The sequence below is a fragment of the Castanea sativa genome, chromosome 6 (assembly GCF_040712315.1).
Source record: "Castanea sativa cultivar Marrone di Chiusa Pesio chromosome 6, ASM4071231v1".
Classification (NCBI taxonomy): Eukaryota; Viridiplantae; Streptophyta; class Magnoliopsida; order Fagales; family Fagaceae; genus Castanea; species Castanea sativa.
In genome coordinates, this window is record NC_134018.1 from 31,173,298 (window position 1) to 31,317,476 (window position 144,179).

General features: G+C 35.7%; 4 protein-coding genes and 1 pseudogene across 4 annotated transcripts; all 5 read right to left on the minus strand.

Moving 5' to 3' along the window:
- Positions 1–10,923: 10,923 nt before the first annotated feature.
- LOC142638593 (cell differentiation protein rcd1-like) lies at positions 10,924–18,255 on the minus strand. The gene is made up of 9 exons (XM_075812629.1): positions 18,003–18,255; positions 15,699–15,770; positions 15,363–15,452; positions 14,838–14,880; positions 14,028–14,134; positions 13,720–13,815; positions 12,844–13,043; positions 12,667–12,736; positions 10,924–11,084 (listed from the first exon to the last, which is right to left on the minus strand). Exons 1-9 carry the CDS (start codon positions 18,198–18,200, stop codon positions 10,971–10,973), a joined length of 990 nt encoding a protein of 329 aa, XP_075668744.1. The 5' UTR covers positions 18,201–18,255; the 3' UTR covers positions 10,924–10,970.
- A 1,672-nt stretch (positions 18,256–19,927) lies between these two features.
- On the minus strand, positions 19,928–55,359 carry LOC142639789 (cellulose synthase-like protein H1). Its single transcript, XM_075813925.1, has 8 exons — positions 55,018–55,359; positions 54,388–54,513; positions 40,687–40,803; positions 40,157–40,369; positions 39,925–40,036; positions 23,123–23,310; positions 22,089–22,439; positions 19,928–20,479 (listed from the first exon to the last, which is right to left on the minus strand). The coding sequence occupies exons 1-8, from the start codon at positions 55,357–55,359 to the stop codon at positions 19,928–19,930; spliced, it is 2,001 nt and encodes a 666-aa protein (XP_075670040.1).
- Positions 55,360–57,784: 2,425 nt separating this feature from the next.
- Positions 57,785–62,972, minus strand: LOC142641482 (cellulose synthase-like protein H1). Its single transcript, XM_075815924.1, has 9 exons — positions 62,677–62,972; positions 61,956–62,280; positions 61,647–61,772; positions 61,086–61,202; positions 60,741–60,953; positions 60,457–60,571; positions 60,104–60,279; positions 58,906–59,256; positions 57,785–58,485 (listed from the first exon to the last, which is right to left on the minus strand). The coding sequence occupies exons 1-9, from the start codon at positions 62,937–62,939 to the stop codon at positions 57,937–57,939; spliced, it is 2,235 nt and encodes a 744-aa protein (XP_075672039.1). The 5' UTR covers positions 62,940–62,972; the 3' UTR covers positions 57,785–57,936.
- Positions 62,973–107,223: 44,251 nt separating this feature from the next.
- On the minus strand, positions 107,224–113,480 carry LOC142641738 (cellulose synthase-like protein H1). Its single transcript, XM_075816223.1, has 9 exons — positions 113,218–113,480; positions 112,261–112,585; positions 111,928–112,053; positions 110,269–110,385; positions 109,923–110,135; positions 109,640–109,754; positions 109,286–109,461; positions 108,205–108,555; positions 107,224–107,772 (listed from the first exon to the last, which is right to left on the minus strand). Exons 1-9 carry the CDS (start codon positions 113,478–113,480, stop codon positions 107,224–107,226), a joined length of 2,235 nt encoding a protein of 744 aa, XP_075672338.1.
- A 7,307-nt stretch (positions 113,481–120,787) lies between these two features.
- LOC142639790 (uncharacterized) lies at positions 120,788–123,393 on the minus strand (annotated as a pseudogene).
- Between the last annotated feature and the right edge of the window lie 20,786 nt (positions 123,394–144,179).

Sequence of the window (144,179 nt, forward strand, 5' to 3'; positions counted from 1 at the left end):
CTAATCCAAGCTTGAAATTGCTAAGTGTGCCATCGATGAAGCCTAACTTGTTCTTGGTGAGCAGAGCTTTCCTCATTGTTTGTGCCCAAGTTGAGTAATTCTTACTACCTGTCAAAGGTTGAGTCACAAGAACTGTGCTTGGACTCTTTCTATGGTGTAAAAACAAAGGATCGTCCATTAGTGAATCTTGTGTAGATGAAGCATCATTCTCTATAGTGGGAGCAGATGAAGAAGTAGCGGAAGCCATTGATGACAAGAAAATTCTTTGAGAATTTGAGAGAAAAGGAAAATTCGAAGGAAAAAACCAAACCCTAGATGAGAATTTGGGAAAAAATCTAGAACCTTTGAGAAAATTCTAGAGCAAACGCTCTGATACCATATTAGTGAATTCTGGTAAAATTGATTTCATTAATTAAAAAGTAATTACAGAGTTTTGTATATAAGTTGTACATAGAAGAAAGAAAACTACCAAAACTAACACACACTTACACGTGCTGTACAATTTCTCTTACTAACACTTACACATGCCAATCACTAATAGCTATTATATAAGTAAAGTAAACTACAAGTCATTTTTATTGCTTTTATCTAAACTATGTACTGTCGTTTTGTTCTATCTGTTTGGAAAATTTAGACCCTAGTTGATAATATTAACAAATTTTAAATCCAAGTTGTTAATTAGATTTATTATGCATAAAACTTGTTAAAACAAACAAACATCAATATCATGTCAAAATCATATGCAGCGGAAAAGTAAATAAGATAAGATATGATGACCTAGGAAAACCAATGAAACCAACCAGTTTCACAATAAAAAACTTGGGGGGAAACCTTCCCGAAAAACAATTCACTATAGTAAAGAGAAGTTTCACATCTAATACAAAACTTTTGTTTCTTGACTCTACAATCTCCGTAGATGAACTCACAGCAGAAACCTTCTACTGCTTCAGAACCTCTGAACTCTTCAAAATATGAACATCATCCTTTGATGCACGGATCCCAGTACGTGACTCACTTCTTTGCACGAATCTCAGTACGTGACTCACTCACCAACTTGAGAAAGAAGAATGTTGGCTGCAAAATTCTTCATTTCATCAACAATGAAGATTAATAAGCTCTTGGTTACAAAACCCTAAGGCGCAAAGACGCAGTAGCTTCTTTTTGAGAGAATAAGGCTTCGGTCACCTTTTGCATATATTCTCCTTGTATTCTCTTATGTGACGACCTCTAAAATAAACCTTATATATATCTAGGGTTGTGAGAAAAGAAACCCTACACAAATACATAAACATGGGCCAAAAATCAGATCTGGAAATCTGAATTCCCGTAACCTCGATAGATCCTCGATCGATCGAGAAGCTGTCGAGCTTCATTCATTAAATCTTGATAGATAGCTATCTGTCGAGTAGCTGTCGAGAAGCTATCCAACAGGTGTTCAGCTATCTGTCCAACTTTAGTGAACACATTTTCTTCACTTGTTTCTTGGTCCAATCTTCATGGCTTTAATACTAGACTTGAACAACATGTTCTTTGAAGTATAAAACACATCCTAGATCTATCCAAATACAAGTAAAGTTTGTTTTGTCAAAGGATTAGCCAACTACATAAAATATGTCCATAAAAATCTTCTCCTTTGGCAATTCGTGACAAAACCACAACAAACAAATGAACATATAAGAGAAGTCATAAATCACTCAACTCATACTCACTTGTTGAATACAATAAAATCTACCCTAACACAAACTCTTGAAAAACTTTGCAAGAAGAGAGTTCATGGCATGGAAGACTTTGACAACCTGTATTTCTTAAACACTTTAAACAAAACTCATCAAGGCATCTTAGTGTGAAACAGAAATAATAGATTGCATACAAAATATAAGAAATATGTGTATAAAGAGTGAAAAGAAACAACACATGTAGAGATAGGTGAAGAAAACATACATTATCACATATAGATCAAAGATAAGCACAATGTATATAAACATGGTCACAAGACCTAAGGCACAAGAACAAGAAGCTAAAAGTAGCTCCTACAACAACAAAGAGGTAAACACTCCCCCTAATAAGATGAAACACATCTCCCCCTTACAAAGGAATGTATTTCTCCCCCTAACTTGTAGAATCTTAAAGAAAGAAATCACAAATTCTCCAATTTCTCCCCTTTTTTGTCATGATTGACAAAGGGTTCAAGAAGCTAGAAAGCTTCACTCGAGAAACATAAAGATGATCAAAAATGATCTAGAGGGCACAAAGAATTCATAAAAATGCATGAATGTAATGAAATACAATGCTATGGATGACAAGATAAAAGAAACATGCAAAACATGTGAAAAACAATGCATGCAAAGGATCTCGATGGATTGAGAGGTGTCTAGTCATCTGTCGAGGAATGTGTTGAGAAAAGCAACGTCGATAGATAGAGCTATCGAGAAGGTGTTGAGGAACAAAGCAAAGACACGAGAATAGAAGCTCGATCGATCCACCAGGTGTCGAGAAGCTATCGAGAGGACAACAGTTTTCTCGATCGATCCACCAGGTATTGAAAAGATGTCGAGATTGCGATAAGAAAAAGCTAAAAAGCTCGACAGATAGCCAGGTATCGAGGAGGTGTCGAGCCAGCTTTTAAAAGTAGTTTTTCGAGAAGGGAAAAACACAAATATGAATGCAATCACGCATGCAACTCAACCAATGATCCAATCAACATATTAGACTTTCAAAATCATCTTTCAACAAAAATTTTAAGCACATGGATCCCAAAACACACACACACACACACATTAAACAAGTCTAACCGATTTTATATTTCAAAAACAAGTCAAGATAGTTTAGTAAGTGTACATCAACACATGTAAACCTTGTGATGGCTAAATCACATTGTACCTGCACATGTATCAAAAGTAGCAAAGAATATTGCGTGTTGTGTGTGAAAACATCGTAAGATTGCATAAGTGTCTCAATGTTATGACGATTTGAGATATGAGAAAACCACTTTAACTCACACACAATCATAACTGTTTGATGGGGACTATCACCTTCGAGGTACATCCTATAACTCTCACATCTCCTAGAAAACACACTTGCAATCATATTTAAAGCATTTTTTGTTCTTTTTGCTTTTATTTTCTTTTTATTAAGCAAACCATGCATGAGTATACAAAGGAGAGAAAAAAAATATCCAATTATGTTAAGCTTTTGACATTGCACTTTTGCTATGCCGAAGCATACAAATGTCATTGACATTGCACTTTTTCTATGCCAAAGCATACATATGTCATTTCATGATTGACGGGCAACATTGGTGAGATGGTTATTTATGCCTTTCTCTTAGGATTTTCTAGTCATTCCCGTCAAAAAGAGTGATATGAGTGTTAAGTACAAGAGATCACTTAATCTTACTCATTACAAACAAAGAGCTACAAAGCTCACTTGCTTAGTTTGTGCATAAGAATGCTCATCTATGCTACAAGAGATACAAAGTTTAGAAAACTCTGTTTCAATGGCCATTTTAAGATTCACAAGAACCGATGTACACAAACACACACTGTTTTTGTATTTTTCTGGTTTTTTCAATTTTTTTATTTATTTTGAAAACAAAACAAAATAAAAAACTAAACAATCAAACAAAAACAAAAAAAAAATCATGAAAGCAAGAAAGAAGGATGCATATGCAGAAAGCAAGAAAAAATGCAGATGCATGAAAGCATGATTTCAAAAGCAGATAAGAAATCAAGCAAAAAGAGTCATACTTTAGATAGAAAAAATTAAAGTAGAGGACAAATAGAAAAGACAGTTAAGTCTTAGGATCCTTTATCACCTACACAGCAAGAGTCTTTGGCCGTGAAGATGAAAAGACACGTGTCCTAGTATGACTACTAAAAGACATAGAGGAATTAGAATTCCCCTGAAATTGAGTTAAAAATCTCAAAGATTTTAATAACTCACCAAGAATAGGTATAGAGCCTTTAGACAAAGGATAAGACCTATTGGACACACGCTTATGGGGAAACAACTTAAAATAATTAGGACGAGTGTGTTTAGAAACACCACAATGGTGACAAACATGAGCAGTTTTAAAGCTACTCGGCTTTCTAGAAGAAGGTCTAACCTTAGAGGTTGACAGAGACCTCAACTTAGGAAAATTTGGCCCAATATGACCAACAATATGACAATGATGACAAATGGGGACAAATTCAGAATTTTTATTCAACCTAGGAGAAGTTTTAGACATAAGTTTAGAAACTTCAGCGTTAACATCAGATTATTTACCTTTGTCTATCCTAGCAATATTAGCTTTCAACTCTTCATTATTCCTTTTATATGGGGGAATATAAAAATCGTTTTCTTTTGAGTTAGGCGCAACAACAAGTTTGGCATTAGTTAAATTTTCAACTTCAGTTTTAAATTCAACTAGTTGCTCTTCCAAACTCTTAATTTTGTCTACCTGAGATAAAATTTGATTTTTAAAATTCTCATTCAAATTATTGGCTTCATCCAAGTTTGCAATCAAATCATCTTTTTCAAGTTTGACATTTTTAAATTTAGCTTTTAATTTTGTAGAACATTCAAGAGATTTAATACAAAAATTATAAAGCTTGCAATAAGCATCTTGAGTATCATCATCATCATTCAACACAAGATCATGCAAATGAAAACAATCAAAAGTTTTCATGACAACAGGGGTCAATGGATCACACAGCAAAGATTAAACCCTAATCAGAGTGTGCCCGCTCTGATACCACTTGTTTGGGAAATTTAGATCCCGGTTGATAGAATTAACAAATTTTAAATCCAAGTTGTTAATTAGATTTATTATGCATAAAACTTGTTAAAAAAAAAATCAATATCATGTCAAAATCATTTACAACAGAAAACTAAATAAGACAAGATATGATGACCCAGGAAAACCAATGAAACCAACCAGTTTCACAGTAAAAAACCTGGGGGAAACCTTCTCAAAAAGCAATTCACTATAGTAAAGAGAAGTTTCATATCTAATATAATACATTTGTCCCTAGACTCTACAATCCCCGTAGATGAACTCATAGCAGAAACCTTCTACCGCTTCAGAACCTCTGAACTCTTCAATATATGAACGTCACCCTTTGATGCACGGATCCCAATACGTGACCCACTCCTTTGCATGAATCCCAGTACGTGACTCACTCATCAACTTGAGAAAGAAGAATGTTGGCTGCAAAATTCTTCACTTCATTAACAATGAAGATCAAGAAGCACTTGGTTACAAAATCCTAAGGCGCAAAAACGCAATAGCTTCTTTTTGAGAGAATAAGGCTTCGGTCACCTTTTGCATATGTTCTCCTTGGATTCTCTTATATGACGGCCTCTAAAATAAGCCTTATATATATTTAGGATTGTGAGAAAAGAAACCCTACACAAATACATAAACATGGACCGAAAATCAAATCTGAAAATCTGAATTCTCGTAACCTCGATAGATCCTTGATCGATCGAGAAGCTGTCGAGCTTCATTTATTAAATCTCGATAGATAGCTATCTGTCAAGCAGCTGTCGAGAAGCTGTCCAGCAGGTGTCCGCAGGTGTCTAGCTATCTGTTTAGCTTTAGTGAACACATTTTCTTCACTTGTTTCTTGGTCCAATCTTCATGGCTTTAGTACTAGACTTGAATAACATATTCTTTGAAGTATAAAACACATCCTAAATCTACCCAAATACAAGTAAAGTGTGTTTTGTCAAAGAATCAACCAACTACATAAAATATGTCCTTAACACTATCTCTGTCCTGCTGTTTGTCTTGCATCCTTGATTCATTTCAATCAAGCTTATCTGCCCTTGCTTCATTTCTTATCTTCATTCTGATAGTATGTTTGAACCACAAAAAAAATCCAGTTGAAAGAAGGGAATCCTACCACTGCGCACTCTTGGCGCGATGGTCACTCCACAAGTATAAGTGCTTGTGAGGCGTGGGGGGTAAGGGCTGGAGTTCAAGTCTCCAAGAGAGAGCTTCATACACATATACATTTAGATTAGACTAGAGTAAAATTTCTATCTTGTATAAAAAAAGAAAAAAAAAAAGAAAAAAGAGAGGAGAATCCTCTTATATAAGTATAAATAATATATATTGTACTATTTTCATTTTTCAATTGTCAATTTTTCCCGCGCTTCGTAGGTCTACAACTAGTTTACATAAAATTTAGTTATTGACTAATTAACCACATGATTTTGGTGACATACAGATTGATATTACATCCTAATATCTAGTAGAGCATAATAGCATATAATAGTGCCGCTTGAATTGCAAGAGAAATTGATTGAAAGTTGCTTCCTTCATAGAATAGACTTTATGTGAGATACATTGATGGATTGGTTTGCAGCCTACATAATACTAATAGTTTCATTGGCGTTGTTGCAAATCCTTTTTGCGAGATTAGTGTAGACAAATTTTATATTTGGAAACGTTGTAATTGAGCTCTTCATCTATATCCAAATTGGAAATATCCAAAGAAAAAAAAGGTGGGACCGAAGTACTTTTTTTTTTTTAATATATATATATTTTTTATTGTTCATTTCCTTTACAATGTATTCTTGTTCTTTACTCTATCCCATTGTATAATGTGATCTTCGTCTATTATCATTTCTTTAAAAAAAAAGTGTGATAATTTTAGAGGGCAATATATTTGAGCCTTGATTCACAAATGTATTTATTTTAATCTAAGTTGATTTGAAGTATAGTAGCCTGCAATATAGAAGATTGAATCTAGAAATTTGGGTTAGACGGGGCTGGTCTTTTATTACAGATTTTCTAGAACACTTGGATTTTAATGTGAGTTTTAATTCCTATAAGCCAAATCTAAGATTGGAATGTTGGTGATAAATTATTTAATTGTGTTACTTTATCCCTTACTTGATAGGTGCGGAGAAAGAGCTCATTTTATTTTAGATTTGGATTTCGGGTTTCAGTAAAGGAGAAGTACAGTAAGTAACATTAACATAGTGCATTTTTTTTAAATAAATAAATAAATCCAACACTATTTGGATTGCTATAATAATAATAATAATAATAATTCTATTCCTCTAGCTTGCTTATTATTAATCAATATTCGACCAAGGAATTTTTTGAAAGTTACTAATTGTGATATGGTATAATTCTATGTATTTAGGGCAAAGCAACTTCTTGTCAAGTTGTCAATCTTTCATTTACTCAGCAATTTTCACCAAGATATAAGTTATAACTTTTATGATGTCATATAATTGTGTTTTTCATTCTAGAGTCCTACTTGGATTATTCAAATTTTTCACTTGAATTATAAATTATGACGTTATGCCAATTTGTTTAGTATCCCAAACTTGTTTTGAACATGCGCGCTAGCAATACAGTATATGGTCTCGGGGGGAAAGAGATCGAGTTGCGGGGTTAGCAGCATGTTGTAATTATTTTTCAAAAAAATAAATATCTTACTGCCTAGCAACACAATAGGCGCCAAAATATGTTAGATAATGTCCACTACGGGCCATTAAACATGTACTGATATTCTTTTAAAATGTATTAGAAATATACTGGATTGTACTAGTCTATACCAAGCATATTTTGGATATTTTGATTGGTATTGGCTTTCTAGCCAATACAATAAAAAATTAAAAAAATTGATTTTTATATAAAAAAAAAAGTTATTTAAGCTAATATATCATTTAATGTATTTAGATTTTTAAAATATGTGGGTTTTAAATTATATGTTGATAAACATAAAATTAATAAATTTATACTTACATAAAAAATAAAAACACACACACACACACACATAGCAGTAATCTCAAAACCGTACGCTAGTATCTAAAATTCAAAATATTTTGTTTCCCTAACTAAACCAAAACACCCGTTAGTATGAAATTGACTCTCTTACATTTTAACCATAGGTTATTTAATTTTTTGTATACATATACCATGCTTATAATTTTTTTTTGGAGAACATATACATATTTATAATTGGTCAATGTTTTATCTATATTTGAAAGTAGATCATTTTGTTAGACTATATTTTCAACTGGTCAATTAAAAGTGAGTTTCAATTAGCTCAACTGGTTGTATAAGAGATTCGGAATTCAATCCTCGCCTACACCAAAAACTGATTGGTATCTTGGTCTGATGATAAAGAGCTATTATCAGGAGCGGATGCTATAGGTTGAAACTCTCTCAAAAAAAAAACAAAACTAGTCAATTGAAAAAATTAATGTCTTTTGTTATTACTTCATATAATTGATCTTTTTTTTTTTGATCAGTTCATATAATTGATCTTATTTGTATTTGTCTAAATTTTCTCTACGAAATATGCGTATACATTTTACCTACTAGCTTTGTCCATTTTGTTGGCATTATGTATTTGTTACGTATTGAGCTCACCCCCCCTTTCCAACGTTTTCAGTTTGAAGATTAGAGTTCGAAGGAAAGATTTTGATGTAAGAAAATAATTATGCAGTCACAAAGAGATTATTTTTGGGATGTTCGGAGTTTTCATTTCAATATTTCATAATGTTTTGGGAGCTCTTCTGTTATTGGGGATTTTGATTACATTATTTTATCAGTTGGGATATATATATATATATATATATATATATATATATATATATATATATATATATATATATATTACTTGTGTAAGGGAGACATTTAGATGGAGGTATTATATTCCGTGACTTAGGGCCGTTAGGCTTTGCTCTGTATATCTTTTTATGTGGAATAATTTTGTATAGGTTCGACTGGTTAGTTTTAGTTATATTCTCAAGTCCCTAAAGCTATGAATTTGGATTGGGACACTCACACTAGTGGGGAGTGAATGCACCATTAGTTTGTTGCAGAGTAGAAGGAAACGAGATGAAACCAATCCCTTTGTGAAGATAATTGCAGTCTTATTTTCATCTACCTCGTTGCGTTTAATGCCAGTGTGAAATACTGCATTGACAACTACGGATGCATAGGAATAGAAGTAGGGGAAGACAAATAACCAATTTTTGAGCTCATGAAAAATAGAAGTCAGGGTTCATGGTCCAAGATCAAGGTGAGCAAATTGAGTAACTAGACAAGGCAGGTCGACTTGAATTAGATGAGCGAGTGGGAATGGACCATGCTATATTTTAGACCCCTATGGAAATCACAGTTTGTTTAACCTCAAGTTATTACTTAGTCCAATTAAACAAATCTAGGTTAAACACACATCAATCATATTATAAACAGTGGACAAATAAAGAACATAACAATATGATGATTTAGAAAAAGTAATGAAACTGTCTAGTTTCAAGGTAAAAAACCTGGAGAGAATTTAATTTAAACAATCTACAAGGAACAAAAGAATGAAAGTGTTTACAATAGATTTAACCCTAAATATAATGCTACTTCTTGTAATACTTACATGACTATACGCAGCTCCAAATTCACGGACTTTTTTATTCTGAATTTGTTGCACATAAATTCTCCTGTTTGTGACTTTGAAATCCTACTCGAAGCTTTAGATCATCAGTAGTAGTTGATCTTGTTGCAACAACTTATCTCCATTGGTTCTTGTGTTTGGATCATTCCAGTAGATGCTTGTGAGTTAGAGGTTACAAAATCTCACAGATCTCACATGAGTAACTCACAAGACTTGAAAAACATGTATTAGGGTTTTGCTTTTATACCTAGCAGTATCGGACTCAAACCCTAAACGTTTCGTGGGCTTTCGGGCCTGATTTGAAATCTACAGAATTCGTGTTTCTATCGGTCGAGCAAGGCAGATTCATAATACTTCTTTCTGAAGCTTGAATGTTCTTGAAACTTGACTTGTATGAACTTGAGCAACCTCTAAAACTTTTACTAGACTAGTTTTTGTTCACGGTTTGCCAACATACACAAATTTAGTTCCTAAAAATTTAATCCTAAATATTTAGAACATAACAAACCAAGTCGATGACAAGGTGAGAAAGGTTTGTGTGGTGGGAGGTGAGGTGGAGGAGGTTTAGAGAACAATGTGGGATGAGCGGGTTGCGGATTGTGGATTCATGGGTGGAGAGGTTTGTTACAAAAGGGGGATATCAGTTAAAAAAGAGAAGAATAAGAGAACGCTACAGGTTGACAGAAAAAGGGCATACGCAAACAAAAAAAAAAAAAAAAAAAAAAAGAGAGAGAAAGGAATAATGTGTTTGAATAAACAAAATTTTTAAATAAAACAGAAAAAGAACAAGAATTTGAATTCTTAGAGATTGTATTTGAAAAAGTGAAAAGCAAAAATAGAAGTTGCTTTTCCCTAAACATTGGCTCCTGCTAGGTATACTCTAAGTATGTGAGTGATGGCAATATCTTAGCCATTTGCATCAGCAGGCTTCGCAAATGATACTGGGTCTAATTACATGTAAGTGGTAAAAGCATGAACATGGGAAAATGTTAAAGAGAATATTAGTAAAGTACTACATTGTAATTAAACAACCACATAACAAGACTGTTCACATTCATCTTACTCCATAAGTAGTTGTAAGGAGAGAAGAGGATACAACCCATAAGTAGCTGCAATAGGCACTAATTAACCATTTTCATCCTCCCCTTCTCTCCTCACACTTATGTAGCAATCCTTTTCCTCACTTTCTAAGAAAACAATTAGTTGAGTCTCTCCAAACTGGATAAGGATAACTCAAACGTCCTGGAAAGGAATGGGAAATGAAAAAGCAACAAGAAAAATATCTTGTTTTCCTGGAAATTGAGGAAAGTATTGCTCTACATCCAACAAAATAATAGTGGAAAACCAACAAGAAACATATAATTCAAACAGCAAGTACAGCTTATATTAAGTTATATGTAAAGGTATACGCTGATTTTATGATGAGCTACTACATGTTTTAGACACGTAGTAACATAATATACATTGATAACTCAATAATACAAGGACAGAATTAATCTGAACTATGTATAGATAGTATGTTAATTCTACTGGAGCTGGTACAGCATGGTGGACACAGTCGTGCTCGGCTTAGCCTTTAACCAAGTGCATAAGTGACTTTCCAAACGGTTTTGTTGTAGATTGGTGTCCGATCGAGACATTGTAAACTAATTGTTCCAGCAACCTTATGGTTGTTTGGTCAACCTGGAAAGGAAAAATGGCACAAGGAGTCATGATAATGTGGAAAAACAGTTATTCATTAAACAAAATGTAGAAAACCAAACATTCAAGGTTTCCCATAATCAGAGCTTAAATAAAACATGTCTATAATAAACTAGAATACTCTAGTTTGGTTTGAACTGGAGCAACACTTACTACAATTACTAATGGGAATATTGCAGTCATGCTGACAAACACGTATGCTTCATGCGTGTATAACACACCTGTGTAGGCACTACTATCAAGTTTCAATGTGTATATTTCTTCATATCCAGCTTTGAGGCTTTGAGTTTATTAGATATTATATAACTCAAGGATCCCTGGAGCTGGTATGAATCCCACCAAGTTCACCTACTGTACACATCTTAACCATTGCCCAAAGGAGGCTTCCTAGACTACTGTCAGATCATCTGAATATTTCCGCAATTCAAAAGGATAGGAAAATGGTCTGACTGACAGGAGTCTAGGAAGCCTCCTTTAGGTAATGATGTGAAGTGATCTTCTCAATTTTCTGAAAATAAAACCTACTGATTCTTGACAGTGAGACTTCCTTGCAATTGTTTGACAATGTGAAGTTACCCCCCTTCAAGGGTATGTGTAGGGGCCATTGCCAATTAATTGGGGTTTAACACATACTTAAAAAAATGGAGTTCATCACATGTATCATTTCCAACATTCTATACTGCGCAAAATCATACCTTTTGTTTTCTTTGTATCTAACATATCATTCTGCACTAATTATACCTAACTTATTTTAGGCTACCATATATCTCTTTTCACCATGTCAACTTAAATTAAATCACTCTCTCATCGGCATGTTAATTACTCTTGCTTATAACCAAATCATCTCCCCTCTTTTTCCTCAATAAGAGTCACCCCTACTTTTGCACAGATGAGTTCATTCTTTTACTTTATCTTTTCTAGTATTCGAACACATCCATTTTAACATTCTTCATTTTTAATAGCCCAACATTTTGGACCATAAGTATAGTAGGTTATATGCCATTCTTCAGTCTTATAATGCTCACAAAGGACGTATTCATTTTATCCACCCCACTTTTATTTAACAAGCTACATCCTCCTTAATCTCCCCATTGATTCAAGATACCAAAATTATTCCTTTAGAATTTCTTGTCCATCAAGTTTTATATCATCTCTTTATATCTGAAAATTCACATGTATCCCCTGAAATTGTCATAGATAAAGAAATTCTGTTGATCCTTCTCAGTGCTATCAAATACAAAATCCTCTCTTTTTTTTACCCCTTATTTTGAGGGAGATGCTGATGCATACACCATGTGAAATCATTCTTTGCAATAATTTGGCAGGCGTATCTCGATTGAAAAGTAGGTTAGAAAACATGAATACACTCCGGATGTTGGCAAACTTATAAAACCCAAATACTTCATGAAAGAACAACTCTCTAGAGTATAATACATAAAAAAGAGCAACGTTGGGTTTTTTTTTGCTTGCACTTGTGTGTGTGTGTGTGTGAAACTTGTTAAGCCTCCCTCTTCCCAAATTCCTCAACAACACAAGAACATTAATGAATTTTTGAAGAACTTACACGTAGGAGGTTTATGGCTGTAGCATCTCTTAACCTTGTGGGAAGGCAGAATTTTAAACCATCACACGCCCTACAATAAAAATTAACCCATATTATTAATAGATAACATGAGTTTTAAACAAAAAAAAAAAAATTTATGTACACCAGCCATCAGACCATGTACAATGTTTAGCTGACCTTGGACTTTGTGAGAGCCTTTGGTAGCAACAGATAATATGTTTTAGCAGCTGTAGCTGTTGTTCTGAGGGTTCCTCAGGAAGATTCTCTACCATCTTTGCCAAAGTGTGGCCTACTGCATAAAATCGGTGTGCAAAAGTACAGCAATACTTCAGCCCCTCATCTTGCAGTAGAATTTTATGAACAACAAATGTGGCAACCTGTATTGTCAAATATATCAACAATTCATGATTGATTTATTAAATGCATGTAGACATACAATGATAATAGGCAAAAATACCATTTTGACTCTTATATTTTGGGCCACTGTCAATTTGGTCCTTATAATTTTCAACTACAGTCAATTTCTGTTAGTGAGTTGATGGTAGGACCAAATTACTGCAAGTTAACCAAATTGACTGTGACCCTAAATTGTGGGGACCAAAATAGATTTTCGCTATGATAATATAAGCCATACTATGCATGCTTGAACAAAAGTTATAAATGAAAATCAAATGAGGTTCATATATACTTTTTCTCTATGTTTAGACAGAGGATTCCCTCCACATTTTATTTTTTTATTTTTTTTAATTCTGCTAAATTACTTACTAGGTATCAGTTGTCCACTTAAAATTTTTCTTTTGACCTACAGTCGGATAAGGCAGCTGTGATAATTTCACAGCTTATGGTTGTTCTTTTCAAACCAGAAGACTAGCAACTAAACTGCCACCTAGCTATATGAATGAACTGTAATAGTAAATCACACTCTACAAATATAAATCACCCATTAGGCTACCAAGATAATTGTAATCATAACTATGAAAGAAGATTAAACAGAATGCATCAACTTGATCAATGCAACTATTTTCCAACAATCAAGAATTCCCAGCCACTTACTGTTTTTGACAATACACTGCCCACCTCCATGCAGTGTATGCAATGATCGATTATTTGATTTTCAATGAGGACAGTAATAACTTCTGCATCACCAGCCTGCAGGTAGAATAAGGATGAAATATTAACTTTGTTAAGTTAATAAAAATTAGCCTATACAGAACAGATATAAAGCAAACTGTTTCTTGTCTAATGCACTTGAACTATTTGTTTGGGAAAAAATTGACTAGAGATCAAATTTTCCAGCAATAATAATTTAGAGATGTGGGAAGACAAAATAGTTAAGACTACTGATGAGAAGGAAAAACTACCTTCACTAAGGCACCAATAACACCTAAGCTGATAAGCCGTAAACGTTCATGAGACGATTCCTTGTTTGTATTGTTAAGAAGAGGGTATAGATATAGTGGTATTCTAGCTGCAAAGGATGCAATTCAATTAGAGAGTCACTATAGCCCTAAGAGGCACTAGTAATGGCAACATTGAATTCTGTGTATCAAGTGAATCTTCTCATGAAATGATGCAAATACACTGCATGAATAAATAAATAAATACCTTATATTTTATCAAAAAGAATAAGGTATCTTGTTGAAGGGACCTCTTTTGACTCCAAAATGGGTTGCAGAGAGTCATAAGAATACACTTTAAAGCATTGCAAGTGCAATTATTGGGTATAAATATCATCATTAAGTTCAAGTTTTATGCCTAATTACTTAATTCTAAACAAAACAGAAGTCTGTGGAAGTAAACCACTTCAAAAATTATGGTCAGTGACCAAAACCAATATATCTGTATAGCATCCTTGCCAACAGCTAGAACCTAGTGCCAACCACGAACAACTCAAGTACTGAGGCAAAAGACGTGAAAAGCATTTTCTACAATGAGATGATGGAGAAAATCACATGATATGTAGCATTAAGTCCCATATGTCACCAAAATATGGATGAAAAAATTAGAGCCCCACATGTTGATCAAAAATAGTCTTTGTAAGCATTTATATTATGATTTCAAAATGTATACAACTCCCTGCTCCTTTTGCTTGTAAAGAAACTAAAATGTAATTTGGACTTCTGCAAAATTCAAGCAATAAGTCATTCATTTTAAGGATTGGGTAAAATTACCCTTGATAAACAGCATCCTTGTATCTGGGTGAGTAGCTACACACTGTAAAAGAAAAGCAACATATCAGCCATTTCTTAATTTTAATGAGAAAATTACTCACTATGAAAGTACATCCTTAACTAGAAAGAAAATGAAAAGATTTAAAAGGTGTTTGATGGTGCTAGTGAGTGAACAGCTACAAAAAAATGTACTCCTTAGGACATATGCTTGTAGTCATGGTTTGATCACACAAATCTCTCCCTGAAAACTCAATCATTCGGTCCATAGCCAAAATTTAGCTAAAAATATATTGATTTCTTGAGAATGATTGACAATCTGCACAGAGTAACCACCCAATTGATTTTAAATGGAAGAAAGATGAAGCAAATGAAAGAGGAGGCAAAAGTATTTTTCTCAACAAAAAATAAAAAATGTGGCCCATATCCATATCAACCATAAAACAAGTATATTAGCCAACTAAAAGAAGGAAACAAAGAAAAAAGGGAATCAAAAGTAGAAGATAGTAGAGCTATAGGCCTCATAACCTTAAGTAGAGCAAGAGCATTGCATACGCGCATTAATACACTCTCTGTAAGCTCTGGGGCTGATATTAAGCGGTATACTGCAATTATTTCCTGAAATAATGACAAATTCAATCATGAACATCAATCTTGAGACTGAGAGTTAGTTATATTTCCTTTCAAATATATAGGAAACAAAAGAAACCTTTCAATTTGATGTATATAAGAATATAATGTCTAAAGAGAAATAAAGGAAAAATTTATTGTAAGATTAATGGGAAAAGATGATCTAACAAAACCTTTTGAACTATAACTGTTAATTGGAAAAAGCATCCTGAAAAATTCAGAAGCATGCCATACCTTTAAGAGTATGTATATCGTTCCAAAGGAATGCCATAACAATAGAGCTAAATCTTCATGAGCTCCACAAGACTGGATAAAAAGAAGGCAAAATTTTGTTTGTTTAAAAATTCATTTGACATATACACAGAATATTAGAATAATACTTGAAAAAGAAAGTGGAAGTTAATTTAAAAAAAAAAATAACAACCAATCAGAGGTAAAAATCCTTAGCACCCTACTGCATAAATTAATGTTAAATTGGAAAGTAAATTTTGGCCCCTTGGGGGAAGGGGAGATTCAAACCCAGTAAGATTCTCAACTATAGTTTCTTATGAAATCATTGAGGCAATCTCAATAATCTATTAGACCATATGCATTTTTTATAAGAATTTTACAAGATTCTGTAGACTCTATAGTAAGTCCCAGATTTCTTAATTTATGTTATTAACTGATCCTTAGCATTTTGGTGATTTCTAATTGAATTCGAATAGGCAATGATCTACTAAATTCACTTTTCTCCAAGTATTGAGAGAATTACCTTTTTGTTTTGGTTTCTAACACGGGTCTAATAAGTACCCACACTAACTGCATCCCAATTTCGTAAGAGCATTATGCTATACCCGGATACAGATGTATTATCTTTAGACACCTAGGAGGGCTTTGTTGGTTTTAGTGGTAGAATAGAAGTTCTGCATAAAGTATAAAATGTTGCTCAGAAAGATTTTTTCTTTCTTTTGAGGTCCAGTAACTTAAGACAAGCTTTAAATGGTCCATTGCCTTCAGATGAGTCTCTTAATCTGTCCTCCATTACTCTGTGTGCATATATAGCAACCCGTGACATAGGTATTAGAATACTTTCCAAAGCTGATACTCCAGATTATGGAGACCAATTACCTTCTAAGACCTAGAATTATATGCAGAACCAGCTCAACCAATGAAGGGACTGCATTTATATTGGCAAAAACCACACTCATTTCAGATTCTCCATTAAATGAGGGTAACCTAAAACAATCTTCCAATACTAGCCTACCAAAACATAAAATTTTAAAATTGGGACCAGGGGAGAAATTTTTTTTCTATTATTAGGTTAAGTTTAATAATTCTAATATCAACTTTTCAAATAATTAAGAATTACAGAGTATTCCAAGAAAAGGATTAAGCAGAATCCTTAATTATTATCGTTATTATTTTTATTGGTACATTAGACATGCATTTAATGGGTCTTGAACCCATCACCTCACCCTCCATCTAGCACTTATAAGGGAAGGAGGTACCAATTGAGCTAGAGCTCATTGGCTTAAGCAGAATCCTTTATTTTAGTGTTTTCAAAAATCTAATGGAGCACAATGGAGTGATTACTGATTACCTGTCCAACCATTTATTTATATGTCTATGTATATTTTTTTTATTACTGAGATAGCAAATATGACAAGGAGAGACTATCATATACCAAATCAGCTAAACTTGCTATAAAATCATCATTGGGGAAATTAAAAGGTTAAATGGTTTGTTTGTTTGGAAACCAAGATATCATGGGAAAAGAGATGAGAATCTTAAAACCTTATAAAATAGCCATAATTATAATTTGGTTACAAAAGATTTCAACTTTTGTTTACTGTTAATTCTCTATTCTCTCCTTGGCAACCATTCAAGAAATATGAAGGTGCTTTGTTAAGATTACTACATCCTCACAATAGTTTGTAGTAGTTTACAATCAAACCTTTTAGCAAAACTTGATGATCTTTCATCATGATTAACTTTCCATGGGGCACCCTGATGGTGTACTTATTGGTCCGAGACAAAGTTCTTTGTTCAATCTACGATACTATCCATTTATGGAGTTTCTTGGGTGTCTCATGGTAGGGAGTGGAAGTAGAATAATTTGATTAAAGATTGGACACTACTACCTTATATATATAAAAAATAATAATAATAATAAAAAATCATATGGTTTATTTTATTTTATACTATCAAGATACATTTATATGTGACATGCAAATTAATAATTAAATACAAAATCTCTTATTTTGCAGGATTGTAGATATAAAAGATCATCTATATGATGCTGTAGTATAGGTTCTTCAATGGGACGTGAAGGAAAAAAGAGAAGAAATATGCTAATTATTCTTACATACTGTCGACTTGTTTGGATGCGGAGAATCGAGAAATCTTAGGAAAACAAACAAACAGCAATGACTAAACATAAAATCAGCGTGGGTTATAGTTCCTTTCCAAAGATTTTTTTTTTCTTTTTTTCTTGGCTACCAAACATTGCAATGAGAATCAAGAACAAAGAAAAAGAAAAAGAAAGAAAAGAAAAACCTTGTATAGGAGGTGAAGAGCTTCCTCTCGGGTATGATCATTGTGAAGAGCAACAATCAACTGTTCCAAGTAGTACTGTCTTGAGGGGTGAACTCCACCATGAGTGTTGTTGGTTCCTGATGTGCTTGGACTCGCTCTTACGTTCGTTGATGATGTCGGCTCTGACCCAAACGGGGATTCTGGAAGTTTTGCGGCCATTGTTGATAATCTCTATACAGGAGTGGAACGAATCACTGTCTGTGTGCGTATCTCAAATCTCAAATCTCAAAGTGTATGTGTCTGACTGTGTGCCTTATTTTCCGTGCTTAAGCTACGTAGTGGAAAAAAGAAAAAGTTTGGACTTTTGGTTTTGGTTTGGACTAGTACGGACTGAAAAAGGAGGGGTGTGTTGTGTGTTCTTTTTGCCCTTGTAATGACAAAGAGATCTTTGAATTCTTTATTTTATAGCGTCAAAATATATTATTTTTCTATTTATTTATTTTATTGGGTTCGGACGGTCCAGGGTTAATGGGTCTCCTTAATAAATTAAATTTTTTTGAGATAATTAAAAAATTTGTTGATGGATGATTTTTTTTTTTTATAATTTTTATTATCACTATTATGAGAAATATAATTTTTAAAAAATAAAATAAAAAAATTTGTTTTTTTTTTTTGTTGAAGTTTTTGAAAATATTTCATAATTTTTTTTAATTTTTTTTTATAAAGTTTTAACTTATGGCGTCCACTTCTGATAATTTTGTTATTTATCATCAAATCAAGACACTAAAAACTGATTAGTATCTTGGTTCAATGATAAAAAAGATAATTATCGGGACAACATAAGTTAAAATTCTATATCTAAAAAAAATACCAATCGGCTTTTGGTATAGGTGGGATTAAACTTCAGATAGTTGAGTTAACTAGAATGCTCAAATACTTCCTAAATTAATACTTCCTAAAAGAGCATTTCAGGCCTGTTATTTTTATTTTTATTAAATATGGTCTTTCCAATTCTATCTACTCCATTAAGTTAATTGTCGCACAATATTTTCATAACAAGTTCTAAGTTGTAGGTTGTTATGAGTGGACAAAAAAGTAATTTAAGTTGTGAATTTAGATTAGAACCATTAGCAACTTAACACTTATGATTTATTGTGTAAATTAAACGCTGTGAACATATCATTTCTTTTATGTTTTTTTGCTCACTCCATTTTTATTGTATGGGATATGGGGTTTAACATTGAATGTGGAGATAGTCTTAATGTGGAGATATTCTTCACACTGGCATGATGACTTTGGTTTTTTTTTTTTTTTTTGGATTAATTTACATTAATCACTATCGTGTGTTAAGAAGAGAGGCAGGGATTCAATTCCATAATGATAATGTTAGTCTACTCTTGTTTTATTTTAATCTCTTTAATTTCCTAATTGTTATATGCATTTTGAATGTTTTGATTGTTAATTTTATACTTTATTGTATTCTTTAATTTATATACGTTTACCTGGCTTGTTAAACACTACACTTGAATAGTTCTATAAATCATTATATAATGAGTTGAAGAAGATTCTTTTAATTTGGTTTGGAGGCAAATCTTATTATTTTTCTATAGATCAAAATTAGTTGTAATGATGGTTTTTTATTTATTTATTTATTTTTTTTATGGTTTTGTTGTTATGGTTTTTGATTTCCAAAATAGCTTGGATTAAGCTATTCCCTTTTTTTTTTGGACAATAAACTATTCCCATTACAGTTCTACTGCATACTCTTTATTGATAAATCAGCAAAATGAAAATCCAAGTTTTTATGAAATAAATTTAAATTAGCATCCATTATCCATGTGAAAAAAAAATCCAATAAAGTTAAGAACACAATAAAAAGTTCACAAAAATTTAGGAATGTTGTGAGGATGCAGTAATTTTTGTTGTGTTCGGACTCAACAAAATCTTCAACCCATTGATGCCCTTCTTGACAACAGTACAAAAAGCAATGCTAAAGCAGTTGAGTTGCACATGATGGATAAAGGAATACCATATTTTCCTTTCCTAAATAGGCCTTTCACAAATGGCCAAAAGCATAACACCACAAACACGCTACACATGACCTCCCCAAGCCCTGACCCATGCATACCTTGGGCTGGTGGTTGCAACCCTAGCAAGCCCATAACCAATGCACTCAATTGCACTATCAAAAGAGTTGAGCCCGGTATGAAAATTGGGGACTCATCGAAGGTGAAACTGCCGGCATCAACATTGTCACTTTCACTTGTTGCGAATTGGTCTTTCTTTGTGACTTCAAAGACAGTCTCAGATAATCCCAAGAGCTTGAGTATCACACTTAAAACTCCAAATAACTGTGCACATGCTGAAGTTATTTTGTCCATTCTCAAATGGTTCCACCATGCACGAATTGATAGACCAAATTGAAGAAAAACAAATATATTATACAAGTTGCGAATGACAAATAGAGCAACAAACAAATATGAAGCTGGTTCTTGTACCTGCATGCATAATTTTATTTTATTTATTTTTTAAAATGAATAAAATGGCTTACAGAAAAAAAAAAAAAAATTGAACTTTTGGCCCACAATATGATGTAAATATATAATAGAACAAAAGTTCGACTCCAAACTTTTTTGAAGTTATATTTTTCAATTTATTAAGTGAGGATTTATAATAACATTTGTGTATATTATTTAAAAAAATCATAATTTATTTATATTAGAGATATATATTAGCCCATTAATATAGGCACAAGCTCAATCCTACCTTTAGTACATTGTGTACAAGCCAAGTTAATGAATGTGTAAAGTTGAATTTATTCAACTATGTGTTGGCTTTATTCCGTGCCAAATTTGCTTGTAATTCAACATTTATAAACCTTGTATTTAGGTCAGAATAATCTAAAGGTTGTGTGTGAGAGTGTGTGAAGATTTGATCAAGTGTGTGCAACAAAATTGTGTTTCGCGACTAGAACTCGCGAATGACTCGCGGGTGGCGACTCACCAAACTGTAGCACACGTATGAAGCATGCCGGAAGTTGAAGGGTCACAACAGCTGAATCACTACAGGACAAAAGGTACAGTCTGACCATTCTAGTAACTAGTGACTGAAACTCGTGACTCATCCCAATCGCGAAGTGAGTTGCCAGTGCATCTTGTTTTGCTGAAAACTAGCTTTTCACATTCCATCTCATACCCTACTATAAATACCCTTATATTCATGAAATGTAGAGAGCTTCTAGAGAGAATTTTGAGAGAAAAACCCTAGAGAAAAACAAGATTGATTCATCCACAATCTTATACATTTGATTCTCCAAATTTCTCTACTCTCACCCTCTTCATTGTTATACTCATGAAAGGATTATAAACCAAATCCCTACCTCACCAAATTTATTGTAATGAGAAGGTTCTTGGTGTTTGGGAAGCAATTCAAGAGAGAATCAATTCATATTGGTTGATGCAATGGGCTAATTGTGGGATCCGGCCAGTAAGCTAGAGAAGACACGGATCGGCGTAACCTTGTTGGAGCAAGAAGTTTGGAGGGCTTAAGTGCATTAGGTGGATTAGGCTTGGAGGGTTTATTGCTATTCATATATCCCAACTGATTTTCTAGTGGATCATTTACTGCTTGGAGGGTGGCGGAGAGGTTTTTCGCCAAGTTCTTCGGTTACTTCTTTGATAACACATTCCGATGTTATCTTGTATTTACATTTCTCTTTCCCTTACTCTTTACTTTTAATTACTGCTGAGTTGTGATTTAAATATGGCTTAGAGTAGTTTGATAATTTGGGCATTGTTTATATTTCATATTCTGCACATATATTGTTTGAATATAAGCTTGCTTTGAAAAATTTGTATTTGGGGTCTAAACATTCACAAGTGCCTTATACACTAAGTAAGCTGAGCTTTCAGAATGGTTAGTCTAGGATTTAACCTATTACATATACTCATATGTTATGGTTTATTATAACACATGATTTGCTAAAAAGTCATGTAACTAAAACTATATATAAATGATTTCTTTAATAATCAAATCATGGAGTTGGAATAAGATATTGTGAAACGTGTTTGGAGCCAAATTTTTTCCAATATAATAATATGTACATACCTTGGGCAAGAAGTGTGAGTTGGTGAGGAGGCAGTAGGCGGGTAGTGCAGAATAGCACATATCAGGAATGCATAATAGTCCCCATGTGAGGATAAATATATACGCCAAGCATTGCCTGAGTTGAAGCTTGGCAGTGAGGGTGGCAAAGATGGGACAGTCTTTGCTAAATAGGATCTCAAGGAGGCCTGTGGCCCATCTCTTCCTTTGAATCATTGAAACTGGCCCACCTTGGGAAGAGCATCCTAGGAAGCCCGGTGGGTTTGGCATACAGAAAACAGACTTCCAGCCCCTTGCATGGATCTTCATTCCTGTGAGGACATCTTCTGTTGCTGATCCATATCTCCAACCTACCTAGCTTGGGAAAAATTTCCCTAAATCAACTCTTGTTTTGTATAGTGCACAAACCATATTAATTTTGCAAAAAAAAAAAAAAAAAATAATAAAAAAAAAAAAAAAAAAAAAATCTAGGAAGATGTTCAATCCTATATGTATCCAATTTTATAATAGGTTGATGTGTGCAATTATGAGTTATAAACATTATTTGTCCACTTTTGATAAATTACTTACTGTTAAACAAGTCAACAAATTGTGAAATTCAGTGTGTCCATAGTATTGTTAAAAAAAAAAAAAAAAAAAAAATCCATATACAAGTCTAAAACTAGCAAACATTTACCATTTAAAAAAAAAAAATTGAACATCACTTCAAAACAATTTGTAAATAAAACTTGTTTACCCCAATTTAATTATTCTATTTTATGCTATATATTGCAGTTGGTTATATGTTCCTTTATTTTTTCAAATAATTGAAATATTATAATTGATGAAACCTAAGGTGGAATACTTTGCGTGGGATAGAAGATTTTCATTGCGTATTCTATATATGTAGCTCATTCTATACTGAACCACCTAAATAATCTCAATTGATTTTCTCTCTATTTTTCACTAAAATTACTAAGATCAGAAACTCTAGAACATATAAAAATTTATAGCTCTCTCTCTCATGGTAGGAAAAATAAGAAAATATGGTTTCTGACCTTATTACCCCAGGCTGTATCACGTTCATAGCCACAATTAGCAACTTGGTATGCCGCCTCAATGAGATTTGGAATATCGTGAGGATGATTTGTCTTTCCATCCAACCCAAATAGAATTTGCGAGGCTGATTTTACGAACTCTATGGAATTTCCAAATTGTTCTTCTAATGCCTTTTCTATCAATGTTCCTAGAAAAATTCAAATATATTGTGTGTATATATCATTTCATACTATATATTCTTAGCTCAATATATAAAATCCTTGATTCATTTATCAATAGGGAAAATAATGAAGACACATTTACATTTCGAATATAAAGTTTACATTAAATTTAAACAGAAATTGCAACAAGAAATAGTTCGAAGACTACAAAGTATTCGTGTGTGTGCGCGCGCGTGTGTGTGTGTGCAAGACTTAGGTACAATACTTATTTCGCATGCATGGCATGTATTTGGTTAGTGTACCACGTGTGTGTGTGTGTGTACACACACACACACACACACACATATATATATATATATGAGCAAGACTTAGGTACAGTACTTATGTGTTATTTCTTAAGTTTCTTTCTTAAGATTCTGCCATATGAATTTTTCTCATAGAATGGAAGTGTATGTTTTAATTAAGTAGCTACACGGCTGAATTTTAAGAGAGAAACCTAAAAAACAGCATCTAAAGTACTTTACCTAAGTTATATATATATATGAAAAAGAAAATGGTATGGTATCCTAAACTTTGACCAAAAACTATTTCCCTTCCTGTTCATAACACCAAAATTTTTGAAGGATCTATAATAGGGTAAATTGAATTTAGTTAATAATATGTTCTTCAAGTCCATTGAAGCTTTAACCACACCATAAGAATATACCCTAAGGGACGTACTATATCACATTTTGTCTTTTGATAATTTGATAGTTATAGTGAGGAAGAAAATTTTAACCCTTGAAGTTTCAAACTTGGGTGTGATGTGAGCTACAAGGCTCGTAGCACCATATCACACTTATAATTCATATAGAATAAAATTTGTCTACAAACTTGGTTGCATGTAGCCAACAATAGAAAGATAATATGTGTCCCTATTGTTGGTTTAGTCTACAACTAACTAAGTTTATAACTAAATTTTGTCTGTCAATATATACGAAAATGTTATTTCATAAAAAATTGTAATAAATTTGTAAAAAATGAGAAGCAAAGAGCTTAGTTAAGTGAGGTACAACTGGGTGATACAATTGTAGTGAAGAATAGAGGTCAATAACCTAATGTAGCAACCAGAACAAGGAAGCATGATAATGAATTGAACACTACAGAGTCTGTATTACCAAGTGCAGAGGTGTTAGAAACAATAGAAGCAGTGCCTTCTCATCAAGACTTTATACATTGACTTGGAGTAATGAAGGCAATTACGTATAACAGCTGGAAGTTAGTTATTATATTAGCACGTGTAATATTAGATTGGGATTAGTTTCATAATAGTTTCTTCCATAAAATTAGGGAGTTAGTTACAGAGATATAGCTTTCTTGCCTCATGTATATATAGAAGTAATAGCTTTGTATAGTGTCATTCTTTTGTACTCTCTATTCAATTGTTTTCATCAATAAGAATCTCAGTTTTATTTAGAGAGAGTCTTCTAGAATTTTACATGGTATCAAAGCTTTGAAGCTTCTTCCATGGTGTCCTTTGAGTCAACCAAACAATCTGATCCAACTCCAATCCAACCTTCACCATTTGTTAGCAATGATTCCACTACTCCTAATCCTCCCAATCCTTATTTCCTCAGTTCGAGTGAAAATCTAGGCAGTATTTTGGTTACTCAACCATTGCTTAGAATGAAGAATTACCAATCTTGGTCTAGAACAATGATTGTTGCTCTCATTGCGAGGAAGAAAATTGGTTTTGTTAATGGAAAGATTTCAAAACCAGATTTGGATTCACCTTTGTATGAAGATTGGGAAAGGTGTAACACCATGGTGCTTTCTTGAATGATCAATTCAATGCATGTAGATGTATCCAATAGCATCATGTATTGTGAAACAGCAAGGGAAATGTGGATTGAATTGCAAAATGTGTTTGCACAAGGGAATAGTCCCAAGATTTACAACTTGCAACGAGAAATTTCTCATATTTCTCAAAACCTGATGTCAGTGATAGAGTATTACATCAAATTCAGAGGCTTTGGGATCACTTGCTTCATTACGATCCAATTCTAGAGTGTTCTTATGGTGCTATGAAGGTGTTGAATGCTTCACGCAACAAAACTTATGTTTTGAGGTTTCTGATGGGCTTAAATGAGAATTTTGAGACTCTTAAAAGTTAGATTCTTGTGTTAGATCCATTTCCTTCTATGAGCAAGGTTTATTCATTAGTCCTTCAAGAGGAATCTCACAAAACCATTGGACATGGCGGTTCTAGCACTCCTCAATTTGATGCAGTAGCTATGTATGCTAATACAAGAGGGAATACAGGAAATACCAATTGGAACAAAGGAAATAACAAAAAGGAGAAGCCTTTTTGTACACACTGCCACATGACTGGTCACACAGTTGACCAATGCTACAATTTGCATGACTATCCTCCCATATACAAGCCAAAAGGAAAATAAAATGCTACTGCAAATCAAGTTTCCTCTAAATCAGTAGCAAATGCAGAGAATTTACCTATTGCAGTGAATTAGTGTCCTATATCTAAGGCATAGTGTGAGCAGTTGTTGTCATATCTCAATACTAGAGGTAATCTTGGTGATGGACATCATGCAGCTACTGTGAGCATAGTCACTGTAAGTAATGGTGTTGAAGGTACCTCTGGTATAGCTTCTGATGTTGCTTCAGCTTCTTCTCAATCTCAATTCAACCTCATGTTAGGTATTCCATTCAATTTTACTCCAAATTTAGAGCATTCAATCTTTTCTGCAAAACTGTTAATAGGGAAGCTTTTAGCAAATCTGATTGGGTATTAGATATAGAGGCAACATACCATATGATCCATTCTATTTCCTGTTATACATCTATTACTTCTACATTGAATACTTATGTTAATCTTCCAAATGGTGAGGTTGCTTAAGTTACACATATAGGGATTGTCCAAATTTCAAAAAAACTTGTTTTACATAATGTACTTTGTGTTCCTTCATTTAGCTTCAATCTAATTTCAGTTAGCCAGATAGCAAAATCTATTCTTTGTTGCCTTATTTTCTTTGGAAATCTTTGCTTTATCCAGGCCCTTGCTCCTTGGAGAACAATTACTCTGGGTAAGGAGTACAATGGTCTATACTTGCTAGAAGAGAGTTGTTCAACCTCATCTTGTGTTTTTGCTATTGTTTCAGCTAATAAAACTCAGCCACATGTATGGCATTCTAGACTAGGACACTTGTCAAATGACAAGTTGGCTTTATTGAATAATAATCATGTACCTCTTTTCAATTCTTCTAAGACATTTCATTGTGATGTATGTCCTTTAGCCAAACAAAAGAGGTTACCATTTAATAAAAGTACTCATATTTCTGATAAGGGGTAATTACACTAAACCCACCTGTGGTTTGGGCGAAAATCACTTTGCCTACCCGTGGTTTGAAAAGTATCACTTAACTCACCTATGGTATGTTCCATTTGTTTTCCATAACCCACTTCTATTAAAATTAGGGGTAAATAGGTATTTATGTCTCTCTCCTTCCAAAACAAAAAATAGCACAAAAATGCAAGAGAAACAAGATCAAATAGTGATATTGGTCTCTCTCTCAATTCACATAAATATTGAACATGAAGAACATACCCAGTTTTCTTAGCAACCAAACAGAAGCAGAAAATAAATTTTATGTCAACAAAAAAAACAAAATTCTTATATTAACTTTAGCATAATAGAGGCAAGCTTCTAAATTCAGGTAACATAAATCATTAAACCCATAATTTTTTTCACATTCCCAAGTTCTCTCAAATTTTCTCAACAACCATATAACTTTAAAAGAAATCAAACTCTTCAATCTTAGTCTTAAACACCCATTTGGCTCAACTTTCAGTAAGTCTCTCATCTTTACAAGAACCTCAACAACATAAATCACAAAACCCAGAATTTCTTTCTCCTTCCCAATCGAAAACAAATCAAAAGTTTCAACCTTTACACAGCAATATAAAGCTCAAACAGCACAAACTACAATACCCAATATTTTTTCCCTTTTATTTTCTTGGAAAACAAACAAAGAGAGAAAATTGAATAGTGGGAATGTGTTAAAGCTCAAAAAAAAAAAAAAAAGCTTACCAACATACAAGGACGATTTGGAGAAGAATTTAGAGAAGCCAGGTGTTTGATATGGGTATGGTGAGATTGAGATTGTGAACCCATAACCAAATTCTCTAAAACCCAAAACCTCTATCATCTTTTCTCTCTATTGTGAACTCATAACCAAATCCACCAATAACCACTGGCCACCATGATTTCTACAAAAAAAATAAAGCAAACCCAAATGCAAAAACCAACAAAACCCACAAATGGTGACACAAAACCACCAAATGGAGAGCCACAACCCATTAATGGCGAGAAAATTTGTAACCACTTATCGAGAGCTAGAACCACCATGATGAGATGAAACCACCAGGCCGGGACAGGCCAAAAAAGAGATATAAAAACCACGAAGAACACGTTGATCTCACCACAGGTCTCTTTCTTGAAAAGTTTCTGAGTTTTGGGTGTTTTGATTCATGTTATGTTGTGTTTTGGGGTAAAAAGGTGTTTTTGTAATGGCTGGGCTTGAGGTGGGTTACGGAGATTGACGGAAACATACCACAGGTGGGTTGTGATACTTTTCAAACCACGAGTAGGCAAAGTAATGTTCGCCCAAACCACCGGTGGGTTATGTGTAATTACCCCTTCTGATAATTGCTTTGATTTGATTCATTGTGATTTGTGGGGTCCTTTTTTCTGTTCCAACTATGAATGGTTGTATGTTTTTTTTAAAAACTATTTTAGATGATTGTTCAAGGTGCACTTGGGTATACTTGCTACAACATAAGTCACAGACTCAAGCCACCTTGAAGCAATTTTGTACAATGGCAGAAACTCAATTTTCAAGGAAAGTAAAAACTATTAGAACTGGTAATGGAATTGAATTCATAATGAAAGAATTTTTTGTCCAAAGAGGCATTTTACGTCAACTTAGTTGTGTTGAAACTTCACAACAAAATGCCATTATGGAAAGGAAGCATCAACAAATCTTAAATGTAGCAAGGGCTTTAAAGTTTCAATCAAATTTGCCATTGCATCTATGTGGTCATTGTGTTCTTACTGTTGTGTACTTAATAAATAGGGTACCAACATCCATTTTATCACACAAAACACCTTTTGAAGTCCTTTTTGGTCATGTTCCAATTTATTCACATTTGAGGATTTTTGGTTGCTTGTGTTATGCCTCAACTCTTTCTCATAATAGGTCCAAGTTTGCACCAAGGGCAAGAAAATGTGTGTTTTTGGGTTATCCTTTTGGCATTAAAGGCTATAAACTTCTTGATTTGTCCACTAATACAGTTTTCATTTATAGAGATGTGATTTTTCATGAACACATTTTTCCTTTTGCATCAGACAAATGTGATTTTTCTGATCCTTTTACTGTTGTTACTGAGGTTGAAGCTTAATCTTCTGTTCAAGCTTGTATAGATACTTTTGTTACTCCTATTAGTATTGCAGAGGTTCCAACTCAATATCCTAGTTCTTGTGACTCATCTTTTCAAGTTCCAGATACTTCTGTTTCAACTCTTCCCACATCTCCTTCCTCAATTATTGAATTTGTAGCTCTTGATCCTTTTCAATCTGATTCAACTCATTGCCTTGCTCCTAGTTCCATACCACCTGTGGAAGCTTCTCCACCTATCAGAAGGTCAACTAGGGTTCACAAGACACCTATTTATTTGCAAGACTATGCTTGCAACATAGCTGCTGCTGCTCATCCTCCAGGTTCACCTTATGATATTGCAGATTCATTGACTTACTCTCATTTGGACCCTTCCTATCAGTCCTATATGATGACCATCAGTGCTTGTCATCAAGAGCCTGCTAGTTTTTCCCAAGCAATTCAAGATCCAACTTGGAGAGTAGTTATGGATAAAGAGATTGAAGCACTTGAAAAGACTCATACTTGGATTCTTACCCCACTGCCACTCGGTAAAAGTTCTATAGGATGCAAATGGGTATATAGGATCAAGCTGAATTCTGATGGAACTGTTGACAAGTTCAAAGCTCGTTTGGTAGCTAAAGGCTTTACCCAGAGGGAAGGTCTTGATTTTCTGGAACCTTCTCTCCTATGGAAAAGACTGTTTTAGTCAGGGTTTTCCTTGCTCTTGCCTCTGCCAAGGGCTGGTCTTTGCATTAATTAGACATTAATAATGCCTTTCTCCATGGGGATCTTGAAGAAGAAGAAGTATATCTGCACTTACCACCTAGTTATCACAGTAAGGGGGAGTCCAATTCATCCACCCCTATGGTTTGTAAGCTAGTCAAGTCCCTTTATGGCTTGAAGCAAGCTTCTAGGCAATGGAATGCCAAAATTTCAGCCACTATTTTGTAGCTTGGTTCTCATCAATCTCAAGCTAATCACTCATTATTTGTATATACAGATGGTTCCTTATTCACTGCCTTACTTGTCTATGTAGATGACATGATCATCACAGGCAATAATCCAAATTGTGTTTCTGCTTTGAAATCCCTATTGGATAAGAAATTTGGGATTAAAGATCTTTGTTCACTTAAGTTCTTCTAAGGATTGGAGATTTCAAGATGTGAAAAAGGCATTAGTTTGAATCAAAGGAAATATGCCCTTGAGATTCTTAAAGAGGCTGATATGGTTGGTTGCAAACTTGCAAAAACACCTATGGAACAACAATTGAAGTTATCCAAAGGATGGAGTGTTACTTCAAGACGCTAGATAGTACAGGATACTAATTGGCAAGCTAATGTACTTAAAACTGAGTAGGCCAGACATCACCTATGCAGTGCATAGGCTTAGCCATTTTTTGTCTCAACCTAGGGTGCCTCATATGAAGGCAGTAACAAGGATTTTGCAGTATATTAAAGGTACTCCAGGGCAGGGTGTTTTCTATCCTACAAAATCAAATTTGCACCTTAAAGCATACTGTGATGCAGACTGGGCAAGGTGCCCTGATACTAGAAAGTCTCTTACAGGATTTTGTGTGTTCCTAGGCAATGCCTTGGTGTCTTGGAGGTCCAAGAAGCAGAATGTAGTGTCCAGGTCCTTTGTAGAAGTAGAATATAGGTCCATGGCTACCACTACTTGTGAACTAACTTAGAAATTGTACTTATTAAGGGACTTGCACATCTCACATGAAAAGCCAGCATTGATGTACTGTGACAACCAGGCTGCCCTGCACAATTTGCCAATCCTGTGTTTCATGAAAGGTCCAAATATATTGAGGCAGATTGCCATATAATTAGGAATAAAATTCTAGATGGGACTATTAAAACCTTTTATGTATCATCTCAGACTCAATTGGCTGATATAGTTACCAAGACACTAGGAGTAGACAATTACTTAAGGTTGCTGAGAAGGTTAGGATCAATTAATATCTTTGCTCATTGTATTCAGTATCCAGAAAAGAAAATGGGGTATCAATTTGCAAGAGTTTTGCTCTTGAGGGGGAGTGTAAAAAATGAGAAGCAAAGAGCTCAGTTAAGTGAGGTACAACAGGGTGATACAATTGTAGTGAAGAATAGAGGTCAAGAACCTAATGTAGCAACCAGAACAAGAAAACATGATAATCAATTGAACACTAGAGAGTCTGTATTACCAAGTGCAGAGGTGTTAGACACAATAGAAGTAGTGCCTTTTCGTCAAGACTTTATACATTGACTTCGAGCAATGAAGGCAGTTACATATAATAGTTGGAAGTTAGTTTTTATATTAGCACACGTGTAATATTAGGTTGGGATTAGTTTCATAACAGTTTCTTCCATAAAATTAGGGAGTTAGTTATAGAGATATAGCTTTCTTGCCTCATGTATATATAGAAGTAATAGCTTTGTATTGTGTCATTCTTTTGTACTCTCTATTCAATTGCTTTCATCAATAAGAATCTCAGTTTTATTTAGAGAGAGTGTATGTTTTTAGACCCCCTAAACACAACTAGATAAACTTAGTTATTTAGCCAAGTGATTAACTTAGGTAAATTATGCAGATCTAGGTTAACACATATAAATCATATCATTGTAAAATGAGAAAAATAAAGAACACAACAATATAATAACCCAGGAAAACCAAATCGGTAAAAAACTAGGGGAGGATTTAACCTAGCTATCCTCAAGGTAAAACTGAATCCACTATGAAAGAATTGAAGTTTACACAATAGTGACTTAGACCACTAACATCCTATTGCTACCTCAAGTAGGAAACTAACTACCACGACCATGTGATAGCTCCGAGTCCACAGACTACTTCTTTCTTGAATTCCTAGCAAGCACAAGCACAAGCACTCCCGCTTGTATATCTTTAAGCTCTTAAATTTGCAACTGAATTGATCACCAAGCTCTTGACATTAATCTAGATCTTGTTAACCTGAAGTGTATGTGAAGGCAAACACCTCTAGATCTCACAAAAGATTCACACACACAACATAAAGAGCATCCTTAAAATGTGGCTAGGGTTTTCCCTTTTATACCTAAGGCAAAACATAAAACCCTACACATAAAACAGGCTTGGGTTGAGTTGGAAAATTTTGCAGAAAAAAAATCTACATGAGCTTCGATCGATCGAATCTAATTTTCGATCGATCGAGCCAGGCAGATTTAAACAGTAAATCCGGCAGAACACTCGATTCCAACTTTACAACTTAAACATACTTTGAGCAAGTCTAAAACAAGACAAAACATTTTGATCATGGTTTGTCAACATTAAAAAATGAAATTCTAATACATTTGAACCTAAAGTCTTAGAACCCAACAAACACATAAACGCATGTGTGGAAAATACATGTAAACACATATAACTTCTTGATTTCACAAAACAAAAAATAAAGACATATATCATAAATAACCTCATAAATATAAATCAATAAACAAAGTGAAACAAAAGACATATATAATCAAAGAATCTCCCCCTATCATGGATAACCCATACACAATACATCATAAGCCCAAAAAAAATGTAATGTAAACACATAATGAAGCACCTAGATACAATCTAAAAGCACCATAGCTCCAAAACATCAAAATCTCCCCCTAACAACAAAAACTCCTCTCTACAACATATACGTACTTCCCCTTTTTGTGACGAATTACCAAAGGGCACTCACTCATCATCAAAAGGAGGTGGTGGTCTAATACTCTCTAAATCCGCTTGCAAAGCACGAAGCTCATCAAGCATGTCCACCAAAAGGTGACCATGAGCCTCCTAAACAGTCATGACAGTCTCCAACATTCGATGAATGTCTGAATCATCCGAAGTAGAAAGTGGAGGAACAGCAGCAACAATAGTAGGATCGACAGACACCTCAGCAGAAGTATCACCTATAGAGGAGGGAGGAGCAGGAGCGACACCAAAAGTCTCAACCCTAGGACGTTTAAAGTTTGCTCTCATCTAAGTAGCCCTTTGCCTAAGAAAGGTAGCACCTATAGGAGCAACTATATGAATAGGCTCAGACACAGGAAAGTTCTCTAAACCCAAATGCAAAAGAATTCGATGCATAAAGACAGGAAAGAAAATAGCATGGAAGACAAAACTACTCTGATGAATTTCAATCAAAGAATGAATGAAAAGATGAGAAAAACTCATAGAAGTATCGGTAACAGGGGCATACAAAAATGCACACCTCTCTATAAGAATGGTGTACAAATGAGAGATAGGCCACAAAGAATGACAAGCAATCCAAAAGAAAAGATAATGAATCTTGGTCAACTCAGCAGACGTGATTCGAGGATTAGAACCCCATTGGACAGAAGTACCAGTGATGTAGGACATGATGTCATCAAGAGGTGGAGACTCATCATAAGGATAAACAGGATGCTGGAGGGGGATGAGATATATCCAACAACGGTAACTGATGTGCATTGATAATAGCTTAATTTTGCATACTTATATCATTGTTAGAAAGCATTATCATACTTATTTTGAGGTAATTCATGCATTTTATATTTGGTTTTGAAATAATGGTGAATAATCAATTTTGTGCTTAATTGAATCTTATTGCGTGAATTTGTCTTTTGTAGGAGCATGGAATTAAATAAGTGAATTTGTGCAAAGAAGAAAGCTAATGGACTTTAATTTGCAAGGGCCATGATGAAGTTAAATAAGGCCAACCCAATTAAATTTAAGTCCAATTGGATCAGGGAATCAAAGGAAATTTGCATCAAATTCAAGTCCAATTCGGATTGGGATTCCAACCTGCACATCAGTTAGTATTTTTGGTATAACTTTCGGCTCAGATGTCCAATAGAGATTATTCAAGTTGGGCTGGAAAGTTAACTTAGAGGGCTACAATTTTTTAGTTTACCAAAAGTCCGAATTCTGACATTAAATGGGCCAAAACTGTCGGTTAAGTGAAGCCTAAAAATCTGAGATTTTCCCCAAACGGGAATTCAACTTGTAATAGGATTTCTTGACCTATTTAAAGGCTCTAGAGGACAAAATTCAGTGAGGCTAGTGCTAGGCTAAGGGCTGAATATAGAGAGTGCGGCTACTTATTTGGTTTTCTTCCATGACAGTTAGTTTTATTTTATTTGTCTAGTTTAATTTTTGTGTTTTATTTTAATTACTATGAGTAGCTAAATTTATAATTAGGGTTGAGGATGAAACCTTGTTAAAAATTATTAGTAATATTTATGTGATTTGATTTTTCCCACAATAGTTGTTTTTCAATGATTTAAATTGTTCTTGCTTCATATCAATTGACTAAGATGAGATTCTAGATTTGAGTTCAATCATGTTTTTCTCATGATTTAGGATTTGTCTTAATTAATTGAATGTTTGGTTTATTAATTCTTGATTATAAAATTGGATATCGCTTGTGATTTATCTATCAATGGATACAATTTATGATTTGATTTTTAGAATTGGATATATCTTGTGATTTGTTTGGCTACGGATACAATTGATAATTTGATTTTATACTTAAGAAGCGAAGAAGAACATGCTTTAGATTTTTAAACATAAGTTTTAATGATGATATTTTCCATGATAGCAAGATTGATTTCTAGATTATCATGTAGTGAGTTGGGAAAAATTAATGATCATAAATATATGCTAATATGACTTACAAAGTGAATTCCAAAACCTTAATTCCTTTCCCTTGATTGTTTACATCTTTTTATTGCTTTATATATTTTGCTTAGTTTAACTATTTGCTTAATTTGATTATTTGCTTAGTTTATTTAATTTCAAAACAACCAATTTTTATTAAACTAGATTAGGATTAATTTGGTTAAGATTTAATTAATTTTCCTACGTTCATTCAAGTCCCTATGGGTTCGACCTCGTTCTTATCAAACTATACTTCGATACGGTTCGTACACTTGCGAGTATTTTAAAATTTTACAACAGTAATCAACCCCTACACTCAAAGTTTCTCCTAATCTCAGGATCAAGCTCCTCTAGAATAACCTTTCTCTCAGCCCAAACGGTTCTCAAAAGGTTCAAAGTCTCATACGTTTCCTGGTTTTTCTCACTCAGAAACCTATCACTCTCATAGGAAGGTGCAGAAGAAGAGGATGCTTTCCTATTGGCTCTAGTTTTCCTAGGCATGGTGCTAAGGATAGGACAAGATACATAGACAGAACAAAAAAAAAAAAAAAAAAAAAAAAAAAAAAACTAAGGGCAGACTGCAAGTTAGCACAAAACAATATAGAAAAATGACAACCTATATGATGCATGAACAGAATAATCAGATGATGCATGATCTAATGCAGTGAGAATAAGTTCAATTTAACTTTAAAATCACAAAATTGGCTTGAGCATAAAGTTTATATCAAAAACCCCAAAATTTCGAAAAACCACTTGTACAATTTGCAAGAAATTGACCAATTGATCATTAAACAAGATATATAATACATTATAATGATTAAATTAATCAATCTAACAAGCCAATTTCATCCAATTAAACCCATTTGAACAGAATCCCCAATTCGGGTACATTCAAGCCCTAGAAATTTTCATTTTTCAAAATCCATCAAATTGATCAAATTAATTCACCAAGAACAGTTGTAAATCATCCCACAACAAAAACCCATTGATCAATTTCCAAAGAAAACGCTTGAATCATTAAAAAACCAAAAAACCTTTAGGTTCGAAATATCCCTTTAATGCATGGTGAAAATGCATGTAAACATGAAAATAAAAGAAAAGGGAAGGGTTTAAAGGTCTTACCACCTTAGATGACAAAAACCCTTGAAGAAATTCGAGGGAAAACGACAAAAATCTTGCTTTGACCCTTAGACCGATCGAATAGAGAGAGAAAGAGTTTTGAAAATTTTGAAATAGTGAAAGAACACGTGAAAAATTCAGTTTTTAAAAACTCTCTATATGATTTTCGATTGATCGAAAAATAGATTTGATCGATCGAAAATGCCTTCGATTGATCGAACATCAATCGAGCACCAATCGAAACACACAGAACCAAACCAAAATTTTAATTGCAATTTCGATCGATCGAGAAACAGGTTCGATCGATCGAAATTTTGGAAACCCCAATTTTTTGAAAAACAAAGCATTTTTATGTAAAAATTCCTCAAAGCATATTAAATAATGAATAAAATGCATGAGTATGAGATGAAATGCTTTTCAAAAACACTTGTTTTGAACCTAGATTTCCCAAAAATAAGGTTTTCAATCAAATCACCTTAAATTCTCAAACTTCAAATATGTTTTGCATAAAACTCAAGGAATTTTTCAAACTTGGTTGACCAAACCAAAATCACACACAATAACATGTACAAAATTTAGCAAAGAGTAACTTGTGTAGTGTGTGCAATTAGTAAAAGCTCGAGATACATGTGAGGTGATATGTGAATAGTAATTAAGCACAATTTCTACAAAATTCATCGCATAATTTTGAAAGAGATTATCACCTAAAAAGTTACATCATATAACTGTCACAGCTCCTTGAATAAAAGATTGCAATCATGTAAGTTTCTTGTTTTGCCTCATAATGTACACACCAATTTTATTTGATCAAAAACTTATTTAAAATAGTCAGGATAATATACAAACCAATTTTATTTGATTTAATTATAGTCCAATAATGTACATACCAATTTTATCATTTAAACAGAGGTTACACATTATGTTCTTCTTGTACATGTGCTACACTTTCTCGAACACAAAATCTTACGATATATACTAAGGTGTTCATGATTGGCTAATAAACAGTGGTGAGATAGTTATTTATGTTTTTCTCATTAAGATCAAGTCTGGCAATCAAAGGCATGTGACTTCAAGATCAAGATAAAGTGATCAAAAACTATAAACATCTTCCCACACAACATGCACTACAAAGCTCAAACTAGTAAAGTGCAATAAAATAAGCTCATCTAAGCTAAACAAGGTACATAAAACATGTTATGAAAAGATAAATTGACCAACCTTGATTTCAAATCCAAGAAAAATAATGCAAAACACACTTTGCTTCCCTTTTCCTTCCTTCCTTTTTTTTAATTATTGAAAAGAAATAACAAAAACAACCTAGAATGAAATGCATGAATGTTATGTAATGCAAATCCTAGCAAGACAAAGAAAACAAAAAAAAAAAACAAGGGAGAATGGCCACAAAGAGAGGAGTGATGAAGTACAAGGACCATGTCAGAAAGACTCAATTAGATCGAGTCTTTTGCATCCAAAGCCTTTTAGATGCAACTCTAGTATTGGAGTTATTATTCACATTAGAATTCTGAGCAACTCCAAGACTGGAATAAAGGTTTAAAGCCTTTACCAATTCACAAATAAGTACCATAGGATCTTGTGCTTGAGGCACATGTACTTTTGGTTTATTTGCTCGCTTAGTAGCTTGCAACTTGAAACAGTTTGGATGAATGTGCCCAGACTTTCCACAAAAATGACAAATCTATGCAGGTCTATCATGCAACTTGCCCTTAGGAGGATTAGAAGTCTTAGGTTTAGACTCTTGAAGATCAACCCTAATCTTCCTAGGAGGTGTAACTTCTACAGGTTTGACAACCTCACTCATAGGGGGCTCAGAAGAAGGAAAAAAGTTTGTGGAATGTGTTTCAAGAACAGAGATGCTTTCTACAAAACTTAAGCTAGTTTTGTCTGAATGCTTAGCATATGATCAAGTTTGGAACTAGCAAACCTATTAGTTTGTTCTCTAGCAATAGATAATTCATATTCCAAATTCTTAACTTTATCAAACAAAAGCATGTTCTCAGTCTTCACATTATTCAACAATTCATTAGCATCAAATAGTTTTACAAGCAAAATTTTCTTATCAAGCTCAAGAGATGCAATTTTCTTTAAGCCTAGGTCAACACTCATAGCATCCTTTGCAGCAACTTTGCAAAGCTTATTGTAGGCTTCTTGTAAATCTGCATCCTCAAAGAGTTTCCCATCAGAAGGGTTCTCCTCAATAGCAACACTTTCATCAACTACAGCAGTAGTAGTGAAAGTAATGAAGTTTCCATCCTCATCACTACCAGACTCATTGTCAGAAACCTCATCATCACTAAGGGTTACAGCCATAGCCTTGCCCTTAGACCTCAAGAATGTTGGACATTCAGATTTCACATGACCATACCCTTGACAACCAAAACATTGTTGACTCATAGAATTATTAGAAGGTTGACCAACTTTCTCTTTAGGTTTCTCATTATTATTCACCTTAGTGGGTTCATTCTTCCTAAAATTTCTAGGTTCAGCATTGTTTTTACCTCTTACCCTTCTGTTGTTGTTCCTAAGGAAGTTTCTAAAGTTCTTAGCAAGATAGGCAATCTCTGTAGCAGAGAGCTCATCATCAACAGACTTAAGAGCCATTGATTTGGATTTGCTAGTCTTAGGTAGGTCCAACTCATAGGACTGAAGAGATCCTACAAGTTCATTAACAGGGATGGAGTCCACATTCTTGCTTTTAGTGATGACAGTTACTTTGGGTCTAAAATCTTTAGTTAAAGATCTAAGAATCTTTTTAACAATTTTAGGTCGATCATAGATTTCACCTAAATTATAAGCAAAATTAACAATATCATTAAGCTTAGCATAGAATTCATCAAAAGTTTCATCATCAAACATCCTAATGCTTTCAAATCTAGTTGTTAATTGCTGCAGCTTATTGATCTTAACTGCTTTCGTGCCTTCATGCACAGTTTGGAGAATATTCCATGCAGTGTGAGCAACCTCAACATTAGAGATTCTCTTGAATTCCTCCATAGAAACAGCATTAAAAATAGCATTCATAGCTTTGCTATTAAAAATGGCTGCTTCTTTCTAAGAAGTTTGCCACTCACTCATTGGAGTAGTGGGCTTCTCCCATTCGTATTCAATGGAGTTCCAAACTCTCTCATCAATAGATTTTAAGAATGCTTTCATCCTTACTTTCTAATAAGCATAATTATTCCCATCAAAGTAATGTGGGATCACAAGAGAGTGACCGTGTTCCATGACAATAGGGGTCAAGGATCAACTTTTAGATCAAAAGATCTAAACACAAGAGCTAACCCACTCTGATACCACTTGTACGTTTTTAGACCCCTTAAACACAACCAGATTAATCTAGTTATTTAGTCAAGTGATTAACTTAGGTAAATTATGCAGATCTAGGTTAACACATATAAATCATATCATTGGAAAGTGCAGAAAATAAAGAATACAACAATATGATAACCTAGGAAAACCAAACAGGTAAAAAACCTAGGGAGGATTTAACTTAGCTATCCTCAAGGTAAAATTGAATCCACTATGAATTGAAGTTTACACAATAGCGACTTAGACCACTAACATCCTATTATTACTTTGAGTAGGAAACTTACTACCACGACCACTTGACAGCTACGAGTCCACGGATTACTTCTTTCTTGAATTCCCAGCAAGCACAAGCACTCCCGCTTGTATATCTTTAAGCTCTTGAATTTGCAACTGAATTAATCACCAAGCTCTTGACATTAATCTAGATCTTGATAACCCGAAGTGTATGTGAAGACAAATACCTCTAAATCTCACAAAAGATCCACACGCACAGCATAAAGAGCATCCTTAAAACGTGGCTAGGGTTTTCCTTTTTATACCTAGAGCAAAACATAAAACCCTATATGCAAAACAGGCTTGAGCTGAGTTGAAAAATTCTGCAGAAAAACAATCTGCATGAGTTTCGATCGATCGAGCCAGGCAGATTTGGATTCAGATCCTCTAGATTTCTTAGGGTACTCTATCAAAAAATTTCCTTAAATCCTAACCATTCTTTTATGATTTAAGAGTCTTGATTCTGCCATGTCAACATTCCACTAATAATACTCTTTAAATAATATAATAATGTTGTAAACAAAATAATTAAGATTACTGTTAGTAAAATGCTGACATGGTAGAATCTAGACCATTAAATAATTAAAGAATAGTACCCTAGGAAATCTAGAGGATCTAAATCCGGCAGATTTATACAGTAAATCCTGCAGAACACTCGATTCCAATTTTACAACTTAAGCATACTTTGAACAAGTTTAAAACAAGACAAAACGTTTTGATCATGATTTGCCAACATATCAAAATAAAGTTCTAATACATTTAAACCTAAAGTCTTAGAACCCAATAGAGTCTTCTAGAATTTTACCAAATTTTATAACATTAACATTACTCATATATGTGAAAAACGATTTGTACCTTTAGAATTTGCATTATTGAGGGATAAACCATAGATAATTTTGCGTCTATGAAAACACCCAGTTCCTGCGTAGCAAGGTCCTTGGATCCCACCCATTCCATGCCCGATTGTCTGCATCGATTAATGCAAACCAAGAGGTTGATACTTGATAGCAAAACATAAACTAAGTTATTTCATTTACAAATTTTCTATAACTAAATTTGCAATTTATTTATTTGTTTCTTCACGCACTTCTAATGAAGCAAGCATTTGGCTCCCAAATGGGTCATCTTTCGGTACATCATAGAAGATTTGGGGGCACTGAACAAACGCACAGCCACTTTCGTGTTCAAAACCAATCATCATGCACACTGCATGGAGAACAATTTGTGGATTATTGGCAAACATGTCGCAGTCCACGTTTAACATATAAGGAGCATTCGTCATTAGCCCAGATACTCTTGTCTACATTCATATAAAAACAGGTTGTCAATGATTTTCACAACAGGGAGTACAAATACAAATTGATATACCATCATTGACAAAAGAATATAATAAAATTTTTGAAGTAGAAATTTTTTTGGTACCTATATTAGGTCATATTTTATATTAACTTTTTTTATAAGATATTTTATTAACTAAATGACTAGCTATGTATTTTTACTTTATTTTATTATTATAAGAAAATGGCTAGCTATGTTGATCTCTTTTTTGTAGTGCACTGAATTGGACTGATTCCCATTATAGCAAGTTAAATGCTCATTTGGCAAGGAATTTCTTACCAAGACATTCATGGCACCAGCTTTGTAATGATGTGGAAAATTTGATCGCTTCTCTCTAGATATATACACTAGATGTGGCAACTCATTTGAATGACCACCCTTATTCTCCAATATAACCTGCAAAAGATAAAAGCCTAAATGACTCTTGGAAGAATTTCTATATATACAAGCTTCTATGTTTACTAATAGCAGCTTATATCTTGCATATCTCACTCTAAGAAAAAAAGCTTATATCTTGCATATGTAGCACACACCACACACCATAACATTTTTACTTTTTCTTTTTCTTTTTCTTTTTCTTTTAGAAACAAATACATATACAAGGAAGAGGGAAATAAGTTTTAACGTAAAGAGATGCCATAATTTTACTCAAAAGTCATAGCAACTTTTAAGGGAGGGTAGGACAAGTTATACTACACACAGCACACTTCTTTAAGAAATGTGGGACAATTACCCTTTTTTTTTTTTTTGAGAAACAAATGCACACACATACATACAAGGGAGCGAGCAAGGGGTTCTAACACAAAGACGTAACATTTTTACTTAATAAGTAATAAAATGTGTACATTTATAGAATTATATATATAGAAGCATACCCCCCAAATAACATTTTTACCTGATAAGTAATAAACTGTATACATTTAGGTTGTGTTTGGATGGCAATATTTGGATTTGGATTTGAAATCCATTGATTTAAAATGCCTTGATTTGAAATCCTTTGGTTTTAAAATTCCTTGTTTGGGTCTTCTTAAACAAAGAAGGATTTGAAATTCATCATTTGAAATTCTATTGTTTGGATACCTAAATTTGTCATTTGAGAATTCCAAATTCCACAGTGTGAGAGGGTATTTGAAATTCATGGATTTGGACCTACCAAAGTCTTGTTGGATTTGGGGTCAAATCCAAGTTCATTTCTTTTAACTCACCCAAATAAAGAATTTGGATCTAGGTCTCCTCAAATCCAAATCCATATCCAAATCTATGGCATCCAATCAGATCATCATAGTATTTTATAGAAGGGCATCCACACACACACACAAACATTTTTTACTTACACTCTATTTGTTTAGGCAAAAATGATTTCTATAAAATAAGTTATTTTTCAAAAATATTTTCCATAAAGCTATCTTCTTTTCCTATGATTGGTAATAATCTTAAAGGAGTTGAAAAATAATCTTCTAACTTCTCTTATTTAACTTGTTGTGAGATAAAGTCTCTGATGATTGTATAAAAGATTTGGGGTTTAATCCTCGTTTACACCAAAAACTGATTGGTGTCTTGGTCTGATGAGAAAGAACTATCATTAGGAGCGGACGCCATAGGTTGAAACTCTCTCAAAAAAAAAAAAGGTGCAATTTGCGTTTTAAGCAAGGAAGTCAATACCGTACCGGAGGCTATACCGGTTTGGCCACCGGTACGATATATTTCGGATACCGGTCAATACCGGTATACCGTTTCGGATTTACCGCTATTTTACACACACACACACACACACACACACACACATACCAAAATCTCTAGAATCATGTTTATAAACATATAATATTTCACTTATATTATAGTAAATATAAAAGTTTATTATAAAACATTACCTCAATTCAGAACAAATTATTCATAGTTTTAGACTTTAGTATCAATAAAAGAAAAAAAAACACAATATAAAAAATAAAAAGCTTAGTTGTTCATTGCATACTAAGAAAACAAATAATACTAAGAAGTTAATGTAAATAAGTTACCATTATGCCTTTACAAAAATTCAAAAATTACAAAACTAAAAAAAAAAAGCTTTTTTCTGTACCGGCCGGTATTGCCCGAAATTGGTCGGTATAGCCAGTACGCGGACGGTACGGCCGATATTTTTTTCGGTACAATATAGAAGTGTACCGGTACCGGTGCACTGACCGGTACGGCCGGTACCGGTACGGTATCGGTCACACTGGTTTTAAGCCATATTTTTTTTAATTTAAATTTTATTCTATATTTAAACACTCAATTAGAATCTTTAAATATCATTTTATTTCTTTAAATAGTAGAGTAAATATTTCCATACTCAAACACAACCATTAAAAAACCTATTAATAGTTACCATAATTATATATATTTAATAGTTATATAAGAAAATATAGTAATAATAAATACCTATTAATAGCTGCCATAATTATCAAAAATCACATTCAATATTTCATATACAAATACAATCATAATAAATACTTATATAAATACTTATTAATGTCTACTATAATTATCAAAATTAACACACACATGTATAAAATAACTACTGCATGCAGTTTTGGTGTTAGCATGTGAGTGTTGTGGGGAGTAAAAAGACCCGGATGGGGATGTGGGCCTTTGGGCCATGCTAAGGAAGGCCGACCTGCTCTTGGGTTTAGAACTTGTTAGTACTATGGGTCGGCCCATACGCCGAGGATCCGAGGATCCAGCCGAGGGTGAATTTCTCTTCAGACGGACACCGGAGAACCCGGGACTTCATGGTAAAGGTTAGGGAATGACACGGTCAAGACCAATGGTTAAAGGGGGTAAACCCTTGAATGTCCCAGAAGCACCGATGTTAGAGAAATACCAAAGATAAAGGCTGCCACCTCCACATTAAAGATCCTGCACCTACCACCCTGGCCGCATTAATGGGGAAGTGACACCTGAACAGTGGAAGGGAAACTTCTGGTTACTATTCAAAGGCACTGAGAAAAGAAATATCTAGGCTAAGGGGGAGTTGGGGCAACACGTGTACAAAGTATCAAAAAGAGGAGTATTTAAGGAGCAACTTAGAACAGAAATAGGGGAGGGGCCCTTCTTTGTAATCTAAAAAGAAAAAGAACAAAAAAGAGAAAGAGATAATATAAGAACAGCTCTCGGCTTACGTCCGAGCAGGTTGATTTACAATATTCCTTGTTGCTTTCAGGTGTTTGCAATCTTTGGCTTGTCATTTAATCCTCAAACACTTCTAACCTGGGTTTCAAGCCCACACTCTACAAATTCATATTGTTTAAGGCTCATTGGGCTTGAGCCCGTAACTGTTCTTGGGGCCAGGTGCAATTGTGCACTTACAATTGGCGCCGTCTGTGGGAAATCTAGTCTAGAAGAGGTAGGGATACTATGGCAGGCTTAGGTGCTCACCATGCAGAGTCACAGGGATCACAGCCGGAAGATCATTTCGAACGTCTTGAACATCGAAGGGATCGTGAGGGAAATGTCCATACAGAATACCCAGGCGCTAGCCATATTCATGAGGGGGGTAGCACCACCCACGATGAGGGTTCTAAATCCATGCAGAAGGAAATTAATCGTTTGAAGAGAAGGTTACGCCATGCTAAGCGTAGGTTTTCACCGTCCTCATCTAATTCTTCCTCAGAGGAGGATAGGGGAGGTGGCTACAGCTCAAGGTCGCGCTCTCCCACCAGTGCAACATCCTCCGGTGAGGAGGACGACCAGCCAACTCGCAGACGTAAGAAGCCTCATTCTAGGGGCTTAGGCAACGATGCTATGAGTAGGGCGTTGCACCAGCTCTCCAAATCTCCATTTGCACGGAGGATTGAGAAAGGAAGGCTTCCCAGAAGGTTTACCCAGCCCACCTTCACCATCTATAATGGCCGGACTGATCCGGTGGAGCATGTGAGTCACTTTAACCAGAGGATGGCGGTGCACTCTCACAACGAGACCCTGATGTGTAAAGTTTTCCCCTCTAGCCTGGGACCTGTTGCTATGAGGTGGTTCAACGGCCTTAAGTCGGGGTCTATAAGTTCGTTTGGGGAGCTTTCTAGGGCATTCGCTTCACGGTTCATTACGTGTAGCAGAGTACCTCGGCCATTGGACTCGCTGTTATCCATGACCATGAGGGAAGGGGAGACGTTGAAAGCATACTCCGACCGTTACTGGAAGATGTTTAATGAAATAGATGACGACTTTGATGAGGTGGCGCTTAATACCTTTAAGGTAGGCTTTCCTACTGATCACGACCTGAGAAAGTCTTTGACTAAAAAGCCTGTTCGCAGTGTACGTCGCCTCATGGACCGTATTGACGAGTATAAGAGAGTGGAGGAAGACCAACAGCAAGGAAAGGGAAAGGAGAAGGTTATCCCGCAAGAGAGAAGGGATTTCAGGTCGGACAGATACAACAATAACAGGCCGAAGAGAGATTACGTCGGACAGTCTGCCTCGGCAGCACCTCAGGCCGTGAACACTGTATTCCGGGAACCAGTACATCAGCTGCTGGAGAAAGTTCGTAAAGAACCCTTCTTTAAATGGCTTGGTAAGATGTCAGGGGACCCTGCGAAGAGGAATCAGAACCTCTTTTGCCAGTACCATCAGGATGTGGGCCACACTACCGAGAACTATCGGACCCTTTGGAACCATCTGGAGCAGCTTGTTAGTGAAGGAAAACTGAAGCAGCACTTGTGTCAACCTACTGGTTAGGGCAGCCAGTCAGGTTCAAACAATCAGAGGAACAATTCGTCTCGGCCGGCATTGGGAACAATCAATGTTATCTTCGCTGCACCTAGTAGGACCGGCTCAGGTCCCACTAGGGTGATGGTGGTTTCCCATCCTCAGTTCGAGGATGTGGGTAGCAGGCCGAAGAGGTTGAGGGGCACTTTGCCCGTCTTCGGTTTCTCCGAGGAGGATAAGGTAGGGACTATCCAGCCCCATGATGATGCTCTTGTGGTCACCCTCAGGATAGGGAACTATGATGTGAGGAGGGTGATGATAGATCAGGGCAGCGGTGCAGACATCATGTACCCTGATCTATTTAAGGGGTTAAGATTGAAGCTGGAAGATCTTACTCCTTATGATTCGCCGCTTATAAGCTTTGAAGGGAGAGCCGTTGTGCCGAAGGGACAGATCCGTTTGCCCGTTCAATCCGGCTCAGAAACGGTTGAGGTGGATTTTATTGTGGTTGACGCATACTCTCCATATACAGCCATCCTCGCCAGGCGTCCATGTGTTCTCGGACTCTCAGTTAGTTGTCAGCCAGGTCATGGGGACCATGGAGGCTAGAGACCCAAGAATGCAAGAATATCTGGCCCAGGTTAAGCGTCAGCAAGCAGAGTTTGACTCCTTCGTCTTAGCTCATATCCCTAGGAGTGGGAACACTCATGCCGATTCCTTGGCTACGTTAGCAACGTCCTCGGCTCAGGACTTGCCCAGGATTATCCTTGTGGAGGATCTGCTAGAGCCCACTCTTATCCCCGCCAGGGCGGCTCGCGTCCATCTAATAAGGCCTGGACCTAGTTGGATCGACCCGGTCATATCTTTTCTTAGGAATGATGTCCTTCCTGAGGACAAATCTGAAGCAGATAAGATACGCCGAAAGGCGCCACGTTTCTGGTTGTCCGAGGACCAGAAACTATACAAACGATCCTTTTCAGGACCGTACTTGTTGTGTGTACACCCTGATTCAACGGAAGGGCTTCTAGAAGAATTGTATGAAGGGATTTGTGGCAGCCACACTGGGGGAAGGTCCTTAGCCCACAGAGCTCTGACTCAGGGTTATTGGTGGCCCAATATGCAAAGGGAGGCTCAAGACTATGCCAGGAAATGTGATCAGTGCTAGAGGTTCGCCCCTAATATTCATCAACCTGGTGGGGTTCTTAACCTTATCTCCAGTTTTTGGCCTTTTGCGCAATGGGGATTGGACATAGTGGGGCCATTTCCGAGAGCAGCAGGAAATAAAAGATGGCTTCTTGTGGGAACAGACTATTTCACCAAATGGGTTGAGGCCGAGCCCTTAGCAAATATCAGAGATATTGATTCCAAGAAGTTTGTCTGGAAAAATATTGTCACTAGATTCGGTATACCACACACACTTATCTCCGACAATGGCGTTTAATTTGACAGCAAGGCCTTTAGGCAATATTGTGGTGACATGGGTATCATAAACAGATACTCCACCCCAGCGTATCCTCAGGGAAATGGGCAAGCCGAGGCCGTTAACAAGGTCATAGTCAGTGGGCTTAAGAAAAGGTTGGACGATGCGAAGGGCAGATGGGTAGAAGAGCTCCCTCATGTTCTATGGACGTATCGGACCACACCGCGCAGGTCCACGGGAGAAACGCCATTCTCTATGACTTATGGAGCTGAGGCGGTGATACCTCTGGAATCTGGTTTTCCCACCCTAAAGACGAGCTCCTTTAGCCCGGAGAATAACAATGGACTCCTGGAGAAAGATCTTGACTTACTCGAGGAACGACGTGAGGCAGCTATGGTCCAAATGGCTTATTATCAACAGAAGCTAAAACGGGGATATGACGCCCACGTGAAGCTAAGACCACTTGCACCTGGTGATCTTGTACTAAGGAAAGTTTTAGGCACTTCTAAGAACCCAGCTTGGGGTAAGCTAGGACCCAACTGGGAAGGCCCCTATCGCATTGTTTCAGTAGCAGGCATAGGGTCATATCGGCTAGCTGACCTAGATGAAAAAATTGTACCACGCCCGTGGAATGTAAATAATCTTAGAAGGTATTATTATTAATAAAAGAGGTTTTTTTCAGTTAATATTTCAAATTTATGAGTACCTCTGACACCTGCAGTTACTATTCTTAAGAATCAAACAGAAACTTGGTTAAGTGTCGTCCTCGGACCACAAACCTTGTGAAAATTGATGTCTTGTCATTTGTTAAACAGAACCTTAGTTATGTCGGGTCTTCGGACCTCCTACTTTGGGGAAATTAACATTTGCGGTTACTGTTCTTAAGAATCAAACAGAAACTTGGTTAAGTGTCGTCCTCGGACCACAAACCTTGTGGAAATTGATGTCTTGTTATTTGTTAAACAGAACCTTAGTTATGCCGGGTCTTCGGACCTCCTACTTTGGGGAAATTAACATTTGAAGTTACTGTTCTTAAGAATCAAACAGAAACTTGGTTAAGTGCAGTCCTCGGACCACAAACCTTGTGGAAATTGATGTCTTGACATTTGTTAAACAGAACCTTAGTTATGTCGGGTCCTAAGACCTTCTACTTTGGGAAAATTAACATTTGAAGTTACTGTTCTTAAGAATCAAATAGAAACTTGGTTAAGTGCAGTCCTCGGACCACAAACCTTGTGGAAATTGATGTCTTGTCATTTGTTAAACAGAACCTTAGTTATGTCGGGTCCTAAGACCTCCTACTTTGGGAAAATTAACATTTGAAGTTACTGTTCTTAAGAATCAAATAGAAACTTGGTTAAGTGTCTTCCTCGGACCACAAACCTTGTGGAAATTGATATCTTTTCATTTGTTAAACAGAACCTTAGTTATGTCGGGTCCTAGGACCTCCTACTTTGGGGAAATTAACATTTGAAGTTACTGATCTTAAGAATCAAACAGAAACTTGGTTAAGTGTCGTCCTCGGACCACAAACCTTGTGGAAATTGATATCTTTTCATTTGTTAAACAGAACCTTAGTTATGCCGGGTCCTCGGACCTCTTGCTCTGGGAAAATTAACATTTGAAGTTAATGGTCTAAAGAATCAAATGGAAAATTAGTTAAGTCTTGTCCTCGGACTATAAACTTGATCAAAGTTAAACTTCTTATTGTGTCTGGGAGTTAGTGCCTTACCGTTCAATAACTCGGATCTTAAGTTTTATTTCTTTAAAAGTATTAAGCAAATTTATGTGAGAAAGGAGTGGTCCTCGGATCTTACATCCTGCTAAAAACAATGCTACACATTATAAGGTTTTAATCGTTATATGAGGTCTCTCTTTTTTAACCAAGGCATTGTTTAAACATGTTAGCCATTTCACTTTTTATTAAGTTTTTAATAACACGCGAATGACTGTTTGGAGGTTATGATTGTGCAAAACTTGAAGTTAGATTTGTTTGCTCTGCCCCTTTTTGGCCATGTACTAATGGCAATCTTTATGACCAATATAACAAGAATAAAGTAAAATGGATGCGGCATAAATCAGGATCAAACGAAATAGTTCTTCATTAATCACTTAAATGTACATTACATATTTAATCCAGATGTAGAAAAAGAAAAGTCCTAAAGCTAGGTCCTAAGCTTTTGGAGGGGGGTCTTGCTGAGAGGTACTGGTGGCCTCGGTCTTTCTCAACTCCAGCTCAAAGGGAGTCAGGACTTGCTTTCCTTTGTCTGTTGTCTTCATTGGAAGGACGTTGGGTTCCACTTTCTGGCTCAAGTCCTTCTCAGCATCCCCGCCTCCTTCCTTCTCTTTGTTGGAACCTGAAGGTTCTGTAGGATCTGGAGTTAGCTGTGGGACCATCGGAGGCAGAGCAGGGAGAGTTGACTCAGGGGTAGGAGTAGCAGCAAGAGCCTCTTCAATCTCCTGTATCTCCAGGGGAAGCCAAACGTTCTCGGACTTCCTCAGATCCGAGGATAGAGGAACTCCAGCTACGTTTAGGGCTTCCCCCCAGACTTTCTGACAGTACTCCCGGCACAAAGCCGCGAAGGCCTCTGTCAGCTGCTCCTCGGTGGTTGCTACCCCTTCCTCGTAGCTCGTCTGCTTCGCAGCCTGTAAAGAGCTTTGGAATGAGCTGGCTTCTTCCTTCATCAGTGTAAGTTCCTTTTTCAAATCCGAGCGTTCCCTTTGGGCTCGGGAGAGCTCATCATCTTTTTCGCGAAGGAGCTTGCGCTGCCCTTCTATCTGGGTCTTCATGGTCTTCAGATTCGCCTCGGCCCCATTCTTTTCTCTCTTTAGATTAGCCACCTCCGAGGTAAGCTTCTCGTTCTCAGCAAGGGCCGTGCCCAAGGACTTCTCAGTCTCCATCCTAATCTCCAGCTCAGTTCTGGCCTTCTTCCGAGTGTCTTCTATGAACTTCTCGGCTACAAAGACCTCCTGAATGGCCTGTAACAAAGTATGATGGGATCAGGAATAGTAAAAAAAAAACTTATCAATATTGTTAAAGTGGAATCTTCCTAAAAAGGGGGAAACTTGACAGCGCTAGGTCTCTTTTTAAAGAGAGGAATAGTTGTGGCTGGCTCATTTTTTCCAAGGTTTCTATGTCCTTGGGCAGCAGAAGAGGGCGCTCCAACACTTCCGCCAAGTGGTGGGCATGGCCTTGTTGAACCGCCCTTATACTGGATTGGCAGGAGATGGGTGCACCATCCAATCTTAAGTCAGGGGACCAGGTGACCGGTGCTCGGCGCACTTCGGCCTCATCCCTGATCTCCCCGCTTTCAACTGAGCGGGCCCTACCCTTGCCTTTATCCAGCTTCTGCTGCTGAACCGGTGGGGTTGTTGTCGTGGTTTCTTGGGGTCCTTGCTGATCGTCCCCTCAGCCTCCCCCTTTCTCTTCTTTTTGGGATCCTCGGCTGGAAGTTTTGGCTCGGCTGGAGGAGGGGGAGGTGGCAAAATTGGAAGAACTTGGGACGCCCCCGTCTTTTTCCCGGCGACCTTCGCACCTCTCTTGGTTAGGAGATCCTGCATCCTATCCATGTCCTCCTCGGATTCGTCTTCCGGTCGGGCAACTACAAACCCTGCAATTCCAGAGGCCTCGGTGACTTCTTCCTCCTCGTCAGAAAGTACGACGAATTGATTCCCTCGAGGTCTTTCGGTGTCTTCAAGTTGGAATTGATCTATCTCTTCGTCTAGTGTATGTGAAGAAGACACCTGCTCTTCTGGAACAACAGTTGCCTAAGAGTGCACGGCGAGGGGAATTGCCGCTATGGGTTGGTTGTACAAAACGGTGTGAGGGGCGTCAGGGAGATCGTGGTCGTCCAAAAAGTGGGGCCGAGCTATGTTTATTTTCCTTCGTCTTCGGTCACCCGCGATTATGGCGTTTTCTATCTCCTGGAAGTCTGAAGAGATGGGATTGTACCCCAGAATCAGATGAGCAGCTCTAAGTTGTAAGTCCTCGCTGACAAACACCTCGGAGCGAAGCACTCAGTTTAGATCGGCAACGCTGCAATGGCTCAGGCGCGGACGCACGTGCTGCTTATCTGCAAAGAAAGATGTGAAAGTGAACAACATGGTCAGATTCACACAGCTAGTGATAAAGTTAAACAAATGTAAATACATGTTAGTGTGCATGTTTGTGAGTATTAAAGGAAGTTGTGAGATGGGGAGGTTAATCCTAAGGTGTCGCACCTGGATTTCCCCACTCAACTGGGCAGTGGAGGCCGTCGTGCCAATTCCTAGAGACGATCAGGTAGTCATCCTTCATCCCTTTGTTGGATTTGGGCAGACAGGAGATTAGCCTAACGACGCTGGAGCGGGATTTAATATAGTAACCTACGTTGGAGAGTTTATGGGACTCGTACAAAAAGACAACATCGTGCCAGGTGAGGTTTAGACCCATTTGCTCGTTTAAAGCGTCGACGCTACCCAAAACTCTAAAAACGTTTGGGAGGCACTGATCGGGACACAACCGGTGGTTGTGAAGGTACTCCCTAGTTACAGGTCTCATTGGGAGGGTCATCCCACCCTCTATAAAGGCTATCATTGGGATGATAACCTCTCCCTCTTTTCTAGAACCGGCCACGGCTTCTGCCGGGCAGTATTTTAAGCCTACATCGCCGGGAATGTTATACTTGGCTCTGAAGCCTTCCATTCCAGCGGCGGTATCAACTAGACACTTAAACCTACCCATCAGAGAAGAACGAAAGGCTAAACTCTAAAGGGGAGAATATCTACGAGGACAGCCGAGGACTATATCCGAGGAGAAAATGTTAAGAATAGAGAGAGCAAGAACTTACAAAGTTGAAGGTGTGCAAATTTCCACGGTTTTCTGCAGGTAAAGTATGACTGCTGATGTTTTGATGGGATTAGCCCCTGGGGAATTAAATGAGGGCGCAGGTTCCCGAAGCGTCACGATGTGCGGAAAAGCGGCCTCGAAATTATATTTGTCCCGCCCAAATTTTCGTGGAGTAACGAGAACCGTTGGATACCCATCTCGCCGTTGAACGTGGGGGACAATGTGTAGCTTACAGCAATAAATGCGCGCGTTTTTTAAAATAAAACCGCCAAGTGGTATCTTCTGGGACGCGAAACGATTTCCACACGTGCAATCACTCACAAAGTGTATGGAGTAGGTTCTCGTCAGGTCAAAACCCTATTTTTCTCCTCGGACGTTGAAAATTAGAGTTTTGAGGGGCTATTGTGGGGAGTAAAAAGACCTTGATGGGGATGTGGGCCTTTGGGCCATGCTAAGGAAGGCCGACCTGCTCTTGGGTTTAGAATTTGTTAGTACTACGGGTCGGCCCATACGCCGAGGATCCGAGGATCCAGCCGAGGGTGAATTTCTCTTCGGACGGACACCGGAGAACCCGGGACTTCATGGTAAAGGTTAGGGAATGACACGGTCAAGACCAATGGTTAAAGGGGGTAAACCCTTGAATGTCCCAGAAGCACCGATGTTAGAGAAATACCAAAGATAAAGGCTGCCACCTCCACATTAAAGACCCTGCACCTACCACCCTGGCCGCATTAATGGGGAAGTGACACCTGAACAGTGGAAGGGAAACTTCTGGTTACTATTCAAAGGCACTGAGAAAAGAAATATCTAGGCTAAGGGGGAGTTGGGGCAACACGTGTACAAAGTATCAAAAAGAGGAGTATTTAAGGAGCAACTTAGAACAGAAATAGGGGGGGGGCCCTTCTTTGTAATCTAAAAAGAAAAAGAACAAAAAAGAGAAAGAGATAATATAAGAACAGCTCTCGGCTTACGTCCGAGCAGGTTGATTTACAATATTCCTTGTTGCTTTCAGGTGTTTGCAATCTTTGGCTTGTCATTTAATCCTCAAACACTTCTAACCTGGGTTTCAAGCCCACACTCTACAAATTCATATTGTTTAAGGCTCATTGGGCCTGAGCCCGTAACTGTTCTTGGGGCCAGGTGCAATTGTGCACTTACAAGTGTATTCCCTTATCTCATCTCCCTACCCCTATATATGTGTGTGTGTGTGTTTCTAAAAAAAAAAGATACTCAGTGTTGTTAAGTTATTTCACATCGGTAAGATGTGATATTAAGAAGAGGTTTATCACTTACTCCGCGACACTAACTGCCGCATGCAGTTTTGGTGTTGGTGTGTGAATGTATTCCCTTATCTCATCTCTCTACCCCTATATGTGTGTGTGTGTGTGTGTGTTTATCAAAGAAAAGATATTCAATGTTGTTGAGTTGTTTCACATAGTAAGGTGTGATTTTGAGAAAGGGTTTATCATTTGCTCCGCGACACTAATTGTCACATGCAGTTTTGGTGTTGGCGTGTGAGTGTATTCTCTTATCTTATCTCCCTACCTCTATATATGTGTGTATGTATTTCTCAAAAAAAAAAAAAAAAAGGTATAAAATAAAATATTCTAAAAAAAGGGAATAAAATAAAAGAAAAAGAAAATTATTTTTGAGATAAAATCATATTTTTAACTTTCGTACACGGTTTGCTGGCTAAGTACTTTTAATAATACAAACATATTTTGTCCTAAAAAATATATATATTAATGTAAATAAAATCAAATCTTAAGTCTTACTTCTGAGAAATTGAAGTGAGATAAAATCCAACCGTTATTAAAGTATAATTGGGAGGACATTTTGCATATATATATATATATATATATATATTTTTTTTTTTTCTGGGGAGAAAATGGACACTTTGCATATAATTGTAATAGCGTATTTAAAATATGAAGACACTTGGTATTATACAATAAGACAATTAAAGCGACATTTAGCATAAAATTGGAATACAATCAGAATAAAGATACAACCTTCTTTTTTTTTAAAAAAAAATTAGAGGTTAATTTGGATTCTTAATTGAAATTCCTCTCAATTTTTGCCTTTTCATATTGTATAAAGATTAATTTTAAAAATAAAAACTCAGCCCTGCCATGACATAAATGTGAAATTTTGGATTATGGTGTTTATACTATAGTACATAGCTCTAGTTTAAGTCCCATCCATGATTAATCTTATCAAAAAAAAAAAAAATCCCATGATTAATTGGGTATGGATAATGGGGTTTACACGAGGATATACACTGGTCCGATTTTGCATGATGATTTATTGACTCTCTGTAAATTTCAAAACTTTAATATCTTTTTTTCTTTTTATTTTTTTAAGCTGTAGCATTTCTTGACCTCTTCCATAATCTCAAACCTCGTATCCAATATTAAAAAGAAAAAGAAAGAGTTAAAAGAAAATGTCATTTTCTTTATTTAAAAATTATGTCCAAATATTTTGAATAACTTTTGAATACTCTCTTAATACTCTATGAGGGTGTATCTCAACCCAAAAAAAAAAAAAAAAAAACCTTTATTGGGGTGAGTATCAAATGCATGCTTCCAAATCAACATTTGTAAATGTAATAGAACTTTGGCCTTAAATCAATAAGTGAATGATAGAGCTTGCTAGCAAAAAAAAAAAGAAAAAAGAAAAAAGGTCAATGATAGAGCTGAATATATAGATAGTTATTGACATGCAAGGCCAAAATTTTTTTTAGAAGAATTGCAAGGCCAATCTTTTTTTTTAAAAGAATTGCAAGGCCAAGCTTTTTATTTTTATAGAAGAATTGCAAGGTAACGCTTTAAAACATAATAAAAGAACTTTTATAATGATTCTTCTTATGAAATGGAATTATCCATTCATTTAAAAAATATTTAAAAATGGTAGAGCTTCATAGTTATTGATATTTCACTTCACCCAAAGGACAATTAAATGGTCCCTGTTCTGCAATTCAGATGAGTATAAGCATTAAGTTTTCATTGAAAAAACACCAAGCATTTAATTGAAACTAAATAAAATGGTCTACCTTGATTATAGTCGGATGGTTCCTACTCTCGATGTTCTTGAATGGCACAAACTCTGAAGAATTATCATATGGCACGGAGTTTTGAGCAGCATATTCGAGTTTTCCTTCTAGCTTTTGATACTCATCCTAACAAGAGATTAGAGACTAACTTTTAGTATATATGTTCAGGCATATGACATTTCATTCGGTGGTTCAGGTTTTATATTTTAATTTAATTATATTTTAATTTTAATTTAATTTCAAATTTCAAATTAAGTGAAATCTCTAAATCTAATTTAAACCACAAGAGATTACCTTTCCCTTGATCTCATGCCTTAATTTAATAAGGTGGTAAAAGGTGCTAATAAGTCATACAACATTAATAGATTTGTGGTAAAATTTTATTAGAATTTTTGGCTGATGCAATTTTTTGGACTTAGCTAGTGTGCTGGACTTGTTGCAATAATGACACATAAGGCCAAAAGTAAATATGTGCTATAATCTAAATAAGTCTACAGTAATATTCAAGCACTGGGCCAATTTCTTCGATCTACCCACCTCTTATCTCTACATTCAACATTTAAGTTTCAGTCAATTTTTTTTTTAATAAAAAAAGTGGTACTATTTCCAAGCATAATCTGGCTCAATTACCTTCATCTTTTTCCATTCAATTTGGAATCCTGGAGAATGGTCACCGGGCAATATGGACTCACAGGAACAGGAGAAGTATCTGAAGGGAGCTCTAACTTGAATATTGTATTTCTTACAAAATGGTACCCAAAGATTAGCAAATTTAGAGGCTTCAATGAGAGAGTAGAGTGTGAGAGGGGAACACCCATCATCAGATACATAGCAAGCAAGCTTGTTAGCTGGATAATCAACTGCCAACAAAGAGAGCACGGTGTTCACTGTGATGATAGTTGGTTCTAGCACCGGGTCTGCTGTTGTCACAAACATGTCCACCGGAGGAAGAAGCTCTGGTACCCTATTCATAAAATTCTCTACTTGATGTTATGAACATTAAACATGTTGCATACGTTATTTATTTTGTTTTCATTTTGGTATATTTTACGTAAAATTGAAAATTATTGGGGAGCCATAAAAAAGGATATGTAATGTGGTGAATCACACAAAAAGAAGAAGAAGAAGAAAAGCAAAAGACAAAAGATGTGAATTAGACAAACCATTGCAAGAGGCGATCGGGGTATGTTTTGTAGTCCACAGGAGTCCATTTTGTGTGCAGATTCTATGGAGCAGGCCTCTCAAAAACTCATGGTCCCATATTTTTGAAGTGATAATTTTGAGTTGAGGAAAAAGAGTGAATTGTGCAAGTGGCCCTTGCAAATGTGAAAAGTGAGTATTAAATATTAAAATGTCACAGTCTAGAAAGAAGAGTCACATGAGCGTCAGCTTACAACCCTGCACCAGTGGTGCCAATGGCGAAGTCAAGATTATTTCCTAGCGGGGTCCAAGCTAAACATAATTAATTGATGCGGTAAGTTGTACTTGTACATAGTAAAAGTTGTCAGTATAATTAATTATTATAAAAATAATTTTGCACTAATTACAATCTATTTTATTAATAATCTACAAAATAATTATGAAGGTGACCTAAACAGATTTAGCAAAATCATTAATATGAAGAAAAGAGGCCAGCAGCTACTCTGTAATCAGATTAATACAATTATTTAACATTTAATATAAAAAATCAACATTATGCGCATGGAATATGATTGTCGCATATTGTTAGTTAGTATATTCCAATATCTGTTATGAGTTATGACTTATGAGGTGTGGTGTGGGGTTTTCTTGATGTTGCTGTCAATCTCTCTCCGTTTGTTGTCTTCTTTCCTTCATCAATCTCTTTCCTAGTTCCAAATCCCCTTTGGTTACTCAAATTGTTTGTGCCTAAATTTTTCTTGGTTTTGTCTGATTGCTATCTTTTTCTTAAACTTGCTGCATTTTTTGTTTTTATTATATATATATATATGTGTGTGTGTGAGAGAGAGAGAGAGAGAGAGAGAGAGATTCGTCCATTTCATGCCACGCTAACGTGTCTGTTATATGCGGGTTAAAAATTATTTATTTTATTTTATTCCCATGGAGCAACATGTCAACAATCTATTAAAACAACTCAGCATTTTTCGGTGAGCGTATGATAAAGTTACACTGCAACGTTGAACAAAAAATGACAAAATTAGTTTTAATGAGAACTAAAAAGAAATGAGGGTCGGCAACATGTCTGCAATTCCTTAAACTTGTCAACAGTTTTTGAGAGTAAAATAAAAAATGAGTAGTGAGCATGGTAATATGGACACATTTCTAAACAACCAATACTAGATACATATAGTCTTGGGAGAAATAAAATGAAACTGGTCCTAAAAATTAGCACCAAAAAGTACTTTTCGACTATGAAGCGCGGGTGCATTTTGGGACTCAAGTGCGGGTGCGGGATTCGGCAATTTTTAAAAAAGGTGGGTACGGGTGCAGCGGGACTCCGCAATTAAAAAATTATTAAAAATATTTTTATTTATATTTTCTATATATTATTACAATTAAAATATTCTTAAAAAACATATTACTATGCCTTGATTCACAAAACAAAGAAAGAAGAAGGCAAAAAACACAAAACAAAACACAAAACCAAAAAGAAAACACAAAAAGAAGCAACAAATATTGAAAATAAATTGAGGAATGACAGATTTAGGGTGTTTGGCCCTCATTCAAAGCCGATTTCGGCTGTTCCGGCGAGATTCAAGGCCGATTTTGGCCTGTTTCGGCCGTTTCGATCGCCGGCCTATACGACCCGATACGGCTCGATTCTGGCTGAATCTTCCCGGTTTGGCGCGAATCGAAGCCAAATCGGTGCGAATCTAGCTGAGTCGGTGCAAATCCGTGAAAAAAAAAAAAAAAACTCAAACGCGGCACCGAGGTGCGGACAACCGCGTCGGACTCGGGTGCGGCACCCTCCCAACCGTGTCCGTGCTTTCTAGCTTTTTGAACAACAATTAACTACATAAACTAGTTGGCTAAGTTAACTGATGGCAGATAGCATATTTGTTGTTCATGAGAGCACAGAAATTAACGTATGTGTTACAGATCAAGCAAAATGGCAAATTAACGTACGTAGGATGCTTTTTCTTTTTTTGTTTGGGGGGGGGGGGGGTTAAGGGGGTCTCGGGTTCTATATATCTCCCGGGGAGAACTTTAAGATAGATTTCTAACCAGTTAAAAAAAGAAATTACTAGTCAGATTACAGTACATATGATTAAAACACTAAAATCCTTTATTTTGCTATGCATAAAGAACAAAGTTTCATTGTAATCCTTCGGCGGGTTGTTTAGAAACCTCTTTGTTTGTGAAAATAGGAATTAAAATTAATCCAATTCAGAGGAATGGATTGAAACTTTGAGGGGAAACAACCTAAGATCACACATTTTCAACGAAGTCAACTTCGTACAGCTTTTGATTTTCTAAATTTCAGTTTGAAATTACTGTAGTAACATCATACTTTCATGACCAAAGCCTAAACTCATATGAGAAAATAAAATAATTTCATGATCAGAAGTCTCAATGCATTATAGTCCTTCTGCACAAGTGCACAAAAAATAATGCCAAAGCAGCTGACTTCCATACGGTGGATAAGGGAATTCCATGTCTTCCTTTCCCAACTAAACCCTTCAAAAATGGCCAGAAGCATATCACCAAATACACACTGCAGAAGACCTCCCCTAGCCCTGACCCATGCCCATCTCGAGGTGGTGGTTGCCACTTTAACAAGGTCACAACCAACGCAGTTAGGTGCACCAGCAAAATGGTTGTACCTGGCAGGAAAATTGGGGACCCATCGAAGGTGAACCTTCCGACTTCAATATCATTGGCATCATCACTAGATTGGTCTTTTTGTGTTACTTCAAAGACTGTCTCGGATATTCCTAAGAGCTTGAGTATGACACTTAGCAATCCGAATAACCATGCATTCACTGTGTTTATTCTTGACATTCTTTGGTTATTCCACCAAGCTTGAATTGACTCGCCGGTTCTTAGATACTCGGATAAAGTGGATATGTTGTAAACGACGAAGATTGCAACTAGTACATATAATGTTGGTTCTTGAACCTGGATATTTAAGATTGGAAAAAACAGTTTTTGAAAAATCTATAATGTAGATTTTGCATATATTATAGTTTCATGAGCTTCATCATGCAAATTTTGTTAATCTCATTTAGGGATAAATATAGAACAAATATTGATGATGTGCTCAAGAATGAAACAACGCAAGCTATCACCTGACAGACACGGAGGTAAGTATTAGGGTTACATATATGATGACTTAGATTTTATATTGCTTAATATAAGCTAGTTATCTTTTGTTAGAGATTAACACCACATTATTTTCATCGAAAAAAATAGATCATGCAAGAAATATCAAACAAAGATATGACCACAATCATGCACAACTCAAATTAGTGAATTATCAAAACACGCATACTCAGACTTATAAATCAATGAAATTGGAGGTTTGAGGTTTGCCCTCACCTTGGGCAAGAAGTGAGAGTTGGTAATGATGCAATATGCTGGCAGAGCAGCATAGCATAGCTCAAAAACAGGGCGCATGCCCCACGTGAGGAACCAAAGATAGGCTAGGCATTGCCTAAATTGAAGCTTTCCAAAGAGTGTGGCAAACAAGGGACAACTTTTGCTGAAAAGAATTTCAAGCAAGCCTGTGGTCCACCTCTTCATTTGTGTCGCTGCAGCAGGTCCACCTGAGGGTGCGCACCCTAAAAAGGCTGGTAGATCCGGTGTACAGAATATGGATCTCCAACCTCTTTTATGGATCATTAGTCCTGTGTGGATATCCTCTGTTGTCGATCCATATCTCCAGCCAACCTGATTCAGGGCCGGTAGCCACAGTCATCAGAGTTGGACAAAAAAAAAAAAAAAAAAACTTACTAAACAAAATAACAAGGAAAGAAACATCATTCAATTTGAAAATGAAGTTACTTGGCTCTACTTATTAGAATAAAATTAGCAGATTTTTGTCCTTTTTTATATAAAATAGAATTTCTACTCTAGCCTAATCTAAGTATATATGTATATGAAGCTCCTTCTTAGAGACTTGAACTTCAGCTCTTGCCCTCCACACCCCACAAGTATTTATATTTGTAGTGTGACTACCGCACCAAGGAGAAGCGGTGGTGATGTTTGCCCTTAATAATATGTAAGCTTCCATGAATATAGATAGGAAACATTCCATAACAGTTTATCCTTAAATAATAATGTCATTTCAATATAGACTTTAAAATAAAATTAGGAAGTTAAAACTTAATTTATGAGGGAAAACATAGGTACATGATTGAATTTTTCAACATGTGTGACATATAAAGTTGAATACAAACCAGTTTAGAAGATATATTCTTATCTTTGTCATTGACAATTATTGTATTTAAAATATAAATGTGCATTCCTCTATATATCCAGTGAAATGTACTTGCTACTTAGAGCTTTTTTAATTTGAAAGAATATAAACATTAAAACTGATCCATGCAATAGGCTAACTTTCAAAGTTTTGTAAAGTATGGTTGAGCTACCAAATCACGTTCCCCAATTTGAAATTTGCATATTTTTGGTTGATTAAGTTTAGGGACCCAAAATTTTTGTTATAGTAATTGAATGTTTTGAGAAAAAAAAAAAAAAAAAAATCGTGAATCTAACATTGCATTTTTTGGTTACTAACCGTTGTTCCCCAACTTGTTCCATGCTCGTAACAGGAACCAGAGACTTGGTTTGCTGCATGAATAGAATTTCGAAGATTGGCCACTGTATCTGTCTTCCCTTTCAAAGCTTTAGTAGCTGAATTGATCAGCTCCGTTGAACTCCCAAAATTTAAGAGAATAGATTCAATCAATTTTTCTGACAAAGGGGAAAGAGAAAAAGGAAATATTAGTCAAGGAAAACCCCATTAATGATGTGCATGTCTCTTGGACTCAATGGTTCATGTATTGTTACTTGCCACAAAAAATTTAGTTGCTTATGAAAGTTTTCAGAATAACATTTTTATAGGTTAAAATCCAAAAATAAATTGCTTACCATTTACTGGATCTACATTATTTGGGGATAGACTATAGATAACTTTCCTTCTATGAAAGCATCCTGTTCCACCATATAAAGGTCCTTGAAGTCCTGCTATTCCACGCCCCAGATACTACGCATATAAGAAAAAAATAGTTAATTACTTGACCAATCAGTGAATTACTTCTTTGTTAGCATATTTTCTTTAGTCACACAACATATTTATGAAATTTCATGCTGTTTATAGATGGAAACAAAAAGAAAAGTCTTAATTTGTAAGATAAAGGTTCAATTTGACGCACTTCATAAAAAACCACGAACTGATTGGCATATGGATCATTCTTTAATCCATCATAGAACACTTGTGGAAATTGAGCAAATGCGATTTCTTTTTCACTGTTGGGACTCAATAACAAGCACATTGCATGAAGAGCAGCTTTAGGATTGTTGACAAACATATCACAATCTACGTTCAGCATGTAAGGAGCATTTGTCATCAAACCAGAGACCCTGGCCTATATATAGTACAAAAGGTTTAAAAAGAAAGTGGTGATGATCAATTAGAATACATTGATAAGGAGTTTTAGGATGTTTTATATAAAAGCTAAAATTTCTATGAATTTTATTTTCCACGAAAAATATCTTACTAGAACATTCATGGCTCCTGCTTTATAATGATGTGGATGCTTTGGCAGCTTCTCCCTTGATATATAGATCAAGTGTGGCAATCCATCTAGAAGACCTGTCTTGTTCTCCCATATTACCTACAGTAAGATTATATAAATGAGCGTTTATATATAATTTAGAAAAGGGCAAAACTTAGGTCTCCTAAGGCAGAAAGGCTAGCTTGGGATAAAAGTAGAAAATTAAATTCCCACAAATCATAGAAATAGCAGGTCACTAGTCACGAGTCGGCTGCATTTAGAAATCATTAGTCAACTATTTAAGCTAAAAGGTCATCCCAAACAATAAGTCTAATGTACCACAAATTTCATAATATTTTTTACAACAATCGATGCAATAAGTTGTACTTGATATATAGTAAAACTGTTAGCAATTAAATGATATAAAAATAATGTTGCTCTAATTATAATATGAAAAAACAGTTAACGAATGTGACATAGACAGATTTTGTGAAATGATTAAAAAGAAGAAAAGAGGCCAGCAGCCACTTTATAATTGAATTTTTTTTTTTCCTTCGGAATCACCTTGATAATTGTTGGATGGTTTTTGCGTTCTACATTAGAGAATTCTGCAAAGTCCCCACTAAGATCACATGGCACGGACTTGTGGACAGCATCCTCAATTTTGCAGCTAAGTCGTTCATATTCATCCTACAAATGATGAAGACAAACAAATTTGAACATGATTAAATTAAAGGCAGTCATCGATCTCATCGCTTTCCCATTTGATAGTATATCAAACAAAAGCATTCTCTAATAGTAGTATATATATACCTACTTTTGTGATTTAAAATAGAAAATTAATTTTCACACCTAACATAAGCTTCGGATTACCTTCATTCTTTTCCATTCCTGTTGAAAATCAGTTGAACTACCACCAAGCGTTTGGGGGTTAGTGGAAAAGTATCTAAAGGGGGCTCTAACATGAATATTGTACTTCTTACAAAATGGAACCCAAAGCGTTGCAAACTTTGAGGCTTCCACAAGAGAGTAGTAAGTGATTGGGGAACAACCATCATCCGATACGTAGCAAGCTAGCTTGTGAGATGGATAATCAATTGCCAACAAAGAGAGCACGGTGTTTACTGTGATTATTGGTGGTTCTAGCACAGGGTCCGCAGTTGTCACAAACATGTCCACTGATGGAAGCTCGGATACCCTTTATCAAGATAGTTGGAATTCAAAGTTTTGAACAACGTAACATCGATCAATAAATCATATTACACACCTATAGCCTAGTAAAGAATATAGTAAAATGAAAATCTTTTTACCCTCGTAGACATCGTATCCAGAATTATATGCATGATTTATATAATAGTAACAGTGTGTAAAGACGATGTACACTAGTAATTGTTTCACTATTCATGATAAATAGGTCGTGTTTATTGTACGCTGATCAAATACCCTAAAATAGTGACTTTGAAGTCATATTTTCAAACTTGAAAAAAATTACTTTTTCTCGGTGTTTATATTTTTCCCTTATGAAATAACCCATAGATGAATTATAGTGGCAACTAAAAGTCATTTATCATTGGCACAATATGTTATATCTTACCGTTGCAAGAGGCGGTCTGGGTACGTTTTATTTTCTACGGGATTCCATTTGGAGCTGATGATTAGAACCCAAGTGAAGGTGAACCATGACTCGCATAGAAAAGCAAGGAGCCAAGTGAGACCATGATTGTTGAGGAAGAGGAGACGATAAATAAGGAGAGAAAGGAGAAGGAGAAAGATTAAGCTATCAAAGGCTCTTTGTAAAGTGTTTTTGCGTGGGATTTTTTCATATAGAGGGAGAGAGATCGGGTTGGCCATACCCATGGAGTAGAGGAAGACAATTTTGGTGGCACTATAAATGCGTGTTTCAGTAGTGCAGGTGTTTAACCCTCCGGGATTTTGTTCATTTATGGTGGACTAGCTGCTATTGTATTTGCAATGATGGCCATGTATCATGCATGTAGCAGAGAGTTGATGTGTTTTGGCTATAGGATTGTGTTTATTCATAGTGAATTAAATTGGATCTTGTACAGTTGTACTTCAATCGATGGCCAACCATGAGGCAGAGGCGTGGTATCTTGTGTATTTTTTAGTGCGTCCCCTCTCACGCGGCACATAACCCCAGGTCCTATATTCTTTATAAACAATGCTTAATACATATAAAATTTCATAACATTTTTTTTTATATATCTAATAGTTGAGTTTATAATTTTTTCTAGTTTTTTTTTTTTTTTTTGAGCTAATCTGCCACATCTATAAGTGTGAAATTAATTGTCCAATTTTTTTCTCTATAGATCAATTTTCTCAATCTTTTATATGTTGATGATAAGGCATTAAATTTTGCTTGCAATATCTAGTGCGTAAATACATACAATATCATGTACCATACTCCAGGCCACATACAATATCAATTTTTCCCATTTTATTTGTTGATGTAATTGTTAAAATACCTATGTGTTTCATTTTAAAGATGCTAAATGTTAAATATTGTAATTGGTTGACATATGTATTTATGGATTGTATTTTATTTAAATGAAATTATGTTTATTTTTTTCCTTTCTTAAATATATATGTATATTATCAAGTACGGGGGACAACATGAGAAGGTTATTTAAAAATTTTCAAATTATTTAGGATATTTCCAAAAAACCAAAAATTATTATTTTTTAATTTATTTTCAAAAATTTTGGGGGGTCTAGGCCCCCCTTGGTCATCAAGTGGCTTTGCCACTGGTTTTTCGACCCTGAAAGCACGTTTAACATAATTTTATTGCTAGGTTGATATTTAAGTCAATTATATAGATTTAGGTTAAATATTCATCACACATATTGTACATAACACCAGCCAAGGCATGTGTGAATGCTGACGTGGATGGATTCGAGCCCTACATGTGGGCTAGTTGTGAGGAAAGGAAGGGGAACGTTGGCTGAAAAAGCAGATCTTTGGCCCGTGCCAACGGCGTGACCATCTTGGGGAAGAGTGAAATTTGCACTTGACATGGACACCAGCACTAGTGTAAAATAGACATAGCGACCCCTTATGGTCAGTTGCTTTAGAACACCCCTTATTGGCTAAGCTTGTGTTGGACCACTACTGAGGACAGGTGCATCACTCCTAGTATTCTTGATGTTCCTTTCCTTGTCTATGGCTTGCTCCCCACATTGTAGCAGAGCCACCTTTCATCCCACTACCCTGACATTGGCGTGTTTTCTCTCTCCTCCAGCCTTAACATAGTACAATTGCTTTATTAGGATTCAAATGGAGAAATCAGGTTTTGACACCTGCCCTTATGCACCTAACAACATTTCTCGTACTATAAGAGGAACATGTTGTCAAACAATTAGGGCAAGAACCCAGAAAGATAGTGAGAAAAAGGTAGAAGCTTTGGTAGGAAAAGTAAGGTAGAAACAAAGGCTTTCTTTGGGAAGAACATCACCATTGTATGAAAACCTTGACTTTTACATAATAGAGAGCTCTAAGAGTGAGCGACATTCTCCCCTTCACTGACCTCTGGTTTTTTATCCCTTTCAAAGGGTTTTCCACATATTTTCCCTTGCCTTCCTTACTTTCTTGGATTAGCATTTGCATTCCTCTAGACATTAAAGTGTTAAAGTTTCCATTTTTATTGTTCTTAAGCTTTTTCACTTAAATGTACAATTAGATTCATCACTCATTCTCTTACATTGTCTTGATACTCTAACTTGCACGTACACATATCATGCAACAAAAAAGTAAATAAGACACATATATGATGATTAAGGAAAACCAATGAAACAAAACAATTTCAAGATAAAAGACCTAGGGGGAACTATCCCAATAAGAACAATCCACTACATCAAATAGAAGTTTATAGTCAAGAATATTTAATTCCTTGTAAACTTAACTATGATTATCAAACTTAGCTTTGAAACCCTTAAACTTCTTTGACATGGATCTGCTCCAGCATGAACTTCCAATTCATGCCTTTGATCTTCAGTATGCTTGATATCTAAAGCTTGAGTTGTAACTTTATTCCACCGGTACTTGTAGTATGAGAATGAACTCCGGTAAATGCTTGAAAGAGTAGAAGCACAAAACCTCTCAGATCTCAAAAGAGTAGCTCTCCAAGACTTGAAAAACGTGCTTTCGTGTTTTCCTTATATACCAAGTAAGTCGGACTGAAACCCTAAACGTTTAATGGGTTGTTGGGCTTTAAAAAAAAAAAAAATCTGCAGATCGTTTCTCAATTGATTGAAGGCTTCTCTCGATTGGTCAAGCCAGCCTGGTTTTCAAATCCTAAACTTGCAACTTGTACATTCTTGAATTATGACTTGTAGCACTATGAGCAATGTCTAGAACACTTCAAAGACACTAAGATCTATTCATAGACAACTTTATGAATTCGGTTTGCCAACATACAAATCATTTAGAACCTAAACATTTATACCTAAATATTTAGAACCTAACAATATTTTTTTATGATGGTTGATATACAATAATACAAAAATTGACTGTGCTTACAAAAAAAAAATGTACTAAATAAAAGTATATTGGTCCTCATGTGAGAGTCGATTCAAGCATATTGACTACAAATTCTTGTAATAGATTCATTTAGTGTTTAATGTATAATCAATTACAAGTTTAGCCAGACCATGCGCTACTTGATTACCTTCTCTCTTAGTGTGAGAGTATGATAATTCATCAAAATTATTAGCTAAAGACTTAACATCATTTATCAACAAACCAATAGGAGGTAAGCTACTAGCATCCTCCCTTAAAGCTTTTATCACTGCTAACGAGTCACCTTCCAGGATAGCTCGTTTTATGCCAATATCTGAAGCGAAAGAGAGGGCAGCCGCTGCTGCCATGGTTTCAATCTCACACCCGCTGTACGCCACTGGAATTTTCTTCGCACAGGATGCCATAACCAAACCTTCATCGTTCCTTATAATCCCACCACAGTTATTTTCAGTTTTACAAGCCGATTTGATAGGCGATCATTAATAAAATTTCAGACTTCCCCCTCAAAAAAAAAAAAATTCAAGTTTACTAGATTAAATTTTTTATTTTTTTTTAAAATTACATATATCTACTGTCACATTATCATTGCTTAATGAGCTATTTATTGTTGCCAACAGTGATTCACTTGCATGCAAAGAGGCAATACAGATTTATGATACAAGTATAGACTATAGGGTATATTAAGTGTGTCAAAGTCTTGTATCCAAAAAAAAAAAAAAAATGTGTCAAAGTCAAAGTCTCTACCTCTAAAAGGATTTTATTTCAGATTTCTCCAATTTATAAGAAATCAAATTTAAGAAAGAAAAGAGAAAATAAATGATATGAGGCAAAAAATAATAAATTACATTTCAAATTATAATTTCAAAATGAACTATGGTTTCAAAAATTTCAAATTGAACCATGACGTTTAAATTGTTACAAATTAAAATTTATAGTTTGCTAGTTTCAAATCAAGAAATGAATGGTTTGTTTGAATACCACTTCAGTTTTGACCAGGCTAGCTCCTACAAAATATGTCTTGTCCACTTTATTTAATTAAGGGTTTGTTTGAATACCACTTATTTTCTAAAAATTAAAAATTTATTGTTGAAAACATTGTAACAAAATAATTTTTAAATGTGTAAATAGTACTGTGGGACCCAAAAATGCATAAGTATGCGCATTTTGCTGATTTTGGTGGTCCTATGAACCGTGCCGTGGAATCCAAAAAAAGTCAAACGCAGTTGAAATGCGCATTCAATGCTATCCAAACTCACGGTAAGAGTATCATACATTAGCTTCCCTCCAATCTCATTCAAAAAAAAAAGTTTAAACTTAACCCCTCCCCCCTCCAAAAAAAAAAAAAAAAAAAAAAAAAAAAAAAAAAACCTATTATTAGTTCCGTACTTGTTTAGTAACATGGTTTCAAATGACTTTTTATTTATAGTATATTTTTTTAATTCACTTTTTTTCTAGATACTATATTTCAAATAATCTCACTTTTTAAAAAGCTGAAAATATGTCGTACGAATCAAGCACTTAACCTCTCACTTATACAAGTAGTGAGATATAAAAATTACTTCTCTCTCAACCAAGCCCGAAAAATCATTCTACTAAAATTTTATATATTTTATGATTCAATTCACATTTAAAATTTGAAAAAAAAATATTTTTCAATTATTTTTATTTTTTACAAATATGTTAAAGGTTTTGCTTTTTTCCCATTTATAATGGGACATCCATTCAATTAAACATAATAAAACCGGTACACAATATGGGTGAACTATTTATTGTCAAAAAATGTATATATTTTTTTGGTGGATTCCAGTTAGCTCAACTGGTAAAGTCTCTAATGGTTAAATAAGAGATCTGGAGATCAATCCTTACCTATACCAAGATTGGTGTCTTGGTTTGATGATAAAAAGCTATTATTATTCTAAAAAAAAAAGGTATACTTTTTGTTCTTATATTTATTTTATAAAATTATTATATTTGGATTTATTTTTAATTTAATTTTCTTGAGTAACATACTTTTGATTATTTTGTTAATAGCATTTAATTGATAATATGTTTAAACAATATATTACTGTTTTTATTTGTATAATACTATATTATATTGAACTTATTTTTATAGATTTTTATTTATTGTATTAGTTTTATTAATTAACTATTTTTAATAAATTTCATTCTTAACTCCGTTTTTTTAATCTTACCGCTTCTGTAAAACTGAAATGTTGACCTATTCAAATTCTTTATCTTTCAACTATATATATATTAAATATATTTTTTTTAATCTTTTCACAAGTGTGGGGTTTATTCTCATGTGAGAGAAAGGACTCATGTATACGATATATAATATATCTCTACGTAGCATAGAAGTGATGATAACTTGTGCTTTTGTCCTCTTTCTTTCGTGCATACGCATGGATTTTAAATGTGTGAATAGTACTGTTGGACCCAATTTTAAAGTTGTTTTTGCTAAAAAAAAGTACTTATGAGTCCCGTAAACAGTATACGGGACCCACTAAAAAAGATGCACCAACTAGAAAACGCGCAAAACGCGCTTCCCAAACTCATACTAAGTGTGCGTTTGGCTCCAAATTAAAAAACCAGCTTATTTACTATTCGGCTTATTTTTGCTACTATTCACGGGCCCCACTGCACTTTTTAGTACTATTCATGAGTCTCATTATACTATTTCAGCTAACTTTTACAGTAAAAAGTTTTTCAGTTTTAGCAAAATAAGCGGATTCCAAATAGACCCTAAAAGAAACTTTTTTGAGTTTATTACTTATAAAAAAAATAATATTTAGTAATTAATAAAATAGTTTTGTTGAAACAATGTTTAATATTCATTTTCATTTTTTCTATATCCCCCAATAATAATGTCTAATATTAAAGCCAATCGTGATAGAAAATAATCGTAATGTTGCTTATGTAAGCCTCTTCGATTTTCCAGACTTTCTATCTCTTTATTAATTTATTTTCACTTAAACCAAGTGAGAAGGGGTTCGAATCCAAGTTTTCCACGTGAAGAGAATCGATCAATTGTATTAAACTACAAGGCTCTCTTCTTTTCTTTTTTCTTTTTTCTTTTCCTTTTGGATAGGAGAGTTACATAACTCTTGACATTTCTTTGTTATCTAAATGTCTCTCACGCCTTGCGTAGGTTCAAAACTAGTAAAGGTGGAAAAAGAAAGTAAAAAACCACTTGTTAATGAGTGGACAATATACTTTGGTAAACCTTCCACCTAAAGTTTCCATTGCATTAAACCTATTGCGATGATGATATGTGCCAACATCACAATGAATCTAGTGTTTTGAAGCGCTATATTCAAACAAGTTCTTTTCTTTGATCCAACTAGTTTGCCACATAGGTATCTCATTAATAGTGTTTTTATGACTTGAGGTCATGATTCCAATGACAAAAAAAATCATTCTAAAAAGCGAAGCAATAGTGACAAGTGGGATCATCCATGAACACTAATTTGTGACCATTTAGATGCATGTCATTGTTAGGCAAGCTATAGAAGTGGGTATACTAGTTGATTTTTTTTTCATTATTATTATTATTATTTGGATGGAAAATAGCGAAGATTAAATTACTTCAAAATTATAAGGTCTAATCTTAATTAGTGTCCATTTTTTTTGTTGATAATTTGATAGTTATAACGGAAGAGGGAGGATTTGAATTTTGGATGTCTTGAAAAGACAAAGATGCTAGGTATTTGAATCACAAAGCTCTTGGCAATTAATATTCAACTTTATATATATAACTTTAGTATCAATTCTTTATGTCTAATCATATTTAGAATACAAATAAAGTATCCATAACCACACTTTAAATGCAGATAAAAAAATCATAATCCAACTTATAGTCCTTTCATTTGGTCTTGATTTTTTAGCTTGGAAACTTCCTCACTCACTCTCATTTTTTTTTTAATTTCTTTTTGTTTTGTTTTTGCCCTAATTTTTGCCTAGACCGCCCTTTCCAGTTTTTAGCCTAGTAGGCTCTTTTTTTTTTTGTTCTAATTTTTGCCTCGACCGCCCTTTCGGGTTTTTAGCATAGCGCTTTTCTTCTTCTTTTTTTTTTTTTGGAATTTTATTCGCTTTCACTCAACTGCATTTTTTGTTTCTTTCAATTTGACAAAGTTCCATCTTTTCTGGATGAATTTGCATTTCTCTTTGATACATTCTTATCCTTTCTAATGCACTTTCATTTTTCTTGACTTGATTGAACACACTTTTTTGATGAAATGTATCTTACTTTCTCTTTTCCTCATCTTCCTTAATTTGATTGAATTTTGCTCTTGGTGAATCTTCATTTTTGCTCATCCTTCTCAACTTGAATGATCTTTCATGGAATCTCATGTCCCTTGTGTCTTTTGATGAATCAGTGTTCTCTCACAACTTGATGAAAATTCTTGCATTCACTTCTCTCTCTCTCTCTCTTTTTCTTTTTGGTTGAAGTCTTTTCTAGCTTGATGGCCTTCTATTTTTTCTCACAATTTGATGCTTTCTCAAAATCTCATCTCTCCTTGATGGATTTTTTTCTTCCTTCCTAGCTTAATGAATTGAACTTTCACTTTTCTTTGATGAACTCTCTTTCCTAATCTTGATGAACTCTTCATCTTTTCCTTCTTTTGAATCTATCCCATTGTCTATATTGAGGATCTTGTTAGGTTCTAAGTACTTAGGAACTAATGTATTAGAATTATAATGTGTATTGTTGGCAAACCATGATCAAAACAGGTGTTTAGTCTTGTTTTAGACTTGCTCAAAGTATGTCATTTATGTAAAGTTGGAATCGAGTTAACTGCAGAAGTTACTGTGTAAATTTGCCTTGCTCGATCGATCGAGAATTAGACTTGACCGATCAAAAGTCGTGTAGATTGTTTTTTCTGCAGAATTTCCAACTCAGTCCTAAGCCCATATGACGTGTAGGGTTTTATGTTTTGCCCTAGGTATAAAAGACAAACCCTAGTCACGTTTTTGAGGTTGCTCATATTACTGTTTATGTGAATCTCTTGTGAGATTTAAGAGGTGGTTGCCTTCACACAAGCTTAAGATCATCAAGAAGGAGATTTATTCAAGAGCTTGATGATTATTCAGTTGCTGCCATAAGAGCTTAAAGATACACAAGCGGGAATGCTTGTACTTGCTGGAGAATTCAAGAAAGAAGGAGTCTGTGGTCTCGGAGTCTGTGGTCTCGGAGCTTGCACTTGATTGTGTCAGTAAGTTTTCTACAGGTGGGTAGCAATAAGATGTTAGTGGTCTAAGTCGTTATTGTGTAAACTTCAATTTCTTCATAGTGGATTCAGTTTTACCTTGAGGATAACTAGGTTAAATCCTCCCCAGGTTTTTTACCGGTTTGGTTTTCTTGGGTCATCATATCATTGTGTTCTTTATATTTCCACTGCTTTGCATGATATGATTTATATGTGTTAACCTAGAACTGCATAATTTACCTAAGTTAATAACTTGGCTAAATAACTAGGTTAATCCAATTGTGCTTTTAAGGGGTCTAAAAACCGTACAGACCTTATTAAGTGGTGTTGAATCCATAAGGTCAACACTTCCTCATCTTAAGATTAAAGCATGCATACTTAATTTTCCCACCCAATGTTTAGGTTTTTAGTGGGTTTATTGAAAAACAGGCTAACTGTTTAAAGGCTCAAGTTGGCTAGTAATGGATAATTATTGTAATAGGTGTCAAGGAATAATGTGGGTTACCGAAGGCGGCCTCCAATCCCTAGTGATGTTTTCTTGTAAGCATAGTGACTTAAACTTTTTTAATAAGTTATTTTTGAAATAGAAATATAAATGCTCCAACAATGTGAAAAAAATTCTGCAGAGATTGGGATTGAGTGTATGTGATTTGAAGAATTTGGATGAATGGATGAGTTTCTTTGATTGCCCTTTAGGACCTTTTCTTATCATATTTTGAATGTTTAGAAAAAATCCTTACATGTAATGAATGAAGTTAAATCCCTCATTGGCACAAATTAATTGGTAGAGCAATTAATCATCCTGATTTGAAAGAAGCTTTGTCAAATGGATCATCATGTATTCTCTTGAAAAGAAGGCTTTTGAAAAAAAAAAAAAAAAATTGGAGTCTTTGAAAGGGAGGCTTTGGAAAAATCTTAGGGTCTTTGAAAGAACAAAAAGAATTTTAGAAAAAGGTTACTAAAAAAGTTTTGAAAATGAAATGAAATGAGTTAAAGGCCCAATGGCCCTTTAGTCCAAAAGATTTTTTTTTTTTTTTGAAATTTTTGAATTTTTTTTTTCAATTTTTTCAAAAACTCTTTTTTTTTTAAAAAAAAATTCTCTCTCTCTCTCTCTCTCTCTCTCTCTTTTTTCTTTTTTTGAAATTTTTGAATTTTTTTTTTCGAAATCTCTTCATTTTTTTTGAAAATTTTTTCTCTATTTTTTTTTTTTTTTTTGGATTTCTATTTTTTTTTTTTTGGATTTTTTGGATTTTTCATTTTTATAAAAAAAATGCATGAAATATGGCAACACCAAAAATACAATAAACCTCAACAAATATTCTTATTAGAAACATGTAGTAAACAACAAACTTTAAGATAAAACAATGATCTTGATAACCCAAATATGGCTTGACTGCTTGTGGAATGAGGCAAAGTCAGGCTACTTGTTTCTTCTTGGTCCATTGTGGATGTTTGAGTTGAAATTTTGAAAATTGGACCTTGGTAGGCCTAAACATCGAGGAAGATGACTTGATCTTGATGGAATTGGACTTGACTCCTCATTGAGCATGATGGACTTTGGGCTTAGCAAGCTTAGGCTCAAATTGCATATACACATGACATACCTTTCTTTCTAGGAAAACAAAATCAAGTTTATAAAGCACACAACATTCTAACAATTATGATGGGCCCGTGTGTTGAACTTGGGCTCACCATGGCTCAAACAATGGTCAAACACACATAATATGCAATGCAATTTTAATAGGGACCGGCCTAAGGGTAGGTTCTAAATCATTACATTGTAAGGTGGGTTTGTTGTTTTATTTTTTCCTATAGCTAGGACGTTACACCTCCCAACTTGTAATGTAATGAACATTGCATTGGTCCAAATGGCATGGTCTATTCTTTTTAGTCAACAAGAAGTAATCCAGGGACTTTAGGCTATGAGTTGGTGAGTTCGCCATTGGCTTCCCGAATCTAATGAAGACCGGTGATCCATGATTACTACCACCATATTGTTGAGATGGGTGCATACATATTTTTTGTTTTGATGGCATACACTATAACAGTTAGGGAAAGCTCTTAACAATCAACATTGCAACACAAACAAAAATATCATACAAACATGTCAAGACATAAATAAACAAACAACAACATCATTCAAATTCATGCAAAAGACAAGAGTATATAGTTGGTCACTTAAAGTCAAACACGAAACATAGCCCTCAACATCCCCAGTAGAGTCACCACTGTGACAGATCGAAAAGAATCGGGTCCTCTCGAAAAAGAGATTTGAGTGCTTTTAAGGGTACCTCTCTTTTTGGGTAAGTGGTGTGCAGTTGCCACTTATTTTTTTATGCAAAAAGAAAGAAAAAATAAATACAAATTGCATGATCAAAATACTTCGAATGTCATTGATTGAATAAACACAAGTAAAATTTTGGCAAATTAACCTTACAAGGCTTTGGGTCCTAGTTACAATCTATGCAAAAGAATACAAAGTTTTGGTCCTAATTACAATCTACCAAAATTAAAAGACAAAACACTAATCTACTAACCAAAAGTCCTAAGCTTAGGGGCTAGGTTACGGAATGAGAAGGTGTTAGGCACCCATTCTTCCCAGATAGGGTTTGGTTTTCTAGACTCTAATGACCAATATACCCTTTTTTGCATGATATTGAATGATATGTTGAACACATATGACAGACACTTGACAAAAGATAATTTAAATAAATTTGCCTTATGAATGATGTCCTCTTTGTAAAGAAAACTTGATTTGTAAAGAAAAATTAGATTTGTTTTTATGTAAAAGAAATAATAAGATTTTTTGTTAAAAAGGATCAGATATGTTTTTGTGTAAAATTAAAAAAAATGTGATTTTATCAAGAAGATTTAGATATGTTTTTTTGTAAAAGAAAGAATAAAATTTTGTAAAAAAGGATCAGATCTGTTTGGAAGATAAAAAAAAATTAGGTTTGTGAAAGAAAAATCAGATCTATTTTTAGAAACCAAAAAAATAATAAAACTTTTTGAAAGAGGATCCACATTCATGAGGTGAATTTATTATGCATCACACAAAAAAAAATTTAACCTAAATTCAATCCCTTCTTTTGAATTTCAAAATCTGCAATTTTATGACAAAGAAAACTTTTTCTAAAAAAAAAAAAAATCAAATCTGTATTTAATGAAAATACATATCGGTTTTTGTGTCTTTAAAAAAATCAAATCTAAAAAGTATAGATAAGTTTTACACTAAAAAAATCAGATCTGAAAAATACAGATCAGTTTTGCACTAAAAAATTAGATCTAACAAAATCAGTTTTTGTGTTTAAAGAAAATCAGATCTGAAAAATACAGATAATTTTTTTTTAATTTCATAAAAGAAATTTTGTTAGCCATCGCAACCTTTGAAACTTAAGAAAAAGAGTTACAATAAACAATCACCTAAGCACATTAAAGAAAATTCTAGCAACGTATTTAAGCATGGTAACCATATCAAGAACAGAACATAATAAAAAATATGCTAAACATATTCATGCATCAAACAATAACCAAAATTAATGAAAGAAGAAAAACAGAATACCTCTTGCATGAAAGGATATTTTAGGATTCAAAGAAATTTTTTCACCTTTTTGAAGCCTAAAATACTTTACTTACAAAAAAGAAGTTCCTAAAGCAAAAGCCTCCAAAACGTCTTTAACGTAAGGAGAACTGAAAAGTCAGAAGAGAACAGCCCTTAAAGAGGGGGTCAGAAAGAGTGCTGAATGTTGGGAGGCCTCCCCTATTTACAGAGGTTGGAATGCTTAAAAAAATAAGCAAAAAACGTATGGGGAAAATCCAAAAAAAGAAGAAGAAGAGATTTGAATAAGAGTAAGCTGATTTTTCAGATCAGAACAAGCTTTAGTATTTTGATCATATCATTTTACTTAAAATTCAGATTAAGATGAAATTTTGACAACTAAAGTGAAATTCGATTCTCTACAACGTTTCTAGAAATAGCTTAGTCCTAATTTTGAGTTCTACTATGCCAAAAGTTCCTTGGAACATGAATCTAAAATCTGCTACTTTATTAGCACGTTTTTGAAACTCGAAAACTGTATTTGGACGAATTTAAGAGTTATTTTCATGATAAACCTCATTCTGAAGTGATAACTAGGATTTTAAAATATTTATTTTGAATATAATCATGCTAGAAGCCTAATTATCTATAGTCTTTAAATATTATCAGCTTATTTGCTTTAATCTCATGCAACAAATCTCACTTTAAGAAAAATACTCCACCAATCACATAAATTCATTTAATTAATTTTAATCATTAACCAATCAAAATTAATTTCAATTAATCAAACTTGATCGGCTTTACCCCATACAATGCATACAGACCGTGAAAACTTGATCTCATGGTAACTTTCAATCCGACGGTCCGATTTAGAAATCGAACATACCGTCGCAACCGTTAGAATCTCAAGATCATTTTTATGATATACAATGAATGAATTAATGCATGTCATGCAATTATGATTTATTTGGGTATATGAATAGTCATTCTAGCCATCTTCCAAGATTGAATTATGGGTGCAAAATTAAGTGCCTATACCACACAATATAATTTGTGTTGTCTAGTTTGACTGTCATCATATTCGCCATGTTAGACAGAAGCAAAAGTGGCTAATTCATCACATTTACTGAGGAATTTGAAGATGTCGATGAAGTTGAAGAAGCCATTGTTGAGCTTGATGCCGTCATTGATGAATTGTAAGTAGGGATCGTGGGCTCAGATACCATGAAAACTTTCTTTATGAAATAGAATTCTGTGTTGAAGTAAGAACAAAACAAAGATTGACTCTAAGTATAACACACACACACACACACACACACACACATAGAGAGAGAGAGAGAGAGAGAGAGAGAGAGAGAGAACTGAATGAATAGAAAAATTGTAGTTCTTGCTCATTTACAATCTGAAGCTAATCTCACTATTTATAGTACAGAGCTTATGAGAATAACTTTAGTTTCCACATTATGCAGATCAGCTCCGTGAAACCATGGAGAAGAAACTGTTTACTTAACTGATTTTCACACCATCTTCAACTTCTCGTTAAATGCACACATAACATCGTTTAGGCAGGGCTATACACAGTCAAATGCATAAGTGAAAACAGGGCGTTTTGCCTTAGATACCTTTAGTAGAACGATTCATTTCATCTGATTAGAAACCGCCTTCAAATCTCAATGGTAACTTTTGACTTCTTCTTCCTCGAGCTATTCTTCAACCCAGATGAAGCTTTATCTTCAACAAGTGGGAGTAGATGTACTGGAGTAAATGACTACATAATATTATTAGCTATGTTTATTGATAACAAAAAGCATATATGTTTTGAAGATGCAGATAATGTTAAATGGCAAATTAACGAAGGAAATTTCTGCTAGTCAAATTAAAGTATATATGATTATAACACCAAGTCAAAGGAAAACTAAACTTTATTGGTAATCATAAATAATAATTTTCTTTTTTCTATAATCCTTCCATGGGGTGGGATTGAGATGGAGGGGGAACCATGGGTGCTTTGATAGATTTAAACTCTTGAACCTTTATATCTCTTACGCATTAAGGAATATTATTACAACTTTTGACTTTCTAAATTTTAGTTTGAGCCTAATGTGAGAAACATCATAATTTCATACCAAAACCTCAATCCGTAATGGCTAGAAGCTTAACACCAAATATACACTACAAAATACCTCCCCTAGCTCTGACCCATACCCATCACGAGCTAGTGGTGGTTGCAACTTTAGCAAACTCACAACCAGTGCTGTCAAGTGCACTACCAAAATGGCACGAAAATTGGGGACTCATTGAAGGTGAATCTTCCCGCTTCAGCATCACTGGCATCATCACTAGATTGGTCTTTTTGTGTTACTTCAAAGACTGTCTCGGATATTCCTAAGAGCTTAAGTATCACACTGAGAAATCCGAATAACCATGCATTCATTGTGTTTATTCGTGACATTCTTTGATTATTCCACCATGCTCGAACTGATTGGCCGCTTCTTAGATACTCAGATAAAGTGTATGTAGAGAGGGAAAATTACCGACCTATCACAAGCTGACACGTCATATTACCAAGTCCACAAAATACAACCAATTACAAAGCGCCACGTACTGCTGCTAGGTTTTTCCATCACTATTCAGATTCCAATAGAAATTTGCCAAGTGTCATTAAAATAAAGGCATGAAACTGCATCAGCATGCGTAAGCGATGACATAAGCAGCCCTGCACGTGTAAGCGATGACATAAGCAATCCATCATGTGTAAGCGATGACATAAGCGGACCAATCAGGCTGTGACAAGTGTCACCAATCAGACTCCGCCACGTGTCGCTCACCCACCCCTAAACTCCTATAAATAGAAGCCTTCCTAAGACATTTGGGAGGATAGAGAGAAGGAAGAAGATATCTTGAGTTCAGAAATCCAGAAGTTCTGCCGGAATCAAACCCCAAAGCCTCCAAGAATTTCAAGAACTTCAACCTCGAATACAGACAACATTCGAAGCAAAATCATCCAAACTACTCGTCCAGGTCTCAAAGGTCACTAGAATCAAGCTCAAAAGCCTCCAGAAACCTCAACAAACCATAAATCAACGAAGCTCTACGGAATCAAGCCTCTAAAGCACCGAAGAACTTCCACCATAAACCTTCAAACACGAAGAACAAAGAATTTCTAACAAGCTCATAGCCAGAGATTCATTGTAATTCCGTTTCAAAGATCTTCGATCCATTCCTCAGCCAAATTGAAGGATATCTTGTGTTCAAATCAAAATCACATTACCACAATTCCAATCAACAAATCTTTCAAGGAGATCGAATCAGAGGATCACTCTTTTGTAATCACAGAGAATTGTATCACATATTTATCAATACAAATTCAAATTTGTGAAACTATTTTACTTGTTTGATTTATTTCGAACTAAGAAATTTAGTCGTCTACAGTGTATACATTGTAAATGACGAAGATAGCAACTAGTACATATAGTGTTGGTTCTTGCACCTGAATGTTATGTACATATGCACGTTTTAAGGTTGGATAAACAGTAAAAATAAAAAAAAATAAAAAAAAACTATAAAAACTTAATTTTGAATATATTATAGTTTCATGCAAGGTTGGAAAAACAATAAATAAAAAATAAAAAAACTATAAACTGAATTTTGAATATATTATAGCTTCATGAGCTTCATCATGCAAATTTTGGACAACGAAAATTTATTACTTCGAATAGATTACCATATGCACATAATTTTTGTTTTGGTGGCAGTGTGGAACACATTTGCAAAAAATATAGATGCAATAATGATGACATGCGCAAGATTTATACAACGCAAAGTTTTGGCATGACACAATTGTAGCTCTATATGTCTTGTTACAATGAACATCGACGTAATGGTATAGGGTTGCTTAATGACTTTTAAATGCATTTGTTAAGTTTAAATGATTAGTTTTTTTTTTTTTTTTTTTGATAATTCTATAGTTGATGGGAGGATTTTAATCTTAACACAAGAGGTGTGAATTTACTAAGCTACAATATTCTTGGCAATTTCGTTCCTAAATTTAATAGCTGACAAATTAAGATTGTATATTTCTTTCTATAAGGTGATAATTTTTTATTAAAAATTACTACTCTTATTATTTTCCATCTAATTAAGAAAACGTCAATAAGGGGCTTATTTAAGCAAGCTACCATTGTTACAAATTTATGTTGATGATCATTTTGGAAAAGCCCAACAGTAAGAAGAAGCCCAACAATATGGGCAGGAAAAGAGTTAGTGGATTGAAAGAAAAAAACCATCACACCCGAATGGTAGGAATGATGAGTCTTAGGCCCATAAAGTAAACAAATGGGCATTGGGAAAAGCAAATGGGCTTACAGGAGCCTAAATGAAAAAGTAGTAAACCCATGGGTATTATGTGATGTAGAAATAGAAAAGTGAAAATGGACCACAGTAGGCCTGAGGTAATGAAGTTAGAAAATAAGGGGTTGATGGAAAGCCCATGAACCCCAAGGATGAAGGATATAGTAATTGGGCCAAGGAACCCCAAAAGAGTTAGAAAAAGCCCATGGGATGTAGAGTTGGAAATGAGCCAAGGATGCCCAAGGAAAGAAAATGGGTTGAGGATGCCCAAGGAAAGAAAATGGGCCAAGGATGCCCAACGAGGAAGAAATTGACCAAAGGAGTTCACAAACAATGTAATGGGTCAAGAAAGCCCAAAGTAACATGAGTATAAACTTAATGACAATATTGAGACATTGTAACTAATTGAGAGAAGAGCATACGGTAGGCCCGAAAGAGGCCCAGCAAGCATGGATCAAATAGCACCGCAGTAGGAATAATAGAATGACATTGTAGGAATACTGGCAAGCCGACGGAAGGAACAAATAGTGGACTAAAAGAGAGAAAAACCCACAATCAAGCAAGGTCCAACCCTTGGGGGGGAGCAAGCCATAAAGAATGGAGTATCAGAAAACAGTTCATGCCACAAAAGGTTAAGAATGAGCGGCAGAATGCACAGACGAGCCTCCAGTCCATGGCAAACGCATGAGCAGTAGACAAGCTTTGGACATACATGGAAGTGGAGCACGCACAAGGTCCAGGCACCACCAACCTGTACCCAACCAATACAGGAGCAATGGGTCATGGGTCAGAGATAAGAGAGGGTATGGTCTGGCGGTGGGGAGAAAGGAAGGCCTATTCTGGGGTTCCCGCTAAAACTTTTTTGGAGGAAATATCTTGCTGTGATAACATACTACCTAAAAGAGGGAAGATGAGTTGGAACCACTAGGTGCATGCCATGAGGGATAGTGAGAGAGAGAATGCCCACCTTGTTGTGGATAGGAATGTCATGGTGAACAAGCAAACAAAGTAAAATTCTTTGTTTGGTAATGAGGTGGCACGACCAACACAAGTAAGTGCTGGTGGCTGGGTAGCTGACAAACTAGTAAGTGGTTTGGAAGTATACCCACATATAGACAAAAGTGGTTAACGGGTAAAATAGTAAAAATTAGTCACACATGCAGTATATAAAAGGCTCTCGCCGTGCATAGTATCATCATCACAATGATAGCAACCACTAGGAGAGAATCACAACACCATCATCACCATAACACTACACAAGTAAGCACTAAGAAAGAAAGAAAAGAGTGAGAAAGAATCAAAGTAACAAAATGAAAAAAAAAAAAAAAAAAAAAAAGAGAAAGAGAAGCAAGAAGAGAAATAAAGAGTGTAGAATAGCAGACATGCACTAATAGGCTAATCTCTTCTCTCCCTCTAAAAGCCTACCATCTGTTAAGGATAAAAGATTAATTTGGGGCATAAGCCATTTAAGCCCATTCCCTCAAAGTGGATAATTTCTAATAGCAGGATCCACCTGCGAGGTTACTCACGTTGAGAAAGTGGTTTCCCTCTTTGGTCTTAGTCCCGTAACACAACTGAACACGACAGAATAGCCTTTTCCTTTTGCTTTTATTATTTATCGTAAATATTTCCTTTTTTGTCTTTGCAATTTTGCTTATAATGTGTTTCTTATTGCTATATTGTTTTCAAGGATTCCTTATTTATTTAATCTAACGGGATGCATATTGCCTTTATTATTGTCATACTTGTCTGTCATAACTCTTTTGTAGCAGCTTCGCCTATCGTGGGCATGTGACCAAAGTTTCAGCAAAAAAGGGGCATAGTTTATGCACAAGCCGATCTAAGGTGGGTTGCAATTGGACCGGTCCTAACTCTCCTATCCAGAACACTTGGGCTTCAGTACAACAAGAGGCAGTCCAGCCCAAAAATCACGAAAGTCCCATCACAATTTATATAATTTTTTAATTTTGCCACACCAAAATCAGTGTCTTAAGAAAAAAAAAAAATTCCCATCCCTAAAAAAAGCTATCATTAATTTATTTTAGTGGCAAATACGAATAGAAACATGCAATAAAAAGACAAATTAGTTAGTCGACATTGGAAGGTGCATATATGCAAAAGTAAAATGAGAGGCTTGCTGTGGTTTGTCCTCACCTTGGGCAAGAAGTGGGAGTTGGTGATGAAACAATACACAGGCAAAGTAGCATAGCATAGCTCGGGGATGGAGCGTAGGCCCCACATGAGGACCCATAGATACGCCAAACATTGCCTAAATTGAAGCTCTCAAGAGAGAGTAGCAAATATAGGACAACTTTTGCTAAAAAGAATTTCAAGTAGGCCTGTGGCCCACCTCTTTTGTTGGGTTGCTGCGGAAGGCCCACCTGAGAGTGCGCACCCTAAAAAGGCCAGTGGGTTTGGTGATAAAAGGGCTGACCTCCAACTTCTTTTATGAATCATTAGTCCAGTGTGGATACTTCTGTGGTCGATCCATATTTCCAGCCAACCTGAAATGGGGCACCCACAATCATCAGAGTTGGACTGTAAAAATAAATATAAAAAAAACTAAATAAATAAAAAAAGAATAAGGGAAGTAATTAAAAGTGCACCTTCCAATACATATTCAGTGAAATGTACTGGCTAAGCCAATGCTGTATATTCAAGAGTTAGACACTTTTGAATATACACCATTATCAGTTTCTTTAAGACCTTCTCCCCTCTTTCTGTGTGTTGGCTCAACGCCTTATCAAAAAAAAAAATACCGAAAGAACTTAACGCTTAAAATTGATCCACGCAGTAGGCTAAACTTCAAATAATTTTTAAAGTAAGGTTTACATAGTTTAATGGTCCTCCTAATTCGTGATTTGTATATATTTGTTGAACAAATTTAGGGATTAATTTTTTAAAAAAATTATTGGAAGATACTAAAAATAGATTCAGTAACGACCATATAATTACAACTTATTTACCACCGTAACAAGTTTTTTTTAAAAGTGGCGTATTTAACATTGCTCTTTTATATTACTGACCTTTGTACCCCAACTAGTACCATACTCGTAGCGAGAACCACTGACTTGGTATGATGCCTGGATAGAATTTGAAAGATTGGGTGGTGGATCTGTCTTCCCTTTCAAAACATTAGCACCTGATTTGATCAACTCCTTTGAACTCCCAAAATTTGAAAGAATGTTATTAGCCGTTTTTTCTGCCAAAAGGAAAGAGAAAAATAAAACATTAGTAGTACTGTACCTACAAGTTGTAGGTATAGTCACTACTCTCTCGGCCCACTTAAACCTAATTTAAGCATGGTGTAAAATTACTCGCTTAATAGTGGGGTTTGCCATTAGTTGAACCCATAACTCTTGGACAAGCAGGTGAGATGGGTGACAAGAGCTTTCTACTATTAAAGCATCTTCACGAGTGATTATTTAGCCCATTTATAATAAAATATAAATGATACTTCCATTACCTTGTTTGGTATATAACAATAAGGGAGACATATAAATATTATTTGAATACTTAGAGTTATAAAAGTGAATATTAGTTTCTTTTTTTTAATTATTTAATGAGCATTCTGTATTTTGTAAAAATTCGGAAAAATATAATCCTTATATAAAGGTTTGTGTTTGTGTTAAAGTAAGATATTTAAGTACATGGGTCAACCCTAATCCAAGCCATTTTAAAAAATATAATCTAAAATGATTAAAATAATTTTATATTTTGTAAGCACATAAATTATACTAATTATAGGCAAATAAGTTCTACGAAATTTCTATTTTTTTGATAACATCAATTAAATTAGTAATAAAATTCAATCTAACGAAATTTTATTTCAACTCCATGAAAAGCTCCATACAATGAAAAAATTATCATTGACCCAAGTTTTGTGGATATATTTCCTTCCTTGCGCATGCCTAAAAGTGTGCACCATCTCCTAAAGCCCATCTACTGTTCCACACCTGGTATATTAAATCAACAAACCCAAAGTTTTAACATTCCCAAAGTCACATCAAGAATTCAAAAAAACAATAGCATACCAATATAACAAATAAACTTTAAAATGGTATGCATGGTCTCAAGATTTACAAGAATATATGGGATCCAAATCAAAAAGACAAACAACATACTCAATAAAAATATAGATACAAACATTAAAGTTATGTTTGGTAACCGTTTTTGTTTTTTATTTTTAAAAACTTGTTTTTGGGAATATAAAGAAAAAACCGTTTTCTTGTATTTTTGAAATCAAAAACATGTTTGGTTAATTGAAATTAAAAAAATAGTTATTTGAAGAAAAAAAAAGATACTAAGATATGTTGTTATATGGATTTGAACTCTAATACTAACTCATTAAATGAGACAGATTTATTAAATCAAATATGTGTTTTCTTTGACTTTTGAAAACTAAAAATTGAAAACAGTCTTCTACATATTTTCAATTTCCTTCACAAATTAAGTTTTGAGAACAGTTTTTATTTTCTGTCCATTTTGAGTTGCTAAACAAGTTTTTTAGTTTCAAAAATAGAAAATTGTTTTTGAAAAATAGAAAATAAGGGAAAAATACAGTTACCAAACATACCCTAAGCAATACAAGACATAAAAACAACTACCTTTGTAGTTGTCTAGGAGAGTACACAATTGATGGAAGGTGAAGAATTAAAAAAAAAAAGGCTTCAAAAAGGTTGAGGAAGAAAAAGACAAAACAACATGAAAGAGGGAGGGAGAGGAAGTGGCTGAAGGTGAAGGCTAAATATAGAGTATATGTAGTATACGGTCGAAGAAATTTTGGGGTTTCAATGTTGACTTTTATATTTTGTATAAGGAATTAATTATTGATTAGTTGTAAAAATTGATTAGAAGAATTGATTAACTTTATATAGAGAATATACGGTTGATCAATTTCAACTAATATATATATATATTATGTATAATTAAATAGGTGGGTCAGGTTGTAGCAGGTTGGAAATGTTTCAATCTGTTATCCAACCCAATCCGCTATTTTAAGCGTTTAACTTGGTTAACCCAAACCTCCTAACTTAATGACTTGCATAAGGCAGACGGGTCAGCTGTAGGTCGGGCGGGTTGGCAGGTCAAGCAGATATTCAGCATGGGAGTAATAAGTACTACTCTTTCAACGAAATGAAATTATGAACAACATAAAGAGCACTATTAGTACATTTTCAAGATGAAAGTCTCAACTTATTGTGCCCTTTGTACATAAATGTAGAAAAAGTAATGCCAAAGCTTGCATATGGTGGATAGATGTGGCAAAACGGGCGGGTCGAGTCGGGTTCGGGTCAGGTCAATAGGATTTGCAGGTCAATCGGGTCGCGGATCAATATGAGTCATTTTTAAACGGGTCAATTGGGTCGCGAGTCAGGTCTAGTTGACCCGTATCTTTCAAATAAGTTTTTTTTTTTTTTTTTTTTTTTTTTTTTTTTTTGAAATAGATGCAATCTGTCAATTGTTTATGAGTTCCTTAACTGTGATTAGATTCTCATTGGTGATACTGTTACTACTTACCACTAAACACTTGATACCCCAATTTGGTGCAACTCTTGTTCCAGCTTTCTAGAAGCTAATCTTGGTATAATCTTCGATCTATTTAAAGTAGGAAGAGAAAATGAAGGTGGCAAGTAAAGAATGACAAACTATAATGGAGTATATAACATGTTAAGTAAAGAAGAATAAGTAAATATTTTATAAAAATTACACATTAATCTCAATCTACTCAACGTTGGTAGACGTGGCAAAACGGACGGGTCGGATCGGGTTCGGGTCGAGTCAATCGGGTCGCAAGTCAAAACGGGTCATTTTTAAATGGGTCAATCAGGTTAGGTCAGAAAATTCTGACCGTTTTGCCATATCTAATAGTGGATATCAAGATATGGGAAGGCGATGCTTTCCTTTTCCAAACAATTCCTTCAAAAATGGCAAGAACAAGGGAATTTGAACCCTAAAAATATTGTTATAGACTCAATTGCTTAAGAGGAGATGAAATGGATTTTACCTCCTACAACTACAACAAGTGGAATATCGGGTGATCCAGTGAATACTAAGCCGAAGATACAGAAGAACTTAAAAAACAGAAAATGTTAAATCAAGGTCATCCACCACACAAAAATAGGTTGAGCCAGATACAAAGTCTGAAAGCCCAAATTTGGTCTTCATGAACCTATGACCTGTACCTAAGCCCAAAATTCTACTCAATATGTTGTCCAAGTCCGCATGAAAACCATATTGGAAAAATGTGGGCGTTGTGGGACGGGACCTAAGCCCAAAATTGCCTATATGCGATTTCTTGTCACCATATCTGTTTATACAAGTATACATTTATACCATTGATGTGGTAGTATTGAGAATGCACCAATAGCCCCCATTGATACTTTCATTAATGTGACTATTGGACTCGACCCTAAACGTGATCCAGGTCATAAAAACACACTAATCAAAATCTAAAATGTGGCAAGAAAATTAAAGAAGACCTTACAAAATAGCTAACAAATCAAGGTTCTATAATGCTTTTTTAATTATAAATTACACTATGGGGCGTTTAGTTCGCCGTGATGTGTCATTTATGTGATGCACATTACCTTCATGTGACATTAAAGTGTTTGATTCATTTAATTTTTTCTAACATTACCGTAATCTAAGACTACAAAACATATTACATTACCTTAATCACATCACTTTCTTAAATGGAGGTGATCTTGCATTCAGTGGCGGAGCCAGAAAATTAATCTAGGGAACCAAGCTAAGTATTAAAAAAAAAAAAAAAAAAGCGACCCAATAATTTATTTTATAGGTTAAATTTTAACTAATAAATTAAGTTGTGTCTTATGTTCTTTCATTGTAATAAAATTATTTATAATTCTTTCTAAACTTTTTTTTTTTGATGGATCACCTCTCTTTTACATCTTTGAGACTTTTTTAGAGGATTCAATATAGTATAAAATTCTGCAATAGTTAAGATTGTTTTTGTAAATTAGCTATATAATTAATTTATTAAATAGAAAAATATGTGAACAGAAAAGTGTAGACTAAAATTTAGGTATAATAAAAAAAAAACATTTAAACAATTCTACAACTCAACCCATTACTACCCAGTATATATATTCCTAAATGTCATTTTTTTTTTTAATTTGTTGAGAAATTGGTAAGTTTTGAATACGAAATATAACAACAGTCAATGGCGGAGGTAGAAATTTTATTCAGGGGGTCAAACTTAATATAACAAAATTCTCTTAAGTTAAAAATTATGATAATAGAATAACTCAATATAAATATCAAATAACAAATCACAATGCATCATAAAAAAAACTAAAAAGAAAAAAGAAAAAGAAAAAACTGTAACAAACTTAAGTGAGTCTAGTCTCAGGTCTCATCACAGCACATAAAATAATAGAAAATTTAAGTTTTCAAAATTTTAAAATGCAAGCTGTAAAGCAATACAGTACATGTGTATCAAAAGTTCAAACTTCAAACCATTACACCGTTTTATAGTCTTTTGGTTTGGGTTTCTCATATACCTAGGGAACAAAAGAAACTTGCATTCTCAAACATAAAAGATAGAGAGATACCAGGAGAAATTATACAATTCTCTGGTGGACTACTTCACTTGTCCACTATCCTACTAAAAGACTCCCAGTTGTTTAAAATTGCTGAGTTAGTAATAAGTTTCTGTTTTAAAAAAATTTCTAACTTAGCAATTTTAAACAGTATAAATTTTTTAGTAGAATGGTGGACCACGTCACTTGTCCACCATGTGGACCTTATAATTTCTCGATACCAGGTAGCAGGCGTAAGTAATTAGCCAACTGTTGGGGACTCCAGGATTTGAAGACTATGGTGGCATAAGACTATTTTCAATGAGATTTTTTTTCCCCCAGTAAATTGCAGAGATAAAAATTGAAAGGCCAGGTTTTTTGCTTTTTGGATATTGTTTATTTGGGAATTTTGGAAGTTGGTAAAGATGGATTATTATTTGAATTTGGAGGGGTTTTGGGCTCAGGAATGGGCTAGATGTTTTGTTTTGCTCTTTTTATTAATATTTTTTGGGCTTTTCTAAACCAATTCTATAATTTTAGGGAATCCAAAATATGTTTTAAGAGATGATTAGCAAAAGTAGTATTTTTTTCTCACTCAAAATCTTAGAGGGGGCTAGTAGAATATTTATAGCATATTTAGAGCATTTACATCCAGTCTCCTATATGCCATATGTTGATATATTTAGCATCAAGGCACAAAAATTGCCCATTATCTGGTCTTGTAAATTCTTGGAATTGCAAAAAAAGAAAAGAAAAATTGCATTTGTGCTACAGTGCCATCCTAAATGTATGATGGCACTGTAGTTTAATTGTAAACCAAAAAATGATATTTTATTCTTTTTCACTTTTTGTTTTCTCTCACTCTCACTTCTGTCTCTTCATTTACTCTCTCTCTCTCTCTCTCTCTCTCTCTCTCAAAGCTCCTCCTTCCTCACTCTTTCTCTCATCTCTCTTTCTCGTTCAAAGCTTACACTGAAGCTGGGTTGGATTCGTGGTCACAGCGTGGATTTTGGATCGGCGTGGATCGGTGGAGATCGGAAATTGTGGTGGGTTGTGTGTGTGGATCGGTGAGCTGTGTGGGTCATGGGTCAGGTGGTGGGTTTAGATAGGTGGATCGGTGTATCGTGCATCAAGTGGTGGCGTGGGTTTGGATCGGTCGAGATTGGTGGGTTTCTCGGTGGAGATTGGGGGTTTCTCGGTGGCATGGGTTCTTCTGGGTTTGAACTGATGGTTTGATGGTTATTTTTTTTTATGTGGTTTTGGTTTTGGTTTGATGGTCCTGTGGGTGGTGCTAGGATATGTGGGGGTAGTAGTGTATTGGTGAGTGGCATGGAGGTGGCATGGTGGCTATGCTTTTATTTATTTATTATTATTTGTTGTGGCTGGTGCTAGAGGTAGAGGGAGAAAGAGAGAAAAAGGAAGAGGGAGTGAAATAGTAAAAAAAAAAAAAAGAATATTTAAATAAATTGGGAAAGAAATATAGTTTGAAATGTTATGTGTGATGTAAAATAGTATGGTATAAATGATAAAGTAGCTTTTGAGATGGTAAAATAGAATTTAAAAAAAAAAAAAAAATACCGGATGTGAATGCTCTTACTGATAATATAGAATTTTATTAGCACCTTAATGGAAATTTTAAAAAACTCAGGAGGGCATGTATATATAATATTAAAATATTGTTTTAGAATTTAGTTTTAGACTTTTAAGTTAAGGTCAGAAACATCTTTCATTGAGCCACTGTATTGAAGTGCTGTATAGCAGTAAGCCACATACAGAGTTCAATAAAAGTAAAAATAAAAATAAAAATAAAAAATAAAAATGAAAATATAGCAAATAGCGAGAGACTAAAGATGGAGAGTGAAAGGGAAAGTGATACAAGTCATTCCAGAGGCTTGGATTGAAAGAGAATGAGAGAGTGATACCAATCAATTCAGCTTGGACTAAAGTTGAACGGAAGTCATAGACTCACATCGGGTAACTGGCGGCTAGGAGTACTGGTATGATGAGGATAGGGGCGTTATACACTATGACTGTAAGGCTAAATAAATTTGATTTTTTTTAAAAAAAAAATAGTAATTTGTTAAAGAGAAATTTGGGGTTTTGTTAGTGTTTTTCTTATTTTGTTTCAAATTTCATGTGTGTGTGTGTGTGTATATATATATAAATATATATATATATATATATATATATATATATATATATATATATATGTGCGCATCCAAATATGGCTATTGGGTCTAAAATCTATTTGGGCTCACAATCTACTTGTATTGTGGGCTTTCGGATTTCCTACCAAGGGTGGTCCTATGCTCGGCAGCCCATACACCTAGGTCCCCTGTGTTCTCAAGATCACTCTCCCCCTTTTCTCTCTAGATGATCAGTTCCTTTCCTTGGTCTCTACTCTCCAGAATTGCCAACCCCTATGACTGAATCTCCCTTGCTTATTTATAGTCAAAGTTAGTGGGATTGCCATGATCATTTTCCTGGTCAGTGGAAGGAGAGGTCCAATACTGTTTCTTTTAAGTGAATGCTTAATTGCAAGTGGGAGAAGGTGACAGTGGCATTGGAACTAGCTCCATCGTTAGATCTACTACCCGGCAAAGGCGTTCCCTAGGCTATGGAAGGGATGTCCAATGCCATTACTCTTAAGTGGATGTTTGGTGGTGAGTAGGAGACGGTAAGGGTGGCATTGGGACTAGCTCCACCAGTAGATCTGCTGCCCGGCAGAGGCATTCCCTAGGTGATGCTGTGCACTCCGAGTTCTACCTACCCGGGGGACATATTCATCGGAGGTGGTAAGGCCTCACCTTTGTCAGTCACGCCGTGAATGATTCCGTCCCTAGGCCTCGGGCTTTAGATGAGCATCAAAACTCGCTTGGGATGAGCTAGTGTGTCTGATCAGTGTATGGTTCTACATGTGGCATTGGTGCAACGGGCTTTCATGGACGAATGGGCTTGAAAGAGGGTAACACCCGTACAATAGCCCCTCCCCCCTTGATTCATGTTTGGCTCTCGGTAATGAATCAAGGATTCTAGCCAGATCATGGTGACGGTTTCCTGAGGATACAGAACACTCTTCACGTGCGGTTAGGGTAATTATTGTGGGCCTCTTTAAAAGCAGTGTCGTGTCAGGTTGTCATGTCTGTAATTAAGACGTGTTGGTTGGTAAACCGTCCGACGGTTGGCGAACTGTCTGACGGTTTGTGAACCGTCTGACGGTTTGTGAACTGTCTGACGGTTTGTAAATTGCGCCCACATGCATGGGTAGTTTACCCAAAAAAGGGGTTGGGAGGGTTTTTTCCCGCTCCTTGCCTCATTAAATGCCTTGATTCCTATATATAGCTCCTATTGGGTTTCCATTTCACTTTTTACGTCCTTTTCACTTTCAATTCTTTCTTCGTCGAGCATCCCTCTTCTACGCATAAACACTCCTCCAGTTCCTCACTCCCTAGAGCCTAAAGTAAGTTTTCTCTACCTCTCTCTCTTTTTCGATTCTCTTCTGTTTCATACTTTAGGAATGGGGTATTCTCACCTTCTCGCCCCTAGGGCTGCCTTGGCTAGTTTTAGAGAGACCTTTGGTGTCCTAGGGGATGTCGACATTGCGTACTGCAATGTGGGTGATATCAAGCTTGAGAGGGCTGCTGATTTGAACGTAGCGTTCTTTCCATTGATGTCCATACTTGAGGGTGGGGTTAGATTTCCTGTAAACCCTCCCATCATAGGCACCCTAGGGTTCTACGGTCTGTGCCCTGGCTAGTTTTGCCCCTAACTTTTATAGAATTGTTAGTTGTGTCAGCCAACTGAATCAAATGTTCAAGCTACAACTGAACCATCATGACATCAATTTTATGTACAAACTGTGCAGAAATATTTCGAGTGACTATTACTTGAAAACTAGAGATATACGAGTCCGGCTTATTTCTTGTTTGCCCGACTCTAATAGAAACTCGGCCGGAGAGTTCGTTCGGGTGCGTGGTAACTGGCTCGCCGGCGAGTTACTTTGCTCGCTTTTACCACGTGAAGTTGGTTGGTACCGAGAGTCTTCATTTGCTCTGTTCTTGCATCTTTTTATTATTTGTGCAATTAACTGATAAGTGTATTCTCGAATTTGTTGTAGAATCAAAAAGGTTCTTGCTGGACTCTCGAGTCATACACGTGCGAGATCTCAACTTTGTTCTGAGGTCAGAGATTTTCTTGCACGATGACGGGAAACTTCGGGCATCTCACTTGATCCTCGGCATTAACCTAGTGTACACCACTTGGCAAAACTTTAGCCAGACGCTTTTAGTAGACAGTCCACTCTTGTCCTACATAGACGTCCAGAACAAAAAATTTCTCCCTCCCTCACTTACCACTGGCGAAGCTCGTGACCTTAGGCTCCGTTATACCACTGCAGATGACATCGCGCCTGTAAGGGACGAGTCTGCCGAGCGTGTGTCTTAAAATCAAAAGAGACATGAGGCTGTCGAACAGCCAGAAACTGCTGCCCAAATAATCGGGGAAGAAGCTGCCAAACCAGCAAGTACTTCGGGCACTAAATTCGACCATGTAGAAAAAATGGTGAAGCATAGGGAGATGACCCATGCTCGGTTTATACTCGGTGCCGGACCTATGGCTCAACCTCAATCCCCCCAAGGGACGAGTTAGGCTCTTCCTGTTGGAGAGACTAGAAAGAGGAAACGAGCTGCCGAGAAGAACACTCCCGTCCCAAGTGACGCCTTACCGAAGTCCTCGACCCGCGCAAGGGGCGGGCCTAGGATCCAGGAGACTCCAGCTGTTACTTCACCAGCGGCTCAGGTCGAGACCAATGTGGTGTCTTCTTCTTAACCTGAGGTTGGCTGGCAACATGCTTTCCTGTTGGGTGATAAGCCTTTACCGGCAACCGCCAGCATTCAACTATGGTACAAGGGCAAAGGGGGGTGAGTAGCTCAAGGTTTGATGAAAGACCTCCTACTGCCCAAGGATGTTCACTATTTTTCGGACGGCGACAACGAGACGCTTACTAGACAGCTACAATGGCATACCATTGCTGTAATTTCCTATTCCCTTTATTGCGTGCGTTGTGACAGGTAGCTTTCTTCCCAGTTTCATCACTTTGTTACTGTTTTATTTTCAGGTCGCGCAGTTGACTGGCGTTATGGACGGGAGGTTGAAGGTTGCAGCCGAGGCCGTTGAGCAGGAGAAGGCGCTGAAGGCCGTTGCTAAGGTTACTGCCAGGGAGAAGGGGGAGGCTGCCGCAGCATCGGAGAGGAAAACAATAGATGCCGAGAAAGCCCGGCAGGCCACCGAGAGCAAGTTGACCGTCATGGAGACGAAGCTAGGCGAGACAGAGCTCAAGCTAGCGACGGCAGATAGCTTGAATTTAGCCTAAGCTGATCAAATTGCCGACTTGAAAGAATCCCTCGAAGCCTGTGAGGATAAGTGATACAACGTAGGCTTCTCGGAGGCTGAAAGCTCTGTGGAACCGATCATCCACCAAGCTCAGCAACATGGATTCGGGGAAGGATGGTTAGCTGCTCTTCAAGTGATGGGAGTGGCTGAAGACTCCCCGTTGTGGAATCCAACGCAGATCCCCTACCCAACCCCTCCCCCTCATATTCAGAGTCGAGCTGATGCCACGGATAAGGAAACTCTGAGTATGAGGGATCTTGTACGGGACATTGATGCTCATGTGGAAACGGCTGACCCGGAGGTTACAAGCAACGTTTGTTCCAAAGCTGAAGCTGCTCAAGATCAAACCCCTCCAATAGCTCGGCTGGCCAAAGACAGATCCGTGCTACCTGCCCCCCCCCACCGATTTCTTCTAACCCTGTCGTATGATGATTCAATCCCTTTTTTCTTCTTTCTCCTCTTTTTTTTTAAATTTTTTTTTACTGGCTTTGTGTTTGGTAAGCCTAGATCGTCGGGCTGTGGTGATAGAACAATTTTATTTTTTTTGTTTGGATGGTTTTAATTGGTATTGTTGGGACATAAATTTTTGTGTTTCATTCCTGTTTTTAAACTAATCCATGCTTATTTGAGAACTACCTACTTTGTATATGATTAGGGTTTACCTGATCATCATACCTTTCTTTCTCACTCATAGTGGTTGGGACCAACTTTTCTGCCCTTAGGATCTTTTGGTTTAGGTTTTCATTGCTCGGTACAGAAGGTTGAACCTAGGATAGGTTTCTGTTCTTAGAGAACGATAGCTTAAGGTTTCCACCTGCTCGGTCATAGGAATCAAACCGAGAACAGGATTCTGTCCTTATAATGTGACGTCTTAAGATTTCCACCTGCTCGGTGATAGGAATTAAACTGAGGGCAGGTTTCTGTCCTTAGAAAATGATAGCTTAAGGTTTCCACCTGCTCGGTCATAAGAATCGAACCGAGGACAGGTTTCTATCCTTAGAAAATGGTGTCTTAAGGTTTCCACCTGCTCAGTGATAGGAATCGAACCGAGGGCAGGTTTTCGTCCTTAGAGTGAATGAGTTGCCTTAGCCCTCGTGATTCTCTCCATATTTCTTGACAGGTAATAATAACTTAATAGTAATGGGGTTAAATGCACCTGCATGAACAAATACCGTCATATTAATATGTAATAATGCAGAATTACATCAAGTTTACATCTTTGCAGAGTAACCGGTCAATGATAAAAAAATTTTAAGTTGTGAACATTCCATGACCGGTGAAGCAGGTTTTCCTCCAAATCCTCTAAGTAGTATGCTCCTGCACCTGCAATAGCAGTCACTCGGTGGGGCCCTTCCCAGGACGGGGCTAGTTTCCCTACATTAGCATCTCGTGTATTCCCTACGACCTTACGAAGTACCAGATCTCCCACGGCAAACTCCCTCTTCCTCACATTTCTATTGTACCTCCGGGCGAACTTTTGCTGATATTTCGCCAGTTGAATGGTGGCCGCTTCTCGGTGTTCCTCTGGCAAGTTTAGCTGCTTGGACATTAGCTTCTCGTTCTCGTCCGGAGCGAATCCTGCGACTCGGGCGTTGCATAGGTTTACTTCTGCGGGGATGACAGCCTCTGCCCTGTAAGTTAGAGAGAATGGTGTTTCTTCCGTGGATCTCCTAGGAGTTGTCCGACATGCCCATAGGACGCTTGGCAATTCCTCGGCCCATCTACCTTTGGCGCCTTCCAACCTCTTCTTCAATCTTCTCACAATGGCCTTATTGGTAGCTTCTGCCTGGCCGTGGCTCTGCAGATATGCCGGTGTGGAATACCGGTTCTTGATGCCGAGGTTGTTGCAAAACTCTCAGAAGGCTTTACTGTTGAACTGTAGACCATTGTCCGACACAAGAGACTCCGACACGCCAAATCTTGTTATAATGTTTCTCCATACAAATCTCTTGACATCAACATCTCGGATGTTTGCCAGCGCTTCCACTTCTGCCCACTTCATGAAGTAGTCTACAGCCACCAGCACAAATCTCCGGTTGCCCGTTACTTGGGGGAATGGCCTGACTATGTCTAGCCCCCACTAGGCAAATGGCCACGGGTTGCTTATTGGGTTAAAGTTCCCGGCAGATTGGTGGATTTTCGGGGCATGTATTTGACATTGCTCACACCTCCGTGTGTACTCGGTAGCATCTTTCCTCATTTGCGGCCACCAAAACCCTTGCGTCATTGCTCGATGAGCCAATGAATGTCCCCCCACGTGACTACCACACATACCCTCGTGTAGCTCAGCCAAGAGCTCCTCAGCTTGATTAGGACTAAGCACTACAAGTACGGTCCTTCGAATGACCTTCGATACAACTTCCGATCGGCAGATAACCAATATCGAGCAGCGGTTCGTCGTAATCTGGCTGCCTTTTTTTTTTATTATCTTTTGGGGCTCGGTCTTCTGCAAGGAAATCAATGATGGGGTCCATCCATCACTTCTCGGCTATGGTGACCTGTGCAACTGGTGCCTTAGCAGTAATACTCGGTTTAGCCACTAACTCCACCCTGATCAATCGAGGTACCATGTCGGCTGTTGACAATGCTAGCGTCGCTAAGGAATCGGCGTGTTGATTCTGTCCCCAGGCTACCCGTTCAACCTTGACATTTGAAAAATTGCACATGGTCTGCTTTACCAGCCGCAGATATTCCATCATCCGGGGGTCTTTGGCCTCGAAGTTTCCTTGCACCTGATTAACTACTAGGAGAGAATCTGAGTAAGCACGACAACTCTCAGTCCGGTAAGCAGAGCCTTATATTCGGCCTGATTATTAGAAGCCTTGAAGCCTAATTTGAACGAGTGCTCTAGTTTTAACCCTTCTGGGGTGATGACCACAATTCCAGCACCCGCTCCTGCCGTATTGGATGCGCCATCCATAAATACTTTCCATGGCCTGACCCCCACGAGGCAAACGATATCCGTACTTTTTGGTGAGAACTCAATAATGAAGTCTTCAAGTGCTTGTCCCTTCATCGAGTTCCTCGGCCTGTATCTGATGTCGAAAGAGCCTAGCCGAGTCCCCCACTTAGCTATCCTCCCTATAAAGTCAGATCTTCTCAACAATGACTGAAAAGGATACTCGGTCAGAACATGGACGGTGTGAGCCTGAAAGTAATGGGGCAATTTTCGGGTGGAATGCATGAATGCCAGCACCAATTTCTCCAGTGGTAGATACCTAGTCTCAGTGTCAACAAATGTCTTGATTATGTAATAAACCGGCAGTTTTACACCACTATCCTTCAATAGCACAGTGCTGGCTACATGCTCGGATACCGAGAGGTACATATACAGGTTTTCTCTTGGTTCTAGGGCTGTCAACGTCGGTGCCCGTCCAAGATAGTCCTTAAGGTCCTGGAAGGCTCTGTCACACTCCTCATCCCATTGCAACCCCTTCCACTTCTTCAAAAGCTGATAAAATGGTTGACACCGATCAGCGAACTTGGAGATAAATCGGTTGAGAGCAGCCAACATGCCGGTCAATTTTTGAACCTCTTTCGGATTACTCGGTGGTTTAAGATGTTTCATGGCTTCAATCTGATCGGGGTTAACTTTGATCCCCCATTTGGTAATTAAATAACCCAAGAACTTGTCAGACCCTATTCCTAAAGCGCACTTGTTGGCATTGAGGCACAGCTAGTGTCGTCGGAATATCTCAAACACCTCTTTAAGGTTGTCAATATGTTGCCCTTCCTGCTTGCTTTTTATTACCATGTCATCAATGTACACCTCAACCGTATGCCTAATCTTATCCCTAAACATCCTCGTCATCATTCGTTGATAAGTGGCTCCCACATTCTTCAATCCGAATGGCATCACGATGTAGTGATAGTTAGCATCAGGTGTTATGAATGCAGTCTTCTCCTAATCCTCGGCGGCTAAGGCAATCTGGTGATAACCCTGGAAAGCATCAAGAAAGCTCATTCTCGAGTGCTCGTATGTAGTGTCCACCAGTTGATCAATTTTTGGCATCGTAAATGGATCCTTTGGGCATGCTCGGTTCAGATCACTGAAATCAACACAAACCCTCCACTTACCGTTCTTCTTCTTCACAACCACTATGTTTGCAAGCCATTCTGGAAAGAACGATTCCTTTATGGCCCCCACTTCCTTCAGCTTCCCAACCTCTTGTCTGACGGCTTCAACATGCTCTTTAGCGGACCTTCTCGGTCTCTGTTTCTTAGGAGGGCATAAAGGATCCACATTTAGCTTGTGAACTATAAACTCATGGTCAACCCCGGGCACCTCATATGGACTCCAAGCGAATACATCCACGTTTTGCACAAGAAAAAGTAGTAACTCCACCCTTTCCCTGTCACTCAAGCTTGCCCCTATTAGGAAACTCCTTTCACCGTCCGGCAGAATTTTTACTTTGACCAAATCCTCAGCTACGTTAGTCCCTTCCATTTGTTCAGTTTGTTTATTGGCTGCGGCTACTAAGCATTGTTTGGCCGCTTGCTGATCATCCTTTATCACTGTAATCCTTTCTTCAGTTCGAAATATGACTTTTACGTGCAAGGCGGACGGCACAACTCCCATGTCATGAATCCACGGCCTTTAGAGGATTGCCGTGTATGGTGAGAAAGAAGCAACCACTATGAATGTCACAATTACCTCCTTACCTCCCATGCTGACTAGGAGTGAAATCTGCCCTTCTGGAATCACCAAGTGTCCATCAAATCCCATCAATGGCGTATCATACTTGGACAAGTCCTCATTTTTCAGTTTGAGCCCCCTGTACAAGTCGAGGTACATTACGTCTGCGCCACTCCCCTGATCTACCATTATTCTTTTTACCATGAAACCCCTTACACGAGCCATGACCACTAAAGCGTCATGGTGCGGCTGAGGTAGTTTAATGTGTCTCAGCTTCATCAAATGCTATAGGTAGTTTAATGTGTCTCAGCTTCTTCCCTGGGGGACGTTCGTCCGTGCACCTTTCTGCTGATACCACGACCAATACTCCCCCTCATTGAGGGTGCTTGAAAGCTCTTCGGCACTACATGGATGACCTTCATTACTCCCAAAGGGGGTGGGAGAGGGCTTCTGAGCATCCGATCTGTTTGCGCGGTCTCCTGATTCCTTATTTCCACCAGAAACTCTTTCAGATGTCCCACTTTCACCAACTGTTCCAGGTAGTCTTTCAATACTCTGCATTGCTCGGTGGTATGCCCTTTATCCTTGTGGTAGGTGCAATACAAATTCTGATTCCTCCTTAATGGGTTGCCCCCCATCTTGTTCAGCCGCTTAAAATACAACTCATTTTTTATTCAATCAATGATCCTGTGCACGGGCTCCTTGAAGATAGCATTAACTCCTCCAACCGTTGGCCTGGACTCTTGAATCCTTAGATCCTTCCGGGGTCTGGGATGGAAGCCAGTATTTCGAGGATAATCGATGACCAGGCCCTTCCCCTTGGTCTGCAGCCGGTCATCTTCTAATCACTTATACTCCTCGATACGCCTCATGAACTGCCCCATATCTTCGGGAGGTCTTCTCATCAATGATTCTCTCAACCCAGACTCTTTAGGCAACCCCATTTGAAAGGTGCTCACCGTGATCTTTTCATTGCCCTTGCCGATCTCGTTATACAACTTCCAGTACCGATTGGCATAGTTACGAAGGGTTTCCCCAGCCCCCATTTTCATCGATAGTAACGCGTCCACGGGCTGCAGAACCCGACTACAAGTCATGAACCGTACACCAAACTCCTAGATCAGTTCCGAAAAACTATGGACTAAACCTTTCTTTAATTCGTTGAATCACCACAAAGCAGTGGGGCCGAGGCTCGAGGGGAAGACTTTACACATCAATGCATCGTTATAGGTGTGTAAAGACATCATTTAAATATAGTGGCTTACATGCTCCACTAGGTCTGTCTTTCCGGTGTAGGAATTGAACGTCGGCCATGTGAATCGGCTCGACATAGGCGCGCTTTCAATATCTCTGGAGAACGGGGACCGGGCAGCTTGGCGTAATGCTCGGCTTATTGCATCCATGGCCACATTTCGGGGTCGCCCCTCATTCGAGGAAGTCGAATCACGGTCCACATACTCTCGTGAATGATCGCGGTGCCGATAAGACCCGGATTGATGGGATCCTACCGCACGGTGATTCCCTACACTTGTCGACCTTTCTCTTCGCTCTTTGTAGTCCCTTCTTCTGTGTCTGCCCCTCGCTTGCAACTCCAAATCCCTCACCGCCCTACGTAGGTGCTCAAGCTCCTGATCCCTTTGCTCGAGCTCTTGGTTTCTTCTATCGAGGCGGCTGCGGCCCGATGCGTTAGACATTGTCCAGAGAGTCTGATATGATCCCTTTCCGGGTCCAGACTCTTCGGCTTCCTCATGCCGCCTGTCCTCTTGCCTTTTTTGCCTCCTTTCCCATCATGTAGACCCCCGCGAGGACCCTCTAGAGCCGCTCTCAGCATGACTTCCCAGCCTACTTCCAGACATTCTCCCCGTGCGCACCTAGATAGTACCACAGCTATGTAGGAGATTCCCACAAATAGTGCCAATTGTGCACACCCAAATATGGCTATTGGTCCTAAAATCTATTTGGGCTCACAATCTACTTGTATTGTGGGCTTTCAGATTTCCTACCAAGGGTGGTCCTATGCTTGGCAGCCCATACACCCAGGTCCCCTGTGTTATCAAGATCATTCTCCCCCTTTTCTCTCTAGATGATCAGTTCCTTTCCTTGGTCTCTACTCTCCAGAATTGCCAACCCCCATGACTGAATCTCCCTTGCTTATTTATAGTCAAAGTTAGTGGGATTGCCATGATCATTTTCCTGGTCAGTGGAAGGAGAGGTCCAATACTGTTTCTTTTAAGTGGATGCTTAATTGCAAGTGGGAGAAGGTGACAGTGGCATTGGAACTAGCTCCATCGTTAGATTTGCTACCCGGCAGAGGCGTTCCCTAGGCTATGGAAGGGATGTCCAATGCCATTACTCTTAAGTGGATGTTTGGTGGTGAGTAGGAGAACGTAATGGTGGCATTGGGACTAGCTCCACCGGTAGATCTGCTGCCCGACAGAGGCGTTCCCTAGGTGATGCCGTGCACTCTGAGTTCTACCTACCTAGGGGACATATTCATCGGAGGTGGTGAGGCCTCACCTTTGTCGATCATGCAGTGAATGATTCCGTCCCTTGGCCTCGGGCATTAGATGAGCATCAAAACTCACCTAGGATGAGCCAGTGTGTTTGATCAGTGTATGGTTCTACACATGGCGTTGGTGCAATGGGCTTTCATGGACGAATGGGCTTGAGGGAGGGTAACACCCGTATAATATGTATTACCAAATTGATTTTGTTGGGTTTCACTTTTAAAGTTTTACTAGACTAGTTCAACAACTTGAGTGCTAATATTACATTTTGAGAGAGCATTGAATCTGTTGTATCTAGATTATCATTCTAATTAAAAAATTTGCATTTGATTAAAAAAAAAATTTGAGAGGGGGCCAAATGAACAAATTTTTATTTAATTTGTAATTTGGAAAGGGGTTGTAATGTAAATTTCAAAAAACTAGGGGCCCCCTGGCCCTAATGTGGCTTCGCCACTGCTTACATTACTCATTGGTTGCAATGTAATAATTTATTGAATTCACAAAATTGCTTATATTAAAAAAAAATTAACAAATGAGAATTATTAGAAAATTATTAAAATATGAAAAAACCTCAAAAATATGTCCAAAACCTATAAAGTGATCAAAATATTCTTTAAGCTTCCAAATGACTAAAATGCATCACGAATGTCCCAAATATTCCAAAAACCATCAAAATGACCAAAATACCCCTCAAAACTTTTAAAATGAACAAAATACTCTTGAAACCTCTTAAATTACCAAAATACCCGTGAAACCTCTAAAAATTACCAAATATCCTTGAAACCTTTAAAATGGCCAAAATATCCCCAACACCTCTAAAATGAGCAAAAATACATTGAAACCTCTAAATGTGAAAAATATCATGAAACCTAAAAAAATGACCAAAAACAAAACCTCATAACCTCTAAAATGACCAAACTACTCTCAAAACTACTAGAATGACGAAACCTCTAAAACCGCTAAAATGACCAAAAAAAAAAAAAAAAAAAAATCAAAATACCTCCAAAATCACTAGAATGACTAAATATCCTTGAAACCATTAAAATGACCAAAATACCCAAAAACTTCAAAAGAACCAAAAATACACCGAAAATTTTCTTGAATGACCAAAATAATCTTAGAACCTGTAAATTAACCAAAAATGCCTCGAAACCTGTAAAAAGACCAAAAATACCCCCCCCCCCCCCAAAACCATCTAAATGACTAAACTCCTTTGAAACTTTTAAACTGACCTAAAATACTCAAAACCTTTGAAATAACCAAAAGTTTCTGGTCATTTTATGTCATTTAGTGTTTTTAGGGATATTTTGATAATTTTTTTACGTTTCAAGATATTTTTTGGCCATTTTAGAAGTTAAAGAATATTTAGGCCATTTCAAATATTTTAGGATATTTTGTTATTTTAGAAATTTCAAGGTAATTTTAGTTATTTTAAAGGATTTGGTATATTTTGGTCATTTTAGAAGTTCTAAGTTATTTTTTGCCATTTTAGAGGTTTTTGGGTATTTTGGTAAATTTAGAGATTTTCTAGGCATTTTGGGTCATTTTGAAGTTTTAGGAGTATATTGTTCATTTTGAGGGTGCAAGGGTATTTTGTTCAATTTGTAAACATAATCAAAGGCAGGCATAGATCTCACTCCTATCCCATTTGACAATATATCAAACAAAGTATATTCTCTAATATGTATCAACTTTTGTGATTTAAGATAGAAAATTAATTTTCACACCTAACTATGGCTTTGAACTACCTTCATTCTTTTCCATTCCTGTTGAAAATCACTTGAACTACCACCGAAAGTTTGGGGTTATTGGAAAAGTATATTATTTACATTTATACTCTATTTTCCCTATTTTTCATTATTACTATCAATATAGCATTGTCAAAATCATATCAATCATTTGGCCAGGGAGCTCCAGCCGCACTAATAATTGCTTAAAATTACAATATTATCCTAGATCTAGTAGGCACAATCATATCTATTTTGTATTTAATTACGAGTAAATATGAGAGTTTGAGCGTTTTCTCTAAAATATACTCATTACGTGTATTTTTTTTCCTTGTAGGATATTAAAATTGATCAGCTAATTATGCAGACAAGTAGCCAAGAGAACCCAACGGTCAAGAACAATTGAGGTATGATTTTTGAAGCATTAAACAAAACATGTAAAAAAAAGAAGAAGGAAGAAACGAAATTTGTTCAAGCCAAAATTGAAAAATTCCTATTATGGAAACATCATTTTCCATCATAAAAAGACCCTTGAAGTTCTGCTAGTCCACGCCCTACATACTATGCATATAAACAAAATACAGGTAATTACTTGATCAATTAGTGAATTACTTTTTTGTTAGCACATCATCTTTATTCAAGCAACATATCTATGAAATTTTAGGTTGTTTATTAAATGAAATAAAAACAAAAGACTTATTTTGTAAGATAAACATTCAATTTGACACACTTCATAAAAAACCATGAATTGTGATGTAGAACACAATTTACTTGTCTATCAAGTTTTTTTAAAATATATTTTCTTGTCTATTAAGTTTTACGAAGCCCTTAAATAGGCCCCTAAGCCTGTACACGTTTTTTTTAAACAAATTTTCAATCAATAAAATTCAGACTTCTGTCTTTCCATTTTCTGGTGGATTCCAAACCCCTTCTCCTGGTGGATTCAAGGAACCTTCGTGGAAACAAGGTTATTTTCATAAGCAAACGTATTTTGTTTCTTGTTTTTCAGAGGTAGACGTGTTCTGCTTCTTAACACTTCCACATCCCATGTCAGTTGGTATCAGAGCCTTAATTGATTTATCTTGGTCTGGTGGCTAGTGTATAAGACGGTAGCAATTTCGGTGACAAAAAACTTAACAAGTATTACGTGATGTACAACTAGCACTTGCGAATATCTTTACTAGGATGCTGTCATTGGAGCATGGAAACAATAGGGATAATTGTCACGGAGATGTAACTCATGGGCAACCTATTGGTAAGAAAATTTTATATAGGCCTTATAAGAGAATTGAAAGTTTTAATGGTTATTTTTATAAAGTAGATTTTCTTGATTGGTTACTTGATCTAGATGATTTATTTGACTTTGAGAATATTTGTGATGAGAAAAAAGTTAAACTTGCTTTGTATAAACTTAGAGAGTATGCCTTACATTAGTGGGAATGAGTACAATCTAATAGAATTCGACAAGATAAAGACAAAATTCGTTCATGGCCAAGAATGAAAAAGATGCTTGCTATCAAATTTTATCCTTTAGATTGTGAAGAAATTTTGTCGTATACGATACAAGATTATTATTGGCCAAGAAGTTCATACTTAAATTATTTTAAAGAGCCATATATTCCATCATTAAAGGAAGAATTGCAATTTGAAGTAAATGCTGTTCTTGAAGATTATGTAGAAGTCAAAGAAAAAAATATAGAAATTTTTTAGGAAATTAATGAAGTTATTGTTATAGAAGAAGAACCTGCAATCAAAATTGTAGGGGAGATTAACGAAGATGTTATTATAGAGAAAGATCTTTAGGTTGAGATAGTAGAGCTCATTAAAGAAGAAATTATAGAGGAAGTTGTCAATGATCTCAATGAAGTCAAGTTAGATGATTGCAACATTCAAGCTTCTATATTTTGGTGGGAGACACTAAAACAAAGTTTATTGATTTTATTGGGGTTGATAGATTTGATTCAATTGTCAGTACTTATTTGGTAAATCTCTACATTTACAAGAAGACCAAGGAAAAATAAATTCAAATTGATTTGTTTATTCCATTGATGAGTTTCAAGTATGGAAAGAAGATCAAGGGGCTCAGGCATTCAAAGTATATGTTTATTTGGAGCGGAAGATTTTAGATTTTAAAGATGAACTCGATGACGAGTTTATTTCAAGTGGAGGGGTTTGATATAGGACACAATTTACTATTTAATTATTGTAAATTATTATTTTTGGTATTTTTATGTAAAAAACGTTATTTTAGGTTTAGGTGATTTATTTCCTTATTTTTAGGTGCATTTAATGCTTTTTAGGTCAAATTTGATTCCTGTTACAGTTAGGTATTAATTAAGAGTTATTTTAGAATATATTTTCTTGTTTGTCAAGTTTTACGGAGCCCTTATATAGATACCTAAGTCTGTACACGATTTATTAACTATTATTCAATCAATACAATTCAAACTTTTGTCTTTTCATTTTCTGATGGATTCCAGACCCTTTCTCCTTGTGGATTCAAGGAACCCTCATGGATTCAAGGAACCCTAGTGGTTGACATATGAGACAGTAGTAATTTCGGTAACAGAAAACTTAGCAAGTATTACGTGACATACAACTAGCACTCATAAATATCTTTGCTAGGATGTCGTCATTGGAGCATGGAACCAATAGGGATAACTACCACAAAGATGTAACTCATGGGCAAACTATTGGTAAGAAAATTTCATATAGGCATAAGAGAATTGCAAGTTTTAATGGTTATTTTTATAGAATTGATTTTCTAGATTGGTTACTTGATCTAGAGGATTTATTTGACTCTGAGAATATTTGTGATGAGAAAAATGTTAAACTTGCTTTGTATAAACTTAGAGAGTATACCTTACATTGGTAGGAATGAGTATAATCTGATAGAATCTGACAAGGTAAAGACAAAATTCGTTCATGACCAAGGATGAAAAAGATGCTTGCTATCAAATTTTATCCTTTGGATTGTGAAGAAATCTTGTCGTATACAATAGGAGATTATTATTGGCCAAGAAGTTCATACTTAAATTATTTTGAAGAGCCATATATTCCGCCATTAAAGGGATAATTGAATGTTGAAGTAAATGTTATTCTTGAAGATTATGTAGAAGTCAAAGAAAAAAATATAGAGATTTTTGAGGAAATTAATGAAGGCCTTGTTATAGAAGAAGAACCTAAAATCAAGATTGTGGGGGAGATTTATGAAGACCTTATTATAGAAAAAGATATTGAGGTTGAGATAGTAGAGCCCATTAAAGAAGAAGTTTTAGAGGAAGTTGTCAATGATCTCGATGAAGTCAAGTTAGATGATTGCAACGTTCAAGCTTCTTTTATTTTGGTGGGAGACACCGAAACAAAGTTTATTGATTTTATTGGGGTTGATAGATTTGATTCAATTGTTAGTTCTTATTTGAAAAATCTCTACAATTACATGAAGACCAAGGAAAAAGAAATTCAAGTTGATTTGCTTATTCCATTGATGAATTGCAAGTATGGAAAGAAGATCAAGGGGCTTAGGCATTCAAAGTATTTGTTTATTTGAAGCGGAAGATTTCGGATTACAAAGATGAACTCTAGGACAAGTTTATTTCAAGTGGAGGGGTTTGATGTAGGACACAATTTACTATTTAATTATTGAAATTGATTATTTTTTATATTTTTATGTAAAAAATGTTATTTTTGGTTTAGGTTATTTATTTCCCAGTTTTTAGGTGCATTTAATACTTTTTAGGTCAAATTGGTTCCTATTATGGTTAGGTATTAATTAGAAGTTATTTTAGAATATATATATTTTTTGTCAACTTTTATGGAGCCCTTAAATAAGCCCCTAATTCTGTACACGTTTTTTTTAACAATTATTCAATCAATAAAATTCAAACTTTTGTCTTTCCATTTTCTGGTAGATTCTAGACCCTTTCTCCTCTCAGATTCAAGGACCCTTGTGGATATTCAAGAAACCCTCGTGGATTCGAGGTTATTTTTAGAAGCAAATGTATTTTGTTTCTTATTTTCTAGAGGTAGACATGTTCTACTTTTTGACGCTTCTGCATCCCACATCAGTTGGTATCAGTGCCTTAACTTATCCTGGTCTGGTGGCTAACGTATGAGACGGTAGTAATTCCAGTGACAGAAAACTTAACAAGTATTACATGACGTACTACTACCACTCACAAATATCTTTGCTAGGACACCATTGTTGGAGCATGGAAACAATAGGGATATCTGTCACGGAGACTTAACTAACGGGTAACTTATTGGTAAGAAAATTTCATATAGGCCTTATAAGAGAACTTCAAGTTTTAATGATTATTTTTATAAAGTAGAATTTCTTGATTGGTTACTTGATCTAGAGGATTTATTTGACTTTGAGAATATTTGTGATGAAAAAGAAGTTAAACTTGCTTTGTATAAACTTAGAGAGTATGCCTTACATTGGTGGGAACGAGTACAATCTAATAGAGTCCGACAAGGTAAAGACAAAATTTGTTCATGGCCAAGAATGAAAAGATGCTTGCTATCAAATTTTATCCTTTGGATTGTGAAGAAATCTTGTTGTATCGATACAAGATTATTATTGGTCAAGAAGTTCGTACTTAAATTATTTTGAAGAGCCATATATTTCACCATTTAAGGATGAATTGCATGTTGAAGTAAATGTTGTTCTTTAAGATTATGTAGAAGTCAAAGAAAAAAATATAGAGATTTTTGTGGAAATTAATGAAGGCATTATTATAGAAGAAGAACTTGAAATCAAGATTGTGGGGGAGATTAATGAAGACCTTATTATAGAGAATGATTTTGAGGTTGAGATAGTAGAGCCCATTGAAGAAGAAATTATAGAGGAAGTTGTCAACGATCTTGATGACGTCAAGTTAGATGATTGCAACGTTCAAGCTTCTATTATTTTGGTGGGAGACACCGAAATAAAGTTTATTGATTTTGTTGTGGTTGATAAATTTGATTCAATTGTCAATTCTTATTTGGTAAATCTTTACAATTACATGAACACCAAGGAAAAAGAAATTCAAGTTGATTTTTTTATTTCATTGATGAGTTGCAAGTATGGAAAGAAGATCAAGGGGCTCAGACATTCAAAGTATTTTTTTATTTGGAGCGGAAGATTTCAAATTTCAAAGATGAACTCAAGGATAAGTTTATTTTAAGTGGAGAGATCTGATGTAGGACACAATTTATTATTTAATTATTGTAATTTATTATTTTTGGTACTTTTATGTAAAAAACGTTATTTTAGATTTAGGTGATTTATTTCCTTATTTTTAGGTGCATTTAATGCTTTTTACGTCAAATTTGATTCCTGTTATGGTTAGGTATCAATTAGGAGTTATTTTAGAATATATTTTCTTGTCTGTTGAAATGGGCTTTTCACTTCATCAACACGTCATCCATAGGTCTCTCATACGCCATCCATGGGAACCACGTGTCAACCCTGCACGCACATCCATGGGAACTCTGCACGTCCATGTCCATAGGAATCCTCACATTACACCATTAGCAATATTCCTTTGTTGGACTTTTTGTTTTTCTTCTCTAGGATCTTTGTGTGTGGGTCATTTAAGCTTTCTCTGTTCCCACTAGGTAGGGACCAGGAACACCTCACCCACCTTCGCCACACACCACCATGGGCTCTGATACCACTTGTCGAGGAGAGAAACACCTTAGGGAGCTTCCTTGAGTAATTTATATAACATATAGAGACATTTTAACTCAAAAGGCCTAAGTCCAATGGGTATATGCTCAATTATGTTATATTAACCACTCATTCTTCTCATCTTTATTCAATGTGGGATTTTACTCACACGTGTAACCCAACAGCTTTCGCATCCCGTATCAAACTGATTGTCGTTTGGGTCATCCTTTAGTCCATCATAGAATACTTGTGGGAATTGAGCATATGTGATTTCTTTTTTTACTCTTTGGAACTAAAAAGAAATGAGGGTCGGCAACATGTCTGCAATTCCTTAAACTTGTCAACAGTTTTTTAGAGTAAAATGAGTAGTGAGCATGGCAATATGGAAAGTTGGAAACATTTCTAAACAGCCAATACTAGATACATATAGTCTGGGGAGAAATAAAATGAAACTGGTCCTAAAAATTAGCACCAAAAAGTACTTTTTGAACAACAATTAACTACATAAACTAGTTGGCTAAGTTAACTGATGGCAGATAGCGTATTTGTTGTTCATGAGAGCACAGAAATTTACGTATGTGGTACAGATCAAGCAAAACGGCAAATTAACGTACGTAGGGTACTTTTTCTTTCTTTGTTTGGGGGGGTTTAAGGGGGTCTCGGGTTCTATATCCCGGGGAGACCTTTAGGATAAATTTCTAACCAGTTAAAAAAAGAAATTACTAGTAAGATTACAGTACATATGATTAAAACACTAAAATCCTTTATTTTGCTATGCATAAAGAACAAAGTTTCACTGTAATCCTTCTACGGGTTGTTTAGAAACCACTTTGTTTGTGAAAATAGGAAATAAAATTAATCCAATTCAGGGGAATAGATTAAAACTTTGAGGGGAAACAACCTAAGATCACATATTTTCAACGATGTCAACTTCGTACAGCTTTTGATTTTCTAAATTTCAGTTTGAAATTACTGTAGTAACATCATACTTTCATGACCGAAGCCCAAACTCTCAATCCATGAGAAAATAAAATAATTTCATGATCAAAGTCTCAATCCATTGTAGTCCTTCTGCACAAGTACACAAAAAATATTGCCAAAGCAGCTGACTTCCATATGGTGGATAAGGGAATTCCATGTCTTCCTTTCCCAACTAAACCTTTCAAAAATGGCCAGAAGCATATCACCAAATACACACTGCAGAAGACCTCCCCTAGCCCTGACCCATGCCCATCACGAGGTGGTGGTTGCCACTTTAACAAGGTCACAACCAACGCAGTTAGGTGCACCAGCAAAATGGTTGTACCTGGCAGGAAAATTGGTGACCCATCGAAGGTGAACCTTCCGGCTTCAACATCATTGGCATCATCACTAGATTGGTCTTTTTGTGTTACTTCAAAGACTGTCTCGGATATTCCTAAGAGCTTGAGCATGACACTTAGAAATCCGAATAACCATGCATTCACTGTGTTTATTCTTGACATTCTTTGGTTATTCCACCAAGCTTGAATTGACTCGCCGGTTCTTAGATACTCGGATAAAGTGGATATGTTGTAAACGACGAAGATTGCAACTAGTACATATAATGTTGGTTCATGAACCTGGAAATTTAAGATTGGGAAAAACAGTTTTTTAAAAAAAAAAAAAACTATAATGTAGATTTTGAATATATTATAGTTTCATCAGCTTCGTCATGCAAATATTGCTAAGCTCATTTAGGGATAAATATAGAAGAAATATTGATGACGTGCTCAAGAATGAAACAACGCAAGCTATCACCTGACAGACACGGAGGTAAGTATTAGGGCTGCAAATATGATGGCTTGGATTTTATATTGCTTTATATAAGCTAGTTATCTTTTGTTAGAGATTAATACCACATATTATTTTCATCGAAAAAAATAGATCATGCAAGAAATATCAAACAAAGATATGACCACAATCATGCAAGAAACTCAAATTAGTGAATTATCAAAACATGCATACTTAGACATATAAATCAATGAAATTGGAGGGTTAAGGTTTGCCCTCACCTTGGGCAAGAAGTGAGAGTTGGTAAAGATACAATATGCTGGCAGAGCAGCATAGCATAGCTCAAAAACAGGGCGCATGCCCCATGTGAGGATCCAGAGATAAGCTAGGCATTGCCTAAATTGAAGCTTTCCAAAGAGTGTGGCAAATAAGGGACAACTTTTGCTGAAAAGAATTTCGAGCAGGCCTGTGGTCCACCTCTTCATTTGTGTCGCTGCAGCAGGTCCACCTGAGGGTGCGCACCCTAAAAAGGCTGGTGGATCCGGTGTACAGAATATGGATCTCCAACCTCTTTTATGGATCATTAGTCCTGTGTGGATATCCTCTGTCGTCGATCCATATCTCCAGCCCACCTGATTCAGGGCCGGTAGCCACAATCATCAGAGTTGGACAAAAAGAAAATAACAAAAACTTACTAAACAAAATAACAAGGAAAGACACATCATTCAATTTGATAATGAAGTTACTTGGCTCTACTTATTAGAATAAAATTAGCAGATGTTTATCCTTAATAATATGTAAGCTTCCATGAATATAGATAGGAAACATTCCATAATAGTTTATCCTTAAATAATAATGTCATTTCAATCTAGACTTTAAAATAACATTAGGAAGTCAGAACTTAATTTATGAGGGAAAACACAGGTACATGATTGAATTTTTCAACATGCATGTGTGACATATAAAGTTGAATACAAATCAGTTTAGAAGATATATTCTTATCTTTGTCATTGACAATTATTGTATTTAAAATATAAATGTGCATCTTCCTGTATATATCCAGTGAAATTAATGTACTTGAAAGAATATAATCATTAAAATCGATCCACGCAATAGGCTAACTTTCAAAGTTTTGTAAAGTATGGTTGAGCAACCAAATTACGTTCCCCAATTTGAAATTTGCATATTTTTGGTTGATTAAGTTTAGGGACCCAAAATTTTTGTTATAGTAATTGAATGTTTTGAAAAAAAAAAAAAAAAAGGGATAAATGTTGAAGTAATATTATCCAAATTACAACTCTTCATTTGTGTGAAGATTATAAAAACATCGTGAATCTAACATTGCATTTTTTGGTTACTAACCGTTGTACCCCAACTTGTTCCATACTCGTAACATGAACCAGAGACTTGGTTTGCTGCATGAATAGAATTTCGAAGACTGGCCATTGTATTTGTCTTCCCTTTCAAAGCTTTAGCAGCTGAACTGATCAGCTCCGTTGAACTCCCAAAATTTAAGAGAATAGATTCAATCAATTTTTCTGACAAAGGGGAAAGAAAAAAGGGAAATATTAGTCAAGGAAAGCCCCCATTAATGAAGTGCATGTCTCTTGGACCCAATGGTTCATGTATTGTCACTTGCCACAAAAGATTTAGTTGCTTGTGAAAGTTTTCAGAAAAACATTTTTATAGGTTAATATCCAAAATTAAATTACTTACCATTTACTGGATCTACATTATTTGGGGATAGACTATAGATAACTTTCCTTCTATGAAAGCATCCTGTTCCACCATAAAAAGGTCCTTGAAGTCCTGCTACTCCACGCCCCAGATACTACGCATATAAGAAAAATATAGTTAATACTTGACCAATCAGTGAATTACTTCTTTGTTAGGATATTTTCTTTAGTCATACAACATATTTATGAAATTTCATGTTGTTTATAGATGGAAACAAAAAGAAAAGTCTTAATTTGTAAGATAAAGGTTCAATTTGACGCACTTCATACAAAACCACTAACTGATTGGCATATGGATCATCCTTTAATCCATCATAGAACACTTGTGGAAATTGAGCATATGCGATTTCTTTTTCACTGTTGGGACTCAATAACAAGCACATTGCATGAAGAGCAGCTTTAGGATTGTTGACAAACATATCACAATCTACGTTCAGCATGTAAGGAGCATTTGTCATCAAACCGGAGACCCTGGCCTATATATGGTACAAACGGTTTAAAAAGAAAGCGGTGATGATCAATTAGAATACATTGATAAGGAGTTTTAGGATGTTTTATATAAAAGCTAAAATTTCTATGAATTTTATTTTCCATGAAAAAATATCTTACTAGAACATTCATGGCTCCCGCTTTATAATGATGTGGATGCTTTGGCTGCTTCTCCCTTGATATATAGATCAAGTGTGGCAATTCATCTAGAAGACCTGTCTTGTTCTCCCATATTACCTACAGTAAGATTATATAAATGAAGGTTTATATATAGTTTGGAAAAGGGCAAAACTTAGGTCTCCTAAGGCAGAAAGGCTAGCTTAGGATAAAAGTAGAAAATTAAATTCCCACAAATCATAGATGTTAAATATTAGTATTGATACACCATATTGAATATACTAGTATGGATGCGGAAGTGGAAGCATAAAGTATAGAACACAATAACACACGAGAATTATGTGGTTCAGCCAAACGGTCTACATCCACGGAGGAAATCATAAAGGGTTACATTAATAATATATTAGAGTGTAATACAAAAATCATATGTTATAATAAACCATAACATGTGTATACTATATTAATACTCCATATTGAATATGCTAGTATAAACGCAGAAGCGGAAGCATAAAGTATAGAACACAATGACACATGAGAATTACGTGGTTCAGCCTAACGGTCTACATCTACGGAGGAAATCATAAAGGGTTATATCAATAATATATTAGAGTATAATACAAAAATCTTGTGTTACAATTAGTATACATTAAGGCTGTCCACGGGTCGGGCGGGTCGAGTTTGTGCCCAACCCGCAACCGACCTGCCGGAGATTGGGTAGGGAGTTGCCAGACCCGCAACCGAGCTCGTATTAGGGTCGGGTTTTACGGGTCGGTTTCCCGTCGGGTGAGCGGCAGTTTCGGGTGAGGCCCAAACCCGCCGGAGAGGACCAAAAAAGTTGAAAATCGACAAGATCTCTCCCAATCCGTCCAAGATCCGGTGCGATCTAGCCAGATTTGGCAGAGATTTCGCCAAATCTGACCATTTTTCCCCTAAATCTGGTGTTTTTGTCGTCAAATCTGGTGTTTTAGTTGTCGGATCTAGTGTTTAAGTTGCCGAAATCTACCAAATCGTGCTGGAAACTCGTGAAATCACAGCTCGTTGTTCTCTCTTCGGGCGGGTCAAGTTGAACGGGTTTTGAAGGAAGGGAACTGAAACCAAATCGCCGGCGTCTGGTTTTAGAGCTCGAGACCCACGTCCGACCACCGGAACTGTCGAATCAGGTTGCAGTGGGTCGGGTGCGGGCGAGTTGGGCGGGTCTGCAGGTGAGATGGACAACCCTAGTATACATAGTAGACTAAATCCTAGACTAATAAACTTCCAATACAATTTGGAGACTTGGCTTGCATACAAGGTAGAATTAGGCTTGAGCCTATGCTAATGGGCTAATATATTTCTAACAATAAAAATAGCAGGTCACTAGTCACGAGTCGGCTTCATTTAGAAATTATTGGTCAACTATTTAAACTAAAAGGTCATCCCAAACAATAAGCCTAATGGACCACAAATTACATAATATTTTTTACAACAATTGATACAGTATGTTGTACTTGATACATAGTAAAACTATTAGCAATTAATTAATATAAAAATGATGTTGCACTAATTATAATATGAAAAAACAGTTAACGATTGTGACATAGACAGATTTTGTGAGATGATTAAAAAGAAGAAAAGTGGCCGGCAGCCACTTTATAATTGAATGTTTTTCTTTTTCGGAATCACCTTGATAATAGTTGGATGGTTTTTGCGTTCTACATTAGAGAATTCTGCAAAGTCCCCACTAAGATCACATGGCACGGACTTGTGGACAGCATCCTCAATTTTGCAGCTAAGTCGTTCATATTCATCCTACAAATGATGAAGACAAACAAATTTGAACATAATTAAATTAAAGGCAGTCATCGATCTCATCGCTTTCCCATTTGATAATATATCAAACAAAAGCATTCTCTAATATACCAACTTCAAAAAAGAAAAAAGAAAAAAACCATATACTAAGTTTGGTGATTGAAGATAGAAAATTAATTTTCACACCTAACTTAAGCTTTGGATTACCTTCATTCTTTTCCATTCCTGTTGAAAATCACTTGAACTATCACCAAGCGTTTGGGGGTTAGTGGAAAAGTATCTAAAGGGGGCTCTACCATGAATATTGTACTTCTTACAAAATGGAACCCAAAGCTTTGCAAACTTTGAGGCTTCCACAAGAGAGTAGTAAGTGATTGGAGAACAACCATCATCCGATATGTAGCAAGCTAGCTTGTGAGATGGATAATCAATTGCCAACAAAGAGAGCACGGTGTTTACTGTGATTATTGGTGGTTCTAGCACAGGGTCCGCAGTTGTCACAAACATGTCCACTGATGGAAGCTCAGGTACCCTTTATCAATATAATTGGAATTCAAAGTTTGAACAACGTAACATCGATCAATAAATCATATTACACACCTATAACCTAGTAAAGAATATAGTAAAATGAAAATCTTTTTACACTCGTAGACATCGTATCCAGAATTATATGCACGATTTATATAATAGTAACAGTGTGTAAAAACGGTATACACTTGTAACTGTTTCACTACTCATGATAAATAAGTCGTGTTTATTGTATGCTGATCAAATACCCTAAAATGGTGACTTTTAAGTCGCATTTTCAAACCTGAAAAAATTGCTTTTTCTTGGTGTACATATTTTTCCCTTATGAAATAACCCAAAGATGAATTATAATGGGGCAACTAAAAGTCATTTATTAACCCAGGGGGTTGGCTGAGTTGGTAGAGCTCTCAGTCTCAAGGTGCTTGTACTGGGCTCGACTGGGTGTGCTCCCTAGTTCGAGTCTTGCTACCTGCACTTTGAAAAGAATTTCCTGAGCCAGTGCTTTACCCCTTCGTAGGGCTCTCCCAGCACGAACAGTGATTAGTCTCTGGTTGAAAGTTTTGAGGATACACTGTGGGCAACCAAAAAAAAAAAACTAAAAGTCATTTATCATTGGCACAATATGTTATATCTTACTGTTGCAAGAGGCGGTCTGGGTACGTTTTAGTTTCTACGGGATTCCATTTGGAGCTGATGATTAGAACCCAAGTGAAGGTGAACCATGACTCGCATAGAAAAGCAAGGAGCCAAGTGAGACCATGATTGTTGAGGAAGAGGAGACGATAAATAAGGAGAGAAAGGAGAAGGAGAAATATTAAGCTATCCAAGGCTCTTTGTAAAGTGTTTTTGCGTGGGATTTTTTCATATAGAGGGAGAGAGATCGGGTTGGCCATGCCCATGGAGTAGACAGGAAGGCAATTTTGGTGGCACTATAAATGCGTGTTTCAGTAGTGCAGGTGTTTAATCCTCCGGGATTTTGTTCATTTATAGTGGACTAGCTGCTATTGTATTTGCAATGATGGCCATGTATCATGCATGTAGCAGAGAGTTGATGTGTTTTGGCTATAAGATTGTGTTTATTCATAGTGAACTAAATTGGATCTTGTACAGTTGTACTTCAATCGATGGCCAACCATGAGGCAGAGGCGTGGTATCTTGTGTATTTTTTAGTGTCCCCTCTCACGCGGCACATAACCCCAGGTCCTATATTCTTTATAAACAATGCTTAATACATATAAAATTTCTTAACATTTATATATATATATATATATATATATATATATAATAGTTGAGTTTATAATTTTTTCTAGTTTTGTTTGGAGCTAATCTGCCACATTTATAAGTGTGAAATTAATTGTCCAATTTTTTCTCTATAGATCAATTTTCTCATTCTTTTATAGGTTGATGATAAGGCATTAAATTTCGCTTGAAATATCGGGTGCACAAAGACATACAATATCATGTATCATATTTCAAGCCACAAACAAGTAGAGTTGTTGAGTAGAGTAATAAAATTTTTGAATTTTTCATTTCATTTCATTTCATTTCATTTCATTTCATTTCATAAATTACTTGATTGAGTTATTCATTTCTCATATATAGTAAAAGCATGACTAAACTTTTATACCCATTCACAAATCTATGCTAATAGTTAATAGCTTAATATAAGTTGGAAATTATATTATTTATGTTAATTAGATAAAACAATTTTTGCTATGAATTTATAAAAATTCAATTCACTAACCTTGTATATATAAATTATATATAAATTACTAGTTTGTAACTCGTGTTTATGTACGAAAACATTCAACAATACTGATGATAGGGTTAGTGACGGCTCTAAGAATTTTTTTCAGGATGATCATTAAAAAAATTAAATTTAAATTTTTTAATAAAAATAAAACTTGAATATATTAACATCACAAAAAAAAAAAAAAAAAAAAAAACACGAGCAAATACATAAAGTTTTAAATTTCCTTTCACAAGTTTTATATTTTGAAATCGTTGTGTAATATGATAACTTTACTATCAATGTTATCAGCTACATCTTTTTCAATGTACACAAGCAAGCAATCATTAAACTACTGATCTCCCACTCAATTACCAACATATTTCCTAAATAAGTAACAATATTAACCAAATGCATTATCTTTTCGAAAAACTGTCATATAAATCCAACAAATTCAGTTAAAGACTAAATCAAGCACTAACAAACTATCTATTTGAAAAGTGTGCATTTTTTATTAATAAAATAGTGATTTAAAATATGCTATTTGAAAAAAAAATTTTAAAAATCATAATTAAACGTTTGATTTGGGCTTTTGGGCTAATTTATTTGTTTGGGAAATTTTTGAGAAGTGCTACATCTACAATATTTTTGCAATACTTTCATAACAAAAGCCTATAGGTGGTAAGCTTTTATTGGTTCTAATTTGAACTTACCATTGAAATTATTTTTTTTGTCTACCATCTATAACCTATTACTTATGATTTATTACAAAAATATTCTGAACACAACATTTCTCACAATTTTTTGGTTCAATATTAAACGGACCAAAATTTTGGAGAGGTTGAATTTTATTTTTAACTAGCTTGTAATCTCATGCATATGCATGGATACACTTAAAGATATACAATAAGATGTATAATATAATTCCTATATATATAAATTAAATACTATGGATAGTTATTTTTATATTTGGTTAACTCTTTAAAAAAATTTGTAAGGATATTATTAGGTATAAAATGTAAATTGTCCATGTTTTATTATTATTATTATTATGAAGCATTTTTTTTTTACGATTCATTTATTCTAAACTCTTTGGTTTTTGTACTTAATAACTCACTTGAATGAATATTTATGATATGGTTCCACATTTGATTATAAAATTAAGAAAAACTCTTTAAGAATAAATATTTTAGGACACATGGCGCAAAATTGGAACTTCAATTTGAAATTCTAATTTGAGTTTCTCTCAATTTTACTTATTATTATTATTAATATTATTATTATTATTATTATTATATATATATATATATATATATATATATATATATATATATAGATGAGCTTAAATTGTTATTTAGAGTGTTTAAGGTTTTTTTTTTGGGTGGTCAAGTTTTATTATTATTTTTTAGGGTGGTTAAAGACCCTTATTAATTTAAAATTCAAATTTTTAAAAGTATATAAAAAATATTTTCAAGTCAAGGTAGTCATGTGACCGCCCTGATTAATTAACACTTGCCATCGCCCCTGGATAAGGTGGTATTATTTATTAGGTGAGCGAGGTAGTTATATATCTTGGCTTTTGTGTTGAGTATTATAAGTAAGTCAATTGACACAAAAATTAAGAAAATTAAAATGAATGTTTAGCACAATTTGGACAACAAATAAAAACTAGTTTAAATTCTAATTGTGCTTCAACTTTAATATATATATATTAAAGTGATTATTTTTACTACAACAAGGCTCGGGATACTACAAATTTCATAACTTTTTAACATGTCAAGGTGGCAGATTGTAATTATTAAATAACTTTCATATGAGACCATCTTTAATATCATTTTTTTTATTAATTTTATATTAGTCACATTATGCATGATACCCTAGTAGTTATAAAAAAATGTTATGAAATTTATGTATTTAAAACTTATTGGAATAAATAAAAAATAAAAAAATAAAGCTGGAATGGGGTTGATGGGTTTCGAACTACGGGTTACAAAATATAAATGCCACCATATATTCATCAATTTCGGGAACAATTTTTAATATTATCTGCAGTCTTTCTTTGTCTTTGTCAGTTGTGACTATCTATGACGTAAGGCGTGATGTTTCACAGTCCTGGACTGCAGGAAGAAAGCAATAGAAAGTATCAGCTGTTTTTTATTTATTATCTATTTTTGGGTGTTGAATCCAGCTGTACATTGTTATTGTTTCCTGTATCTAAATTGAAATACACAATCAAAAATGCTATTGCGGAAACTTTTTTTTATATATATATTTTTTGAAAAAAAGGTAAGTGGAGTTTTATTAAACAAAATAAAACAAAATCAAACTAGAATATATCTTCCAAATCATTAGGCAAATCTTTTATTCATACATCAGTGTCAATAGATAAAACTGCTCCTCTAGCTAGGTCATGAGTGAACCTATTCCCCTCCTGACGGACGTGTTGGAATTGACATTGCCGCAACATACACCCCAGTCGCTTGGTTTCTTCAATAACATGACCAAATAAAGTCTTGCACGAACTAGAATTCTCCAAAGCTCGAACAACCCGAAGACAATCCCCTTCTATAATGACATCAAACAGACTTAATTCCTTAGCCAAGACCACGACCCTCCTTTCTGCCATAACTTCAACCAGCTAAACCGAAGATGTATAACCAATTTTTTGACTTAAAGTAGCAATAACATTCCTTGAAGAGTCCTGAAACACAACCCTAATCCCAGCACATTCCAAGCCATCAAAAAGAGCAGCATCGAAATTACCTTTGTAAGATGCTTCGGGAGGTGGAGACCAGCGGACTGGTGGGCATCGAACAAGCCCTTATCTCTTGTTGTGAACCTCCCAGAATTCATGGACCAACTCCTTTGCTTTCTCACCAATCTCATGAAGTTGCCAAGAAGATTGGCATTCCTTCAACGTGGCCATAAACACCAAGCCACTGAAGCAAACAAAGCAATTTTGAACCCCGAACCATTCTTGAACACCTCCTCCAAAAGATCATGCATGGACCTGAACTCTTTTCGAAATAAAAAAATTGAACCCTGACCTCCAAACAGACTTGGCTTGATCGCATAACCATAAGCAATGCAATATAGACTCCAAATGATCACCACATCCATAACAAATATCATCCACCGGGACATGCCTTGTCCTCGAGTTCTATTTAGTAGGGAGAGAGTCCTTTGGAAAATGCCATACAAAATGCCGAATTTTATTTGGGACCTTGATCTTCCAAATAGCCTTCCAAAAAGCTTGAGAAGGATTTGAGGAGGATGAACTCGGGCATAGAGTTGCACTCAGCTGCAACAAGCACACGATAGGCACTACAAACACTATATTCATCATTCGAAGTTAAAGGCCAAATCAAAATATCCCCATCCCAATCTTCACACACATGAATCCTTGCCACCATCTCAGCTTCCCATGGGAGAAAGCAGTCTGCCAATTGCCCTGGATCCCAAATCCTAGTATCGGAGTAAAATAGATCACAAACTCAAGTTACTAAAGAATCAACCCTAGGTGAGATGACCTTTCTGCATGTTGGGTTAGGCAGCCAATGGTGATTCCAAACATCTATTAATCGAACCATTCCCAACCCTCTAAATTGCTCATTGGTTATAAATTGCTAATACAATGAGTAATTATTGACAAATAAAAAAAAATGTTTGTGAAAAAGATTATTAGTGAACCATTAATAATTGGCCACAATAACAATTTGTAAAAATGTTATAAAATAATTTGTGCATTTAGCATTACTCATATACAATTAAAAAAAATATATATAATACTTATTATTCAATAAAATAATTTTTTTACAATAAAATAATATTAATGACAAATTCTTTTATAACTTTTGTTAGTATTTAATTCACTTTTTTCTAGATACAGTATTTCAAACAACTCCCCATTTTAAAAAGTTTTAAAATGTTGAAAAATAAGTTACACTAAACAGGCACTTAACCTCTCACTTATATAAGTAGTGGAATTTAAAGATTACTCCTCTTTCTCAACCAAGCCCAATATTTAATCAATCTACAAACACACACACACACACACACACACACACACACACACACACACACACACACACATATATATATATATATATATATATATATATATATATATATAATTGTATATTCAAATCCCACTCATCAATATTTGATTCTCCCAAGCCAAGTCGATCTTTTTTATCAATTGCTTATTTTATTTTTTATTGCTGAGATTTAGTAAATTCATTAGAAGTAATTAGGAGATACATGAAACATGCATCATTTGCAAGAGCCAATACAAATTACTTTGACTAGTACACGGGGATACAAAACCAAAGATTTTTTTTTCTTTTCTTTTCTTTTTAGCTTAGTCTAAATTTAAAGTCAGAAGGCATCTCCTTATTTATAGAATTTTCTGAAACTATCCTAAGCAAACATTTTGTCGTTTGCCTTCATCCACATTCATTAGTTGGATCTATCGATTTGTTGAATAAAAGAATAAGTGATATTAATCATAGAAATTATAATTTTCACCAAGCCAAAATGATAAGGTTATTTAAAAAATTTCAAATTATTTAGGATATTTCCAAAAAAAAAAAATTTATTTTTTTTCAAAATTTTTAGGGTGGTCTAGGCTCCCCTTAGTCATCAAGTGGGTCCACCACTGATTTTTAGACCCTGAAAGCACAGTGTTTAACCTAATTTTATTGCCAAGTTGATATTTAAGTCAATTATATAGATTTAGGTTAAACATTCATTACACATATTATACATAACATCTGCCAAGGCATGTTTGAATGCTGACGTGGCTGGATCCAAACCCTACATGTGGGCTAGCTATGAGGAAAGGAGGGGAAATGTTGGCTGAAAAAGAATTTAAGCGACTCGAGACAAAGACACAAAAAAAAAAAAAATTATTACTTTAGTAGAAATAGTTAATTAAAGGTCAAAACACTAACAATCACCAAAGATATTCCACATGCCATCAATACTTAGTGTGTGAATAGTTTAGCCAACATAAACACAACCTTAGTCTTAAGATAAAATATGACTTGAATTTCTATCCAAAGTTATGCTTCAACTCAAATCTCACAGTTGTTAACACTTAACAAATAAAATTACTCCAAAAAGGGTGTAACACTCTCAAACATATGTGAGCGAAATAATATAGGACAAAAACTAATATCTCACATATAAATAAGATGAAGAACGGTGAGGCAAAATAAAGGATATTTATAGTCTCATGAAAGGATGCCAAACACTAAGAATATTACACCACACACATTGATTAGTCATGTCAAGATCCAAACCATACCTTCCTTAAGATCAAATAGGACTTTCATTGGGATGTAGTGTAGGGTAAGGAGGAGGAATTTATAAAAGGGTATAGGTAAAAATAAAAAGTGTTCCCAAGAATAATTAGAGAGACAACTTTTTTTGAGTATATGACAATTGATTTACCCTCTCAAGTTTCTTGAATATTGCACTTTCACTTTCTTTCTTTTTTACATTCTTTTTTTTTTCAACATTTTTCTTTTTCTGTTTATGACTCTCTTTTTTTTTTTTTTTTTTTTGAGTGAGTCCTCCTTTTCTTCCAACTATTTCACCACAAATTTATCTTAATAAGACAATTTGATTGCATTCATTTAGGAAAGGATTTGAGAAAGAATGGCTAAAATAATAGGCTCAAATGGGTGACTAGCGGTAATGAATCAAGAAAGAAAATAATAAAGGCTCAAAATTAACAAAGATGGCCTAAAATCATCTCTTAAGGATTGAGATAGTTCTTCAAAATTCATGACTTTAACATATTCAAGTGTGGCATAAAATTGATGAATTCTTAGCATTCAACCAAATCAAAGAATAATGAGACGAAGTAACAACAAAGTTATGTGCTTCCAAATGAAAAATGAGATCAAAAGAAAATAACCCTCTAAAAAAATGAATGGCTCAAGAACTCACTTGGGTTATAGTCTCTACATTTTATTTTCAAGATTTTCAACGTCATCTCTATGTCTCAACCATGAAACATGTTCATGTGGCTAAAGCGCATGTGCATACTAGTTGAGCATGAAAAACAGTGGAATTCTTTAGATAGAAGTAGCATAAAGAACTTTGACTTAAAACTCTTGCTAAAGCAACACTTTTTTTTTCTTTTTTTGCTTTTTTTTTTTTTTGAAAATTGGACTAAAAGCAAAAACAAAACAAAAATCACTAAAAACAACCCAAAAAAAAAATTAACATAAAATAAAAACAAATGCAAATCATCTCAAGTTCCTCCCTCCAACCTAAAACTTACATTGGCCTCAATGTTAACAAGGAAAAACAATAAAGAGTAGAGATTACAGAGAGTACCTTGAAGAGATGAATAGAAATGAATAGAAAAAACTTTAACACCAGCAAAAAGGGTTAGAAAACAAAACAACAAAAATAATAAAAAGGAAAAAAAAAAACATAATCTAAAGTATGACACAAATACTAATGCTAATTGCTTGGCAAGTCTTGATAAATGGGATCCTCGAAATTTATGGATTCCTTCTCTTGTGAAAAATTCTCAAGAAATGGCTTAAGACGTTGTCCATTCACCTTAAATATGTTACCGTTCTTAGGATTTTCAATCTCTATGGCACCATGGGGGAAAACATTTTTAACAATGAATGGTCCAGTCCATCTAGATCTCAATTTTCCAGGGAACAAATGAAACCTAGAATTATACAAAAGAACTTTTTGAGATGGTTCAAAAGATTTCCTTACAATTTGTTTGTCATGAAAAACCTTCATTCTTTCTTTAGAAATCCTAGAATTCTCATATGCATCATGCTGAATTTCTTCCAACTCATTCAATTGCAATTTTCTCAATGAACTAGCCTTGTCTAAGTTAAAGTTACACATCTTTATTGCCCAATATGATTTAAGTTCCAATTCCACAGGCAAGTGACAAACTTTACCATAAACTAGTCTATAGGGAGATATACCAAGAATATTTTTATAGGCAGTTTGGGACACCCAAAGTGCATCATTCAACCTCAAAGACCAATCTTTACAATTTGGGTTAACTGCCTTTTCCAAAATTTGTTTAGTTTCCCTAGATAGTTTGTCATTGTCCTTTAAATAAATCCTATGAGTACAAACCAATGGACTAAGTCCTTTTATGTTAGCCATGTTCCTTCCTATGACACCCTTATGTTTACTCAAGACATTTAATAACTTACATTCTTGCAAGGAGTTAAGTTCAGAAGATATTACCATAGGAAAAGTCTCATTGGTTCCTAGAAAAGCATACTTGAGATCATTTTCTAGGGCTTCAACTCCCATTTAGGTACTTGCTTACTAGATGGCAACAAATTTATCTCACAAGGTAGTAACTCCTCATATTTCAATTTCCAATTGCTCGCTTCCAAAACCTGTGCAGATTCCAAGAGATAATGAATGTATGCAACTTCGGAACTCTCATCAAAGTTACAATCAAATGAATTGACTAAACAAGTTTCTAATGTTTGGTCTTGAACAATTGTTTCAATCAAGTTAACTTCATGCACATCCTCGTCATCCCTAGTTTGCTTAAAATTATTAAAAATATTAAGCTCAAGGGTCATATTGCCAAAATATTATTTTAAGACCCCATTTCTACAATTTATCAATGCATTAGAAGTTGCAAAAAATGGGCGTCCTAAAATCACAGATATTTGAGAATTAGCATTAGAAACAGGATGCAAGTCCAAAATAATAAAGTCAACAGGAAAATAAAATTTGTCCATCTGAACCAAAACATCCTCAACTACACCCTTTGGAATAATCACATATCGATCAGCAAGTTGTAAAATTATGGAAGTGGGTTTTAACTCGCCTAGACCTAATTGCTTATACACTAAATACGGCAAAAGATTCACACTTGCCCCAAGATCAAGCAAAGTTGCCTCTACTTTTGAATTACCAATCACACATGAAATAGTAGGACAACCAGGATCTTTGAACTAAGGAGGTCTATTGTTTTGAATGATTGCACTAACTTGTTCAGTCAAAAATTCCTTCTTATGTACATTAAGCTTACGCTTAATTGTGCACAAATCTTTCAAAAATTTAGCATATGATGGAATTTGCTTTATGGCATCCAAATGAGGAACGTTCACTTTAACTTGCTTAAGCACTTCAAGGATTTCAAAATTTTGATTCACTTTTTGAGGGGAAATAAACCTTTGGGGAAAAGGAGCAAGGATAGGACATCTTTCAATTTCATTAGATTTAGGCTCAAGGACCTCATCACTACTCTTTGTTTTGGAAGATTCATCATGTGTATTGCTTTTAGGAACATCTTTCTCAATGATTTTTCCACTATGAAGAGTAGTTGTAGATTTAACTTGACTCACTTTATGTTTAGAGGAACTACAATCATCAACACAAAATTGACCTCGGGGGTTTGGTTGTGGTTGAGAAGGAAACTTACCCTTTTATATTGTGCTCATGGATGTGGTCAATTTAGTGAGAGTGCTCCTAATGTCATTTATGGCTTGTGAGGTTTGATTATTAATGGTGGATTGAGTTTGCATGAATTGTTGCAAGTTGTCCTCAAGACTCTTTTTTGGAGAGGGATTATAGGGGACAAAATTTGAAGAACCATGTATAGGAGGTGCAACCACATTATCATTCCTCCAACTAAAATTTAGGTGATTCCTCCACCTTGAATTGTATGTCTCTTAATAGGGGGAAGGGTATGGTTTTTTCACCATGTTCATAGTATTTGCTTGATCATGCAACACCTCTTTAAAAGCTAGAATTGTAGGACATTCATTGGTAGGGTGTTCCATGGTCTCACAAATTCTACAAACCTCATCAATTTTAGGCACAATATTGATTCCATTGGCCTTCCTTAATTCCATGGCTTCAAGCTTCCTTGTTAGACTAGCCACCCTAGCACTAAGGTCATCATCTTCCCTAAGATGGTACTTACCACCCCCAAAGGGGTTGGTGGATGCTCTAGACCTATCTGAGGTATCAATGGTATCCCAAGATTGGGCGTTCTTAGCTAAGAGATCAAAATAATCAAAAACCTCATCAGGATCTTTATTCAAAAAATCTCCATCACACATCATCTCTACGAATTGGGGCATCTTTGAAGTTAAACTTTCATAGAAAAAACTAATTATATACCAAGTTTCATAGCCATGATGTGGACAAGCATTAAACAAATCTTTAAATCTTTCCCGACATTGATAAAATGTCTCTTTATCTTTTTCTGAAAAATTCATTATTTGTCTTTTAAGTGCATTAGTCCTATGAATTGGAAAATTTTTCTTTAAAAATTCAGTTGCTTCTCTTGCCAAGTACCAATTGACCTAGGTCTCAAAGAATTAAGCCAAGTTTTTGCCCTGTCTTTAAGAGAAAAAGGGAACAACTTCAACCTAATGGTCTCTTCATTACATGATTGGTCATGGAAGGTAGAACATACCTCCTTAAATTCCTTAAAGTGTAGGTCAAAATTTTCAGAATCTAAGCCATGAAATTTAGGAAGTAATGAAATCATACCAGGCTTAAAATTCAAATTATTTGCATTAGTTATAAAAATGATGCATGATGGTGCACTACTCCTAGTAGGTTGCAAATAATCCCTTAGAGTTCTAATGGGTTGGTGAGCATGGAAGTTTTCATTATTTAAATTATTCTCATCACCATGATTACTCTCTAAGTCGGCCATGATATCAAGTGTATCAGGATGTGTGAAAGAATCAAATAAATTGCCAAAAAAATTGTTAGACTCAATTCTAACCAAGCGATTATCACTATCACAACACCAAACAGCAATATCAAACCAAGAAAGAAAAAAGAAAAAGAAAGTAAAATAAAACAAAAACCTTTAACAATAAAGAGAAGTAAAAATAAAAGAAAAACTCTAAAAGAAAGCTAAACTACTTTAAAAAGAAAAGAGTTGGAGAGATATTACCAAATATGTGAAGAAATTTAATGCCAAAAACCTCTCCAAACAAAGTGGAACACTTCTCTAATTGCCTAAGTCCCCGGCAACGGCGCCAAAAACTTGCTGCGACTTAAATAATGCTCCCAAGTATATGATTGTCGTGAAGTAATAACTCAGAAAGTCCGAGGTCGAATCCACAGGGAAAATGGAATTGATTAACAAACCACAAGAGAATGAAACTAAAATAATAAAGTTTAACTGAAGAGATTTTTGATAGTTTAGTAAAGGTAATTTAAATTGAGAGAAAATAACAATATTTTAAAGCGCTAAGGTTTAGGGATCCACAAACAACACATCTATTGGTAGTCTTAATAATATTTATTTTATCACTCAACTAAAATTCATATGAAGGATGATCTTAGTCGGATGATTTTACAATAAAAACTCAAAAAATTAATTGTATAAGGTATTTCATGCAATTGATTGATTTTAGGCAAAACAAAACTAGTAAATTAGTTCGCAGGGAATACTAAGCATTTAACGTGCCTGGCGTCTACGATAAATTAAAAGATTATACAAAACTAAACACTTTTCTATATGAGTAAAACAATAAAAAAAAACATAAAAATATAAGCATTAAAACCAATAAATAATTGTTAAGAACATACCAATAAATGGTTGGGTTTCACCCCTTGCCTTAGCAAAGCTTCTAGCAAACCATAGCACAAATAGAATTCTAAAAACTGTAAAGAAACTTTAAGAAAACCTAAATTATGTTCTACATCAGCTCTCCTCTAAATTTTTTCCTAAAGAGCCTTTAAATAGGACAAAGAATCCTATTACAAGTTGAATTCCTGTTTGGAGAAAATCTCAGGTTTTTAGGCTTCACTTAACTGACATTTTTTGCCCATTTAACTTCAGAATTCGCACTTTTGCTAGACTAAAAAGTTATAGCCCTTTAAGTTAGCTTTTCAGCCCAACTTGATCATCTCGATTGGACATATGAGTCAAAAGTTATGCTCCAAGTACTAACTGGTGTGCAAGCTAGAATCCTAATCTGAATTGAAATTGGATTAGGTGCAAATTTCCTTTGATTCCTTGCTCCAATTGGACTTGAATTTAATTGGGTTGGCCTTCTTTGACTTCATTATGGCTCTTGAAAAATTAAAGTTCATTAGCTTTCTTTTTTGCACAAATCCACTTATTTAATTTCATTATCCTACAAAAGACAAATTCACGCATTAAAATTCAACTAAGAACAAAATTGATTATTTAGCATTATTCCAAAATCAACTATAAAATGCATGAATTAACTCAAAATAAGTATGATAATACTTTTCTAATAATGATATAAATATGCAAAATTAAGCTATTATCACCTAACAACATTTCTCATACTATAAGAGGAACATCACCATTGTATGAAAACCTTGACTTTTACATAATAGAGAGCTCTAAGAGTGAGCGACATTCTCCGATCCCCTTCACTCACCGGTGGTTTTTTATCCCTTTCAAAGGGTTTTCCACATATTATCCCGTGCCTTCCTTACACTCTTGCTTTAGCATTTGCATTTCTCTAGACATTAAAGTGTTAAAGTTTCCATTTTTATTGTTCTTAAGCTTTTTCACTTAAATGTGCAGTTGGATTCATCACTCATTCTCTTATATTGTCTTGATACTCTAACTTGCACGTGCACATATCATGCATGCAGCAGAAAAGTAAATAAGATACAAATATGATGATTAAAGAAAACCAATGAAATAAAACAGTTTCAAGGTAAAAAACCTAGGGAGAACTATCCTAAGAAGAACAATCCACTATATAATATAAAAGTTTACAGTCAAGAATATTTAATTTGTTGTAAACTTAACTATGACTCTAAAACCCTCAAACTTCTTTGATGTGGATGTACTCCAACATGAACATCTAGTTCATGCCTTTGATCTTCAGTACGCTTGATATCTAAAGCTTGTGCTGCAAATTTATTCCACTGGTACCTGTAGTATGAGAATGAACTCTGGTAAATGATTGAAAGAGTAGAAGCACAAAAGCTTTCAGATCTCAAAAGATTATTTCTCCAAGACTTGAAAAACGCGCTTTAGTGTTTTCCTTATATACCAAGTAAGTCAGACTGAAACCCTAAATGTTTAATGGGCTATTGGGCTTTAAAAAAAAAAATCTGCAGATTGCATCTCAATTGATCGAAGGCTTCTCTCGATTGGTCAAGCCAACCTAGTTTTCAAATCCTGAGCTTGCAACTTGTACTTTCTTGAATTATGACTTGTAGTGCTTTGAGCAATGTCTAGAGCACTTCATAGACACTAATATCTATTCCTAGACAAGTTTATGAATTCGTTTGCCAACATATAAATCATTTAGAGCCTAAACATATATACTTAAATATTTAGAACCTAACAATATTTATTATGATGGTTGATATACAATAATACAAAAATTGACTGTGTTTACAAAAAAAAAAAAAAAAAAATTGTACTAAATAAAAGTATATTAGTCCTCATGTGAGAGTCGATTCAAAAGCATATTGGCTACAAATTCATGTATAGATTCATTCAGTGTTTAATGTATAATCAATTACAAGTTTACCAGATTAAAATTTTTATTTTTTTAAATTATATATATCTAATGTCACATTATCATTGCTTAATGAGCTATTTATTGTTGGCAACAGTGATTCACTTGCATGCAAAGCGGCAATAAAGATTTATGATACAAGTATAGACTATAGGATATATTAACTATTAAGTGTGTCAAAGTCAAAGTCTCTACCTCTAAGATGATTTTATTTCAGATTTTTCCAATTTATAAGAAATCAAATTTAAGAAAGAAAAGAGAAAATAAATTATATGAGGCAAAAAATAATATATTACATTTCAAATTATAATTTCAAAATGAACTATATGGTTTTAAAATTTTCAAATTGAACCATGACGTATAAGATTGTTACAAATTAAAATTTATAGTTTGCTAGTTTCAAATCAAGAAATGAATTTTTAAAATCGTTTCAATTGAAATCCTGAAATTTTAGTTTTGACCAGGCTAGCTCCTACAAAATATGTCTTGTTCACTTTATTCAATTAAGAGTATCATACATTAGCTACCCTCCAATCTCGTTCAAAAAAAAAAGTTTAAACTTACCCCCAAAAAAAAAACCCTATTATTAGTTTCGTACTTGTTTAGTAGCATGGTTTCAAATGACTTTTTTTTTTCTTTATAGTATATTTTTTTAATTCACTTTTTTTCTAGATACTATATTTCAAGTAATTTCACTTTTTAAAAAGCTGAAAATAGGTTGTACCAAATAAGCACTTAACCTCTCACTTATATAAGTATAAGTAGTGAGATTTAAAAATTAATTCTCTCTCAACCAAGCCCGAAAAATCATTCTACTAAAATTTTATATATTTTATGGTTGAATTCACATTTTAAATTTGGAAAAAAAAAATTTTTCAATTATTTTTATTTTTTACAAAAATGTTAAAGGTTTTGCTTTTTTTCCCATTTATAATGGGACATCCATTCAATTAAACATAATAAAAGTGGTACACGATATGGGTGAACTGTCTATTGTCAAAAAAGGTATACTTGTTTTTTTGATGGATTTTAGTTAACTCAACTGGTAAAATTTCTGATGGTTAAATATGTGATCTGGGGTTTAATCATCGCCAATACCAAAAACCAACTGGTGTCTTGGTCTGATGATAAAGAGTTATCATCAAGAACAAACGCTATAGACTAAAATTCTAAAAAAAAGTATACTTTTTATTCTTATATTTATTTTATAAAATTATTATATTTGGATTTATTTTTAATTTAATTTTCTTGAGTAACATACATTTGATTATTTTGTTAATAGCATTTAATTGATGATATGTTTAAACAATATATTACTGTTTTTATTTGTATAATACTATATTATATTGAACTTATTTTTAGATTTTTATTTATTTTATTAGTTATATTAATTAACTATTTTTAATCAATTTCATTTTTAACTCTGTTTTTTAATCTTACCACTTTTGTTAAACTAAAATGTTGACCTATTCAAATTACTTTATCTTTCAACTATATATATTGAATATTTTTTTTAATATTTTCATAAGTGTGGGGTTCACTCTCATGTGAGAGGAATGGATTATGTATACGATACATAATAAATCTCTTCGTAGCACAAAAGTGATGATAACTTGCGCTTTTGCCCTCTTTCTTACGTGCATAGGCATGGATTTCATAGGCATGGGTCCCTTGGGATTCTTCGTTGCTAGTTTGGTGATGACAGCACATTTGATATCGTAGGACTGAGTACACAGGCTTCAAACTATTTAGAATGGAGAATCCTTAATGTTCGTTTTTTCTTTTTACAAACCAGGTGTGAATGTTTAGCTACCAAATAATTTAAAGGTGGAAAAAGAGAGTAAAAAACCACTTGTTAATGAGTGGACAGTTTTCCTTGGTAAACCTTACGCCTAATGTTTCCATTGCATTAAACCTATTGTGATGATGATATGTGCCAGCATCACAATAGATCTAGTGTTTTGAAGCGTTAATTTAAACAAATATTTTTCTTTGATCCAACTAGTTTGCCACATAGGTATCTCATGAAGAGTGTTTTTATGTATTGAAGTCATGATTCCAATGAAAAAAAAAATCATTCTAAAAAGCGAAGCAATAGTGACAAGTGGGATCATTCATGAACACTAATTTGTGACCATTTAGATGCATGTCATTGTCAGGCAAGCTATAGAAGTGGGTATACTTGTTGATTTTTTTTTTCATTATTATTATTATTATTTGGATGGAAAATAGTGAAGATTAAATTACTTCAAAAAAGATTATAAGGTCCAGTCTTAATTAGTGTCCATTTTTTTGTTGTTGATAATTCGATAATTATAATGGAAGAGGGAGGATTTGAATCAAAGAAGTTAATACCGTACCGTACCGGCCGGTATTTTTCTTACCGGTCAATGAACCAGTACAGAAACACTTATGTTTCATTCCGCTTCAAATTTCGGCCGATACTAGACTGTACTAGCCTTACTGGAGAAAATCGGGTGTTCCGGCCGGTAAATCTGATTTGGGCCGGTAAAGAAAAAACCAGAAAAGCATACCACTAAAAAAGAAAAAAACCAAGAAAATGTATCGCCACCGCTTTCAGCCTTGCAACCTTCTCTATTTCTCCTTCTTGCACTGTTTTAGTTTTATAGCCTTCTTCTCACCCCTACTTCTTCTTCTTCTCTGTTTTACAAGTTTTGCAAGTGGGTGTACTGAAAATCTGGTTGAAAGGCATGACAAGTTTATTTCCTTCTTGTTTTGTACGTTGACCAGTGCTCTTTTCAATGCAAAAGTTAATATATATATATATATATATATATATATATATATATATATATATATATATATATATATTAAGTGAGTTTCTAGGACACGTGGTTGATGGGAGGGTGTTAAGAGTTTGAAAAAAGCTTTGGGTTTTGCCTTTTTCAATGTGAATGACATCCATAGTCTTTTTGAAATTTAAAATTTAAGCTTTTTTCTTTTTTTTTTTTGTTGATTGAATTGTACTCATATGATATAACATTTCCGCTTGTTGCTCAAAAAATAAAGCCTTCATTTTATTTTTACTTTTTATATATTTTTCATTATAAAACTACATTTTTTTAGGAATTAATCCAAGGGAAAAAAAAGATCTATATAAGTACCTGAATATATATATATATATATTATAATATTACAATTACAATGTTGGGTTGGGTTAGAATGTAATATAATATATATATATATATATATATATATATATATATATATATAAAATTAGTTATAATCCCGAAACGGTACACCGGTATCAACCGGTACTGAAATATTTCGTACCAATGATCAAACCGAAACAGCTTCCAGTACAGTATTGCTTGATTTGAATTCCGGATGTCTTGGAATGACAGAGGTGCTTGCTATTTGAGCCACAAGGCTCTTGGAAATTAATATCCAAGTTTATATAACTTTAGTATCAATTCTTTATGTCTAATCATATTTATAATACGAATAAACTATCCATAACCCTGCTTTAAGTGCAGATGAAGAAATTATAATCCAACTTATAGTTTAAATCATGTAACCTTAGGTTTTCAACAAAAAAAGAAGAAGAAGTCATGCAACCTTAGGATTTATATTATATTTCATTTAACTGATTGATTGTAATATTTAAAGTAAAATGTAACCATTAGGACTTTCCATAAATTTCTAGTTTCTTATATTATCTCTTTTTCTCTTCATTCTCTTTTCATATTTTCTTATATAATAGTTTCATAGCTATGCCACACCTTTACTAATTAAAATAGCATCAATGTTTTATCAATAGTTATAATCATTTTTTTTTAATTGGAGTCTAATTTCGCACCACGAGTCCATCTAATTTATTAATTTTTGTTGCAAGTGAATTATTAAATACAAAAACCGAAGCGTCTAAATCCAATTAAATTCTAAATCATATATATATATATATATATATATATATATATATATATATGATGAGAAACATTACATATTTTAGAATTGTATGGTTTAAAAAATGTGTAAGCCAATATTATATATAATTTGAACCTCGTCTAAAAAAAAATGTATAATTTGAACCATATAATTGTGATTGTTTTTAATTGTACCTGTGCATATGCATGAGTTACACACTAGTTTTACCAGTGCAAGGATGCATATTCACAATGAAATAGATTCGCTACTATAGCCCAGTTTGAAATTACAAACGTATTAATTATTATTCTAAAAATATATATATTAAAAGTGACATGTGGCAATTGGAAAAATGCTAAATCAATTACTAAAAAAATACTTCTAAACTGATTTGGTACCTGGAAATAAATATGGTTGGTAGTAGGGGTGGAAATTTCGCCTCACCCCACTTGATCTGCCCCTACCCGCTTCCACCACGAGGTTTTCTCCGCCTGGCAAAGGTGATGGGGCGGGGATGGGGCGAGATTTTTAGACCCGCCCCGTCCTACCCTATATTGATAAGGGTTAAACTATAATTTTTTCCATACCTTAAAACCCTACTATTTAAACAAACATATCATCAGCTTATTTTATTCTACCGAACAAGGCTTTCTGCCTTTTTTTTTTTTTTTTTTCTCTCTAGTGTGGTACTCCAAACCTGTGAATGATACTTTCTAGGACAATGGATTTGGGTTCCCAATTTATTTGTTGGTGGGTTTCCTCATAGTCCTATAGGTTTTGCTCCAAACACAGTCTGGACAGTCCAATTTCTGTTATCCTTGTGGTTTCAAGCCCAACACGCCCTTGCCCTTTGATTTTGCTTCTTGCTTTCTCTTCACTTTCTCTCTTTTGTCCCCTCTGTTTCTTCTCCCTCTCTCCTTTTTCTTCTCACTTTTTCTCTCACCTCCCCCACCAAAACCCACCCCCTTCCTGTCTGCCCTCACTCCCCTTATATATTCTCCCCTTAGTGGGATTCAAACCATTTCTTTTTCACCAATTCCCGTGCAATCCCACCTTTACCCAGAATCTCTAGAAACAATCATGTTTTTTGAAGATTCTCTCAAAGTTTGTTCCTGATGCCAAATGGTGTTTAACAGCAAACTCCCCAAAGGCACTAATGGTACTCGGGGGCCAACCTAAATTAGACCATTTCCTTGTTGATCTTCTACTATCTTATCAATTGGTAGTGTGCCTAGATTGGCCCTAACACAGTGGAGTTCCCCGAACAATACTCTTTAGATCCTAACATACTTATCGTTGGGCTGGACTTGTTCCTACAGGGTTTGGGCCAACTTCAATCTCCTGGGCTAGCCTTGGCTACTCAGGCCAATCTTGGGCCTAAGTTTAGTGGGCCAATACTGATCACCCTAGCTCGAGCCCCCCACAATAGCCTCCTATGATCCTATTTTCACAAAGTGGAGATAGGATCGGGGATTCCTGCTTCAGTGATCGGCTAAGTTTTTCAAAAAAGACAGTTATATCTTGGGAAGGCCAATCATCACTCAATTAATAGAGTAGACGTGACAGCTTGATCTTTGTGCGCATGTGGCAACATCTGTTACATCGGATGGTCAAGATGATCTGACACTTCAATTACCGAGGCATGCATGAAAAGAAACAACGGCAAGTATTAATTAATTTGTTTCAACTGCATTAAATGACCTTCGTTCCTATAAATACTGTCATAGTACATGTTATAACTTTCTTAAGTTTCTTTCAAGTTCAGAATCCTTTTTCTTCTTTCTTCCCGAGCCCTTTAATTTCTTCCGAGACCATCCCTACCATCAAGTAGTTACTCAGTAAGTCTTCTTCCTCCTGTATCTTTTATAGTAATCTTAATAGGAAAAATTGGTTTTTCATATCTTTTAAACACTAACGCAAAAATAGAATCCTTCAAGACTAGGTTTAATATCTCTTGTGATGTGAATATATCATACTGTCACGAGGGAGATATAAAAGACCAAAGATTGCTTCATGTAGTCTTTTTCCCCTTAATGTCTATACTAGAGGGTGGGGTTAGATTTCCAGTAGATCCCCTTTTACTTAGGGCTCTTAGTCTTTACGGGCTTAACCTCGACCAATGTCTACCTAACTTTTATAGGGTAGTAAACTATGTGGGGCGTCTTAACCGACTATATGGCCTAAACCTCACACATCATGATATTAATTTCCTATACACTATTCAGGGAAGCTTGAAGAACGGGTATTACCTTCAAACCCGAAATACCATGGTTAGGTTGATATCATATCTTCCCGACTCCAATAGGAACTCTGCGGGGGAGTTTGTAAGGGTGAGCAAGAATTGGCATAACAACGAACTCACCTGCTCGACCTCTCCTCACCAGATAGGTCAGTATCTTCTTTTCCATTTTTTTTTAGTATGAACCTACCATGCACATTTTTGCTTTAAGCTTCCCTTTTTTGTTCATGTTTTGTAAATTTGTTTTGCTATTGTTATTATTATTATTATTATTATTATTATTATTATTATTATTATTATTATTATATTCATTGACTTTTTCACTATTTCTCAATGTAGTTTCCAAAAAATTTTAGCTTAACCTTAGCGTTGTATGGGCTCAGGAGCTTAACTTTGTCATGCGTTTAGAAATTTTCATGCACTACGACGGGCAGCTGAGAGCATCTCATTTGATTCTCGGTTGCATGCCCTCATACACCAGCTACCAAGATTCTTTAGGTGCTTTAACAGTCGACAATCCCCTCCTGTCCTACGTAGATGTTCGGCTACCGAGATTTCTGCCACACAGACTTACAAGTGGTAAGATTAGACACTAGGGGCCTAGAAGATTTTGGCAAGGTTCGCTTGAACTCGTTTGTGATGGTTCGGCTAACATGGTATTTCACGATCAAGCAGTACATATTCCGACTGCAGGGATGTTTCAGCGGCGCACATGGCTCTAAACCGTTGGTTCCTAGGGGCACAGCCTGTTAGAAGCCATGCTGCTCCTCAAAACAATCCACTCCCCTCGCGCCCCATCAAAGTAGGAAGAGGCCAAAGGGTACTGATGACCCCACAACAAAGTCTGGTACCCCTCCTGTGGACATAATGGGTCGTTTTGGAGTTGTCACCTAGTTTTTGCGATGGTCTAAGAACCATATATATAACGTCCCTTCAAGGAAGGACCTTTTAATCTTACTACCAGAGATATGGGTTTGGAGTTTAGGTACACTCTTAGGAAGGTGTTAAGCACCCAAGATTGCCCAACCCTAAGGTTAGCCTCCCATCATTGTGTCTTATACCTTAACCCTATTAAAAACTAACTCAATACTCATATTGTAGACTCACACACACATTAACATGTATCTAGCATACAACTTGGCATCTTTCATCCAAAAAAACATACTTATCTATCCTCCAAACAAATGAGATCCAAACATACAAAAGAAACCCTAGCATTCATCTAACATTTGAAAAACCTATCACACATCTAAGCAAGGCAACAGCCTCAAACATGGCAGCAACTATATCATCAATAGCAAGCAAATCATTTTATAAACAAGACATTAACTTGATACACATATATCAAAGGAGGATTAAACAAACAACATGCATGTTTATGTGAATGCATGACTTACCTTGCAGCATCTCAGCACCCATGGCACCATGGATGGACATGTGAATGCATGTTCATGGCATCAAAACAAAAAGCAAACATAAAACCATAATCTAAGCATGTCAAAACAAAAATCATATAAGACAAAGGCATAAACATATAAACATGTGAATAAGACTTTAAAAGAAGAGGGATAAAACATGTGAAACAAAAAAATCAAACAAACAAGAAATCTGGATTAAGGTTTCTAGGCAAGCACCTGCGTACACATGCTTATGGCATGAGTGCGTGGGACTCACTTAAAAATCCTAACATAGAAACCCGAAATAGAAGATAGAGCACAAACAAAAAACCCTAATTGTAGCTATCTAGCATGCTCAGAGCACAAACAGAACTATAAAACTAACCTAAGCAAACATATAAAAACCTAAACTACACAAAGAACAGGATTAAAACTAAAAAGAAAGAAAAAAAGAAAAAAGGAAAAAGGGAGCGAGAATGAATACCTTAAAGCAAAGGCTCCTAGGCTTAATTTTTGACCGTTCCCCTTAGTCAAATCTATCACAATTTAATAAAATAATGATTAGCAACGTTAAACTAAAAGGATTGAGGCTAGAAAAGGTCTCAATCAACAAAATTGACTTGTGGGTGTTTTGTGAAAAACTCCCTTTTGATTCACTATTTTCTAGTGAATTTTAGGTTCTTCCCGTGAGATTTCTATGTGTTTTGAAAATGTACCATGTAAGGCTCTTTATAGTTGAAAAAATGGGGTATGGAATGACTCCTAGAGAATGTGGGATTCATTCCAAACCTCAACCGTTATTGTCGAAAACTTGTCTTTCTTAAGCTTCTGAAACCCTAGCTGCATATGGAGGAATGTGCCTGGGTATGCATTCTTTGGCCCGTGTACGCAAGCCGCAGCCCACGTACGACGAGGGCCATTTTGGTCATTTTATTTCCAAAATAGATTTTTGCTCATTTAAAAGGTTATATTTTCCATTTTAGCACTTCTCAAGTCAATTTAACATCTTATTGGGCTCTAAACTAGCCTTGGGCCTTGAAGTTTGAGCATCATTGAGAACAGGGGCTCGAGTCGTAAGGGGTACAAAATGCAGTGTCTACAGATGCTCCTCTTTTGATTTGTGAGCTTTGCTAACAGAATCAAAAGAATAAGAGAGAAAACATTTTGATTTGACGGCTCTGTTCCAACCCACACACACGACACACATCACACATACACAGGGCGGGGTGCAACTTCGAAGAGCTGCTTGAAATTTGTATGTCTAAAGTCCCACCTTTGTTGCTCAGAAAACGAGTAACGATAGGTTCACTATCCCAAAACCAGTTTTGCCACCTATAACCAAATGGCAAGTGACTCACTATCCTAGAGTCACTAAAAAGAAAAAACAAACAAACAAACAAGGGTTCTCTTATGAGCTAACCCAACAAACAAAAAAAGGATTTGGCCTTTGTGGTGCCCATCTGGGGCTCTTGCCTCAAACTTTTCTAGGTGACTTGTTCCTCTTGTTTTCTTCACTTCTTTCTCTACCTTTTCTGGTGAGACTCTTGCCTTGGGTTAACCTTGGTCTCTTTCTCTATCACTATCTCTAGTTTTTTTCTATCGTGCTTGCATGTTCAACTCCCGGAAGATATGTGCATGAGTAGCCTTGATTGTTGGATCCACTAGGAATGGTGAAAATTCACTAAGGAGTAGATATGCATGGGGAGGAATATTTTGACTCTCACAACTTTCATAGGAATGAGAAACTTGCTGAGGAGTAGTATGGAGAGACTTGCTAAGGAGTAGTGTAGATGTGTGATCCACTAGGGAATAATCTACTGCTTCCTTCATGGTTCATGAAGGACTTTGAGGAAAAATCTTCTGCTTCCTCGCTAAGGATGTTTTTGGTGTATGAGACTCACTAGGGAAGAATCTTCTGCTTCCTCACTAGGGATTGCTTTGGGGAAGATCTTATGCTTCCTCACTGGGGATTTCTTTAATGTGCTTAAGTCCATCAAGGAAGAATCTTTTGCCTCCTCCATGGGGATGATGCTTGATATGCTTGAACTATGAAGGATGAGTCTTCTGCTTCTTCACTGAGGATGATGTATGATAGGGTTGATCCATTTGAGGAAGAATCTTTTACTTCCTTACTAAGGATAGTGTTCTTGATATGCTTCATCTGCTAGGGAAGATTCTTCTGCTTCCTTCATGGGGATGGTGTTCTCGATATGCTTGAACCACTGGGGATGGTTCTTGATGTGCTTGATCGAGGGAAGAGGCTTATACTTCCTTTACCAGTCAATGGGGAATCCTTTGATAATTTTGTGCCTAGTTGGGGTAATCTTGAGATGTCCCTTCTTTTTGAAAGAAAGAAATTTTTTTGTTTTTGTTTTGTTTTGTTTTTCTTTTTTACTATTCCTAACTAATCTACACATAGTTTAGTGGTGAGGCCTAAACTACACGTAATTTATCCATCATGTGTGTTCCCGCCTTTTCATTTTTACCAACCGTTTCTCTTTCTTCTTCAATCTCTTCATCTCCCTCACCTCATCATACTCTCTATAACTCTTTCTTTTCTTTTTCTTTTTTTCTCTCTACAAAAACCTCATTCTGCTTTTTTTTTCTCTCTCACTTTCTAACTCTCTCATTTTCTCAAACCCTCTCACTTTCTCATTTTCTCTCATTCTTTCATCATCTTCTCCAATGGAACCCAAGGCCAAGAAGTCCTCCTACGTCCTATCTTTTGATGCATTCCATCTCACCTGCTGGAGCGCAACAACGAGGTTGATAAGGCCTCCACCATTGACATAACAGCTAGAGAATCACATTCCCATGGCTGAATCTGTAAGTGTTTAGACTCTTTCTCATTTTCAAATTTTCTCTCTAATCTTCCATTTTAATGTGTTTCTAGCCATGTATATGCTTGGGTTTTTTTTGTGAGATGGGTTTAGATCAAAATCAGACATCTTAGGACTGGTAGGAACATGTTTAGGATTGATTTTGAATGATGCATGAATGAAAATATTAAAGAACTGCTTCTGTTTGTGCTTCTGCGTGCATGGACTCGGGCCTGCGTACGCAGCTGGAATTCATGCGTACGCAGCTCTCTTCTTGCGTATGTAGGTCTGTTCTTGAGGCTCTGCGTATGTAGGAATGGGCTTGCGTATGCATGGTCATGTCTGCATATGTGGGCTTTGATCCATGTGCGTGATACACTTGGCAAAAGCTCTACTCTGCCCATTTTCACTTATTTTCATCTATTTCACTTCCACATGCAATCTTAACACACCTTTTTGTCATTTTTGCATCCGACTATCACTATATCCCTCTTTTGATCTTCATTCTTGCATCAAAACATCAAATTTTCCAAATTCTGCTTGAATTGGGAATCTAATGTCATTTTTTTTTTTTTGCACAATCATAATCCCTTTATGCTGGTAGGGGAAGCACTAATAAGTTGGTGTAGTGGTACAACCTTCTTGTCCCCGAAACCAAGGGCTATATCCAGGAGGCAAGTTTTGAGCCTATCATTGGTCTTCTTCTAAAGAAGTCTGCAAGTGCTACCTTGGTGTAGTTCCTCATTGAGAGGTGGTGGGATACTACCCACACCTTTCATATTGCTGAACGGGAGATGATGACGACTCTTTATGACTTTTACTACATGATCAGCCTTAGCTTCGAAGGGGCCAACATTAGTTTTGAAGGTGTGTTGGGCATCCAACTAGGTCTCAACATGTTAGGGAGGAAGTACTCCACTGAGACCATCTGCTACTTTGACTTAGTGTCAGATTACATGTTCCTCCTACAAAGGACAACGAAGGAGTGTGTCTGTATGAGTAGGACTTTCCTTCTCCACTTGTTGGGGGCCTACCTCTTTGCCAATGGTGGGTAAACGGTGTCTTTGAGGTGGCTAACCCTATTTCAAGACTTTAGAGAGGCACGGAGGGCCAATTGGGGGCAAGCATGTCTTGCTTATCTTTACTCCACCCTTGATACTCTTAGCTAGGGCACTTTGCAGCAACTTGTGGGGCCTTGGAAGCTCCTTGAGATTAGTTCTCTTTCCGTTTCTTACATTTCATTTATAGCTTGTAGTCTCGCAAACTGCATTATCTTGCAAACTACCACCTTGCAAACTGTGGTCTTTGCAAACTATCATCTTGCATCTAACCTGTGGCTTGTTCTTCTTTTTGCAGCGATGGGTTGTTAGGTACGGCCTCATAACTCTGGGCACTGACCTAGTTCTAAAGGATTTTCTTCGAGTGAAGGCCCACCTTGCAGGGTTAACTTCAGATAAGGTAAGTTTAAGAGTTCTAGTTGTTCATGCTTCTTTATGCATTTCCTTTAGAATACTCTTCTTCTAACCTTGTGCCATTACAGGTAAATTGGGCCCTATGGTGGCTAGCCCCTTCCTACTACTTGAGACTTAAAGCCTACCACTTTCATTGCTTCGGAGATTACTCGACCCCTTGAAAGAGCAGTCTTAAGGGCGCTATATCTAGCAGAGAGGGTGCGATGCCAGTTGGTGGGTAAAGATGATCATCCACAGATTCCGATTGACCTTCTTGAGTTCATGCTTGCCCCACACTCCATGATCGATGCTGAATACAACTCATGGGGGAGTGGTGTTTCCTATGCTGAGCGGCTTTTTAAGGGATTGGACAATGAGGAGTTCAATGTCACTCGCCTTATGCCTTCCCTTACTGTTCAGGTATATGCTCAATCTCTTTTTCTTTTCTTTTTTCTTTTTTATTTTTTTCTCTTTTGTTTGTCATGACTAATAATGTCGGAAATTGTAATAGGGGGGACCTGCTGCCGGTGAGCCCATTGACCCTCCACATCTCCCTTGGACAGTCTATGCTTATGGCTCGAATGGCTTTGCTCGGGAGCATGTTGTGTCTCGTAATCCTAATGTCATAGGTGATCTTTTCCCTCCCAACACTTGAGCAGTGAGTTCTTTCTTCCCTTTGCCCTTTCTCTTTTGGCCAAGTTTCTCTACTTGTTTCAATCACTAACCCTTCTTTCTTTGAATTGCAGCCTACCATCCAAGAGCATGAAGAGTTGGTGTGGCTAGTCGGGAATCTCAAGTTAGAGGTGATCAACTACTCGAGGGAGCTATGCGGTCTTGGAGGAGTGGCCCATCCAGGCGGTGGTGATGATGATGATGGCGATGGTGGTGAAGACGAATCAGAGGCGACTCCTAGCTACCAACCAAGGAAGAGGCGGCACCATTGATCACCTGTAGTTCAAGACACATATACAACACACATTTTCTTTCGTCTTCTTTTTTTTCTTTTAGTGCTTTTCATTCCCCTTTAGCAACATTTGGGGTTGAGTTTAAGACAAAGGATTGTATTAAAAACATCTTTTTACATCAATGCTTTTGATTGGAACTTAGCACTTAATTTACAAAATAATGATACATTGTATGTTTCTACACAACTTTGCTTCTTTGATGCTTGAAATCTTGTGCTTGAAACGTGTCTTTAATGATTCTTTTAGTCACAGGAACCCTAGGAATGCTTTGGAGTAGAAAAACTCTACTCAATATGAGGGAACATGGGCTTCTACCAAGCGCCATGCGTACGTGGAGATGAGCCTACGTACTTAGCTTTGACTTTGTGTACACAGGGTTGACTTTGCATATGTGGGCCGCAAATCATAAAAACCCTAACTGACTTACTTAAGTATAAAAGTAGCTGTTTAAGTCTAAAACCCTCACCAACGTGTTTCCAACCCAGTGAACACTTTTTTGAGGTCCCCCAATGGAAGAAAATTCTCCTTTTGATGTCTCTACTTGGATTAAGAAGCTTGGTCCTGATTCCAAGAATTCCATCTCTCCCTATGGTCTTTCTTGCATCTTTCCCTACCATCAAATCAAGGTGGATGAACCTCTTCTTTATGTTGTTGCCAATTATTGGGCTCCTTCTCGACATGTATTCCGCTTCAACGGAATAAAATTATGCCCCACTATCAAGGAATTTGCTGCTATCATGGGTGAACCGAAGATTGATGATCTCATCTTCCCTACCATGGGGGGAGGGGAGGGATCATCCTTCCTTGCTGTGAGTTGTGTTAGACGTCCCTGCTGCCACGATAAATAGATGGTGTGTTTTTGGCGAGCTCAACCTTAGGTTAGTCTTTGAGTACTTTTCTGGTTTAGCCTTTCCTAAGGGTGAGAGGCCATGAGTGTACTTTCTTCGTGTCTTTTGCTTATGTGCCCTTGCAAGGTATTTCTTGGTCCAAAATTCATATTGTGTGGACCTTCAGATGTGCATGGTGGCTTATGAGCTTAGGAGAGGTAATTCGGTGCGCTCGATCTTGGCAAAAACCCTCAAAGGTTTGGATGACTTTCATAGGAAGGAAGCAAGCTTTTTTGTGGGAAGTCCTCTTCTTCTTCAGGTATAAACCCTAACTTTTGCCTAGGTTCTCAACCTAGTGAGATTCCTCTAATTTTGCATGGATTGCCTTTCGGTTTTCAACCTATCGAGGCACCTTATATCATCTTTATTTCTTCTCACTCATGCTCTCCACCTTTCTTTCTTCTTTCCTTTTCTCTTTTTTTCTCTTTTTTTTTATAGATATAGCTACAAGAGAGGCTTCGGTTGCTTCAATCCCCTACTATACCCCTCAACACTTACCTTCCTAATTATCTTAGAGATTACCAACTTTATCAGAGTGACATGAGCTTTGAGGCGTACCTGGAGCTTATGGGTCGCCTTAAGGAGACCAACATTCAGTGGGTCATGGAATGGTGGCATAGTTGCTGCAAAGACCAGCATGTGACTTTAGTTGGGCTTCTTTGCTGTTCTTACTACTCCACTTGTCATATCTCAAGGCAATTTGGAGAACGTCAAGGAGCCCCTGATGATGAAGGTGCCTTCCACACCGCGGTGTTCACTAATAGGATTTTAGGCAGGATCGGTAAGGCTTGGCCACGTCGTAGGATGACAAAAGACATTATTCCTCCCAAGTACATCTACCCCATTGCAAGGTACAAGAAATGGTTGGAGGATGACATGAAGTGGATTCTAAGGGATGAGAAAGCTTATATGAGGACTAGCAAGAAAGCAAGAAGGACTAAGTGACCACCCTAATATGCCTCATATTTTACTTTTCTGCACTTTTATGATTTTCATGTTTTTGTTTTTGAATTTAATAAAGGATTGGAATTGTCCAAATCCCCTATGAAAACAATCTTGTTATCCTTTAATTTGAGCAATGAGAGAATTTCCTTTTATTATCTTTGCTTATTGTCATCTCATTTATTCTTTTTTTTTTTTCTTTTCTTTTTCCTTTGCCGTGTAATTTTTTCCCATGACGTCCCTTCGAGAAATTTCTCCATGCCCATGATCATATCTCCTAACTTTTACCTAGATTGCCCTTTTGGGTTTTCAATCTAGCGAGGTTCTTTTGCCTTAAGAGTGAAGCATCTCTTCCCCATCTAAGTCTATGATTCTTGTAGCACCTCCAGCCATGATCTTCTTAATGATAAAAGGCCTAGACCACCATGGCTTCATCTTTCCTCTTGGGTCAAAAGTCTCATCTCTAAGCACCTTAGGACCAAGTCCCCTTATTTAAGGTTTCTCGGTTTCACTTTCTTGTTGAATGCTCTAGCAATCCTTTTTTGGTACCCTTGTGTGTGATATTGCGCCCTAGCCCTCTTCTCATCTATCGAAGCCAATTGTTCATATCTTGCCTTAGCATAATCCTCTTCTAAGACCTTGGTTTCTACCAATACCCTCAAAGATTGTATCTCCACCTCAATAGGAAGCACCACCTCACTACCGTAAACTAAAGAGTAAGATGTTGCCCTAGTTGATGCACAGATAGAAGTTCTACAACCTCATAAGGCAAACGAAAGCTTCTCAGCCCAATTTTTGTATGTCACTACCATCTTTTCTAGGATGTTCTTTACATTCTTATTGGATGCTTCTACAGCCCTATTAACTTGTGGTCGATACGGTGAAGACTTGTGATGCTCAATGTTGTACAACTCCATGATCCTTTGAAACTCCCCCTCAAAGTGGGAACCATTATTAGAAATGATCTCTTGGGGCACCCCAAACCGGCATATGATTTTGTTTTCTAAGAATCGAGCCACATGCTTAGCCTTCAATACGGAATAGGAGGCTACCTCCACCCACTTGGTGAAATAGGCAATTGCTACCAAAATGTATTCATGGCCATTTGAAGCCTTAGGAGCTATCCTTCCAATCACATCTATGCCCCAAACCGAGAATGGCCATGGAGAAGTCATGCTATACAATTCACTAGGCGGTACATGGTTCAAGTTGGCGTGCGTCTAACAATTATGGCAACTCTTCACATAGTTCACATAATTGGTCTCCATTGTATTCCAGAAGTACCACATCTTAGGATCTTCTTGGCTAACATTCTTTCATTCATATGAGGGCCATAAATCCCTTGATGAACTTCTATTACTTTCTTGGCTTCTTCCCTCTTCAAGCAACGAAGGTGTATGTCATCATAGGATCTTCTATAGAGTTGTCCCCCACATAGGATGTATTGAGTTGCCATCATCCTAATGGAAAATCGTTCTCTCTTGTCGGTACCATCTGGATATGCCCCTAGTTCCAAGAACTTCATGATGTCATAGTACCACGGAACTTCCTCTTCCTTTATGGTCATTACTGAAGCTTCGGTCTTCCTTTTGTGCATTTCCTTTTAACTTTGCTCAATCTCCATGGGTTGTGTCCGCACTCCCTCGGGATTTCATTCATGAAGGCTAAGGTAGCTAAGGCTTCAGTAAATTGATTTTGAGCTCAAGTCCTCCAAGTATTATTGATAAGGCTTCAAATGTTCCTACTTCACCTTCCATAACTTTTGCAATTGGGCTATAACCAAAGTTGAATCCCCAAAGACTTCGGCCTCCTTTACCCCCAATTCTTAAAGAGCTTCCATTTCGGAAATACAAACCTCATATTCAGCCATGTTATTAGTTGCTTCAAAGTTCAATTTGATTGCCAAAGGTATGTGAGATCCCTCGGGAGTCAAGAGTATTCCTATCCCATTCCTATATTGGTTTACGGCTCTGTCAAAGTACATCTTCCATGTCCCTAACTCAACATCCAAAATGTCCTCATCTGGAAAGTCTTCTTTACCATCTTCTCCCTCTATAGGATTCTTGGCACAGAAATCTAACACGACGCTTCCTTTAATAGTTTTTGTAGCCACATACTTCAATTCGAACCCTGCCAATAAGATCAACATCTTGACAATCTTCCACTCAAAGCGGGTTTCTTAAAGAGATACTTCAATGGGTCCATTCTTGCTACCAACCATATTTGGAAGGGTAAAATAATATGTCTCAATTTATGTATGGCCCAAACAAGTGCAAAACATGACTTTTCTATGGGAGTGTTCCTAGTCTCATAATCACGAAACCTCTTGTTCAAGTAATATATGGCCTCCTCATTCTTCTCATCATCTTTTTGTGCAAGCATACTTCCAACCACAACCTGTATGATAGAAAGGTATAGGGGTAAGGGTTTTCCATGTTGTGGGGGCACTAAGATAGGTGGGTGGAGGAGATATTCTTTGATAAGTTCAAAGGCTTTTTGGCACTCATCGTTCCATGTATATGGTTCATTCTTCGTTATGGTTCATTCTTATCTCTTTCTCACTTTTGGGTGGAGGCATTTCCAACATAGCTTTAATCTTGGATGGGTCAACTTCTATCCTTCTATCACTCACTAGGAACCCTAACAACTTTCTGGCGGTTACTCCAAAGGTGCACTTTTGTGGGTTCAACCTCAATCTATATTCTTTAATCCTTTCGAAGAACTTCCTCAAGTTTATGGTGTGAGTTCCTCTATCCTTGGATTTCACTATCATATCATCGACAT

Coding starts and splice junctions, on each gene's coding strand:
- LOC142638593 (XM_075812629.1), bottom strand. CDS start 18,200: ATGGCCGCAAAACTTCCAGAATCCCCGTTTGGGTCAGAGCCGACATCA. Junction 12,737..12,843: donor AGGCTCTCACAAAGTCCAAG/GTCAGCTAAACA, acceptor TTTTTATTGTAG/GGCGTGTGATGGTTTAAAAT. Junction 11,085..12,666: donor CAGCCATAAACCTCCTACGT/GTAAGTTCTTCA, acceptor TTTCCTTTCCAG/GTTGACCAAACAACCATAAG.
- LOC142639789 (XM_075813925.1), bottom strand. CDS start 55,359: ATGAATAGGGTACCAGAGCTTCTTCCTCCGGTGGACATGTTTGTGACA. Junction 40,804..54,387: donor ACCATCCGACTATAATCAAG/GTAGACCATTTT, acceptor TATCTTTTGCAG/GTTATATTGGAGAATAAGGG. Junction 40,370..40,686: donor CTGGTGCCATGAATGTCTTG/GTAAGAAATTCC, acceptor ATATGAATGTAG/ACAAGAGTATCTGGGCTAAT.
- LOC142641482 (XM_075815924.1), bottom strand. CDS start 62,939: ATGGGTATGGCCAACCCGATCTCTCTCCCTCTATATGAAAAAATCCCA. Junction 62,281..62,676: donor CCAGACCGCCTCTTGCAACG/GTAAGATATAAC, acceptor ATCTTGATAAAG/GGTATCCGAGCTTCCATCAG. Junction 59,257..60,103: donor GAACAAGTTGGGGAACAACG/GTTAGTAACCAA, acceptor GCCCTGAATCAG/GTTGGCTGGAGATATGGATC.
- LOC142641738 (XM_075816223.1), bottom strand. CDS start 113,480: ATGGGCATGGCCAACCCGATCTCTCTCCCTCTATATGAAAAAATCCCA. Junction 112,054..112,260: donor AGGAATGGAAAAGAATGAAG/GTAATCCAAAGC, acceptor CATCATTTGTAG/GATGAATATGAACGACTTAG. Junction 108,556..109,285: donor GAACAAGTTGGGGTACAACG/GTTAGTAACCAA, acceptor GCCCTGAATCAG/GTGGGCTGGAGATATGGATC.